We start from the raw sequence: 144179 nt of genomic DNA, 5'->3' as shown, positions 1-144179 counted from the left end.
AGTGTTTCTGAAGCCATATTTCCAGGCTTTGCAATCTCATCGGTTCATACATTTATCATTATAAAAGTTAAGTTTTTTGTACAGTCACTTTCCCATTTGACAACTGATAAATAAGAGTTATAAATCAAATTTTATGCAGCTGTGCTGTCGCCAAATTTTGAATCATGAGACACTGCCATATATTTTGATGAACCGCAGGCAGTGCCATGATCCATGGAGTTTTAAAACCTAATTAAAGACTGGTGTGTGAGAGATGGCATTTGTTTAGCATGCTGCTCATTCAGTTTGAAAGCAGCAGAGTGATTAAGCCTCTCCCTGGAGTCCTCAGGTGGAACACCACCCAAAGGTCAGTGTTTATTTAAAACCAGCGGATGGGCAAATGTTTAGGAGTTATATACCCCGTAGTCATCATTAAAACCTTTTTGCCAAATGCATCATTTAGTTTAAACATGCAAAATGTGCATATTTATTCACCTGCCCTGCAAAACTCAAGGTCACTTTGCGAAGTGTCATCAAAATCATATGACATGGGTCCTCAAAGATCTGCATTGGCTCCCAGTAAGTTTCTGAACACGATTCAAATTTTTCACATTGACTTTTAAAGCCCTAAACGGCCTCGGTCCAGTATACCTGAAGGAGCGTCCCCAGCCCCATCATTCAGCCCAGACACTGAGGTCCAGCTCCGAGGGTCTTCTGGCAGTTCCCTCCCTGCAAGAAGTGAAACTATACTCTCTCTGCTCATTTTCGTCTCAGCACCAATCCCCTGGCTCCGAGACTTCTTCCCTTGGGGGCTCCCTAGCTTGTTCCTCCCACCATTCCTCTGCATCCAAACCAATCTGTGACATTTCCTACTCTGGAATGTTGCATCTTCCTAAAAAAAAAAAATGCATAGTCCCAGATACAGTGGCACCTCGGATTACAAACGCTTCGGGTTACAAACTCCACTAACCTATAAGCAAGCTGTCTTACTACAAAAGAATTTCAGAAATAGACTGGAAAGAGAAGTTGCTGAATTGCAACCTATCACCAAGCTTAAAACCATGGAGAGACCTGGTTTGAACAGAGACATTGGATTCTTATCTCATTATACATGATAAAGCGATCTTCAGCCATCTCACCCCTTGCTTTTTCATGCAAGACCATTTGCAGTCGTTTACAGTCGTCAACAGCTACCAGTCAGTCAATCACCCATTTCCACCACCCTTCTGAGTGATACCCCTCCCCACCCTTTCTCTACATATAAGCATCTGGGGACTTCTATTTCAGTGTATCTGAAGAAGTGTGCATGCACACGAAAGCTCATACCAAAATAAAAAACTTAGTTGGTCTTTAAGGTGCTGCTGGGAGGATTTTTTGTTTGTTTGTTTGTTTGTTTGTTTGTTTGTTTCAACCTGGAAGTAGTTACCTCAGGTTGCGAACTTTGCCCCAGGATGAGAACGGAAATCGCATGGCGGCAGCATGGCGGCAGTGGGAGGCCCCATTAGCAAAAGCCCACCTCAGGTTAAGAAAGGTTTCGGGTTAAGAACAGACCTCCAGAACAAATTAAGTTTGTAACCCGAGGTACCACTGTATTTGATATCCAAGTCCCAGATCTCATTAATTCTATTCAAAATGTACTCCCACGGGACTTGTTTCGACTCTTACTCACTTCTAGGTAAATAGGTTTAAAACGTGCCCTTCTGTCTATGAATAAAACCAGACTTCCCAGAAATGCTAATGTAAGTTACATTGTATAATGCAAACTTAGGGTCATTGTCTTTTTATAACTTATGAACCTGCTGCTAATACATAATCACATTTTCTTTATCTAAAAATCATAAAAACGAACAATTATCCATTCTATCTGGAAAGTGCTATAATATAGGGGAAATCATGTGCCCCCGAAATTTCAAAAGCGCATCGTTTATTGCTCTCCTATACAGCACTTTCTTTTCCTCTTGATCCTATATTTAAAATTGGAGGCATTGGAGGATTAAAACTCAAAAACCCAAAAACAGCTTTTAGCAGGTTTTAGGCAATTATTGATTTTGCTATTGAAGTAGAAAGGATTGTTACCATAGCAACTAGCGCAGGACTCAGTATGTACAGCACTGCTTGCTCTAAAAGGCTTAGTCCTCATTTTTTGAAGAAATATGCAGTCACTCTCAAAGCAAGGCCATGAAGAAATGAAAGGATGCTAGTTCCTTTCACTGCCCACTGACTGCAGCCCCGTTCAGAGATGTACATGGCACACACATCTAATACAAAGTTGCGCCCTTATTAAAAAGCATTTCAAGTTCACTCTGCCCATACAAAATTTATCCATAAGGGAAATGGCTACAGAGCATCAGATTCCTGGTTCGGATTATATGTTATTTCTAATTTTTCAGCTTTTCATACAGCAAATGCTGTCACTAATAGAGAACAAAGGGTTAAGTCACTAGCAAGCTGCCAAGATGGGACTAGGAAGACATCTGAGAACTCCTTTCACGATTCAAGGAGGCTCCTGGCTCACCCATAGAGGTTTTCTGTTCTGGTTCAGTAATTCTTATATAACCCTGCCACGAAAAGATTAATCTCAGCTGGTACAGCAGAACTCTTCTGAGAGTCAAACCCAGACCAGATCTGGCCACCAGAGCTATAGTACTAAATGTAATTGGTTTTAAATGCATCACAGCTACTCCCATGGAAGCTGGAATACTTTTTTTCAATTGCAAAACACAAAGAAATGTTTAAGGGGAATAATAATAATAATAATAATAATAATAATAATAATAATAATAATATTTATTATTTATACCCCACCCATCTGGTTGGGCCTCCCCAGCCACTCTGGGTGGCTTCCAACAGAAAAACAAAATACAAGAAACTATTAAACATTAAAAACCTCCCTAAACAGGGCTGCCTTCAGATGCCTTCTAAAAATCTGGTAGTTGTTTCTCTTTGACATCTGATGGGAGGGCGTTCCACAGGGCGGGCGCCACCACCGAGAAGGCCCTCTGCCTGGTTCCCTGCAACTTGGCTTCTCACAACGAGGGAACCGCCAGAAGGCCCTCAGCGCTAGACCTCAGTGTCCGGGCAGAACGATGGGGGTGGAGACGTTCCTTCAATAACAAAATACAATTTTCTACCATCCCTCTTGTACACGAATGTTTATACCAGGGGTCCCCAAACTTACCCATACACATGTGCACATGCTATTTCCGGCGTACTTCTGGGTCGGAAAGGCACCAGAAATAGCTTGTGTGCGTGTGCATGGGTCTCCTCCGACCCGGAACTGCACCAGAAATGACGCATGCACATGCACACAAGCTATTTCCAGCACTTTTCCAACCCGGAAGTGGGCAGCTGCGCCGCGCCGCGCTGGTAAGAGCGGGTGGCGGCGGCAGGTGGCAGGGGGCGTCGTGGGCCGGATAAAAGAGGCCTTCGGGCCGTATCCGGCCCCCGGGCCGTGGTCTGGGAACCCTGGTTTATACTGTATCCACATTTCCACCGGTTACTCAGTAAATAATGTTCTAAGCTACAGCATCACATATTACATTCCAAACCTGATGTGGTATATTAGGGGGCTCCAACTATTTCAAATTTCTCTAGATTTATTTTGATTGTTTAACATCACAATTAATTTAATGAATCCTAAATATTCCTATATTTTCCTAAGCCCACTTGCTAACCCTAGTTACCTCGGAATAAGTCCTGCTGAATTCAATTTTCATCATATTACATCTACTTCTGGGCAAACACTGAACTATAATATAGTTTAGTACTGTAAACCTAAATCTGTTGAAACCCTACCTCTTTGCTCAGTCATTTCCTCATTGATAATGTTGGGTTGCATAGCCTATTTCAGGCATGTCCAGCTCCCAAGAGACTGTGATCTACTCCCAGTATAAAAATAACTGGCAGTGATCTACCCATTGTCATTGGAGGGAGGAGGAGTATGCGTGGGGTGGGTGAATTGCCCAGAGTTGTTGAGATTTTGGGGGAAGAGTGCACAGAGTTTTTTAGCTTCCCCCCCCCCGTAACTTTTTGTACACGATCTAACAGGATCAGCTGGTGATCTACCGGTAGATCATAATCTACTGGTTGGACATCCCTGGCCTATTTTTTTCTGATATTTTGATACCTGTTTTGTTTTGTTTTGATGTATGCCTGGTTATCGTCTTCCAAAGCAACTACTCTATTCTGAACTTAAAAATGGAAAGCGTAATGCTGGTGGTCAACAAGAGGTTTAAAGACTCTCTTGAGGCAAATCTTTAAAAATGTAGTATAAATGCCAACAACTAGGAAACACTGGCCTGCGAGCGCTCCAATTGGAGATTACCAAAGGTGTCATGGAATTTGAAGACGAAAGGGGGAAATGTGCTAAGAGGAAGGCAGGCTTGGCAAACCCTCACTGTGATCAACTCCTACCCAGAAACCTATGTCCCCATTGTAGAAAGACGTGTGGATCCAGAATTAGCCCCTACAGTTACTTACGGACTCATTGTTAAAACCGTGTTTATGGAAGACAATCTTACTCAGCTACAAGTGATCGCCAAAGAAGAAGAATAATAATTTTGAATATTATAATTTTTGTTCCTATAAACCACTACTTCCAGGTTCCTTGAGTTGGGCATCCACACCAACCGAGTGTCTGCAGCAGGGACGATGAAATAACAAACTTGCCCGCAATATCTTTGCTTGCTTTTTATTTTTGAATATATGCAATACACCCCTCTCACCACCATTCCTCGACAGTTCACACTACACATCACACTACACCAACATATGAAACATTTGGGTAACTTAAATACAGTTTTCAAAATAATGAATTACCCAATCACATCGCTGCATTCAGTGCAGGAAGTAAACTCCGCCTCCAATTATTCAAATTATCAAAAGCTCACAGGGGTGCTATCATTCAGATCAGGGCTACAAACACACACCTCTGAGTAGCACCATTGACCACATCAATTTTAAAGAAAAACCTAACACCTTGGTGGCAAAAACATTAAAAACATGTGTCTCTTTTCTACAGGGCATCATGTTGCACCTTGCTGCAATAAAATTGCAGTCATGTTGAAAAGTGGCAGTTTCTCTTACACCACCAAGTACGGAAGATATCTTTACCATACCCTTGGTTCCCTGCATTCCAGTGGTCAGCCAAGACTGTTATTGAAGGATTCGCTGTTCTTGGATTGTGGAAAACACCTTTGGAGAGGTGACAGAGAGAAAGTATTTGGAGACGGTTGCAGTTCTTGTTGTTCTCTTTCCCCATTCTTACTCCTGTTGATAGATAATATATCTATAGATACATATTTGGGGAGTCAATGTTTTTCAGCTCCATGTTCCTTTCACTATTCTGATGCCACATTTTTAAGGAACTCCCAGGGCGGAGATTAAAACAAATGCTTATTAGCATGGAAATTACCAGATGCACCTAGGGTACGTATGTTCAACTCTCAAAGGCACAACACATTTGGTTTGCCGGCATTTGTGAAGGAATGCCACAACCCACATCACAGCTGACACACTACATTTGAGATACAGCTTTATCTCCACCCAGAGGCCTGTGACGTTCCAAAAATGATATGCTACAGGCCACACAGAACAGTGTTGTGATATGTGCACATGCTGATAAGCAGTATCAACTGCCTTCTGATAATGCCGTAGGAGGATCAAAGATCCAGCAGAACAAATGACAAGCGAACATATTTTCATAGTCAAATAAGAAGGATAAAAACCAGTCTTGCCAAAATGAGCTTAACTTTGGCCCCAAAACAAACACAGATATTTTCAACATAAGATGTATTTGTGAGAGAATTTAATATAGCAACAATCCTTGGCAGATAAACATGCGAAGGAAAGCTAAGAGTTGGTGAGCTTATTCAATGCTTTTAGGGAACAGAGCTTCAAAGCATTTGGTTCCGGTTACTATTGTGCAGTTCCCTAAAATCCATCAATACTAATGAACTGATGAAATCTTACAAATGTTTCTGTTTATTTTGGTCCCTTAATAAGAACTAAATGTCTTTGGAAAAACTTCACCAAATTCTAAATAAAGGGAAGTTACCAAAATGTCACCAATTTTCAGATAAAGAGAAGTTGCAAGTAATGTCATCATAGTGATGGTTTCTAGAGCGGGGATGACCAGCAGGTCTATGAAGCAATTTTATCTTGCCATCTTGTGGCTCTGTCTAATTTTATCTCAACTATGGCTAAAAAGTTTCACCCATCAGTTCACTTATGATGAAAATAATACTTTACTGCTTTCACAAGTTGCACATCTGAAAGAGAATCCAAACATTAATGTTTGTTCTCTGTTTGGGTTTTTGATATAATGTCCTGGCTATATGGAAGCTTGTACACTTTGAAACTTAATGCAATGAAGTACCACCTTTATTATAAATCCTGATCACATATGAACAGTGATGTGCTAGGCAATAAAATACACTTCTGGCTTCTGGAATGTTGTCTGTTTAATAAAATTTTCCCTCCCAAACTGCTGAAGTGGGTCCTCTCTCTGCTACATGGGCAGAAGGTTTCTAAGTGCGGAATATACAGGTATATAGAAGACAAAGCAATTTATAGACGAATCCAGAACAGAAACTGAGAAGTCAGTAGAGGTAACAGATTCATAAATTCAGTAATGAGAGCCAAGGCAAACATTCTAACAGATGAAATCAGAGCTAACAGCAAATAGCAAAGCTATTGCTTGGGAAGAAGCCAAAACAAGAAACCTAAAAGGCAAAAGAAAAGTTTGATACTAAGAAACGTGGAACAGCAGATAAACCGAGATCCAAAAACCTCAATTGTATATCCTTAATATTGCTTGTTCACCCCATGGAACTTTTTGTAGTGGGCAGCTCTGGTTAAATCAAGAATTGTGTTGTGTTTTTGCTTACTTTTTCAGCACTGTGGACAGCTCCCTGGTTACATAATAGTCATTAGCTCTTACTTCTAAAGCAGTGATGGCGAACCTATGACACGTGTGTCAGATGTGACACGCAGAGCCCTCACTGCTGGCACACACCCCATTGGCCCATTCGTGCTGCTGTTGTTCCCCCCCCCATTTGTTCTCCCGCTCCTCCTACAGCTTGTCTCCGCTACAGCTTGTCTCCGCTGCTAAAACCTGGATTCTTTTTGTTATTGTTGTTGCTGGTAGCCAGAGATTGGTTTTTAAACCCTTTCTGTGCTGCTTTTTTCTGGCGCTTTGGCAGACTATGTCAGTGCTGTGTGTTAGTTCCAGCGAAGGTATTATTCGTCATTTATTTCTGTTCTCTTTCCCCCCCCCCAAAAAAAAGCAAAGCAACTTTTGCACCTCCCAAAAAACCTCCAAAGCTTTGGTCAGCAGCTCCCCCCAAAAAACTCAACAACTCTGGGCACTTTGTGATAAATAAGGGGTTTTTGGTTTGGTTAAATAATTAGTTTTTGGTTTATTAAATACAGTAATATATTGTAATTATACATTTTGTTATTTAAACTGTAAATATCGTGAAATTATGTTTTTTTCTCTCAAAGTGACACACCACCTGAGTTATGCTAGGTTTTGGGGCGAATTTTGACACACCAAGCTCAAAAGGTCACTGTTCTAAAGAGTGTTTTAAAAAGTAGTGGCTTGCCTTTTTTTATACGTACCATCCATAGAGCAAGTTTAGGAGTGATCCTCAAGTTTGCCTGTCCTGATTCACTGTTCTTAAAGTCTTTACTATGAACTAAACCCAATGAATTATGCATCACTCATATTTGTTCACTCAATTTTTTAAAAAAATAATGCAGTGCACAGGTTGTTCCAGCAGGGCTGACACGCACAGCATTTATATGTGAGCTCTGGTTCATTTTAAAGGTTTCCTCTACATTGGTCAGGATCCATGAATCCAGGGCTCATTCTTGGGTGTACACATGCCGCACACCGGGGCAGTGTGTGAGCCAGCTGTCATTTCAGTAATACTGAAGCCCTGCAAAACCCACAGGCCTGCAATTCCACCCCATGTAAAAGCAGTCTATGAGCTGTAATCTGGCATGTTTTACATCCATCAAGTTCCAGAGAGTCACATGTGGTTTTCACGTGTGCACATGGACTTTTCCAGTTCCCCTATTTCCATGGCAACCCTGCCTCCCAAAGCTGTTCCTAAAGGCTGGGGTGTGTGTGTGAAATTCAACACAGCTGGAGGTGGGGGAATTGAAGCTCCTCCTTACATACATTTTTGCTTTTGCAAGGAATTCCTTGTATCCTGTCTTCTGAGAATAAATTCTGCATTTTCCTAAAACAGTATTTAGTGGTAGGAGAGCCTACCTGATTATAAAGGAGAAGAAGTCATATTCCTGGCTTCTCTTCTAAAGATTTGAGCCCCCTTCTAACTCTACAAACACCGCCTATTTGATTGAAATTGGAACGGATGTACAATTAATATGGTTCTCTAGGAATGCATTCACAAAGTAAGAGTGCTTGATGGGGAACCTGTTTAGGATCTTAATCAGAACACAGCCTTCTTCTGGCTAGTGTCATGGAAACAAAGCTGCGCAAGACAGACATCGACTTGCTAGAATGTTGTCATAAATTTGATACAGGAACTTTCATGTGGCTAATACAAATGCTCGGCCTTGAAATATGATTGCTGTATTGTTTAGAGCAGAATAGGTTCAGAGGAGAGCTTTATTTTTAACTTCATCAGTGAATATAAGTCCAATGCAATAAAAGCAATGGCCCGATGGGCAAGCAAATACAAGGCAATATCAAATATGGAAACTCTCTTGCTTGGAGAGCCCATATGTTTGCTCCTTCTTCCTCAGTGGAGGAGCAAGAAACATTTTTAACTTATTCATCCATCTTGCGCTACTGTAAAACCCCACTATGATGGGTGGAAGAAATTAACTAGAAGTTGCTGGAGGTTGTTACAAAAAAAAAATGCAGGGGGAGACAAAATGCCTATTTAGCTTACATGTTATTTATTTGTGGGCTTATTTAATTGATGACCTTGGGATTGTAGCACATAGCTCATCGAAGATGTCAACCCGGTGCGCAGCAGCTGTGAAAAAGGCAAATTCCATGCTGGGGCAATTAGGAAAAGAAGTGAAAATAAAACTGCTGGTATCCTAATGTCATTATACAAATCTATGGTGTGGCAATATTTGAACTACCGTGTACAGCTCTGGTCATCTAACCTCAAAAGGGATATTGTAGAGTTGGGAAACCCAAACAATCAAGGGAGTGCCTTGTGAGGAAAGATGGCAGTATTGGGGAGTTTTTATTTTTTGGGGGGGGGGACAAGTAAGAAGTGGCATGATAAAAGTTTATAAAACAATACATGACATGGAGAATCATAGAATCATAGAGTTGGAAGAGACCACAAGGGCCATCCAGTCCAACCCCCTGCCAAGCAGGAAACACCATCAAAGCATTCTTGACAGATGGCTGTCAAGCCTCTGCTTAAAGACCTCCAAAGAAGGAGACTCCACCACACTTCTTGGCAGCAAATTCCACTGCCGAACAGCTCTTACTGTCAGGAAGTTCTTCCTAATGTTTAGGTGGAATCTTCTTTCTTGTAGTTTGAATCCATTGCTCCGTATCTGCTTCTCTGGAGCAGCAGAAAACAACCTTTCTCCCTCCTCTATATGACATCCTTTTATATATTTGAACATGGCTATCATATCACCCCTTAACCTTCTCTTCTCCAGGCTAAACATACCCAGCTCCCTAAGCCGTGCCTCATAAGGCATTGTTTCCAGGCCTTTGACCATTTTGGTTGCCCTCCTCTGGACACGTTCCAGCTTGTCAGTATCCTTCTTGAACTGTGGTGCCCAGAACTGGAAAGTGGAAATAGAAAAACTTTTCTCCCCCATCTCATAGCAGTAGAATTCACGGATATGCCAGGAAGCTTAATGATGAAGATTCAGGACAGATCAAAGAAAGTACATCTTCCCTTAGCACACAGTTAAACTATGGAACTCTGCCACAAGAGGCAGTGATGGCCATCAAGCTGGATGGCTTTAAAAGAGAATGAGACAATTTCATGGAGCATAAGGCTAGCACTGTCTGTTAGCCATGGTCAGAGGCAGTAAATTTTCTGAATATCTGTTGCTGGAAACCACAGGAGGGGAGTCTGCTCTCATGCTCAAGTCCCACTTATGAGTTTCCCACAGGCATCTGGGTGTGAAAACAGGGTGCTAGAATAGGTGGGCCATTGGCCTGATCCAGCAGACTCTTCTTATGTTCTTACCTTCCTAATAACTTTAGACATTTCTAAACCACAGCTGATTTCTATAGCACTCTTCAGCCAATGGATGAAGTTAAAAACAATGTTGTTGCTTGTTAATATGCTGTTATGTCACCAACATAATTGCAGGCAAGTCCTTAAAAATGGATTCGATTCCAGCACTACTGTGGCCGTTTGAGGCCCTGGAAGGCCAACACTGTCACTCACATCTTTGGATTGGGATGGGAGAAGTGGAGACGGGTTGCTTTGGGCATTGTATTCCAATAGGAATTCTCTAAGAATTCTCCCTCTGCTTCCCAAATGCCTCCCATCATTTCCCTCCACACCTTGCACTGCCCATTTCTTTTGCCAGCCCAACTTTTTAAATATACAGCTTATCCTTTCCCTAACACACATAATTCACTCTCTATGACAGCCAGCTACCCTCCCTTCTTGTGGTATGGACCTGTCTGGGGCCTGTGTTCCTGAAGAACATCAATGCGCAATCTCAAAGATTATGTGCCTTTCCCTTCTAGGGTATCTGCTTTGCTTCCTGTGTCTGAAAGCTGTTGATTCTTTAAATCAAAATCGGCAACAGTAAAACTGGAAAGTGGGGGGAGGAGAAAAAGTTAAAAACAGGAATCTGCTCTCTGAATGTGAAGTACGTTCCGTGAAAAAGCAATTGGACTTGCTGCCACCTAATGGCCTTGACTCAGCAGTGCTGATGCATGCAGGGACTTGCCAGCCGATGCTCTAATCTCATAGTGGAGAATCCCTTTGCGACCTCTCCTTTCCTAGAAGAGGTTAGAAAACCTCCAGGGCTTTTGTTCGTGTCCGTTGGCCAAGCTCCAAACAGCCAGATGTGTTCACCCAAGCACACCCCCTACATCCATCATCTTCCATCTGCAGCTCCTCCTCATACCTTAGGGGCCTCTTGGGAGGGCCCCACACTTTCTGGTGTGGTACAAGGCACTACAATGGACAGGGTGACTTCCGCAGTCCCCAAATGTAAGTCGAAGCTGTTGTGCTGAAATCCAGCATCGCCTGAGCTCTGCGAGTGCAGCTTTCTCCCGATTGAAGTGCAGAGTGTTTGAGGACCAGGGCATTCGCAGGGAAACCAAAATGCTTGTTTACAAAGCTATTGTACTACCAACCTTACTGTATGCTTGGGAAACAGGGACCACTTATAAACGCCATCTCCAACTGCCTGAAAGATTCCATCGAGGGTGTCTCCGAAAAATTATACACATCACTTGGGAAGACAGGCGAACTAATACCAGTGTACTGGAAGAAGCAAAGATCACCAGTGTTGAAGCAATGATTCTTCAACATCAACATTGGACTGGTCATGTTCTGCGGATGCCTGATTATCATATTCCAAAGCAACTACTCTATTCCAAACTTAAAAATGGAAAGCGTAGTTGCTGGTGGTCAACAAATGAGGTTAAAGACTGTCTCAAGGAAAATCTTTTAAAATGTAGTATAAAAACCAACAATTGGGAAACACTTGCCTGTAAGTGCTCCAGTTGGAGAATAGCCTTTACCAAAGGTGCCATGGGCTCTGAAGACACTCGAACTAAGGACTCAAGGGAGAAATGTGCTACGAGGAAGGCACGCTTGGCAAATCCACACCGTAATCAACTCCCACCCGGAAATCAATGCCCCCACTGTGGGAGGACGTGTGGATCCAGAATTGGCCTCCACAGTCACTTACAGACTCATTGTTAAAACCATGTTTATGGAAGACAATCTTACTTGGCTATGAGTGATCGCCAAAGAAGAGAAAGAAGAAAAAGCTCTTTGGAGGAGTCTGGTGTAATTGCATGAATGGGCCACTTTGTGACGAGGAATTGCAATGCACAAGAGAAGTCTGTGCCTGCGGGGTCTTCCAAAATATATTGCAAAATATTTTTAAAAAAACATGGCTTGCCAAAACATCTAAGCCACCACACACATTTATCAAGATGATGGGGTAACATAAAAGCAAATTTCTTTGGTAACAGAGAGAGATTAAATATATGTCAATAGAATAAAAGAACTATCCTTAATTTTTTTTAATACCCCCCCCCCGTGCTGTTATTGGGCCTTTGAATGGGCAGCAGATAAATTCACTTCATAGACCTGGTGCTCTTATGCAAGAGCCCAAATGTGAAGTGGAGGGGCAATCCATATGCATAAAAATCAATGAGATGTTTTATTTACCATTTGACTTCAATAGGATGTAGCTCATTCATCAGAATGACTATGAATGGGAAATGATGACATGGAATAATTCAAAGTATTCTCTAAAGTTTGCTTAGCACAGCTGCTGCTGCTGCTGCTGCTGCTGCTGTTTCTCAGATGATTGCAGGAAGTCTAAATCATATCCTTACAATTGTCCATAATGAGCCTGTTGCCCTGGTTCATGATAAATACGGAACAGGTTTTTGGGCTGCCTCTTAATGTAAAACTATGCATCAGTAGATAGTCGTTGCCATATCAGTTCCAAAGCGTAGGGGATGCAAAGCAGTTGGAAATGTTTATCACACTGACCCAAGGATATGCCAGTTTCCAAGTTTCACCAACACCCTCACCAAGCAGTATTGCCTTATATTGGAATTAATTTGAAATATCAATCAAGTTGGAAGGCAGATCGGTTAGGCTTCCAACCTCAGACAGGCTTCCAACTTCTAACTACTTTATGAACAATTTCTATTTGATTCTTACTCAGCCTTCAAATCTACATCTGCATTTATAATGAACTCCAAACAAACATGGAGGCCAAAGGCAATTGCGTTATTTTATTCTTTGTAATCATAATCCAGAAACTAGCGGGTTTCTGGATTTCCTGTGATCAGTGGGGAGAACACTTGCATAAGTACAAGTATGGTAGCAGGGATTATTATTTTTTTGTAAAATTGTGCTATTTCCTGATGTCTGGGAGATGTTTTATTCCTTATTTACTCCCTTGCTACACTGATCTAGGCCAAGGTTCCCCATACCTGCCTCAGAGCTTGTAATATCCTGAAAGAGGACTTGGCTGGCTGGCTGGCTGGCTGGCTGGCTGGCTGGAACCCTAAACAGGAGCGTTCCTTTTGGGGGGTGAGGATGTACTGCAACGCTGGTGCCCCCCCCCCAGGTTCTACATTTCAAGATACTATTTTTGTTGGGTAGAAATGCAAAATTTCCCTTGTGCTGTTTGTTCAGATACATCATTTAATACATTTTTAAGAACACAGTTTCTAATGTCAGGGTAAAGATAAAAAAAAATAGGCCAAAGCTGCGGTCTACAAAAGGGATAAACGTGGACTGTGAAGCCGATAAGCAATTCCTTTCGGCATTCCATTGTGTATACGCAGACGCTGAAATGCCTATTTTTGCACATGAAATACTGAAAGTCCCCTCCTAGTACAGCTTGGCAGAGTATCAAATTTGATTTCTTTGTCTGATGATTGACTGGAATCTGATTGCTAACATGTCATTTTGTTTTCTGTCTGCAGCAAAAAGCCTTTTCCTCTTGGTTTCCTTTTTCAGTTTGCATCTTTTAATTCAATGTGACCCTCATTTCCACAAGTTCTGAATGGGTGCGAGGAAGGCTGTGATTGCTTTTATTTTTGCACTGGAGTCTGTACTCCTCCAAACACAAAATCTGGTAAGACTAGTGGTGACACAAAGATGCCCTTTGGTCATCTCAAGTCCTCTCCTGTCTCTCTAGGTCTTTATATAACCTGATATTAGATGGTGACAAAGCAGTCCTTATTGATGGGCATGGGTGTCTGCTCCAGGCTTTGGGGATTTATATTATATTTATTATAGTTATATTACTCCTCATCTGCCCAAGTGGAGGCTGGATCATGGCCATGAACTTTAAATGGAATGCGGATTTTGATATGCACAACACATGTCTCCTGATATAGATACAAAAATGGGCTATAGTTAGAAGATTCATGGGTAGCCTCATTATGGAATCTTCTTCCTTGTGATGAGAATGTACTAGAGACCTATAGAGTATTTATCTTTCTGTTGAGATACACACACACACACACACACACACACACACACACACACACACGAATGAATGATTTTGGAAGCAAGCAAACTCCTGAAGAAAACAGCATAACCACTAAGCATCATTAGATTGGCTGAGGCAACCGTGTCAGGTGGGTGGGGTACAAATACTACTACTACTACTACTATTTTCCCCTAATGCTTCATTCAGTTAAGCCAAGCCCAGCTAAACTCCCCTATCTCCTCTTTCTTCTAGACCAGGCACCCCCAAACATCCTCCAGATGTTTTGGCCTACAACTCCCATGATCCCTAGCTAAGACGACCAGTGGTCAGGGATGATGGGAATTGTAGTCCAAAACATCTGGAGGGCCGAAGTTTAGGGATGCCTGTTCTAGACTCTGTCTGCAATTAAACTTCAAGTGCTGTTTTTCTGCCCCTCCCAGTAGCTGAAGACTGAGAAAAGATTTCCAGTCAATAAAGCCCTTTTGTTAAGCCCCTGATCACCCATCCATTGCCAGATGGTACACATTTATAACAATTAAGATAGTCAAAATTAAATACATATATAGGTAGCCTACTGAATGCATTTAGAAAGCAGAGAATGTTTCCTTATTCAGGGACAATGATCTAACTTTATATTTGTTTGTTTCTCCATATACAATACATAGTGATCTAATAACTTTTTTTACTAGATCTTTGAGAGTAGAATCCTTGATTATTTCATCAGTTCTTTTGTCAATCTCCACAGGAACCTGTGGGTAATTTGCTTAGTAAATTCTTCTCTACCCAGGAGCCCTAGTAAATCTTCCTGTGTATATGATTTTGAAGTTTCTACACAAAAGGTGTTAATCCCAAGGTATTATTAATAACATTGCATCATTCTAATTAGAGAGAGAGAGAGAGAGAAGGGCAATGAGCACATTTTAAGATAATTCTGGGTTCTGTATGTGGAGAACAGGGGAGGATTTTTATAATCCAGTCACATCGGCGATACTCTGCAGGCCATGCAAAAACTCATACTGCTTATATCACAACATCTCCACAGGCATTTCTGGCTCATATATTCACAGAATGAAAAGTCTTCTTATTTAAAAAAACCAAACAGGAGTATGCTTTACTTGGTAAGAAACGCTTTCTCATCCTGTCATTTCATACATATTTGATTGGCTGGTAAAAAGAAAGCAACATTTCCCTCAGTGAATTGGATTAACTACAGAGGTGAAGAGATTCTGATGCTTCTCTCAATGAGATTCGCAATAAGAGCACTCAGTTGGGCTGGTCAGTTTGAGAACTATGTAACTCAATAAATCAATACATACCAGTAAATGGCAGAGGGAGAATGAAATGCAAGAACAGAAACATTCTCAGTTGTAAATGCTTTGGAGTAAATGGTAGAGCTCCATGGCAAAATATTTCAACCAGTGCCATTGCAACTTTTCATAATATCAGAGTTATTTTTGTTTATCAAGATTCAACTTAATTACAGATTTAGGGTTTAATTTGTGTCTACCTTTTGAGTCACATATCCAAGAAATGACTTCTATATACGATAGACAATTCTCCCTTTTAAGGGAGGGATGTGGCTCAGCAATACAGCACATGCTTTGCCAGAAAGTGGTCCCCAATAACCACCTCTAGCACTCCCAGTTGGAAAGATCAGGTGGCAGGTGATGTAAGAGCTCTTTACCTGAGATTTTGGGAGCCATTGCAAGCCAGAGTAGGCAATACTGGGCTTCTATATATACAAAATTGTGTCTGAGCAAAGATGCTAACTCTGGAGGGGCTAGGAGAATTGACTATGGCAGCTTACCTGTGATTAATGTGTTGAATGGATAGTAAAACTACTGGGTAAAATTACATGACCTTGGACTTAAGCATCACAAAAACATGATCCATGCACAAAATTCAGAATATAGCTAAGCATCGTATTATGGTCAGGAGGACAATATAGAACATAATTTTATACCTCACACTGTTTGTAGCAGTTATTGGAAGAAAAATCTCTTGTGGGACTCTAAGTTGTGAGATTTTCTTTATTTGTTATTTGAGATACATAATTTAAAACCTCCAAATGAGGTTTCTTTTTTGAAAAGAAAAGAAAAGAATGGGCATTATTACAGATCCATACTTGTGCTTGGAGAAATGAGGGAATACTACAGTTTCAGTTTCCATGTGAAAACAATTTTTCTCTCTCCTTAAGGTATGGAATGAATGCTTGAAGGCACATGCGGAATATATGCCCAGGAAGTGATATCTGTCTCAGTCTATGATCAAGATTCCCAGCTCTTGACGTTTCTATTTATATTGGGAGAAAAATAAGACAGCTTGCCTAACTTCTTCCCTTCAAACACATAATCCAGAATTTTAAAACCTGTTAACTGTAAATTCTGAGACTATAAACAACTGAAAAGTCCACGTCTATTTTCTTCTGTCTCCTCCCCTCGCCCCAGATTCTAACTTCACTTCCATTATGGATTCCCACCTCACACATGTTAATTCATAAAATGGGTCCATACTGTGAAAAGGGCAGTGGAGTCAAAGAGTTGGTCACACCTTTAAGGTTATATGGGTCCGGTGTGGACAGTTGAACTGGGGGTGGGGGAGCATGAATAGGGCTAAACTGATTCTCCCAGCTGCTCAAAACACTTTCTCCCCTCGGCTGCCCCTCTGTCAATCACCTAAAGAACCCCACCAACATTCTAACACACCCTGATAGGAGTTAACACCTTGCTCTGCAAGAAGGAGGGACAAATCCAGGATTATCATTGCAGAACACAGGGCTCTTTGCAAGCAGGTCTTTGCTATGCAAATTTGCCATCACAAGAGGGAGCTCTTAATTGCTTTCTTAGTGAAGTAATTCTATTCAGTGCCTGAATCACAAAAGCATAGAAGTGTGGAGCTGGAAGGGACCACAAGGGCCATCTAGTCCAGGGGTCAGCAAGGTTTACCAGCCATGGGCCGCATCACTCCCATGGAGATCGTCCGTGGGCCAGACTTGTACAGCACGACGCCGGAAATCGCGTCTGCACGTGTCTACAGCACCAGAAATTGCTTCTGCGCATGCTCAGATACCAAAAATCACGCCTGTGCAGAAGCGATTTTTGGCCTCTGGACATGCGCAGATGTGATTATGTGCTCATTCACAGACGCAATTTCTGGTTTAGCACAGCGCACAGGGGGCTCGCCGAGCGGGCGGCTGGGTTCAGGAGTGGCTCGTGGGCCAGTAAAATGGCTTTCGTGGGCCGCATCTAGCCCATGGGCCGCATGTTGCCGACCCCTGATCTAGTCCAATCCCCTGCAATGCAGGGATTTTTTTGCCCAGTGTGGGTGATTTAGATCATATGGAAAGTTTTCGAAGGGTCCCAAAATTCTGGGAACTGTAGTTTGAAGCTATTGAGTGTTGTTAGGGGACACTTTACAACACTCAATAGCTTTAAACTACAGTTCTCCAAAAACATTATTAATCATACTCAATTGTTTCACAAGACATTTTAAAAGGGGGGGGGAGGCGCCTCTTGCCGGAGTTCTGCCCCACCTGTTCCTGACTCACGGGGAGAACAAAAGGGAGAGGCGCAAAAGAAAAATACGCCCCTTCCTGTTCCTGACACGCAGGAGCAGCAGCAAACCAGCTACCGGTAGAGGCAGGCTTGGAGGAGACTTGCCCGACGACCTAAGGGAGCGAGATCCTTGCTCCAAGGATCGCCTCCCTAATACAGGAACGGTAAGAAGGAACCCCTGTTGGGAACTTAGGTGGCTTTGCCCCAAGGATCCCTAAGAAGCATAGAAGCATAGAATTGTAGAGTTGTTGGAAGGGACCACGAGGATCATCTAGTCCAACCCCCCTGCAATGCAGGAATCGAAGCCAAGGGGGTTCGAACCCATGACCCTAAGATTAAGTGAACTTTGTATATTTTTTAATATTTCTCAACTTTGTACTGAAATTAAAGAATTATTCCTTAAACACAAAGAATTTATCAAAGCTGCGCTGTCAAATAAAAAATACACACGACAGCAAAGTACAGTACTGTAAAATGTAATTTAATATTTTACATATGATTATAATATATTTGATGTTTTGAATTTTAAGTAAAGTTTTGAAGTGATTTTAATACGTGTTAAAATGTTTGTAAGAAAATATATAATTTAATTTAATTTAACATACACACACCCCGCTTGTCCGCTATTTTTTGGAAGCAGACCTCGCAACCCTATAAACATGTACAGATGGTGCTGCACTGGAAAATTTGACTGGTTCCAAACTGCACTTCATTTTCTTCCTAGCAAAGTATTTAATTGATCAATCAATTTAAAGATTTATGTACAGTCAGGCAAAGCTTCCAGAATGATCAATCAAAGCAAGGTGTGTGTGTGTGTGTGTGTGTGTGTGGTAGCAATGGTGATGCCACCTACAAAGGTGCCTCTAGGGGGAAATTCATAAATGAGGTGCCACCACGGAGAAGGCTCTCTCTGTCAATTTACCTCAGGGACCTAGAGGTCAACCTCCCACTCTAACCTCTTAAGCCTCGTAGGGCTTTCAAGGTGAACACCTGCACTTCAAATTGTGTACTTGGAACATATAACTACCATCAACCACTGGAAGTCTAATGAGCGAAAGGGGAAAAAATGAGCTGCATATTTCTATGAATATGCAGGAATCAAGTATTAGCACTGGGGAACCTGCTCAGCTAGGGATTATTTATAGACAGGCTGAATGTTGAATAAACGTAACCCAAGGATTAATTAGCTAAAGCCTTATGTTAACCAAAAATGAAGAAAGAAAGGCAACACTATCTGGTTAAATATTAAGGAGTCTGTTGTGTGTGCTTTCAGGATCCAGTTGCAGTTTCTCTGCTAACACAACATAAAGGGGAGGGGGTATAAATTCGTCAGAAAACCCTTATGTCTGAAGTTTATTAAAAATTATAAGGTAACTTAGAAAGTGCTGGTGTCCACTAAAAAAAAAAGAGAGGTGGGTTCTTGCCACCCTCCAATCCACCCACTGTGTAATCCAGTCCAGTCACCCCCAATGCAGCAGTGAATCCTACAGCCCAGCAAATTGTTCATGCTCTGCGCACTAGTCTGACATTTACATAAGTAATTGTTTAGGTTCACAGTTGCACATTACTAATTTATATCTTGCACAGAGCAAGCTCTGGAGGCAAAAAAAGCAATCTGTTAAGTTATCAGCCCATAACTCTGAGGAAGAAAGAAAGGCAGCAAGACATTTTATCCTCCTAGGAAAACTAATCCCATATGCTGAGTGGAAAAAACAGAAGATGTAAATGCTCGCCACTTAACAAACGGGTGAGTAAATTATGGGCCACATTGAAGACATAAATCTGTACCAACTATCTGTGGAAGGTTTTGGGCAGGGTCTCCTTTTGAGCAGGGGAATAAATGGGGAACCGTTTCACCAAGCCTCGTTCGGCTTTGGACGATGTGCGAGGCAATAAAAACGAAGGTAAGAGACCTCATGGGCACCTGTGGTTTAGGACAGGCATGTCCAACAGGTAGATTGTGATCTACTAGTAGATCACTGGATGTCTGTGGTAGATCACCGGTAGATCAGTGGCTCCCCCCCAAAGAGGCTAAAAAACTTTGGCTCCCCTAAAAAAAACTCAACAGCTTTGCCCTGCACCCCTAAAATGACCTGAACCACCAAAAACAGGGCTTTGGGTTTTCCTTCCTAAAAGAAGGTCCAGTCCAACCCCCTGCCAAGCAGGAAACACCATTAAAACATTCCTGAAGAAGCTCAACAACTTTTATGTGAACCCCCCAAAACAGGGCTTTTCTTCCTTAAAAAAAAGCTCAAGCTCAACAACTTTGACCTGGACCCCCAAAAAGGGGGTAGATCACTGCCAGTTTTTAACTCTATGAGTAGATCACAGTCTCTTGGAAGTTGGCCACCCCTGGTTTAGGAGATCAGTCTTCTAGGTCTCATTTGACAAACAACCACTATCCCTCACTACTGCAGACATGGCCTCTTCTCTGTCATATGGGTCTACATAGCCCCCAAGGTCTGCACTTGACATGGGGAGAAGGAGAAAAAATAGGAAAAAAATTAACTTCTTTTGAATTGTTCATTGAATTCTGATTAAGCAATCCCTGGCATGTAGGTCCCTTCTTCTGATGCAAATGCTCTATCTTGCCTGTGGTTACTTTTCAGTTCAGTGGCCCCTGATAAATCGTGCTCCCTTCTTTCTCCTGCTCTCACGCACCATCATTTCTTATATCTTGCCTGGACAGATTCTACAGAATATTTACATTTGCATCTATTTGTGCCTCTAAGGAAGGACTACCGTACAAAGGATGCACCATTTAAAGGATATAAGAAGATTCCTGCCTGCTCCATCAGTTCAAAAATCCATCTACCACACAGCAATATGTTTCCAATAGAGGCCAGCCAGTTGCTTCCAGGAAGCTCCAGAAGGATGGTGTAAAACAGGGTAGTGTAACCCACAGCCCTTGGGAGGCCTATATTTTTTTAGCAGTCCCCAGCAACAACGTAAACTATTAGAAAAAAATGTAAGTATGATCATCTTTGGATACCTTGAGTACGGTATCAGAAGCAATAGCTTTCATTGGCAACAGATGGCACTGAAACATGTTATGACTACCAGGGATGCCAACTTCAATAAAATATGGGGGGGGGGGAGACCAGGTAAGCCACACCCCACATAACTGATCCCAAGATGTGGTACATGCACACCATTTGAATGGCAATGCCCATCAACACTGGGGGGGGGCAGCAACTAGGAGTTGACCCCTATGATGGCTACATATACGTATGACATCACTTGAGTCTTCACCTGCTTTCGTATTTTGCAATTAATTATATATATTCAATTAAACATATTGTGTATATTCAAGATTAACTATATTACAAAAACTTTAATTTATGATGCGTAACTTTAATTCAGTGTGTGGGCCAAGGGTTCTGTGTTGAAGTACTCCTGTGGCCCACTAAGTTCTTCTTTTAATTTGAATGCCACCCAGCTCACCCCAAATCTGTTCATTTGCTCCCAATTTTCCAACAGATTCTGCTCCAGAACAATTCCATTACGCTCACTTAATACCCTCCATATGCTCCATTTCTTCCTAATTCACCCAGAAATATAGGAGACCCTTAGATAAAAAGATCTGGGGCCTGTGCGTCGTGGGATCTAGGAATGCCTCAAGTTTGGCAAAGGGTTTGTCAAACATTTCTGCCACGAATGAGATCCTCAAGCCATCACAGTGCTGTGTACACTAGAATTTGCATTGCTCTCCCCAAAGACATCGCGGAGCATTCTCCAAAGGGCTTTCCTTCATGTTTAAGTAATGTTGTGCAATGTAATGCCAACAGGTGCTTTCCGTGTCGAAAAAAGATCAGAGCTGAAAGTGGCTGGATAGGATTGGTACCGCGAATCTCCTCTCAGCCGGCAGTCTGTAAGCTGAAGCGGCTGTGTAACAGAAGAACAATGTCTGTGAGAACTAGTAGTTGCAGGTTGACTTGACGGCAGTGCTTTGTGAACAGCAGCGGGTAGCCGAAGAAGGCAGCCTAGCACGCAACTGCATATATATAACTGGTGGCCATAATATCCTCAAGCAAGAGAGAAAAAGATGCCGAAGAAGAAGAAGAAGGAGAAGTGTGAACTGGAGGTCATTATGGAAGATGGTTTGTATGGGGTCACCTGTATTTGGTCACCATTTCTTGGACCTTGTGGGAAATAACTTGGCTTTAAATTCATACCCAATGCTCAATGAATATGTATTTGAGATTCCTTTGCAAGAAAAAGCAAATCAGTAATTTGCACATTGTTAAGAATAGCAAAGCAGGGGGGAAATAGAATTGTACATGGTTTTAAACTTACTTTTCTCTAGCCCAAAGTTAGGAGATGTTTTCCCCACCCCCTTTATGAGTTATCTACTGTTATGCTGAAGTACCAACAATAAATGTGATCATTCCATTTGCTGTTTTGCAGTTGGGATGGAGATAGATGGCCAGCTGGAGAGCGACTCAGAAAGTGAAGGTAAATGATAGATTAATAGCAGCTGCCAAGAATTACATGCAGTGTGTATAAACTGATGCATACAGGCAGTGACATAAGCAATTGTTCAGTGATCGTCAGCCGTCAGTGTGTGTGTGTGTGTGTGTGTGTGTGTGTGTGTGTGTGTGTGTGCTTACCTTAAAATGGGTGGCTAATCTTTTTCAGGCTGATGGTTTGGGCCAAAAGAGAGACCAAAAGGAACTGGGGGTGGCGATGGGGTGCGTCCGAAAATGCTCTCGTTTCTCTTCAGATCGTATAAATCTTTTGCCTTCCATGAAAATATTTTGGCGTCACACAATTGCAGTTGGGAACTCCCATCCTGTATTTGTGCCTTTCATTTTTTTTGCCCAAGTGTAGTACTTTACATTTCTCCTTGTTAAAATTCATCTTGTTTGCTTTGGCCCAGTTGTCTAATCTGTTAAGGTCATTTTGAAGTGTGATCCTGTCCTCTGGGGTATTAGCCACCCCTCCCAATTTGGTGTCCTCTGCAAACTTGCTCAGGATGCCCTCAAGCCCATCATCCAAGTCATTGATAAAGATGTTGAATAAGACTGGGCCCAAGACAGAACCCTGTGGCACCCTGCTAGCCACTACTCTCCAGGATGAGGAGGAGCCATTGATGAGCACCCTTTGGGTTTGATCAGTGAGCCAGTTACAAATCCACTGAATGGTAGCATTGTCTAGCCTGCATTTTATCAGCTTATTTTCATGTATCTGATTACTTGTCTGTACTAGTAGGCTATTCCTTATTAACTGATGGGAGTTTTATTGAAACCAAGCATTTCTCCCTTGGATACAGATGAGGAAGAGGATGAAACGATAGTCAGAAGGCGGAATACAAAGGAAACTGCTAAGGCAACAAAAAAAGAAAATGAGAGGGATGCTGATGATGAAAGTGAAGAGGATGATGGAGAGAGTTCCAGGAGGAAGAAAACAAATAAAAAGAAAAATCAGAAAGCGGGGAATGATGTTGATGGAGATGAAGAAAGTGAAATGGAGGAAACAGCAAAAGGGAAGAAAAAGGGAGGGAAAACTGCTTGCAGCAAAGAGCAAAAAGATGCTGCAAACAAGAAAACAAAAGGGAAGAAGAAGAAGAAGAAAAATGCAGATGAGAGGTAAAGACTACTAAATATGCTTAAGCATTTTGATATTTGGGCATTGGATACAGATAACTATTTACAAAAAGTCTATGCTTCTTTATCAGTTCTGAATGGCACACAAACATTTAAATCACTCCTCTTCTTAGCAAAATAAACATTTGTGGAGTCCATTGCTTTCCCAGCACCACTTCTGTGTACTTCACTAAGATAAATTGAGATTTAATGATGTGTGCCTTTCAAGAGTAATGCAAATACAGTGGTACCTTGGTTCTGGAAGTCCGTTCCAAAACCAAAGCGTTCCAACACCAAGGTGCGCTTTCCCATAGAAAGTAATGCAAAACAGATTAATCCGTTCCAGACTTTTAAAAACAACCCCTAAAACAGCAATTTAACATGAATTTTACTATCTAGCGAGACCATTGATTCATAAACTGAAAGCAATAATCAATGTAACTTGTAACAACAACAACAACAACAATTTATTTGTACCCCACCCATCTGGCTGGGTTTCTCTAGCCACTCTAAGAAAGTCATAGAATCATAGAATTGTAGAGTTGGAAGGGACCCCAAAAGTCAACTAGTCCAGCCCCCTACAATGCAGGAATCTCAGCTAAAGCATCCATGACAGATGATCATCCAGTCTCTGCTTAAAAATCTCCAATGAAAGAGAGTTCACCACCTCCCCATGGGAGACCAATCCACTGCCAAACAGCTCTTATTGTTATTGTTATTGTTATTGTTATTGTTATCAATGTACTGTACTATAAAATAAATAAGACAATATTGTAGATGATAATTTTTTAAAAAAACAAAACTTATCTGCACTGATGATAGTCATTGTTTGGATGAGGGGCTTTTATCCATTTCCGCAGTCACACAATACATCAATCGGTAGCTGAACTGGGTTCCACACAGTCACAAAAACAAATGAACCGAAAAAGCCTCAAAAACAAAAACAAAAAATAGATAGCAAAAACAAAAGCACCAAACTAAATCCGTTCCGGGAGTCCATTTGACTTCTGAAATGTTCGAAAACCAAGGTGCAGCTTCTGATTGGTGCAGGCACCCCAGAAACAATAGCCAACAGCTGCATAAGACATTCAGCTTCCAAAAAAACATTCAAAAACCGGAACACTTACTTCCGGGTTTTCGGCGTTTGGGAACCAAGGTACCACTGTAGCGTGTTGCTTATTCAGGCATCAGTGTCCACTCATCTCCATCCTTTATCAGTAACGGATAATATTGACCAAGTCACCCAGTATCTTACATCTACCATCACATCACATGTTTATAGCCAAGTCACGTTTACTCAACACACAATAGCCATAAAGTATGTGACAGATGCCAAGCTATGCATCTATCCATGGTCAACACCTGTCATCAAATGCAGGGTATTTTTGCACGTGTTACTCCTGTTTTTGCAATGGAATACAAAACACTGGATCCTGTGCATAGCAATGACTGCGCATGGTGAGCTGAACACATTTGATGAGCTGATACATGCAAGGTTTCAAAGCACTCACCACACGGATAAAGGAATGAACTGTCCCTGGTCCTGATCCTGTCTTTTTATTCCTAGTTCTTCCTCATCTCCCACCTCCTCAGACGATGAGTCTCTATGCGAAGAGGAACTGGCCAAGCTAAAGGAGCAAGTGGAGGAGAAGAAGAAACTCATTTCAATCATGAGAAACAAACCCTGGCGGATGGCAAAGAAATTAGCTGTGCTGAGGTAGCCTGCAACACTTCCCGCAGTGATGTCGATTTTCACAAAGGATATGTATGTGTTTAGGGTTCGCTTTCAAAACTGCATACACTGCCCTGCAACCACTAAATCATTTTGAGAAAGCAACCCATGTTTGCCACATCGGTTGCCTTAACAAGAACACTGAAAGCAGGAATCTGTTATCGGTCTTTGTAACTGAAGGCCGGATGATGAGAGGAAATCTCTTCAACTGATACCCAGCTTTGGCTCATTTTATTGCTTCAATTAAAACACACACACCTAAATGCCTGGCTTTCAGAAACCTTGTTGAAGTAAGCTCTCTGCTCTTCTTTGATTATTTATGCTTTTTGCTATATATACGAACCAAAGTGATCCTTTCCCAAGAGCTTTCAGGTGTTAGATATTTGGAAGACGTTAGGAGAAACATATTGCATCAATTACTGATTTGTGGAGTACAGCTGCCAGGCTCTTCCAGTGAATGACGCAATGTGCCCTCAGCTAATAATGTTTACTGGCCAGCATCAGGGAGTAGCTAAAGCTCAATGGTACACCATGCTTGCTTGCTTGCTTGCTTGCTTGCTCAGTCAAGCTCAGTCCTTGGTATCTCAGCAGTGAAAGGAGAGCATTCTGCCTGGGGCAGCTGCTGCCACTCAGACCAGACAACTGAGCCAATTGCCTGGTTCAGTATAAGGCTTCATGTGTACATTAACTGTTTTAAAACCTAATGGTTCATTTTGGCTGTTTAAGAAGGCCCTTGGCTGAATATTTTCTCTTTTTGGCATATTTATAGTTACAGGTAGGTAGCCGTGTTGGTCTGACGCAGTCAAAACAAAATAAAAAAATCCTTCCAGTAGCACCTTAGAGACCAGCTAAGTTTGTCATACTTATGACAAACTTAGCTGGTCTCTAAGGTGCTACTGGAAGGATTTTTTTATTTTGTTTTGGCATATTTATGTTCAATAATCATTTTGTCTCTGCTATTTTAGTCTTGATTTTTCTGCTAATAATTTGATTTATGATTTAGTTGAACTGTGGATTATTTTATATTCACCATTCACCATGAATTTCAACTAGAAAATGGGAAGTATATCAATAATCATCATCATCATCATCATCATCATAATACAGTAATAATAATATAGTGCAAAATTATGTCCACATTATTTCATACAAAGACCCACATGTAGAGCTAGAAGAGAAAGCAGGGTGAGTTACTAGATGCTAAAGTATCAAGGAAACACAATGGAAGGAATGAGGGTTGTAGTTAATTAAGCCCTACTCAGAATAAACCAACTGAAATTAGGGAACTCAAGTGAGTCGTGTCCAGTAACTTCAATGCCCCCACCAATTCAAGGCACCACAGAGAACCGTGTAGATCGGTAACCCCTCATGGGGTGGGAAAATGTAGCTTTTGTGATTAAGATACAACCTTTAGTACTCACTGAAAGTTCCAAATCTGAGTAAACTGGTCACCTGACATTTGGAGTTTGTCAGTTGAAGTAACTAGGGAGGGAGACACAGAGAGGACTACCTCAACATAATGTGGCTTGCCATCTTACTAAGAAAGTTGTCAATGATGCAACAATGACCAAGTCACTGTGTTGAGAGAGGAGAAACCATGGCAATTAAACCAGTTTACAGTTACAGTGTAAATATCACCACGGAGGAGAAATGTTGGATAAGAACCCTTTTGTATAACATGATAGCAGACATGACTTCAGATTCCTTCATGATGAAACTCAGGCCTTGGCACTGCTTTAGAACTCCAGCACTGTGACTTCATTGGTTATATTGCATTTGTGATCAACACAACGGTAAGTGTTAAAGCTTCTACCAACTTCCCAATATGAATTATTATTATTATTGCTGTTGTTGTTAATATAACCACTTTTTCAAACTTTAAATTAGGGAGGCTCAAGCTTTTGTGGAAAAGTTTGAAGGTGCCTTGGGAAAAGGCAAAGGGAAAAAGTTGTATGCCTACAAAATGATGATGGCAAAGGTAAGCGATATGAAGAACTCTGATGAATGTAAGATTGTTCCATAATTTGTATGGTGCATTTTTGCTGCTGCGCTTTTTGCAGCGAAAATGCAAGTGCAGGAATTCAAAATGTTGAGTTTTTTAAAGCCATACTTGAAATACATATTTCAAGCACAGTCGACGTTGAAATAAATGGAAGAACCAAACCGCGGCTAAATAGGGAAGGCAGTATGAATGAGGATTCCTTACAGTACTTAGGTGTCTCCTCACATTAAACAGGGCTGCCCAACATATTTATTTGACAAAGGCAAAGATGCAAATGGCCTCTTTCAGGTCAAGGCACAGAGTATCCAAGGCCAGTTAAGTTATTCTGGCACTTTTGACAAAAAAAACAACAACCCACATATACCTCTCCCTGGGAGTAATAGTAATAATAATCAATCAATTTGCTGCCCTTTCATGACACTCAAAAATCAGCTTCCTCACTCTGTCTATGGTAAAGTATACTGCTGGAAAGAAGAGCCAAAGTGAAGTCCACTTGTTCTCCCTGTCATCGATCAAAAGAGCTCAATGTCACAGTCTAGTTGAAATCCAGCAGTTTTAGATGAGGGGCTCATCTTTAGTTTTTCAGGACAGCAATAAATAATTTTAACAATTTCACAATTCTGTCTGCAGCCCCGTAGCAACATTATCTCCTACTGTGTTTCTTTCCAGAAATGGGTCAAGTTCAAGAGAGATTTTGACAATTTTAAGACACAGTGTATACCATGGGAAATGAAGATAAAAGAAGTGGAAAGTAAGTTTCATTGTTCTATGGGAATAACTACAACCCTCGGGTTGACTCCCTGATATTTCTCCAGTTTTTCACCTGTTGGCTCCTTATTCCTCATCAATGGTTTCCATTTATTCACTGAAGCCAGCAAGGGTAGTTGTCCCATGTGCTCAAAAACCATGAGTATGGCGCAGGCCTGCCTAAGGAGACGCCAAAGTTGTGTTTTGAGAGGATGAGAGGTCAAGAAAAACGTTGAAAACTCTGCCTGTTCTGAAGGGCAAGAGGCACCTTTTTCATGGAAATGGCTGTGAGCATGAAGGCCACAATAGCTCGGTTGGTTATAGTGTGGTGCTGATAACACCAAAGTTGCAGATTTGATCCCTGTATGGGCCAGTTGCAAATTCCTGCATTGCAGGGGGTTGGACTAGATGACCCTCAGGGTCCCTTCCAACTCTACAATTCTATGATTCATTTCTTGCATTATTGTCACCATGGTCTCTTCTTCATCGGAACCATAGGTGCCAATTCCCTGGGGCCCTGGGTGCCTGAGCACCCACAAAATTCCTTATGAAGGGGTTGGGCGCCCACAAATTATGGTGCCCCTGGCACGCACAGTGACAGGGCCAAGTTGGCACTCCTGATCTGGCCTGCCTCTGTATGCACTCATAATGCCAGTCAGTTTCCCTTGAGACGTCGGCAGGGATCAGTTTCTCTCATTGATACAGGCAGCAGAAGCAGTGTGTGTGGGGGGGCACAACCTTTCCCTCTGAAGCAGGTAGAACCATGTGGGCACAGTTTCTTTCTCTCTTATAGGCACAGCTCTAGGTAGAGAAGCATCAGGCAAGGAGAACCTTAAGTGGCAGGTGCCTGCGTTGTTATAGGGCTTGACTTACAGTGAAGAAAGTTACCTGGCACCAAAAGCATTTGACAGAATGAAGGTTGACATGGGAGTGTCAATAGTTCACCAGCGATAAGAGGATGGCCACCTGCTCAGTGTGTCAGAGCCAGGAATGGTTTGTGAGATTAACTGGTAAGCTGCTGGCAGGCTGAAGAAAAGGCAACAAGGAGCAGGACGTGGCAGAGGGACACCGTTATGGTGGGTAGCAGAGGCGAAGTTTTGCCTCCAGTGGCAAAGCATCCTGGGCCAGCCCTGTACCACAGAAAATTCTGTTTGAACTCAGCACCTTTCTAATGACGCCTTCTCATTATTTAAGGTCATTTTGGTTCTTCAGTGGCCTCCTATTTCATATTTCTACGTTGGATGTATGGAGTGAATTTGGTCCTGTTTGGCTTGATATTTGGATTAGTTATAATTCCAGAGGTAAGTATGGAAATAATAATCCTTAATAAAAAAAATGGTTTGGACCCAGAAGACATTGAGTTGCATCAGCTCATGTTGCAATAAGTCATACCGTCTACACAGGCTATTTAACACATTGCATGTAGAACACCGGGGCAGACCTCTAGGGAAAGGCAGGGGGCAGAAAGCATCTGCTTTGCATTCAGAAGGTTCTAGGTTCATTCTACATTGAGAGACCCCAGTCTGAAAGCTGGGACAGCTGCTGCCACACTGCGTAGACAATATTGAAATAGATTGGCCAGTGGCCTAGAGCCAGCTTTTTATGTGCATGGGGACCCTCAAAAGCAGGTTTTGGGGTGCCCAGGAATAGGAGAGGAAAGCTGAACTCTGCTCTCACAACACTGGATACAAATAGGGGTGGCGCTGTGAGCCTCTTGGGCTTGCCGATCAGAAGGTCAGTGGTTCGAATACCCATGAAGGGGTGAGCTCCCGTTGCTCTGTCCCAGCTCCTGCCAACCGAGCAGTTTGAAAGCATGCCAGTGCAAGTAGATAAATAGATACCACTGTGGAGTGAAGGTAAATGGCGTTTCCATGTGCTCTGGTTTCCGTCATGGTTTTCCGTTGTGCCAGAAGTGGTTTAGTCATGCTGTCCATATAACCTGGAAAGCTGTCTATGGACAAACGCTGGCTCCCACGTCCAGAAAGCGAAATGAGCGCCGCAACTCCATAGTCACCTTTGACTGGACTTAACCCTCCAGGGGTCCCCTTACAAACCATAGTCTGGACCCTGGACCCCGCCTTACATTGCTTCCTAATTTTAATATGTGCAGGCAGCAACGGCACATTTCTCTGAATGGAGCTATCAAATTCACCCTAGCCTCTTGCTGCTATCATCTATCAGCCCCATCGTCCTGAATTCTTGCATGCAAACACACACACACACACACACAGCACAAACAAAGATTACTTCACAATCTTTGGGATGCTGTAGTACAAAGCCTCTCTCCAGGCATGAACAATGCCCCCAACTTGATCCAGCTTTTTGTAGAGGAATGTGTGCTGCATAGAGAGATAAACATAATCCTTTTACGGCATTCAGGGGAAATATAACCCATGACATCCCCCAAGAATTCTGCCATCAGCCAAAAATGAGCAGAATTCAGATTACTGCTATGTAAAATATGATCTTCACACATTAGTTGTGAAAGGAGAATGTTTAAGTGTATGAGTGACTGGGGTTTTATGCTGAATTTTCTTAGTTTCAATATTTTATTTTATTTTATTTTATTTTATTTCTAAGCAGGAAGGACAGTACGGATACAAGCTATTAACAGATCAGTGTTAACTATATGATCAGTGTTAACAATATAAAAAGGGAGACCATTGTAAAATCACAAGATTTCTTAACTAATAGGAGACATCATTCTCATTCTGTGGTTCCCTAGTCTAAAAATTAGCCTTTGTTGAATTAATTTGACATGGCATCCATATACAACATCAACAATGCCATTCTGGTGTGGAACTGGTTTTAAATGATGTTGTAAAAAGTTTTGTTGCTAAAAAGAACAGAAGAAATCTGTTCATAAAATAATGGTTACTAGTTTCCTTAATGTATTCAAGTAAAAATCCATATTTATATGGATTACAATGCCCAGATATAATTTTGCCACTGTGAATATTTCACAACTAAGCCTGCTTAAAACAGTAAAGAGACTATTAACACCAGCCAGTAATTGGTGATAACATTGAGGCTTAGAATGAATCTCTACATTTTGCCCCAAAACTTTCTTTCTAGGAGGGCTAGAAACTTTCTTTTAAAAGATGACTAGGAGCTGCTACCCCAAGATTACATTGCTTGCCAGCTCCACCTTTAGACCTTCTCAGTCTCCCACCTCTTTCCTCTTATAGCTAGCCCCAAACCCACCTTCCTCATCCATTACAGCTGGAATGCAGAATATTTTCTGGATAGAGGGACAGATATTTCTTTTCATGTAAATCAGCCCATTTGTCTCACATTTTAAAAAACAACACACCTTACCAACAGGAAAGGCAAGTTGCTATGCTGTTATTGATGGGTTGGGAAATGAAGGACATTTTCAATGCCTCAGAAGTTATCTTTTGAAAAAAAAATTATGATTAACTTGTTCCAGATATTAATGGGAGCACCATATGGAAGCATACCAAGAAAAATTGTACCCAGGGCTGAGCAAAAAACTGCCATGGATTTCTCTGTTCTTTGGGATTTTGAGGTAGGTGTCTTCAGATTTGTCTCATTTATTTATTTAATTCATTTGTATAACACCCATAGAACTGATTTTCTGGGTGATTCGCAGACCATTAAATATACAAAATACAATGCAACATTGAAATGATACAAAAAACAATTTAAAACTAGCAAATAAAACCAGAAAGGGGAATAACTTAGTGCAGAGATCTGAAAGCACTAAAATAAATGTGCCTACTATAACTGAAAGCCCAAGGACAAAAATGCCTTCGCCGAGCTCCAAGAAGTCCAAAGTGTTGGGGGATCAGCCAAACCTCTCTAGGAGGGCATTTCTCTACATACCAGGGAGGGTCTGGAGGGTCTATTGAAGATCTTAAGCAGGCATAGGCAAACTCACCCTCCAGGTCTTTTGAGACTACAATTCCCATCATCCCCGACCACTGGTCCTGTTAGCTAGGGATGATGGGAGTTGTAGTCCCAAAACAGCTGGAGGGCCGAGTTTGCCTATGCCTGATCTTAAGGTTGGGGCAAGTACCGTACTTAAGGGAGAAGGCAATCTTTCGAGTCGCACGGCCTCAAGCTGTTTAGGCATCACCGCTAAGAAGGCCCCTCTGCCTGGTTCCCTGAAACTTCACCTCTCAGTGAGGGAACCGCCAGAAGACCTTTGAAACTACATCTCAGTGTCTGGGCTGAAATCAAATCAAGCAATGTAGATGTATGTGTGAACCAGTCCCAAGAATCCTCCCTGTGTGTACGGATGGACTAAACATTAGCCTTCCCCTTAGTAGGGATCCATACACCATATTGCTGCCTCAAAGGTCCACAGAGCCAATCTGTCTGCAAAGGCAGTGAAACTCAGCACAAACTGCACCATAAGCATAATATCTGGGAAACGCTGAGATGAGATTTAAGCATGGAAGTAGATGAACAGTCAGCAGCGCTGATCCTGGCAGACCCTGCTTTTGAAAGCGCTTATCAGAGAGACTTTCTCAACAAATGGGTTTCATAAAAGAGGACAGCGGAGGAAAAAGAATAGGCTTCATTTGAGCTCAAGACACCATTTCTGACAGAGTGTTCTGGAGGCTATAATCTTCATTTTATTCTTGCAGTGGGGAAAGCCAGCGAAATAAAAATGTAAGCACAGAGCAAGACCCCAAGCTGGGGAAAAAACTTTCTAATGAACACCGAAACAGAACTCGTTTGTGTTTGACTTTCCGTTGTGCTTTTTGCCTTTAGCTGTCCCAACAACGCACACAATAGATTCTGACCCTGTATCCACAGGGCTGCATGGTGGCCCTTATTTGCCCTCTTCCCACAGCTACAGTCTCAGCAGCAACTCTGCTGTGGCAGAGAAGAAGGAAAAGAGCCTTTTGTATTTGATATGACACAGCAAGAGCAGCAAAGCTAACCCTAGCCACGTTCAGACATCATGCTAGGTCAACAAACTATGCTCTGCTCCTCCCGTAGTTGGGGGGGGGGAGGAAACAAACCATAGACCAGCTGACTTTCGTATTAGGTGCAGTTATCATGGTTCGTTTCTCTGCAAACAAACCACAAACTGAAGCCAATGTTTGTATTTTGCTTCCCAGTGATGGCTTGCTTGATTGGGAGAAACCGACCACAAGTGCTGGTTCAGAAGTAACACTTGCAAGAACTCAAGCATAGACCAGCACGCAGCCTGTGTGCAGAGCACAGTATGGTTCAACAAGCAGTGCTTTGTAGATCAGCGTTAGGTCAGAATGCAGCCGCTGTCTGGTAGATATCAGAATGAAATGGCTGTGTATTCCAGACAATTTACGCAAAAAAGAAAAGAAAAGGCCTTATGAATTCAATAACTGAATAAAATTAAATATATCAAGTTTGGGCTTATCCACACTTTTGCCCCGCTTTTTCCAGGCACAGATTTGTGCTTAAATGTCCAAGCGTGGGTCCTTTTTGGGGGGAGGGTTTGCCCCTGAGCATTCCTTGTGAAAAACTGCTCTTTAGCAAATGTCAATATGCGTCCTGAACCCCTGGCCTACCTGGCAGCAAGTCCAGGGGTCAGGAAATGGAATCCAGGGTCAATCCAAGTAGCCAAGTCTGAAGTCCAGCAGTCAGGATACAGTCCAGACAGGGGTCAGCAAACTTTTTCAGCAGGGGGCTGGTCCACTGTCCCTCAGACCTTGAGGGGGGTGGACTATATTTGGGGGGGGGGGGGCGGGAGAATGAATTCCTACGCCCCACAAATAACCCAGAGATGCATTCTAAATAAAAGGACGCATTCTACTCATGTAAAAACACGCTGATTCCTGGACCATCCGCGGGCCGGATTTAGAAGGTGATTGGGCCGGATCTGGATTGGGCCTTAGTTTGCCTACCCATGGTCCAGAGTCAAACCTGAAACATAGTTTCGTAGAAGCCCAGAAGCACCCAAGCCAAGGTCCATCAACCTCAGCTCTGCTTCCCTTGTGTACTTTGCATGCGTATTGCAGCAACTGGGCTTGATGAAGCCTGCGACCCTCGCCTGTTGAGAGCCTCCTCCAGCTGAGGAATCACACCCCTCCTCCCAGAGCTAGCGAGCTCCACCTGGCCAGCTAGGGAGATGGCCTGTTGGCCTTTGCCAACTCAGCCTCCTGGAACACCCCTCCCGCTGCTCCCTACTCTTCAGAGCCCACCACATTCATAGAGACATGGGTCCCTCTGGGTCTGGTGATGGGCCCTGCTGCTCTGGTTCCTGTGCACTGACTCCCATCCCCTCATCATCTTCCATCACCCCATGAGTACTTCCAACCCCAAACTCCAAGCTCTCCTTCCCCATCCCCAGCTTGCCCCGGTGTGTCCCAGTCTTGGCTACACCTCTCACCGGGATCCTCTTCCTCCTCCTCCCCATCATCCTGCCAGTTCATGAGAATTTTGGTTTTCCATGAATTGATGTTTGCTCTGATTGAGCTTTAGAGAGTAGGCTTTTGTGGGGAAAGCTCTGTGGCAAAAAAAAAAGGACGCTCAGAATTTTAAAGTGCAGACCATGCCTGGAAAGAACAAAGGAAAGGTAAATGTGGATAAGCCCTTAGACTTAGAGCAGACCCATTGAAATCAGTGAACTTAAGCCCAGTGGTTTCAGTGAGTCTACTCTGTGTATCACCTTTTGACTGAATGTCGAGGGGGGAGATTAGAGTCTCTTCCAATATTGTTTTAGAAGACAGACATGTCACACTCATAGAGATATGAAGGCATAACATGGGAAAGGAAATCTGTCTGTCTGTCTGTCTCGGGGACAATGGAGCTGATCTGGAGATTGTACGAGAATTCTATCTGACATAGTAACATCTATGAAATAGCAATCTGTGACCTCTCTGCTCAACTTCTATTTTTGCTTCTTTTCTTGCACACGCGGCAGAGGTAGCAGCACACAGATAACTTGCAAAGGAATAATGAAAATTAATTTTAGCAGCCTTTCCCGGATGCTGCTTCACTGGGGCCGTACGCAAGAGTGAAAAATTGATCCCTGCAACAGGGAGATGCAAAGCAATACATTTCATGTCCTAATGCTGAGGAGTTGCTCATCAGACTAGGACTGTTGCCACCCTAAGCACAATTCCTGGGGTGTAAGATAGATTGAACTCAGTGGGAAGTTTGAATAAGCAATGGGCTGAAAAATTGCTTAGCACAGTCCAAAAGGAAATGCAACTAAAGCTTCTGCTTATATGATCTCTTGGGCCCAATAAAAAGTGTCCGCCACAATGGCAGGCGTCAATCAGCACACCAGCGAAGTCATGAATGGGCATCTCATTTCCGCAATGAGGAGCAAACTGAATTCAGGTTGCCGCCCTCAGTAGGCTTGCACCCAATGCTGATTGTGAAATTATGTTTAGATCTGATATGCATAAAAATGAACATATAATATGCTCAAACTGATTTAGGCTGTTTTGTTCCCCTTCTAGGGCTACATTAAGTATTCTGCTGTTTTCTATGGCTACTACAACAACCAAAGGACAATTGGCTGGCTAAAGTACAGGCTGCCAATGGCATATTTCATGGTTGGCGTTGTCGGTGTATATGGATACAGTATAATAGTTGTCATAAGATCGTAAGTCCAGCTCTTTCTTTAGCATGGCTTTTTCTGACAAACTGGTAGTGTTAGCGTATGTACGAACAGGCTATGCTCAGAAGAGCCTGTCACCCACCTCCCTTGCCCCAGCGCTCCCAGTTGAGTTTTCTCTGTTAGTTGCTGCCACCGCCCTCCTAATCTTGCAGCCCAGGTGGGAGGGGACCTGGGATGCACCAAAGCAATTATTTTTTTTTTAGAAATAAAGGCTTTGAGCCCATGCTCATTGCACTCCTTGGCCCACAACTCACTAGGGAACACAGGTGGAACTTCCAGCTGCCATATCATACACCTAGAGGCGGTTTTAGGGCAGTGCCAGCAGTTCGCCCACATTGGGGACGGAGTCAAGGAGGACACCTTCTTAAAGCCCATTAAGTGCTTGCCTAGATTCAGAAAGGAGGCATGAGGGCTCTGTCAGGATCCTAGAGCCCTCCTTCCTCCTTCCCCAAGCCTGGCACCTCTTACCTGACTTTGGGAAGGCAGGGCGAGGGCTGGAGAGGGTGTCAAGTGCATAGCTGCCAAGTTTTCCCTTTTCTCGCGAGGAAGCCTACTCAGCATAAGGGAAAATCCCTTAAAAAAAGGGATAACTTGGCAGCTATGGTCAAGTGTTGGACTCGCACAAGGTGACATAGCAACAAAGTCTGCCCCTGCTACTCTGGGGTCAAAGCAGTTTGCTTGTTTCCATGGCAGACCCCCCCCTCCCCTAAACTTCGTAAAACCCAGGAACTCTTAAGGCCAACACACCCTGTGTTTCCCAGACAGTCCCTTATAAATTACTCAGAGCAGGGGCAAAACTAGGCTTCATTTCACCTGGTCCAAAGACCCAGCTTGGCACCCACCCCATGAATTGTTCATTACGTGCAAATGCCCGCACTTCATTGCACCACTGGGTAACCCATGTTATGAAAATATGTGGCTGCACCTTAGTTAAAAGCAACATCTTCAAGTGCATGTAAGGACAGGCCCACATTAAAGCCCCCTAATTACAATTCCCACAAAGGCATCATTCTTTCTAAGCAGTGCTTTCTGTCCTGGCTTATTGTTATCCGTAATTCTCTCCCCAATTCTGTCCTCGAGAAGCTTCTTGGAGCAGGGCAAGTCACTGCACTCATCCATTCCGTTCTTTTCTTCTCGGAGTGCTAACAAAGCAGTTCCATTGTCACGGGATGTAATTATTTTTTTAACGGCATCATTTTAGCAAGCAGGAAAGTGCATTGAAACCCCTAGCAGTTTATAAAGCTGGTGTTCTTGTATTTTAACCACACCAGGTACACGGCGTGAAGAAACTGCTCCTAAGAACAGTCTGCTTTAAAAAGTGGATGTAGGGAGGGAAACACAAGGTAGATCCCAGACTCACAAGCCTGAAGTCTCCCCTCCAGATTTTCCTGTTGGTTGGGACCTGCTGATAAATCCTACATTAAGGTTGTGAAGAAAGGCCCTGATGAGCCCACCCCCCTCACGATTTTGATAAGACAGTCCCACACAAATGCTGCAAAAAGGGTACTTAAGATGCCTACCTGAAAGAAGACCTGGCCAACTGGCTTTGGTGCCCCACTGGTCAGAGGTCACTCTCTCAAAAGGCAGGGGAGAGATCGCCTTTCAAATGCTGAGCTGCCTTGCTCCCTCCTATCACCAGGGTCCAGACTGCAATTACCGTATCACCAGGAAGCTGAATATCCTTGCTGCCTAACAACTAGAATTATTATATCGCAGCGGCTAGGGATAGGGCTAGTCCCGTTTTAGAGCCAAAATGCTCTGCTTCATTTTGTATTCTGTTCTGACTTCCTACCTTTCCCCCGACATTTCGTTTCAAATACAGCTTCACAGCTGAACTGTGTGCAACTGCCAACGTCAGGATTCTAGAATCCCCCTGTGTTTAGCTAGGCACTTTGAATTAACATGACTTATACAGTAGCTTAGAATTAGAGTCATAAGAGATCAGCACATTCTTTGAGGTCCCTTCCAACTCTTCCATTGGGTTTTGAGGCTCTGAGAGAGATTTGGGGAGTAGGGAGTGCTTTTGCACCAATGTGGTGCATTGAAGTACGGCATTCGCATGTAGTAAATGATTCAGACATGTGGGTACTTTTCTGGCATAGCAGTCCAGGTTTTTTTTCTTGCAGTTTTGCCCTCAGCCAGATACTGGACTGGAATTAAGCCCAGCAAGGGTGTGTGTGCATTTTAGGAGGGACTATAGGAAAGGATAGGGACAAGGGTGGTGCTGTGGTCTAAACCACAGAGCCTAGGGTTTGCCGATCAGAAGGTCGGTGGCTCGAATCCCCGCAACGGGGTGAGCTCCCGTTGCTCGGTCCCTGCTCCTGCCAACCTAGCAGTTCGAAAGCACGTCAAAGTGCAAGTTGATAAATAGGTACCGCTCCGGCGGGAAGGTAAACGGCGTTTCCATGCACTGCTCTAGTTTGTCAGAAGCGGCTTAGTCATGATAGCCACATGACCCAGAAAAACTGTCAGCAGACAAGCTCCCTCGGCCAGTAAAGCGAGATGAGTGCCGCAAACCCAGAGTCGTCCGTGACTGGACCTAACGGTCAGGGGTCCCTTTACCTTTTTATAGGAAAGGGTTAAGCATCTCCTGCCCCATCCCACCCCAAGACCCTCCACAACTGCCTTCTCATTCTTTACAGTTAAGCTGCAAACACAAGTTTGAAAACTGCAGGTTTGTCGAGGAAACAGAAAGTGTCACTATGATGCTCCAAAACATGGTGCATAGATAGTCCCCTCTGTGTGCAAATAGCAGCTCCGGAGGGAAAGTTTTTGTGGAAGCCCCAGCAGGAAATCTTTAAAGTCCCCGCTCCCTGACCATTGTGGTCCTGGTTAGGGGCTCCAGCGGCTGCTATTAGGCGGGATGAAATGGCAGCCTCAGACGGCAGGTGCTTGGGGATGGGGAGCAACAGGAAAGCATTGGAGGACAGGCCTGGATGTGTCACACACCCTGCCCTATACCCCCTAAGCAAGCATGCTGCCTTCAGGTGTGCTAGCCTAATATTGGTGTTGACCCCAAAAAAAAAAAAAACCCAGCGGCCAATCTGGTTCAAACGTGGAGGTGCACTCTTGTCTGTTGCCTCAGGCATCAAAACATCTTGGACTGGCCCTCTTTGAACTTTTGAAAAGATGTGTGCAGTATGAAACCACATGCCAAATGTCCTGTGGGAGTTTAGCCATGAGTGACTTACACACACACCCTCTTTTACTTTTTGTGCAAAGAGGGAACTTAGTCCCAACAAAGTGGAAATTGAAGATGCACATTCATGCTTATCACTATGGTGAAGGGGCACATATTTCCTCTTTGGCCATCACACTGGAATTCTGAACAAAGCCTGCACGGGTCACTTACACATCCTTTTCCTTTTTTTAATGCTTCTACATAACATGTGAAGATGCCCTCAGGACTAACAGCACACTATGGGAACATTTTTCCTTGCTTGCAAGTACATTGAAGGCTATCAGAAAGCTAAAAAAAGGAACATCAAACATTTAAAGCAGACATCCCCAAACTTCGGCCCTCCAGATGTTTTGGACTACAATTCCCATCATCCCTGACCACTGGTCCTGTTAGCTAGGGATCATGGGAATTGTAGGCCAAAACATCTGGAGGGCCGAAGTTTGGGGATGCCTGATTTTAAGTGAGCTTCAAGGGCCATATACAAAGCCAGGAATGGATTATTTATCTTACAACTCTCATTCCAATCCTTCATCCCACAAACCTAGCATTCGAAACTCCCATTGTTCTAGGCGCGCTTTGTGACAGGGAATTTCATTAGCGTGAGCAGTTTCTGAGCTCTGGGCGCAGTATTGCGCCTAAGATTTCAGATTAAAACTGCAGAGTGGAAGGAAAGTAGGGCTTTTTCTGTCTCCTCACTTCAAGCCACTCTCTGAAGACTGGAGAAGAGACCCTCTCAAGAATATGGAACATGAAATTGTGATTTAAAAAAAACCAGTTTAACCAAAGTTGTTTTACTGGTAGCATCCTAAAATGGAATCTTCACATTCAGAGGCAAAAGCAATGACAGTTTGTGGCATCACAAATGCACACATGTAGGAATCCTGAATCAGCTCCCCCTGATGTGTATTCACAATTATATATATCTGCTGCCTGAAATGCCCACATACGGTAGAAGTCTCAAAGAGCTGTGCTGCCCTGGAAAACACAGACCTCTCTGTTCACAGAAGTGAGGCATCTAGTGGCTGAATAGCAAATTGTAAGCAACCGTATATGACTTTGTTGATCTGCAGAATGGCCCGGAATGCCCATGAAGACACAGGCGATGGGGATGATGCGAGCTTCATTTTTAGCTGGAAAATGTTCACTAGTTGGGACTACCTCATAGGCAACCCAGAGACCGCCGACAACAAGTTTGCATCCATTACAACTAGTTTCAAGGTAAACACCGCCTTAACTTTCCTCTCTGCGGCAAGATCCTTGTCTCTCGAGGTGCTGCTGCATTGCACCTTTGGCAGAATTTCAATGAGGGAAGAATACTCATGTTATATAGCTAGGGAGTCACGTTTAGACACACTTTCGTGATTGTATCGGAAGCTTAATGGTGTTTTTTTTTCTTTTCACAACCCAGCTACTGGCATCAGTCTCTTCATTTTCACTTTCTAGTTATCCCATTTCACAAAGGAAAGCTTGACACTATTGTTGCATTGTACAATGGAGGCTGAAAACCCAAAAGACACATTAGAAACATCCTAACTTCTTTGTGGGTTTTTAAAAAAAATCAGTTTATGATTATTGAACTGAACACAACCCATATAACAAAGCAGTTGATTCAGATGTTTTCCTGCTTTCTCAGGGACAGTGCCCAATACTACCAAACCTTACCTTCTCCTTAACAAGCTTCAGTCTTTCTAAAGTTTAACTTTATTTTAAAATATTTATAGGGCTGCTTTTCAGAGTAAAACTCCCTCAAGGTGGCTTACATAATAAACCGGCAATACTAAAAAAAAACCCCACAACCTGGCCAGAATATATAATACAATGTTAGCTAAAAGGAACACCATAACAGGCAGAAAATATCGTTCACGCATGCACTGGTTACCCAAAACAAATAAATCGTCAAAGCCCTCCTGAAAGGCCAGAGTGTGGAAGCTTTTTTTAAAAAAAAAGTGATGGAAAATGCACTAAAAAGTGTGGGATTTAAAAAAATGTATTAATGGGACAGCGTCTAACCACTGTGCAAGCAAATCAGGATCAAAACGCAAGCTTCACATAACCTCCTCAGAAAGAAAGCAGAACAAATCCTCGTTAAGGACCAGTTATTGTCCAGCGTCCACCTCGGATTTGTGTAAGCAAATCAAGATGAATGCTTAATAAAGAGGTTGTCTTGAGGAGCCTCCAAAGCCATTGGGCCACCATGAAACAGTCCCTCTCTCCACTGTGCCCACCAATTTTACCAGTCATTGCGGTGGGCAACCACGGAGGGTCTCCATCATTGATCTCAAAGTGTGGGTTGGTTGGTTTGGATGTAGACAGTCCTTCAAATAACAAAGACCCAAACCATTCCAGACTTTGGGGCATATGGAATGCTTTGTTTAGAAACCACAAATGCATTTGTTCCGCAAACGGCTCCACAATCCAAAACACACTAACGGGTGGGGATTTGTGTCCAAGCAAGCACATATATATATATGATCGGGCTGCAAATCATCTCTCCCTGTGGTTTATTGCATTTCTTAAGGAGTCAATTGTGGATGAGCAAGAAAGCAACAAAGATGAGAACATCCACCTGAGAAGATTCCTGAGGGTTCTGGCCAACGTACTTATTATATGTTGCTTATGTGGAAGTGGCTATCTCATTTACTTTGTCGTTAAGCGGTCCCAGGCCTTTTCCAAAATGCAAAACGTTGGCTGGTATGAAAGAAATGAGGTAAGAAGAGTGCAAGCATTTTAAAACTGCCTCAGTTGAGTCAAAGTCAATGTTCTGCTGCATTTGGCATGAAGGTACAGTAGTGCCCTTTCCCTGTTGTTGATCCCCACCTCTGGTATTCAGCGAAATACTGCCTCTGAATGTGGAGGTTCTATTTAGCTATCATGGCTCACAGACATTGGTAGAATCTGGAACAGGCCCAAGGCCTATCTGGTCCAGCATTCTGTTCTCCCAGTGGCCAACCACAGATGAATTTCCTCAGCCTTTTTTAAAAAAAAAATTTATGGCAATACACACAGTCAACGATGAAAACATGCCTCTTGTGTTCCCTTTGTTGCCAAGATGGACACATGGGCCAACTCACAGCTGATTGCAGTCTATAGACTTACCTTCTTTCTCCCAAAATTGCTCTAGGATCTGGCAAATCAGTTAGTGAAACCCTCAGATGAACAACCTGCAATGATGCAAAATAATTATGAGGGGTGGGGATTTAAAAGTTGTGGAACCGGGTATTTTTCTTTGCGCCTAAAACCTTCCTGCTATAAAGCCCTTGGCGTCGTTCTGAAAGCAAGGTTATCAAGCTAAACCTGAAGCCTCCTCGATCCCATTCTTCAGAAACACATATTCAGCAGCAGTGAACGATCACCACAAAGAGAATCTATATGCTCACTATGCCTTTAAAGCACATTCGAAACACATTTCCCCCTTTCAAAAAATTCTGGACACTGAAGTTTACCCCTCACACAGTTACAATTCCCAGCAAACCTTAATAAACTAGTGCCCAGAATTCTTTGATGGAAAGAATGTGCTTTGAATGCAGTTTATAGTCATAGCTGCCAAGTCTCCCATATTCCCCGGGAAACCCCTGTTTTTCCAGCTGTTCCCAGCCGAAAAAACGGATTTTTTTGTTTTTTCCCGGTTTATTCTGGCACGGCGGCCATTTTGGAACTGGGCGGAGCATGCTCAGAAGCGACTTTTGATGCTGCTTTGCCCAGTTCCAAAATGGCGGCAGCGCTACTAGTCTGCTACTTCCGGTCCAGTCCCTTATTTCTCAGGCCGGAACTTGGCAGGTATGTTTATAGTGGGCACACAGCCTATGAAAGTGAGTGACTTGTGCATGGTACACAACAGCCTTCTTTCAACACTGGGACCCGTATGTTGTTGGACTACAACTCCCATCATTGCCAGCCAACTGATCCAATCACTAGGGATGATGGGAGTTGTAGTCCCACAATGCCTGAAGACCCAAAGTTGAAGAACTCTGGTCTGTAGTACTCCCCTGCTAACTATCATTTATATCCTCTGTTGCTTCATGTTAACGGGATCAAGTCAATATGAGGCAACCAGTACTGTAGTTATTAAGTGACACTCTTTATCCATTTGAAATCTCCCAGACCTTCACTACAGACACATTCCTCTCATGATTCCCAGGTTTCTGGGGCTGATTACGGGAAGCTATAGCCACAATTTTACACCAAACCATGGGCAAAGCACATGACGACTTAAGATGCCCATTTCAAGAGGAAAAACTAATTTTCTTCACACACAGCTTACGGCTAGGCTTTTGTACTGCAAAATTTATTGGCCTATTAAAAATAAGATCAGCGCATCACAAGCCAGACCCAAGATTTAGAGTTCTTTGAATAGAAACCTAGTTTTAGCATCTGCTCTTCCTGGTTCTCTGGTCTCTCCTCCAGCTCTGTTCTGTTGATAATGATCAGCCTATATCCTGATCTGACCTAGAAGGGAATAAGCACGGTGTGGTTTAGGGTTGCTAGGCAACCCTGGGAAAGCTCTCATCTCTCTCACACACACCCTCCTAGTCAAACAATCAAAAATTACTGGGAATTGTCCTGTGTGTATTTAAGCAAAGCCAAAGTACTTCTTTTCCATTTTCCTGCTGCCACCCACCAAACTGACCAAGCCACGATAGGAGTTCAGTACACAGGTAGAATAACAGAATTGTTGAGCTGGAAAATACCACAAGAGTCATCTAGTCCAACCCCCTACAAAGCAGGAATCTTTTTGCTCAACATGGGGCTTGAACCTGCAGCCCTGAGATTAAGAGTCTCATGCTCTGCCAACTGAGCTATGCCAGGGATTTCCGCACTTGCCTTATGAAAGGTGGTGGTTGTTGTTTAGTCATGTCCGACTCTTCGTGAACCTATGGACCAGAGCATGCCAGGCACTCCTGTCTTCCACTGCCTCCTGCAGTTTGGTCAGTCATGTTCGTAGCTTCAAGAACACTGTCCAACCATGAAGATGTATACCTTCTGAAAGTTGTATACCTTATGAAAGGTATACAACTTTATTCCCCGAGTCAATAATTTAGTTTGAAGAGACAGATATTTGTGACGTTTGTGTTCTCACGCTCTCACACAGAAATCCCTACTGTCGGTTCGATCCCTTGCCATCTCAGCAAGATAAAGCTGCGTATCCACTTGGCATAAGAAGTGATTTCACATTGTTCCTACAGCAGGCTTTGGAAACTGAAAGCATTTGTTTCACACTTTCATTTTAAGGAGCATGTCCTGCGCAATTCAAACATGTGGATTGTCTCCAATTTAGTCATACTCGGAGTAGACCCACTGAATTTAATCGGACAAGGTTAGTCATCCCCATTAATTTCAGTGGGTCTGCTTTGAGTAGGACTCACTCTGTATTTTTATTTAAGTCATACTACTGTACAGTACTGGTATCCTTTGAGGTCACCAGACCCTCAAACCTGGTAATATTCTACTTGGTTGTTGTTGTTGTTGTTGTTGTTGTTGTTGTTGTTGTTGTTGTTGTTACTATTAAATTTATGCCTTGCCTTTCTGCAAAAGGATACAGATGCTTTCAGAACAGCATTGCAACTATTAATATCTGCCACACTGTATTCACGAAAAGCTTAGCCCAAGCGTTGAGGCACATTTTGTTTGTTTAGAAAATGTATAAACCGTTTGATTTTTTTAAAAAAAAAAAGCTCTCCAAGCAGGTTACAAATAAAGTAATAGCTAAAACACAGCAAAATCCACTAACACTCATGGTTTTCTAGAACTTAAAAACTCAACACAATTTTAAATGTAGATAAGGAAATCAGATGCTTGGGCATATTGGAACAGAAACATTTTCAGCAAGCCCCCAAAACAATATAGATATTGGATACTATTCCTAAGATACCATTTTTAAATATATTCAAAAAGTTCTGGTGCAATTTCCCTTTTCCCTGTGTTCACCTGAGGAAGAAGAAGCTGAAGCAGAATAATCCATCTTGTCAATGCCCGGCAGCATGGGAGTGTAACTGCTCCCCTCCTGAATCTCTTGAGAGAAAATATTATTGGGCCTGGAGACAAGGCCCAAGACATTTTGCTGAATGAGGTGAAGCAGGTTATAGCGCTTCACCAGCACACTCAAGGCAAGCTGCATAGTCACCTCAAGGCCGGCTAAGTTATTTTCTGTACCTGAGGCAGAAAATCCAGCAAGGGTTACTCCTCCTCTCTGGCAGCAAAAAATGTAACAATAGTAAATTTGCTCTAACTAGTAATTTCTACTCTTCCATAACACTCAAAAACACCGACCTAAAGTAATCATCTGACTATAGCTTTGTTACCGGAATTTTTATAATGGCTTGTTTCCAGTTAAACGGGACACTGCACCCCCGGACCACCACCCCAAACCAACACCATTCAATTTTGTAAATACAATGGTACCTTGGTTTAAGAACAGCCTTGTTTATGAACTATTCGGTTCATGAACTCCGCAAAACCAGAAGAATTGTCCCAGTTTGCAAACTTTACCTCAGTCTAAGAAAGGAAGCCGAACGGTGGAAGGGCACCGGCTGAGGGAGGCCTCATTAGGGAAAGCGTGCCTCGGTTTAAGAATAGTTTCAGTTTAAGAATGGACTTCTGGAACAGATTAAGTTCGTAAACCGAGGTACCACTGTATCCCCGTAAAAACTCACCAGTTTTGCTGTGTTGTATCTTGTTCAAGGTCGCATAGTATTCACCTGTCCCTTGCGCAGCAAAACCTTCAAATATTCATATAAAATCAGTCCTACATCTGGATCGACACCATTCCAACTTCATTTTGCTCAGGGAACAAAGGACTACTGAAGGGGAGAGCTTGGGACAAGAGTGAGGGCAGCCATAATCCCTGAAATGTGGGATCAGGTACACAGCAGCCTCTTGCACAAGAGATAATCACTGGCATCCTGGCAAATGCGTCAGCCCATGGACAATAGCAAACCATCCAGGAATGGATTAGGTTCTCAGTCAGGACAAAAAAGTCTGAAACCCAGGAACTTGTACATATTTCCTTTGTATCACTTGATGGGTGTGAGGTGGAGGACAAGGGAGAGATGGGGGCAGAACTGATGAACCAGTTCTTGCCAGAAACCCCCTCCCCGTTTGTGACATATGTATGATGTATCTATGATGTATGCATGATGCTTCAACAAAGGTGTTTATGGGGAAAGGGAAAAATTATAAAAGAGGAAGCATCCCTTTGTTCGGGGCTTCTTCCTGCTTCTTCCATGTGGTGGGCGGAAGTCCTGTTGCAACAGTCTTTGAATAAAGATCAGGCCTACAGGCTGTTGTTTTGCTCCTTATACTCCTGGCTGATGTCTTTGTTGGGAAATCCAAGTGAGCCCAAGGATTTTCCTATAACAGCTTGGTGGTGTGAGAGATCTGTCCTGCTTTGCCCACAGAAGGACACCTCAGGCAGGAGATGCTGGAGGCTGGGGATGGGCGTCGAGGGACAGAACTGGTGCCGAGGATGGGCGTCAGCTTATTAATAACATTGCAAAATAACAAAACTCTCTTTTTTGGTGTGACAGGTTGAAATTGTTATGTCCTTGCTAGGAATGTTTTGCCCTCCGCTGTTTGAAACCATTGCAAACTTAGAGGAGTATCATCCTCGGATTGGACTGAAATGGCAACTTGGACGCATTTTTGCACTCTTCCTTGGGAACCTTTATACTTTCTTGCTGGCCTTAATGGATGATGTCAAAGAAAAGGTGGGAATCTAAAAAGAATATCTGTTCATTGATTCCCAGGGGGGGTAGCTGCGTTACTTTGCTGTAGCAAAAACAGAAGAGTCTTGTGGCACCTAAGTAAAGCCAATATGGCCCCTATATTGCTACTGCTAGTGAGTTTATTATGGTTGTGGTGAGATTCAAACCAGTCTCTTCCCACTACATTATATCGACTCTCACTCTGTGGTTTGGATTCCCTGAGGAGAAAAGATCCAGACAGATCTATCTGCTCTGGAGCAGAAAGTGCAGCCAGACTCACTGGAGGAGATGAAATCAGTCAGTTAGAAATAAAGTCTTTGCTGAATCAGCAGTTACAAAAAAATTGTAGGCTGGTGTGGAGGTCTAGCTGAAGAGGAGTCTGTGTCATCTGGAAGTGGCTGACAGGCCTGAGCCACAGAAAAGACTGAGCGTATTGGAAAATCAGATCTTTTCATGAGTCAGAGTCCATCAAGCAAGGCTTGAGAGGCAAATAAACCCTCAAGCAAAACCAAGGCCTTGTCAAGACTCCCCTCCTCTGTAGAGATATTAGCTAGTGTGCCCATCAGGCCCAAATGTACTGCCTTTGACTAAAAGATTCCCTGGAAGGTCTGTCTGTCCCCGTTCAACATTACACGTCAAAGAAATGGTTGAAGAGAAGGAAGGAGACTTCCTGACAGCTATTCTACATGGCCTAGCTCTTAGGCTTCTTACACAATCTACCCCAAAGAGGGAGAATTATTCAGACCCCCGTGGCTGTGAGTCAGTCAGGCTTAGCACCATTCAAAACTGGTTAATTCTCCATACACCCTTACCGAGATTCAAAATGTTGTATGACTTCAGTCTTGCTATAGGAGATGAAACAAGGGATTTTTTTTTTAAAAAAACAAACAAACAGGCCAGGGCTTAGCAGGGAAGAAACCCTACAGAGCTGGAATGTGTTGGGAATATGAATACTTGTTTGCCCATCTTGACCTTTGCCCCCTTTTCTCAGCCACACTCGCATTCCAAGTGTGCACTATAATGTAGCTAGCTGATTTTCATTCTCAACCAGTGCCTTTGGACTGCCTTGTCCATTCTGGCATATCTTCAATAGATAGTCCTTGGGAAATGCTTTCCAGGTGTCTTATCCTGGATGGTAACAGCTTCTCTGTTGTTGCTATTAACAACTTTTAACTGCTTCCATTTAAAGTTTAAATCATTTATGTTGACATTATGAGGATGCACATTCACCCAGCATACATGTTATGAGAATTAAATATGATTATTTTAATACAAATGTGTTTTCTGTTGTAGCTGGTTGAAGAAGTCAGCATCAGGAACATAACACATTGGACCCTCCTAAATTATCATAATTCGTCTGTGGCGAATGGAAGTGCTGTTTCTCTACCTTCTATGGATCCAGCCGATGTCCCTCGAGGACCTTGCTGGGAAACCACTGTGGGAATAGTAAGTCCTTCCATGAGGTTCTTATCTTAGCATGCCTCAGACAGGACCATAGCTGCCAAGTACCCCGTTTTCCCCGGGAAACCCCCCGTTTTTACTTACCTCTTCCCGGTGGTCCCCTGTATCACTTCGTCTCCCGTTTTTCTCCGTTTTTTTCTCCTGCCAGCGGCCATTTTTTCTTTCTTATTTGCCCGTCTATGGGCACCAAAAATGGTCGCTGCCGGCTTCAAAAGTCGCATCTACACATGTCCGGAAGTGCATAGACGCAACTTCTGGTGTCGGCGGCGGCCATTTTTTGTGCCCATAGATGGGCAGAGCAACACCGGAAGTTGCGTCGACGCACTTCCTGACATGTGTAGAAGTGACTTTCGAAGCCGGCAGCGGCCATTTTTGGTGCCCATAGAAGGGCAAAGCGACACCGGAAGTTACGTCGACGCAACTTCCGGTGTCACACAGCTGCCGGTCCCGGATTCTGCAGTCCGGGACTTGGAAGGTAAGGACAGGACGTGGTCGTGTGAGCCCTGTTTAACCAAGATCAGAGCTACACAATCCATCAAATTGAATTGTGTTGTGCACCCATGGAACTCCTGTACCATTTTGTAGCCTGAACTCATAAGTGCAGCTGTTGGGAGTTAAGTTCAGCAGCATCTGCAAGGCCAAAGATTCCCATCATCCTTGGTCACTGGCCATGCTTGTTGGGACTGATGAGAGTTGTAGTTCAGCAACATCTTGAGGACCTAAGCCCTGCGCACTTTCTCAAAAGACGGAGGTTTCCAAATACAGTCAAACCTCGGCTCCCGAACGCCTCCGTTTGGGAACATTTTGTCTCCCGAACACCGAAAACCCAGAAGTAAATGATCTGGTTTTCAAACATTTCTCGGAAGCCAAACATCCGACGCGACTTTTGCTCGAGTGCAGGAAACTCCTGCAACCAATCAGAAGCCTCTCTTTGGTTGTCAAACATTTCAGAATGGATTACGTTCGACAACCAAGGTTTGACGGTACGTTAAAAAAAAAGTGTCAACAGTGGTATTTTTTTCTGCTTTATTTATACGATTCCAAAACAGAAATACACAAGGAAACATAAGGTTTGTACAAAACTGTGACTCACTGGAACCACCCAAATATAGAGGTCCCAGAGGAGATCTCACAGTCACTTTGCTCCTCCCCAATCTTACTTAATCCTATGCCACACAGAGCTAAACCAAGGTTAGCATATTATTTGGACCCAGGCTCATGGTTCAGCTCTCTCCTCACTAACCACAAGCTGCAGTTAAGAGCAATAACCAGGCCGCTGTCACCAGCTTAAGTTAGAATACTGTCTGAGCTAAACTGTTCCTTCTCCTGTTCAGAGCTATCTCTTTCAAGGACCTCGTAGTCTCAGCAATTGCATGAAGGTTCTTTATTTACCGGGTCAAGTGTTCAGTGTGCAAAGGTTATCCTAGCCTAAGTCCAACACAATCAATAATTCAAATAGTCTAAGAATCAAAAATCAAACTTCATGACTCACCTTTCACAGATGAAATCTACAGTGGTACCTCTAGTTAAGAACTTAATTCGTTCTGGAGGTCCGTTCTTAACCCGAAACTGTTCTTAAACTGAGGTACCACTTTTGGTAATGGGGCCTCCCACTGCCGCCGCACTGCTGCCGGGCGATTTCTGTTCTCATCCTGAGGTAAAGTTCTTAACCCAAGGTACTACTTCTGGGTTAGCGGAGTCTGTAACCCGAAGTGTTTGTAACCCGAGGTGTTTGTAACCCGAGGTACCACTGTACAGTATATCACTGCCTTCTACAGGAGCAAAACAGTAACTTCCTTATCAGGAATCTCTCTCCAGGGTATACCTAACATCCAGCCCTTCTTTAATAGGGCATTTAGGGCCCATGGTTTTCTAGAACGCAACCCTATGACTACTCTAAAGTAAGAACTTTCCTCCCACAGGACTGGCTCAAGTTGTTTTGGTGCCTGAGGTGAAGTAACAAAGCCTTCTAACCTTTCTCAAAGTGCATATACTAAGGCTGGCCAATTTATTTTGGAAAATCCCACAGAGAAGGCCTCTCCGTAGGAATAAAACACAATAACAAATAACCCCTCAAGACAGCCAAAAGTAGCAGCCTCACTTTGTACACCTAGGACTCAGCTATACAGCTGCAAATAAAACATTTAAAATGTGTTGTGAAGTGCAATATACAAATGTGGCACTAGACGGCGACAGTGAGCTATGCCAAATTCAATGTATTTTTCAAATTCAAATACATCTTTGCATTTTATCCTATGCAAAGAGCACTAGGAAGCACAAAAAAATGGAAATTCTCTTCTTGAACAAACTGACCACTTTGGACCTTTATAGCAAACAGCAGATCTGGGATGTTCTGGAATCCCATCTCCAATGGAGGAGCATTTCTTTCAGTGGCAAACCAGATACCTAGGGGAAGCCAGGAAGGAGGACACAGAAAAAAAAACTTATAATGCTGATACCTTTGCATTCTCCTGGTCACATAACTAAAGACCTTGGACATAGATGTGCTTTTCCACAGGAATTAACACCACATAGATGTAGCTGGTTGGGTATGTGTAAGAAAATAACAACATAGCGCCCCAGCTGTTACCTTTGTGTGTGTGTCTTTTGTTTTCAGCTTGCACCATCTCCCATTGTATTTCAACCACCAATAGGCAGAGTCTGCATCAGGAACTCCTCCTTTAAATTAAAAGGCCCCCCCTGCAGCTTCAACCCATTTTATTGCTTCCAAAGTGCCAAAGTGCCCCTGACTGGGTCAGTTTTTGTTCCTCATTTGGGGGCCGGAGGGAGGAAGATGTTTATAAAATTACTTCCCTTCAATTATATTTTTTTTCTCCGTAAGAACAAAGGAGTGGCAGGAGATACAATGCCTTGCTGTCACCAGCAGATAGATGCTTTGCTTGAGAAACACAAAATGTGTGCTAACCTGAAGGAAAGACATGGGACACTATGAGAGAAGAGGAAGAGATGGAAGCAGTAGACTCAAGGCTCTTTCTGAGGCGACAAGTCTGCATCTGGGCTGCGCCAGTTCAGGCAGCAAGTGGCAGCTTACGTAATTGAGTGCCCTGCATACCAAATAAAAAAAAAATTGGCCGTGCAGAACAGGCATGTCAGAGAGAAGTCTATTGTAGCAACAAAAGAAAAATTCTGTACCTGCAGCAGTCAATCAAATGAATCCTCACCCACAGGCTGAATTGCTATAGCATGCACACAGGCTTACTGCCTCAGACAGAACTAGGGAGATGTTTTGAACAACACAAAAGCTGGCCAGCTCCCTTGGCCAGGAAAACAGGAAGAACAGTGGAAAGCCACCACAGTCTTGGTTCAGCTCTATTTCTTTATGTATTTATATTTATTTATTAGATTTATATAGTGCCCTTTGTCATAAGATCTCAAGGCAAGAGTGGTTCCAATTCCAAATTTTGCTTCTGCTGTAAAGCCCTCTAGCGGTGCCATAGAAAATATCTTTTCAACCCTGCCCGAGGAGTGTTACTAGGTACGGTAGGACTTTGGGGACTTGAATAACCAGTTGGCCGGGCTGCAACTTGGACAAATGCAATTGAGGCAAAGGAGTGCTGAGGTAAAAAGGGAGCTTCATTCAGCACCAGGTATAACCGGACACCTAGATTGTCCTACAAGTCCCAACACTATCTTTCTAAGGCAGTGTTTCCCAACCTTGTGCCTCCAGATGTTTTGAGACTACAATTCCCATCATCCCTAGCTAGCAAGACCAGTGGTCAGGAATGATGGGAGTTGTAGTCCGAAAACAGCTGGAGGCACAAGGTTGGGAAACACTGTTCTAAGGAAGATTATACACGAAATTTGGTGGCTACTGAATTTGTGACTTCTGAAAGACAATCTTCTGTTTTTAATGTTTATTTCCTCTGAAAATAATAAATACGGGGCCGGGGGGGGGGAGTGCCTTAGAATACAAACTGAAGAACATGCTAGCTAAAAACTTATCGCTTTTTGTTTTTCCTCCCCAGGAATTTGTGAGGCTCACTGTGTCTGATATTCTTGTGACATTTGTAACAATACTTGTGGGAGATTTCCTCCGTGCCTGCTTTGTCAGATTTGTAAACTATTGCTGGTGCTGGGACCTGGAGGCTGGATTCGTAAGTAAATGAACTGTAGATGAAGCAAAGTTATTGTCTTATAATAGAGTTTAACCAATGCTTTGAGCCACATTTTAATTCTGTCCCCCCCCCCCACTGAAATGTGCATTTAGAATCCCCCCTACTGCTGCGGACAAAGCTAGCGTAACTGCTCAGACAGGCTGGGGCATGTTACGATTTATAAATGTCTCATGATGGCACTTCCTTTTGCAACAACTGCAGCATCTGAACCAGCCTTAAGGGCAGTGGCATATAGAACAAATGACAGTAACCTAGCCTTGAGATGCATTGACCGCTAGCCAGGCTCTTGTCTGTCTAGCAGCAGTTGAAGTTGGCAAAATGCTCTATCTAGTCTGCAGCAATCTATCCTGCCTGGATTTTAAAGCCAGGAAGGTAAAAAGATATGCTGGGAAAACTTAAAGGTCCCAAATAATCTGATCTTCTCAATAGTCCAGGACTCACCAGAACATCAGGCTGTGCAGTGCATGGTACCTTCATGTGCAACCCATTGATGTGCATATGCAATAAAGACAAGATTATTCTCAGCGCCCTACCCCACCCCGTTCAGAGATGGAACTTGCAGAGACACTAGGGAGGAAGCTGAACTCTACCTACTGCCCAAGTTGATTTGATGTCAAATACATCAACCATGCCAACAGTTTTTAAAATCGAATGGCAGAAGTGTGGGGAGGCAATTTTAACTGGGAGCCCAGCCCATGGAGAGGTTTAACCCTTCCCTCCACAATCACGATCTAGAGAGAGAGAGAGAAACCCCTTTTCCTGCTATATGTCTTGGGGACGACTCCTCCCAGTGCTGTCAATGGGAACATTTCCCCTTAAGGCTCATAACCACAGCAGGGTGGGGGGTTTTCATTGGGGATCACAGTGATCTCGGGCCAGTCATGAAGGCTGACCTACCTTCCCAGGGTTATTATGCAGATAAGTGTGTATGCCACCAAGCTCCCTGATGAGAAAGTGGGATGTAAATGTGACAATCATAATAATATTAAATAATAAAATTCAGCCTTCTAGTGTCTGCTGTTTAAAAAACAAAACACTGATGTGGCTTCTAATTACATCTTTCGCATCCCACTAACAACATTTGGACATGGCACCACCGACCCCCCCCCCCCCCGGCAAGGCAAAAACTGGGACAACAAAAAATAGAAGCAGCACATATTTACCAGCAACAGCTTCCAAAGAATGAAAATTGTCCCGTGTAAATAAGGACACAGATGGAATATATGAGAGCTGATGCTAGTCACATTAGGCGAGAGAGAGAAAACTGAGTCATTATTAGACAGCTCGTTATATCTCCCAATTTTACACAGCATCTGTAATTCTTCTTTCCTGACAACCCCAACATTATGTAATTCTCCAACTATGAGGTCACATTGTTCCCGCTTGTCATTCCGGCGGAAGACAGGCAGTCCTGACTCACGCATATTGTTTCAGCAATCCTATTATTGTGCTCCCAATTTGCTGCTTTCCACCCACACCCCAGTTTTGGCGCTGCCATCAGTTTCTCTAACAAGGTGGAGGCAGGAGGACGCATAAAACCCTACCAACAGATGGGAATGGAGGGTTGTGTGTCTTTATGTACTTATTTGCAGAAATACAAGTAGAATTTAAACTGAAATGCAGAAATAAGGGGTCCTACAAACGTAGCATATGCTGCATTCCAACCAGCATTTCGCTAGGTCACTATTTGAAAGAAATTGGTTTTTTTAATCCACTTTAAAAACAAATGGTCAGGGATAGAAAATGACTACCGTGTGTCCGTTAACTTTTAACTCCACCCTACAGGTATTAGTTTCAAAGAGGATAAATGTACAGAAAGCTTTTTACAGACATTCAGTGATAATTTTATATCTAGTGCAACAATAGTTGAATTAGGGTACTGCTTTTTGAAACGAGAGGTCAGCGATCTCTAGGCCCCTTTTATATTGATTCAAATAATCCAAAGGGTAAAAGTGAATGGAAACCAAATGTGTCATTTCAGGTGAGAATCCTTTATTTCCCCCTTGATATTTCTGTAGTCTCCCAATACCAAAATTCAGCATTCAGTCATATTTCCTCCTTTTCATTACAGCCTTCATATGCTGAGTTCGATATTAGTGGCAATGTGCTCGGTTTGATCTTCAACCAAGGGATGATCTGGTGAGATATTCTTGTCTACTGTAGCCCTTTGCTAGAGGAAATGCTAAATTAAAACTTAAGAACTGCATCAGACTGAGGATTGCTGTGCATTTTTGTAAAGCTCTTCTCATCACTCCAGAAGTGCATGCTAGACACATTTTGGTAACTTTTACTTGGAACGGTAACTTTTACTTGGAACATCTACCTATTTAAAAAGGTTTGAGGATAATCACACAGGTCCATGGGATATACAGTAGTGTCAACTTATGCAAGCTGATAATGCATTAAAGAACAGGGGCGAGGAAGAACAGCCTGTTCAGTTTGTCCCTAAGAAAGAAATATGGAACCTAGTATCATGGGATTCAGTTTATATTTGAATGATGAGCAAGATCCTACATTTTTCCATATTCTGCAGTCCAAGGAAGGACCATAACTCATTGATAGAACTAGTTACAGGTAGGTAGCCGTGTTGGTCTGAGTCGAAGCAAAATAAAAAAATTGAATCTGGGATGTTCTGCATGCAAAGCAGATGTTCTATCAATGAAAAAATTCCTTCAATAGCACCTTAAAGACCAACTAAGTTTTTATTTTGGTATGAGCTTTCGTGTGCATGCACACTTCTTCAGATACACTGGAAACGGAAGTGTCAGACCCTTATATATATATACAGAGGGTGGTGGGGGTGGGTGGGAATGGGTGATGGGCTGATGGGAGTGGTAAACCTGTGGGTGGCTGTTAACGGCTGCTGATGGCTGCAATTAGTCCTGGGGGGGGGGAACAAGGGCTGAGGCGCTAAAGAAAGCTTGATCATGCATAATGAGATAAGAATCCGATGTCTCTATTCATTCCAGGTGACTCCATGGTTTTAAGCTTGGTAATTAGTTCCAATTCAGCAACTTGCTTTACTCATTCCCACTCACCCCCACCACCCTCTGTATATATATAAGGGTCTGACACTTCCGTTTCCAGTGTATCTGAAGAAGTGTGCATGCACACGAAAGCTCATACCAAAATAAAAACTTAGTTGGTCTTTAAGGTGCTATTGAAGGAATTTTTTCATTGATAGAACATCTGCTTTGCATGCAGAACATCCCAGATTCAATTCCCTTTATCTACAGGCAGAGCTGGAAGAGACCTCCGTCTAAAGCCCACAAGAGCTGCTGCCAGTAGACAATACTGAGCTAAATGGACCCTGTGGTCTACAAGGCAGCTTCCTATCATCCTATGTTCCTTGATACTCACCAAATACGCCTTCCCACTTTTCCCCATTCACGTATGCTCCTAAAATTTTTAGCCTGTGCACCTGAAATTGAGCAAATGCTATAGATGCTTCTTTCTCAGTCCAGTGGGGGGTGGGGAGAGATCAGGCTGGATCACGTGACACGGCTTGGGTGACTTGAGCAGGCAGAGGAGGCTCTACTTTCTGTTATTTCAAAGATGAAAAAAGATTCTCCTACCTTGAATTTAGCTCTTCAATCTCCCTCCCTCCCCCTGCTCAGTCATGGGACTGGGAATTACAAAAGGAAAAAGAAGTCAAAGGTCAGGCTTGGCGCAAAGGACAAGAAGGCAATGTTTTCTTCTCAATTAAGGAAGAGAGGAGCCAGCCTCATAAAGGGCCCCCTCTTTTTCTTCATATAGGTCCTTTTTAAGAGACACCAGGGCTTTAGATTCACAGACACCCCCCCCATGTGCCTGCCCCAGATATACCAGCGAAAGTCTGTGGAATCCTACAAGTCCAGTAAGCTCACTGAAGAACCACATTGCCACTTGTAAGAGGTTCTTGTGTTTTCCTCCCAGTGGGCAAGGTTTGTGCGGGATCTTTAGGTTTTGAGGACTATCTGGGGCAGCTACTCCATCAAGTTCCCCTTAAAGCCCAGACAAATTCCACAGCTGGAGGACCTCCTGAACCAGTCTCTGTTTATTCTCCAGGCCAAGGGTGGATGCGGGGCAACCCAGTCAGCTGGGCGGGGTACAAATAATAAATTATTGTTATTATTAGGCCGGTGGTCCTTCTGGGTCACAGTTATGCCGTAAATTGATCCAAAGGCCACTTGCGGCCCACTTTGTCACTCCAGCACCTGGGAGTTCATGTAGAAACAGGCAGGTTTATGGAGACCTTATCAGGCTTGGCTCCACGCCACACCTTCTGTAAGCGCCTGTTGATGTTCCAACATGTCCTCCATCCATCCAAACCACACGGCTACCTTCCTTCATCTCACCCACCAAGGCAATTTTATTGGGGCACCTCCTCCCACCTAGATGTTTCTCTCATCCTGGACTGAGAATGGAACATTGGCTACTTAGGAAACGCCCAGTCCCACTACAGTAGGTGGCTGCTGATGTGATAGAGCTCAAGATGTCTGGTTCTGCCATGCTATCTCAGAGGAGGCTATCCGTATGCTGGCCTTATTTTCCCTTCGGCATCCAACCTTTCTCCTGTCTTATGCACTACAAAGGAACTGAGCTGGAGCCTCTTCTGCCTGCTCGAGTCACCCAAGCCATCTCACGTTATTATCCTGTCTGATCTGGGTAGTGGGCGGAGATGGCTCATCCGGATGTATCCCTAATGCTGAAACCGAAGGGACTGTCATAATAAGTAGCTATGGTTCCATTTTGCAAGACAGGCAGGGGAAAGCTCTATTTTAAGAGAGTTCGCTTTATAGTACGATCACATTGTAGTCGCTAACTACTTCCTTCCTGGCAGAACTTGCTCTGAGCCTATCCTTAATAGCATGGCGCCACAGGTGGCGCTGTGGTTAAACCACTAAGCTTAGGGCTTGCTGATCAGAAGGTCGGCAGTTCGAATCCCTGTGATGGGGTGAGCTCCCATTGCTTGGTCCCAGCTCCTGCCAACCTAGCAGTTCGAAAGCACGTCAAAATGCAAGTAGATAAATAGGAACTGCTACAGTGGGAAGGTAAACGGCGTTTCCATGTGCTGCTCTGGTTTGCCAGAAGCGGCTTTGTCATGCTGGCCACATGACCTGGAAGCTATACGCCGGCTCCCTCGGCCAATAATGCGAGATGAGCGCGCAACCCCAGAGTCGGTCACGACTGGACCTAATGGTCAGGGGTCCCTTTACCTTTACCTATGCTCTTCTATAGTTTGCTGTTTCTGAAGTGGATGCAGCTAAAGCCTTCCTGAAAAACTTTCTGTATTTCTCTCCCCCCCACTTCCTTACAGGATGGGATCCTTTTATGCACCAGGACTAGTCGGCATAAATGTGCTACGTTTATTAACCTCCATGTATTACCAGAGCTGGGCTGTTATGAGTAGCAATGTTCCCCATGAGCGAGTATTCAAGGCCTCCAAATCCAATAATTTTTATATGGGGCTCTTGCTGTTGATCCTCTTCCTAAGCCTGTTGCCGGTTGCCTACACCATCATGTCCCTGCCTCCCTCCTTCGACTGCGGACCATTCAGGTATTGGGGGATCCTGGTGAAGAACACCTCCTTAGCGTGCTCATTTGTCCTACCATGCACACTAGACCCAATCCTATGCACATTTACTGCTGTGTTTAGTGGGCCTTATTCCCATGGAAGAACATACATAATAAAGAATTTCTCTTAATCTTCAGGGTGATGGCCAACAATGTCATGCTGCTTCCACAATGGGGCTTTCCATTTCCTCCTCTCCCCTGCAGCATGCCAGCCTCCTGAATCTGCCCCAGACCATTGGAGACCCTGGTGTGTGCAGTGGACTGCAGGGAAGAGTCCTGTCAAATGTGCTGGCGCAATGTTAGCTATTGCCCTAGATTTTCTGATCAGCCCCATAATTACATATTTAATAGGTGTTGTTGTTGTTTAGTTGTTTAGTCATGTCCGACTCTTCGTGACCCCATGGACCAGAGCACGCCAGGCACTCGTCTTCCACTGCCTCCCGCAGTTTGGTCAAACTCATGTCCATAGCTTCGAGAACACTGTCCAACCATCTCGTCCCCTGTCGTCCCCTTCTCCTAGTGCCCTCAATCTTTCCCAACATCAGGGTCTTTTCCAGGGGGTCTTCTCTTCTCATGAGGTGGCCAAAGTATTGGAGCCTCAGCTTCACGATCTGACCTTCCAGTGAGCACTCAGGGTCACTGGTAGAGAAGCGTCCATTGTCGTGTAACTTTAAAGAGTTTTAAAGAAAGTGTACTCTGTTCCTCCAACTACTGCTAGCACATTGAGCAGTAGCACATTGAGCTAGCACATTAATCTCTCCCGACTTTCCTGACCAGTGTTTTCTTTCTTTGCTTTCCCTGCCTTACCTCTTTGAAAAGAGATGAGCTGTTGAAGAGGAGAAGCCATGGACAGTGAGCAGCCTGGTGTGCCCTAGGTGTCTTGATATTCCCTTGTTGCAGAGGGAACTATATACGGTAACATACCCTCCAACATTTCGCCGATGAAAATATACCCCACACATCTGACTGGGTTGGCCCAGCCACTCTGGGCAGCTTCCAAGATATATAAAAACATAATAAAGCATTAAACATTAGGAAAACTTCTGTATACAGGATTGCCTTCAGATGGCTCGGGGGTCGGATATCTCCAAACCCTCCAAACCCTCCAACTTTTCTCCAATGGAAATGGGGACATCCTAAGGAAAAGTGGGACATTCCGGGATCAAATCAGAAACTGGGACCAGATTCTCTAAATCAGGGACGTCCCTGGAAAATAGGGACACTTGGAGGGTCTGTATATAAGACTGTGCACTTAACCTGGAAGATGGAAATGGATCAGTACATAAACTAAAACTCAAAGTATCAGAGAAGTCAGACAAACTTCAGAAATAAAGCCCTGCTTTCCAAAGCAACTCTTCCCATCACCTCCCCACCCAAAATCTGCAATGTAATATGCCCGTAGATGGTAAAAGAAAAACAGAAACTGACTTCTTCAGAATATGCTCCACTATCACTGTATTAATAAGCATTTCTTACTGCCATTCTGCATCAGCTCTACACAAATTGCTCCGCAGACTGGATTAACATGTCAATGAGCCCTGATTTGATTTAGGAACTGTTTCTCTCACTGCACTGCTGGCTCTGACTCAGCGTGGAGCCAGTTCAGAACAAATTGTTCCTTTTGCTCCACTGTCTGGACCCTTCTTTTGTTAATAAGCGGTGTCAGTAGCAATCTCTGCTCAGACTTTTGAGGAAAGAAGGAACGTACTAAATTTCTTTAGGTTATTTTAGACAAGTCTCTTTGCATGTAGCTGTTCTACCCTTTAAGACTGCATCATCACGGCACACTGGTCTGTGGGCCACTTGACCTTGCACATATGAAGAATACGGTACTGTATAATGTCTGCTATCCTGAATTAACTAGGTGCCTGCGTTGAATCCCAGCTGGTAAATAACCCACTGTGATAGCTGTGAAATGGTTTAGGTTGATAAAAAAGACATTCTTGATCCAGCTCCTGCGGAATACAGCTCAGTGTACAAAAGTTTCCAAAGATGAGGATTGCTTGTCATGTTTCCTTTAGAAAAGAAAATGGAATGCTGTCCCCCCCCTCCCCCTAAGTCTATGTAAGTGGACTTTTTGCTACCTTTTATGTAACTGAAAACAAATTTCAATTAAATATTATGTTTGGGGGGGAAACAAAATGGATGCATCCACCTGCGTCTTGACATACTCAAAAAGAACTGCACAGTCTCGGAATCCCTCTGAATGGTGCATTTCCAAAAGAAGTTGATAATGGCCTCTAATGAGTACAGCATTTATATGTACCTGTTTATCATTCCAGTGGGAAAAAGAAAATGTACGATGTAATCCAAGAGACTATCCAACACGATTTCCCACCCTTTGTGGCCAAGATCTTCGGTTATGTGGCAAATCCAGGACTAATTATACCCGCCATTCTACTTATGATGTAAGTTGCTCCAATAAAAGTAGGTTGGGGACCTGAGAGGGAAGAAGATTTTTATTTTGGCAAGTGGTATCCTTAGGTTATTGGTTTAAAATTTGCTAGGATTTAAAATGTAGTGCTCTGTATGTGGCCTGAAATCAAACCAACCATCAATGGATTATGCAGAACCTGTCAAAAATGTCTTCCTAACCTAAATCATCTCCATTCCTTGTATCCATAATACGAATTATGTTGTATTATGCAATATTTTTTTGGTAAACCAGCAACACTTTTTTTTGTTAACCACTTTGATATTTTTAATGATACAGTTCTATATGTATATATTTTATAAATATTCTGTTTTAACCTTTAAACGCCTTCTGAAAACTTTTCTACGCTGCCAAGCTTATCCAGGCAATTAAGACAATCTATTTCTTTAATAGTTGGTGGTCTCTGATTTTAATTTTTTTTCTGTGGTTTTTATTATATATAGATTCTTGTAAAATGCTTTGATATTTTTTGCTAGAGTTGTAAAAGAACGAGGTTTTTTTTAAGAAAGTTAAAAACTGATGGGAAATGTGGATATTAACCAAAGCACTCATGAAAGGTTTAACTGATATTGCATTTCTTAGATCAGTATTGAGAATGCATGAATTAGGCAATGTGTTTTGGTCTCCCAAATAATTATACCTGCCTCTTTTGTCTACTTTTAAGCCATTGTAAGGTGTCGCAGAAATTTAACTGATATTTGATTTTGTAGCCTTGCTATATATTATCTGAATGCTGTGGCTGAAGCTTATCAGCATGCCAATGCAGAGCTGAAGAAGAAAATGCAAATGGTATGATTGTATTTTATCAAATTAACTTACAAACACCACAGGTGTTTTGGTCCATTGTTGAACCACATGGTTCAAAAATCCATGTGCCAGTTCATATGCTAACTGCTATACATTATTCTAGCATTCCTTAAGTACATATTAGCTCATCCTGAATTACCTGTTTCTTCTTTATATATTAAAACCACATAATAAATTCTCATATTCCTAACTTTTAAAGATGCACTTAACACTGATATAAAAAATGCGGCAACATTTTTATAATACGAAATCTACCCGTGTGCAGCTCTATCTAGGGGCAAGCATTTGAAAACGTATGATGTATCCACCACCCCCAGCCCCAGCCCCCCTCCACTGGCATAAATACACTCTCCAAATGTATGTCGCACCCCACCTGCAGAACTCCATTATGAGAGTACACAGAGGTTTTATGGTTTTTTTAGAAAACAAACCAGTTTTAACAAGGAAAAATGTTGGGTACAACACAGACGCTAACTAACACAATGCAGAGCCTTTTCAAATTCCCTTCGCTCTGTACTCAGATCTTGTTTTAAACTGCAATGTCTCACCCTGCTCATTCTATTTACCCTGGTATTTTTTTAAATTGCCACTTCCTCCCCTCAGTGTTTCTCCATCCCTGCTTTACTCAAACCTGTGCTGTTGTTTTAAACCATTTTCCTGTCCTGTTTCTTCATTCTCATATGTATGTGTTGCTGCATTTCAGGTAATTTTCCAGTTTTCAGTACATCCGGATTATATTGAGTACATTCAAGTCTTGTCCTGTGTTTTAGTTCTGCCTTAATTTGTAGCTTTTACCATATATATATGATGCTGATGCCTGAGTGTTGTGTCCGATGCTAGTCCTACTCGGCGTGGGCCAACTGAAATTAATCAGCATGACTAGCTAAGGTCCATTAACTGAGAAAGGTTATGACCCTAATGTTTTTATGTGCAATGTTCTATAGCAACGTGAAGATGAGAAAAACAAGAAGAATAACAAAGCTTCCACCAATCCCGCAATGCAAGATTTGGAAGACTTGCTTGTTCCACGTGCAAAGGCCATGGATGGACCCAAACCAACAGAAGGTAAAAACAGCCCAACCCACTGGCCTTCAATCAATGCTAGTCAATGTTATTCTTTTGGTAAATCCCTGGGCTCAGTTCAAGTACAGTATTGGTATACAAAGGCTTAAACAACTTGGGAATCAAAAACCTGAAAAAAGGACGAAGATTTACTCAGGATGCCCTGGTTGTTATTCCAGTTTTAGTTTCTGTTGGACAGGTGACTGCATGAGACAGGATGTTCTGTGCCCCCCCCATTAGGGAACCCCCTCCCTAAATGATATCACGTTGTCCCATGTTGGCGTCATTTAGGCACTAGGTGAAAACTAGGTTTACCCAGGCCTTTGGAATATAATCAAGCATTCTTGGTGACACTATTTATCTCTCTCTCTCAAAGGTGAGAAACCTTTCCCCCCCCCCCCCCAATGACTGGATTACAGTCTGGCTCACTTTACATAGACCATTTTAAACATCATTATGACATCAGGTAAGGGACGCAGGTGGCGCTGTGGGTTAAACCACAGAGCCTAGGGCTTGCCGATCAGGTCGGTGGTTTGAATCCCCGCAACGGGGTGAGCTCCTGTTGCCTGGTCCCTGCTCCTGCCAACCTAGCAGTTTGAAAGCATGCAGTGCAAGTAGATCAATAGGTCTGGCGGGAAGGTAAACGGCGTTTCTGTGCACTGCTCTGGTTCGCCAGAAGCGGCTCAGTCATGCTGGCCACATGACCTGGATGCTGTACGGCGGCTCCCTTGGCCAATAAAGCGAGATGAGCGCCACAAACCCCAGTGTCGTCCGCGACTGGACCTAATGGTCAGGGGTCCCTTTTGCATTTACCTTTTATGACATCAGGTGACAACTTCAATGCTATCATTTCTGGACTAAACAGAGACAAAGGATTTTTAGCATTGTATTAATTAGCTGACCAGTGCCAGGATGTCTGTTACACCTACCGATTATGCCAAATACTACTGTTGATTATGTAATTCTCAGGTTTTACTTGTTAGCATTTCATTGCCCTCTGACCTCACCGATAAGACACTTAGCCAAATCCTGTGTATACCATGCATCTGGTAAGGTGGGCTGCAGACCCTCTGGAGGTTGATGTTGAACTACCGTATTATAGAAGTTTAGCTAATGCAACTACTAATGGAGATATCAAGGGGGAATTTTAACTGCTTGCTTCAGTGGCTTTCCTGTGCACAAAAATAACAGCTAAATGAGATATGAAGGATGCATGGATGGATGGGTTAGTTAATATGCGAAAAAGCACTGAATGTTCCCTTTCCTTTTAAAAAGATAACAAGCCAGAGCCTGCCAACATTAAAAACACTCCTGCAATGAAGGAAGAGGCAAGCACCACCAGAAACAGTAATCCTGAGAACCCCGCAAGAGGAGCCACACTCCAGCCTCCTGTTGTAGTGACTCGGCCACCAACCCCAAGAGGTGGGCTGCCTAACCAACTGAGACCAAATCAAAAGATTCCACAACCCAGGCGGACCATCCCCTGGAATGGGAAGGGGCAAGACTCATTAAAAGGTAAAGGGACCCCTGACCATTAGGTCCAGTCGTGACAGACTCTAGGGTTGCGGGGCTCATCTCACATTATTGTCCAAGGGAGCAGGCGTACAGCTTCCAGGTCATGTGGCCAGCATGACAAAGCCACCTCTGGCAAACCAGAGCAGCACACGGAAACGCCATTTACCTTCCCGCTGGAGTGGTACCTATTTATCTACTTGCACTTTGACATCATTTCAAACTGCTAGGTGGGCAAGAGCAGGGAATGAGCAACGGGAGCTCACCCCGTCACGGGGATTCAAACCGCCGACCTTCTGATCAGCAAGCCCTAGGCTCTGTGGTTTAACCCACAGCACCACCTCATTAACTAGACTCATTAACTACTATTAAAATACAATTCATCTACATGTACTGGAAATGTATGCTGCACATTAATTCCTGCAAGTAGAAATTTTACACATCCACACTTGAGGTCTAAAGTAAAAGCAGCCTTCTGCGGTCAATTCTCCAAACTGTCGCCCCTTTCTTTTTGCATTTGGAGTGCTTAAACCATTGGGAACAATTCCATTTTTGAGGTGGTTTCAGAATGAGCAATGCTAACTAGGCAGCAGGTCCCTTGCTTGAGAATATAGACCTAGGGCTGAGGTAAAGAAGCATGAAAAATAAGGTTGCAACTAAGATGTTTTCATTCACTGTCCTGGCTTTTAAGGTGTTATATTTAGATGCATTTACAGGAGAGAGAGAGAAACCCTGAATGTCTCTAAAGGCTATAAAGCACTAGTTTTTCAATACAAAAGCAGCTACATTTTAAGAGTTGACAAGAGCAAAAGTGGTGACGTAAAAGGAGCCATGACTTGATTCCACTCCCTGCATTCTCACCATGACCAATCTGCAACTTGACAACATTACTACTAACCTACCTTTTGTGGTGGGTTCAAATGCTAGCAAAAAATGAGAATTGCTGCAACTCCCCCCCCCCCAGCAAAAATGCCCCTACATAACCTGGCTTGAAAAAAAACATCCTGCTGGCTCCTGCAGGAATCTTTTTTCCAAACCTCACTGCTGCAGGTTTGAATAGGAACAGGTGTGTACATGTATTTTGGTGGCTACAAGGAGTGTGGCCGTTTTTATTGCTTGTAACTACTTTTGTTGTACTTTGTAAATCTTTTCATGTTGTAAGCCGCCGAGCATAGTTGAACTATGGAAAGATGGCATACAAATAAACAATGTTGTAGGAACTTAGAATTTGTATATGTCCGTGTTTATTTTCCAAACCGCAGCTGACATTTAGTGAAAGTCTGTGTGGATAGTGAAAGTCTGTGTGGATATATGCATGTTTGTGCAAAAGAACTGGCCTAGAACTATAACTTTTAAAAAACCCGTTTTGCCTGCTATAGATGAAAGGCATTCCTGGTAAAAAGGGATGCTTCTTACTGGAGAGATTGGGTTGGGTCCTCTCTTTTGCCTCCACACCAGGGGGAAGAATCATTCCTCTATCGAGACAAACTCTTGCCTGAACTTCCAGATACCATTACTTGTCAAAGAGTCAACAGAAGCCTAATAAAGCTCTCATCTAGTGTGGAACAGGCAGGACCTGTTCCGAGGCAAGAGCCATCCCACTTTCCAGACTGACCCTGCTTAAGGTCAGACTGATCTGAGCAGCATTGTATTTATTGGGTCTCGAGTGATCCTTCCCATAAGACCAGGGTACTATTTGAAACCTACAGTATCTGAAAAAGGTTTCATTTGCTTATCTGCTAACTGCTCTTACACAAATTCTCAATACTTTCAGCAAAGGCACACCAGCTGCCTTTTTCTCCCCACCATCTTTAACATATAGTGTTTCTCTGAAAATAAGACACCGTCTTATATTTATTTTTCCTCAAAAAACAAAAACACACCATGGCCTATTTTCAGGGGGTGTCTTATTTTTTTCCTCCTCCTGCCATGGCCGGCATTGCTGCTACGCCTATCACTATGGCTTATTTTCAGGGTGTGGCTTATATTCATTGAATGCTTAAAATCCTGCTATGGCTTATTTTATGACTATGTCTTAAAATAGGGAAAACAGGGTAGGCAGGTGAAGATTTCTGAAGAACAGGAAGGCTTCCACACTATTTTGTAACATTTTGGTTGACCTAATAAAGGTACGTATTGTCCTTTTTTTTCCTGAGTGGCTATGACATCTCACCTTAAATCTTTGTGAAACAAACCAGCTTCAGCTCTAAAAAAAAGCCCCCAATGCTATTCAGAGGAGAAAGGGGTTAAAAAACACTTTGCTGAGTCTTTTCAGAAATTACCATATTTTTCAGTGTATAAGACTAGTTTTTCCTTTAAAATGTCAAAAATTAGGGGGCATCTTATACATGGGGCCATCTTATAGACAGAAAAATACTGTACATACTGCTCAAAGTTAATGTGCTGGCCCAATAGTCTATTTAATTCAAAAACATGACCAGTAGCTGATAAAATTTATTAGCTACCAGTGGGCCCTGCCCTGTGTAAAACAGTAAGGCATCATAGCATGGATGTGACCAAGATTATTCCAACATGCCCTGTAAAATACCCTTGGATGCATAAACTTCTAAAATTTATCAAATGTAAGATTCTATAACATTGTGGGTGACTTGATTGTGGCACAATGCCTATTTTTTTATATGTATGAGCTCATGGATCTCAGAGCGCACCAGGACAACACTACATATCAGAAAAGCAAGCCAAGCCTTGTATTAATAAAGATCTTTATTTTCCACTGTACTCAAGAATTCCTGTAGATGTACTAAGACCATTCTGTGGCAGTCCCTACCCACTCAGTTGCCTGAGCAGTGGGAGCTGCAGACCAGTCTTCAGTGGCAGGCTGTGCACTCCAATCCTCTGGAAAAACACACGTAAAACCACCATCAGAAATGTTAAACTCAAGCAAACACACACACACACACACCCCAACCCTCATTGTCATGTTTGAGGACTAATAATAAATCTCGAAACCTGTTGGAGAAGATGGAAACGTCACAGACGCGAGTGCCCAAATAACTTTACAGTTCACTGTCATCAAGGAAGGTTTGAGTGTCATCTTTCAAGATACTTACCAGCTGGGAACGTCGTCTGTATAGGCACAGACGGCACTTGCACCCCTTCGGACCAATCAGCCACCTCAGGCTGCGGGGGAGCAGTGAATTCGGGGGCAGGCGCAGTCCATTCGCCTTGGAATTCCTCCTTTGTAACTGCCTTCTCAGCTGCAGCCTGCTCCTCCTTTTCAATCTTGAGAGAGAGATTAACACAAGCTAATGTTACAGATATCTTCTGTGATGGACAAGCTATGGGCCTGCCTCCTGGTGACCCAGCAACCAATGAGAGCTAGAGAGACCCTCAGCCAATCAGGAGAAAGTGGGATTCAAGTCAGATGCAGAGCTTTAAGAATCACAGAGTTGGAAGGGCCCCGGGGCTCATCTAGTCCAACTCCCCTGCAATGCAGGAATATGCAGCTCTCCCATACAAGGATCAAACCTGCAACCTTGGCATTATCAAGCACCACGCCCTAATCAACCAGGCCATGCAGCTGTCAGAGAGGGCAGACATGGATTGTCTGCAGGCTAGACAGGGACCTAGCAAATAGCGATTTGGTTCTCTGTAGGAGTCGGACTGTCAGTGTGAGCAATTGGGGTATGAAGCATCGGAGTGGGGATGGCTAGGCAGGGTCACCCAGCTTTGATCCCCCTCAGAGGAAATTAAATCCCAGAAGGGGCTGAGTGGGTGCTGCTGATTAGAACACGGATATCCATTCTAGGTGGAAAAGGTCTACCAAAGACCTGGTTCAGTAGAGCTGTTGAAAGGTTCCTCTACATAGAGTTTATGTCTGTGACTAACTTTGGTGCCCCACTATTGAGAAACCATAAAGTGTCAATCGTGTACACATGGTGTAAACATTAAAGAAACATTTTGCTCCAGAAGTGCCTCCCTCATACTGTGAACCTCTGGGTAGGGACTGCGAGGACAGGGGACGGGTCATGCTGCTTTGCAAAGGCCATGCTCTCCTTTTCCTTCCTCATCCAAAAACCCCAACGCAATACTGTGTGCCAATCCGAGCTTACCTCTTCAGGATCCCGGTAGAAGTAGAGATCAGGCATGACCTCCCATGGGTGCTCACGGGAAATAGTACCACGCATACGCAAGACCTCACGAGCCAACATCCACCACATCAGGCCAACTGAATGAGCCCCCTGGAGCACAGATTAGAGATTTATCCATTAGGACAAAGATTCTCAACAGCAAAAAAAAGAATCAGGAAATTATAGGGTAAATTGGCAAAAATCTTATTTTATTAGACACAGGCAATCAAGTTTTGGTAAGACTGCTCAGCAAATTCAAAAGCAGAACAATGGGGTAAAAATACATTAGAAATGAGGTAGGTACTTTCCTCAAATACCTCTCATAGTTTCTCAAAAAGTTGTGGCAAGAATCACTATCAAACTCCACTCATTGGACCATGAACGTCCTTGTGGCGTTAGCGAAAAATCCTGCCAAGACTGATGTAGCACAGTTCCTACACTCAGAAGTTCATTGGCCAGAAACTGACCTCAGCTCTGAGCTCTAACAATGTGCACACAACCCGTTTCCCCCCCTCCAAATCTAGTTGCTGCCTTCTATCAAAACACAGCAGTAAGCTTTGACTGCAAACTTATAAAACCATGGATAGACAAAGAGAATATACACTACCTTGTTGTTGCATGGAATTGCAATATCCACATAGCGCAAGGGAGAATCGGTATTGCACAAGGCAATGGTAGGGATGTTTACATAGGATGCTTCAGTCAGTGGCTGATGGTCAGCTCTTGGGTCAGTGACTACCAAGAGGCGGGGCTCACGGAAGGCAGCCTGGATCTGATTGGTGAAAGTGCCAGGGGTGAAACGGCCAGCAATTGGTGTAGCTCCGGTTGCAGCAGCAAATTTCAGAACGGCACGCTACAGTGGGAAGATAATAAGCAAGGCTGAAAGAGTGAATTTCTTCTACAATTCCTGTTGTGTTTTCAACAGAGGCCTGGCTTGCATGGTTATTTTGAGACAAGTGCTGACACATTTGGTTCCTCTTTTATTCAATTTACAGATTTGCAAAAATACTAGAGCCAACCCTATTATGGTACTATGTATTTCCCTGAGAAGCCACACAATTCACATCCCTAGACATACTCCCATACCTGTCCAGTATTCCTGGAGGAGATAACGCTCACATCAGCCGGGTTCTCGATAGCAACAATGGCACGAGCTGCCAAAAGCAGCTTTTCCCACGTTCTCTTCAGATTGATGATGTAAATACCTACATAAAACACAACAGTGTTTTAAATAATACTTGTACTGAATCTTGCTTCCCGACTGCACTCGTTCTTTCCCCCTTGTTAAAAAAATACACGAGTGCATGAGAATGAAAAATGGCTCCAAAAAGACATGGGGATGTACTCATTTCATCCTCTGGTTTGCCTTCATCTGGGAAGTGATGATTCAAAGGAATGTGCAAGTGGCACGAGGGTTCCTACACTTACTGCTTTGCCGTGGTTACACTTCAGAGGACAATTTTGCAGAAGGGGGTGCTTCCCTTCACACTCATAGTGCCTCAACAGTAAATGCAGAGGTGTATGCTTATCAAGTATTATTAAACATGCCCCTTCACTTTATCAAGCTTGGAATGGATGTGGCAGAGACTACTATCAAACTCCAGTCATAGAGCATAGCTCTCCTGGCGTTAGCGAAAATCCTGCCAGCGTTTACTGTAGCACACTTCCGACACTCAAGAGTTCATAGGCCAGAAACTGACCTCACCTCTGAGCTTTAATAGTGTGCAGTTAAAACCAAATGCGTAGAACAAGCTGTGAAATATATTGAATCTTACTCAAGCCACCAAAGCTATTCTTTGTGACACATCTCCATGATAAACATCAGAACACAAAGAAGTAAAATAAACAAACAAAGTACAAAAAACCTGTCCTGAAAGGTAAAGAACCCCTAGATGTCAGTACTCCTACAGTACTGTAAGATAGGCCTGGACAAGGAACAGGGAACCTGTGACCCTTTCCACATGTTCAGAGAGTCCTCCCATCAGCCCTAGCCAAAATGGCTAATAGACAGGGATGATGGTAGATGTAGCCCAATAACATTTGGCAAGCCAGAAGTTCCCAGCCCTGGCCTAGACATATAGAACAATTGACAAAAGCAATTCACTTATTTGAATAGGCAAGTTCAGCATGTGTATTCTTTTTGCATTTTTGGAACAGGAGCTAAAGGAAGTGAACAGTGCTAAGCATATACAGACTGAATATTTAAATAACTGAACAGAAAAATGGAAAATCCAATGCTGCTGTGCACTCATAAGCCACTGCTGAGTCTAGCATCGCTACAAACAGACTATTAAAAAAATCACCCTGACATTCTGCAAGGTTCTTACCATCACTTTTTCTTTTATAAATGTACTGTTCCATCTGAAAGTCGAGATTGGTGCCTCCCAAGTGAGTTCCTGCAGCAAGGAATTTGAGGACATCTTCCTCCTTCATCTGCAGAACATCAAGACCTCCGGACATTGTGAAGTTTCCTTTTAAAGCAACGACAGGAAACCTAAAACAGAATCAGCTTATGTTAGTATGGGATAGGAACAGGTCTCCATGCCAATCGATAAGAGAGGAGCAATAGTGATCTACTACTGTCACTGCAGAGGCAAACATATGATTGCAAAGTCTTCTTCAATGCAAGAATGATAAAAAAACCCTTGGGTTCTGCGTGTGATTTAAGAAATATCTTATGTAGTGGCAATCGAAGAGACAACATCATTACATATCTGGCCTAAAACTATTAGGTATTTCTGATGATACAGCTATACACTACATCACTCTAGTCTTCATTAGAGCACGAATAAAGGTCCATCCCAAAGAAAGTAGTAATATTTATCTTATGATTTATACCCTCTTTTGATTAAATTACCTTTAATACTTCATTACCTTCATGCTGCAGTAGTGGGAGGGGTAGGGCCACAGAGCTATTTTATAAGCTATGCTGGGAAACAAGCTCTCTATGGCTCCTCTCTTCCCTCAACTATCATCTAAAAGCAGCCATTAGGCTGCAGCAGAGGCAGAGATTGGAAACAGGACCTCTGCATTAGCTTTGTTGTGCTTCTCCTCTCAGCTGTTTCCTTTTATGCTGGTCATTTAAAGAACTTGGAAGAATGCAAACCTCTGGTTTTATGCAACCTGCTTTGGGAACCTTTTTTGGTTGGAAGATCATAAAAGTGCTTTAAATAAATAGGGCACCTTACAACAAACTGCAGCAATTCAAAAATGAAAAACGGCAATCTTTATGCCAAGTCTATTATATAAACTTAATTACTATTAAGCTTAAACTGGTATGTTTGCATCAAAATTATGTGTTTTTTAAAGGGTTTCAACCTTCCCAGTGGAGCTATTAAGCAACAAAAGCCCATAAAATGATTCTGCTCCCAAGCTTAAAATATAATAGAACCATCTTAATAAAGGAGACTATGGTCTCCTCCAAATCAGGGTAAACCATTCAATGTCTGCAATGGGGTACTGTTTCTCTGAAATACCTATGAAGACCACTCATCTGGGGGCTCTTAAAACCAAAACAAATAGAAGCAGATATTTTGAGGCAAATTAACGTTCTGTGTTTTATTTACACTCCCTTCTTAGAGAACTTAAGCCTGGCTTCCTCCTTTCAGTCTTTCTGAAGACCTTATTCCAAGGGGCTTTTGGGAACTGACTGCTTGTCATGAAGAGACTGGTGCAGCGCCGTTTTCACTCTAACCTGTCCTTTTCAATATCGTGTATATATACCATGTTTAATTCCATTGTTTGGTTGTCCTTTTTAACAATCGCCCCCCCACACACACACCTGTGTCCCTATCTTATCTGTAACCTGCCTCGAGTCCTTATTTTTGGGGGCGGGGAATACCAGGGAACATCAAATTAACTAGGTAACTGGGGAAACCCAGCCGGATGGGTGGGGTATAAAATAAATTATTATTATTTATTACAAGATTCTGAATTGCTTCCGCTAGAGGTGAAGCAAGGAGCGATCGCCGGCATTCATTACCTTTGGGCGAAATTATTCCTATTCCCCCTGACTTTTGGCTAACTAAACTGTCCAGGGCCATTTAAACGGTGTTCGGGTGTGTTACTGCTTTTGCCTGCGACGATTTTGTGTGTTTTGTTTTTTTTTGAAATATTGCAAAGCGCCCTGCGATCCTCGGATGAAGGGCGGTAAGGAAATCCAATAGGAAGAATGTATATATTCCTGATCTGGGTTAAAACCTCAGTACGGGTTGCGCTCGGGGCCTCTCAGGGCGCCCCCAAGGCTGGGTTATTTTGCTGCAGCCGCTGCGAGGCCTCGCCCGAAGGGCCCAGCAGCGGAAGGGGAACCAGCCCCGTCCTCTCCCCCAAAGGGTTCCCAACGCTGCCGCCCGGGCTCGGCTCCCTCTTCCTTTTCGCTCCCCCCCCCCATTCCCCGCCCGCTTCCCCGCGCCAACTCACGCGGCTACAACGCCGTATGGAGGCCTCTCTGGGGTCGGAGAGAAAGAGGGCCCCGGCGCCTCGTGACGCTTATATATAGTCGGCCGGCCCGCCAATCGCGAGGCGCTTCCGCCGGGCAGGAAGGGTGACGTCACGGACTCGGCGCCGGGGCGGGGGAAAGCGGGACGCGCCTGGAGGAAGAGTTCGGCGACGAACGCGGCATCGCCGCCTCTCACTTCCGGGGTTCTGTTGGAGCCCCGCCATGTGCGGGGAAAGCGGAAGAGGGTGCGAGGCGTCGCTGAGCCACGCAGCTATTCACCCTCCGAAGCTTTTGCGCTCGTCGGTGTCCTTTGCTGTTCGTAGGCAGCAGTCAAATCCACGCTCCACTTGCGCGCTGGAGAAAGAGGAGGCGGGGCATGAAGGGGAATTGTAATTAAATTAAATTTGAATTAATTTTAAATTAAAATTATATTAAAATTAAATCAAATTTTAAATCAAATTTTATTAAAACTCGAGAGCATATAGAGTCATCAGGCCCAAGGGGATCCCAAAGTTTGCAGAAGGACAAAAAAGGAAAATTGCAGTCTAAACAATCCAGTGAGGACTGAGCATGCTCAGTGGCCACAGAATGCTGGCTTGGGCGGGGAGCGGAATGGAGTATCCTGCAGGAGGGCATGGGCAGCTGCTCAACCCCTGAGCAGCAGCAGCCATGAGAAACGTTTTGTTGCAAGTCCCCCTTACATATTTTGTATCTCTGTGGTTTAGCAACAGCACTGAGGCGGGTGGAGTACCAGCACTAGCCTGTGGGTGGCAGCAGAGACCACTTGTTCGCCTTCCCAGTACACATTTACCATTGCAAGTGGTGCTTCTTCTCCCTTCTTCCACCTCATTTAAGGAACAGCCTTGAATAAAAAGAGCTGGCGTTTTTTGGTAGCCAGCTAAGACTGCAATCCTACAGGAAGCAAGTCGTATTGAAGTCATAGATTGTGTATAGGCAACTATTTGGAATGCATTTATAAAAATAAATGTATATCTATTAGAATAATGTCACTTACATACGTTTGTATTTGGCAGGTATGTGAGGAATTATGGTGGGGGTTTGTATTTTTAAAGCACTTTTTGTTTCACTTTTTTTAAAAAAACACCACCACTTTATTTCAACTGGACTATTTGCAATAAAATATAAATATTTTTAAAGGACATACTTCTGAATAGGTATGCATTGATATACACTATCAGTCCAGCAGTCAGTGAACCTGTGTAGCTTAATCCTGTTTACTGAGACGCTCCATCACTTATCCAATCCCCATGCAGCCATATGTGGGTCCTATTCTGTGTAGATCATTCATTTGGTAAGGCTTATTCCAAAACAAGTGTGTGTAACTTCAGAGTGATGTGGCCCAATCCTAAAGCAGAAACAGGCTCCACTCACTCCTGCGTTTAGGACTGCAATTTTCCCGATCACCTGATACTTCCATAGGTATATTTACAAGGTGGGTGATCCTCATCCCTTCAGCATGTGCTATGAACAAAGCGGGTGCCAGAATTCATATTAGTTACTGTCTTACAAAATCCAAACCCAAGATCCAATGGGAAAAAATGTCTTTGGATCCAGTAGATCTTGGGCTTTCTCAGGTGTGCTGTGGCTACACCAGCAAAAGTCCATCACCTGGGTTTACCCAGGGCTCAGCTAGCAGAACATACACCACCGTAACCTGAACCAGCAAAGTCCAAAAAGTGGTGGGCGTGGGCAGAACAAGGCAAGGAGAGATTTACACTGGGTCATGTGACCCAGGGCCCAGTCCTCAAAACACGAGTCAGTGCTGTGGGTCAGTTCGTCTGGCTGTTAACCAGAAGGAACTGCTGTGGGCAGGATTCCCGCATTGCAGGGGGTTGGACTAGATGCCCCTCAGGGTCCCTTCCACCTCTACAATCCGGTGATTCTATGGTCATGTCGCACTCGCCAGCCAGTGGTAGCTTTTTCCAGACTCCTGAACGGAGTTTAGAATAGGGGCACCTTAAGCCCGTGTGAATTATGCCAGCTTCCTATAGCTGGGATTGCTCTGTCAGTGCAAAAGTTGAGAAGCAGACCAGCAGAAATGGTCTAGATTTTGCACTACCTACCTTGCGCATACCAACATCAGCAAGGGGCAAACATTTTCACCCTTTCCCGTGTCTGTGATGAGCGAAAAGGCCTTAAACAGCCTTGCTCAGAGAAATGATGACTCTCCAAAAGAAGCTTGCACAATATAAAGGTATGTGGAAATAAATGCTGAGGCAGGCAGCTAACTGCAACACTTCTGTTGTGTAAGGAACAAGGAGTTTGCCACTCAAAAAAGGGCACATGATACAGGCTGCATCTTTAAAGCACATTCAAAACACACACACACACCCCAAAAATCTGGGTACTGTGGTTTTTTTAAGTGTTGCTTGGAAATGTAACTCTGTGAGGGGTAAACTAAAGTTTGGGGTGGGACAAATGGCTTTCAAGATATAACCACTTGCCCCAATCTTTACCTCAAAAACACAAGATATTCCATTAGGTGCAAGGTGCTGTTTTGACTCTCTCAGTTGCTATAGCCTCTCCTGTGGTCTGCGGCTGTTTGGGGCTGATAAGAAAAAATAATCTCCACCAAACTTCCTTCTGATAAGACACCCGATGTCAGCCTGTTCAGCAACTGCTCCTACGCAGAGCAAAGCTGGATTAAGACCTTTAGAGGCCCTAAGGACTTTAAAATATTTTGTTACCCCCACATACGGTATATCGACTTCAAAATATAAAAAATAATAAACTTTTGTTTTTTTGAAATGAAACAAAACCTAGTAAGATGGAAAACAATGATTATTTTTGTATACTTCCACTTTAATTTACATTTGGAAATTTGCCTCCTACTTTTTCTAATTGCAAACTGTTTGATCAGATCCTCAAAACTAATATTACGTACCACCTTCTGCTTCTATACTTAAGTCGAGATAAGGCATCCAGCTTGCATAGCTGTTCTGTTGGGATTTTTAATTTGATTCCAGAATGTCCCACTTTTCCGTAGGAAATGTATCACGCAAACGTTATTTCCTCAACAGTATGCTAGCAACCATCGGCTGTGGTGCAGGTTGTGTTTGAAGCTTTCTTTACCAAATTCAGCTCCATGATCACCCAGTTCTACAACCATCTATTAAACCCTTCCCATTTCAAATGTGTGGTTGGCATTTAAGCAATTTATGAATACAAAAAGCGCAAGTAGAACCTGCAAAGGCAACCGCCCCGGGTCTCTTGATTACACTAGGGCTGTTTTGATGTAAAACCGCTATAGGAGTCATAGAACCGCAGAATTGTAGAGTTGGAGGGGACCCTGAGGATCATCTAGTCCAACCCCCTGCAATGCAGGAATATGCAGCTGTCCCATACGGGGTTCGAACCTCCAACCTTGGCGTTATCAGCACCACACTCTTAACCAACTGAGCTATCCATTGTTTCATCTATGAGGCAACCACAGGCAGATTTTCTCACCTCTTAAAATAAGATTGAACCACATGAACCGGGTGGTTCACATGAACCGGCACAATCAGTGACTCATTTCAGCAATGTAGAGAGCAGTTGCAGCAATATAGGCTCGTTCATGTTTTGCATGGATAGCCAAAAACAGACACAGCAGAAGCAAGAGAGAGGGAACGTCTAGGATTCTAAACCTCCAGCACCTAGTTCCCTATCCACATACCCCTAGCAGAGACTGGTATCAGACACATCACAGGGCATTTGTTTCCCCCGACCCCAGAGAACGACTCCATGCTATACTTGGGTTGTGAAGAGGTCATATTTATCTGTTTTAGTATGTTTAAAGTGTGGTTGTGAATATTTCTCAATTTTATTGTTTTATCTTTTTTGTAAACTGCTTGAAGGTGTTTTTTGGGGTTTTTTTAACAAGCAAGAGGTATATGAATTTCATGAAAGCAAATAAATAAGCTGATATGTGGGCTTTGCTGCTATTCCCATGGATGTGGCTTCTATTTTAGGATTTGCCAAGTTTTGCATTTCCCCCTCCCTTCTTAAGACTAAGCACATATAGGACACAGGATTGCATCTTTCCCCGCACCCAATGTAATAAACTCCAGATTGATTAGATTTTGTCATCGGAGGCATGGCTCATATCTAGGAAGCCGTGCATTTAGTATTGTAGGCCCAAACTTCTGAACTCCCTTCCAGTTGATGTCGGACAGGCACGGCTGAATCTCCACTGCCTATTGAAGACTTTTTTTAAAAAAACACTCCAGAAGGAATTTTAACATAAGTTTGATTTTTATAGTTTGATTTTAGTGTTTTATTTTTATAGTTTTAACAGATTTATACCTTCTCTGTACTGTTGTATACCACATGTTATTGTATTTAAACAATAAATAAATTGTTGAAATGAATAAAATAAATAATTTTGTTCTGGAACTCAAGTCAACGGAACCTTGATGAGATATTTAGTTGTGAAAACTCACTTGATTTTTCACATTTGGTACATACCGGTACATTTTCTGACTGCTAGAGCTTTGACTTTATGCACACACATTGCTGAAGGCCAGATGAGCCTTTGAAAGTCAGGCTTAAGCCCAATTAACATTGTTCAGCCTCGCAGGTGATTCACAAGTTTATTATTAATTTGTTTAGGGCATTGTAACTGTCAAGCTTTTAACTGTTGAAGTATTGGAACCACCCAAACTGAACTGGAGGACTATAAGAGGGAAAGAAAATTATGCTTGCAAGCTTTTTTTCTTTTTCTTTTTAATCAGCAATTTAAAAAAAATCAGTGCTTTCAATAATAAAATAAATGGCCAAAACAAATTTCTCCAAGCACTCCAAAGTCAAACACAGCCCTTTCATAGGCCAAAGAGATCACCAAGTCTTTTCAAGGCCACCGATCTTTGGACCAGGTTTCTTATGAACATGGAAAGCACAGCCATATGAGAAACACAAAGATGTTTTAAACGCCATTCCGCCCCGGTTTGCTTTTCACCCACTCTAATTTATTCACACAAAAGACAACTGCAGCATGGCCTCCGATGCTGATCGCTGGAGCAAGGAGTGCAAAGAAGGGGGGAAGTCAGGCAATACTCAGCTAGGAGAAAGCTAAATAAGCAGCAAGATAGGACAGCCCCCCTTGTTGAAGGCAGCTGGACTAACAGCAACATTTAAACAGATAACTTAAGAGGGATTTGCCCCAGCATTTGACTCCTGAGCTGTGCCTTAAGTAGATCTGTTCTTCCACTGTTTCGTGCACACACAGGAAGACTGAAGAGACACAGGAGCGCTTAATGGCAACCATTTAAACTCACTGACTACAGGGTTTGGCACACTAAAGCTATCCCACAAGGCAAGGATGGCGAACCTGTATCCTTCCATTAGTAATATCAACTCCCATCAGCCTCAGCCAACCCTGGTAATAGTCAGGTTTGTTTTTTTCTGCTAATAGGGATGATGGGATTTGTAGTCCAACAAACAAAAAAACAGCTAGAAGGCTACAGGTTCCCTGGCCTTATTATAAGGAATGCTAAGATTCTGCGTCCCACTGTTGCTTTCAATCAATGGCATTAGTTCGCTCGTTCTTACTCAAGCACACACACAAGCTCTGAAACAGACACACTTCCTGTCGCCTCTCCTCTTTACCATTTATGTTGGGCGTACAAGCAGAACGCATTACTTGAGAGGAGAGCAGGCAGGAAAGTCAGCACACAATTTAGGAGTCACCGGTTCGGGGTGCTGGGTTCAGCCACCCCAACACCGCTTTCTTGAGAGTCTTTCCTGTGTTCTCTTCGGAAGCGGCTCAGGCTGAAGAGGACTTCTGGAAAAAGGTTCTTCTGAAGGAGGTGGGTGGCCTTAGCAGCATGTCTGACAATGTGCACCCAATACCAAGGTGTGCACTCGTATGTCAGGTATGGAAACGCCTCCCTGGAGTGCTCTTCCCGTCATGACCAAAACAGTATTTTGCTCCCTTCTGCCTCACTTATAAAAGCCTGGTCCACTGGCTTGGGCGGCGTTTCCCCACAAACGGGTGCAAGTCCCCTCCCATATGGATCAGACCACCAGTTTCACAAAGCAACTGCAGTGAGTGGAAGAACTGGATTAGGCCGTTTTGTTCTTTTGCAGGACTCACTCAGGATTTTAAGCCCATTTTAGACATCATCTGTTCATAGACAGTCCACGCCATGGCCGCCATCAGTGTTCGTCGCAAAGCTCTTGGGACGGCACCTCGGAAAAAGCCTATTAATCCATAATCCTGCAGGAGGAGAAAGAAGCAAGTGTCGTTGTTACTCTTAAGCACGCAAACCCTTCAGCAAGGCACATTAATGCTGCAGCAAATGTTCACCAAGTTTGATTTTCAGTTAGAAATTAAAGAAACCCCAAACTTGAATGAATGGTCAACGTTTTCCAAAGCTGTCACAGTTGCTACTATTTCTCCTTTCTGCTTCTGCATCGGGTTTTTATTCTGTCTAGAGACTCTCCCTCTTTGTAAAAAAAAAAAAAAAAAACAGAAGTTTTCCTCTCGGGAATTATAGGGACAGAACTACCCAAACTGTATAGAAATTTATTCATGTATGCAATGACAGCGGCAAGAACGTTACTTGCCCAAAAATGGAAAGAAGAAGTGGTCCCAGCAAAAGAAGAATGGATACAAAAACTTGTGGAATAGGCAGAAATGGCAAAACTTACCAGAAAAATAAGAAATCAAGATAACAAACTTTTTTATAAACGAATGGAAATGGTTTATTGAATATTTACAAATAAATTGTAAACAGGTAAAAACATTGGCAGGATTACTGTAATAACCTGCAGTTTTATAGGAGTATATATTTAAAGTAGATAAATAAATGAGTAAATTAAGTTAATTTGGATATTCAGAAAATATTAAAAATAAATTTAAGGAACCGCAGAAAGAGGGGGAAGGAAGTCAAGTTTTGAAATGTCAAAATGATTAAAAAATTATTGAAATATATAAAATTGAAAATCATAAAAAAATGAGACTCCCTCTGTTACCTAATGGGTTTAGCATTAACTGGGCAAGGATCACGTAATGAAAAGTATCACATGGTACTAGGTGTTAACAACGCTCCACATTCCTTTCCCCAGGTTTCTTACTAAAGCTGGATGAAAGGAATCTGGGGGTGCTCAAACTGTTTCAGAAGCATGTTTAAAGGAAATCCAGGTTTCTGAAACGGAGCTGTGTAAATTTTCGTCAGGGTTAAGAATGGTCAATATAATTATGACCCTAGCCAGGCAGGTGAGAAGGAAGGAAGGAAATTTGTGTGTGCATTCATTAAGCAGGTAGTCATTTGAGCCAACCCCATGTCTTGCCCTTGTTCTCTTAATCTAGATAGCAGTGTCTCTGCATCATAACATCACAGTCCCAGGTAAGGTATTCTCATGTTGCAGGATGATTAGCAAAACATATACCAAATGCTTACAAAAAAGGGGGCAAGCATTTGCCTTATGGACACAACAATGCTTAGGCACAAATGCTGATGAAGGAACTTGACAGATTCTCTCCCTTGCGAAGACGAAAACATTTTGTATGGGTCCAGCTGATCAGCATAGAAACCTAACAAAAGAAACTTTTCAATGGCTATTCTTTGAACGGCACTAGGAATTATGCAAAAGGATATACTTGTGCATCTAGAACCATAAAAGGTCTAGTTTGGTGAAGAGCAGGACAAATGCATCATTCGGTGATACCTTAGCTTAATGAAATATTTCTAAACTAAATAAATTTCTTGGGAAGGGTTGTGTTATCTTTCTCCCTTTTAATTGTGTGTCCAAAGGACAAAGATATGGTTTACAACCATTTGTTCCCAGAGCAGGGCTAGCCTAGAATTGCTTCTGTCTGAAAGCAAGCCAAGAGTGATTAAAAAAACCGAAAGTAGCACATCCAAATACTATAATTTAGCTAGTTCATGCAATTATATCTGTCATCAAAGTATGCTCTGCCAGTTAATAAGAGCCAAAGTACTCTTTCAGACCTGGTACAGTTGTACCTCGGAAGTCAAACAGAATCTGTTCTGGAAGTCCATTCGACTTCCAAAACTTTCAGAAACCAAGGCGTGGCTTCCGATTGGCTGTAGGAAGCTCCTGCAGCCAATCAGAAGCCGTGCCGGATGTTCGGGTTCCAAAGAACATTCGCAAACCGCAACACCAATTTCCGGGTTTGTGGCGTTCAGGAGCCAAAACGTATGAGTGCCAAGACGTTCGACTTCCAAGGTACAACTGTAATGGGCAATCTCTCTATATGTAGGAAGGTCTATGCAAACACAAAACAACACTCTCACAATTCTGCAACACCAAAACAAAGTCGTAAAGTCAGAGCAATGTATGCTAAGTCCAAAAGGTTGATGTGCAGTGATTCTATACTGAATTTGTAAAATTCAGTATAGTTTTGAAGGGGAGAGTGAGGAGATAGCAAGCCGAGAGAATGGGTCACATTGTGTGAACAGGGTTTGCATGTAGAAGTTCCCAGTTTCAGTACATAAAACCACGATACTGCGTTTTAGGTCCAATGGTCAGATACTGTATAGTGGTATAACTAACGCACCTTTCTGGGAAGAAAGTTGCTCATATAGCTGAACACTCCCTAGCAGCTTTTGGGGGCTACAGACAAGAACAAACTGTAAGGCCGAAGTCCTATCCAAGCTCAAACTGCGCTTCTGAGCATCTATTATTATTCTGCCTTTCCACCCTAACAGGGACTCAAGGAGGCTTACAGATAAAAATAAGAACAGCTGATGACGCCAGTCTACTCCTGCCTCAAACATAGCTGGAAAACCTTCAAAGCCTTCGAAAAAAATAACAGTATAAAAATGGGATTAGTTAATGAGCAAACTCAACCTTACCCTGAAGATTAAGGCAATGGCTTGGCGCATCCGGAGGTGTTTGTCGGATGACACCTGAACGTGGGTTTTGATGACGTCAGCAGGCTGAGTTGCCAGCGATGCCAGAATCCCCGCAACAGTCCCACAGCCAAAGCTCACTAAAGGCGAGAGTGCTGGGTCCACTTGGTCTGGAAAAGAACGAGCAAAAACCCATTTCACAATTAGCTTTCGGCAGGAGAAAAGAAGGATCACAAAGTCTTATGCCAAATCTTTCTTAACCATCTTAAAACCTCAGTAACAGCCACTTATTCCACCTAAAAGGTACTTGGATAAAAGGAGATTTCAGCTTCCTTAAGCAACCTGTCACATTTGCCTTTCCCCAAATTTAACCTATTCCTCCCAAACTTTGCCATGTGCCTTGCTCTATTCTGAACAAGTTTTTACTCAAAGCAAACCCACTGAAATAAATGAACCTAACATAGTCCTGTTCATTAAATGTAGCTGACTACCGTCCTTATGACTTTCTAGTTTGATTTCCCTGCAGCATGCTTTCAAACTGGCTCTGACATTTCGAACAAGTACTAACCAGCGTTGATCGTTTATCACAGTCCTATTAAAACATACAAATAAATAAAGTAAGAGGTGTCTGCCAAGCCAGCTTCAATGGCATTCAACTTCATTGTGGCATCATCCCATTGCTGACTCAGAAATGTGCTCTGCTGTAACTTCCTGGACCTACAGTGTTCAGTGCTAATCTGGCACAGCTAGGTAGCTGACTAAACAGATTACCCAGCAGATTATATCATGGTGTTTCCCCCCCGCAGAGTAAGGCCGCAATTCTATTATGCAACAGACATTTTTTTTTCCTTTTAAGTAAACATGCTTAAGACAGGGTTGCAAAGAGACCAGGCATAGAATAGACCATAGACAAAGGACTATGTTTAAAAGGGGTGTTTTAGAAGCAGCATCCACCACAACTAAATTTCAATCACAGAAATAATCATGCAAATAAATATTCTTCACCAATTATCAGGTGACAAGATGACACATCTCCAAAACTCTGCCAACTCTCCGAGTGTAGCAATCTGCAGTTATGTACACCAACAATGACTGGTGCATAGCAAATATTCTCCAAGCAAAATTACATTGCTACAAATATTGAAATGTGGACTGTCAACCCACCATTCAGTCATGCAGCTCATTCTTTGGTCAACCAGGTGAATAAATACTTCAATGGCTCATCCTGATCCTGTTGGAAAAGTCTGATGTATCTTATCTAAACCCTACAATTTAAATTCTGGGAACAGGACACTGTGAGGACAACATTACAACATTACAACCACCCTTACCATATGGTGCTATCTTTTTGGTTTGCATGTAGAACATCAAGTAAATGCCAGAAAAGGGCGCATCACGCAGGAGTGTTGCAGTCAGACCGCTAAACAAGCCCTGGACACTTTCTGACCGATAGATGCTCCTCAGGGCTCCATAAATGCTTTCATAGCCGTACCTTCCACACTGCAAACCAAACACAAGAGTGAAATTGAACACCTACAGTGAAAGTGTCCTCAGGCTGTATAGTTGAAGGGCAACAATTGACCTATACAAACCGGTTGAGGGACTAGTACAGCCATTTTTTTAAAAAAAAAGTTACAAAACTCACCTCGTACCGTGTTTTCACTACAGTGATAGGCAACATGCAAACCACAGCTACAGTACGCGAGGTTCCACCCAGTAAAACAGACTCCAGTGCTGTAGGAGAACGCTCCAGCATAAAATGCTGTTTTATCATATATAAGGTGCTGAAGTAAATCCCTACTCCTGGGATGCATCTTGCAAAGGACTGTGAAGAGATGAAAGGGCAACAGTGGGGAGAGAGAAAATATTTAGTGGTAAGACCACAATGGAAATTCTATTGCATATTTATTTCTTTTCAAGCTACGTGGCCGGCTCACAATTCAAAACACCGTAAACACGAGATTACATTTTCTACAATCTTAGACCTGCTCAGAGCAAAGCCATGGAGATTAATGGAACTAGTCATGTTCATTTATTTCAGTTAATAAGGTGTTCGTCTCACAAGGAGACAAATGAGGTTAACGCCAACAAATCCAAAAGAAAAGAAAAACACTGTTTTATTTAGGCAACTTACTGGAGAAACACCCTTCCACAGCCCCAGTATACTTTCTGTGCGAACCACCTTAAGGAACAGAGTTACCATGCCAACACGGCCTGATCTGCAAGGAAAATCAAATCAGAGATTAAAAACAGACACACATTATCACAATAGTCTGTTGATAGGAAACACACTGCAAAATAACCCTTTCCTCCTTCTGTTGGCCAAAGCCCTCCAGAGATGAGCAGGTATACCAAGCCATTCCTGCTTCCCTGAACAAGTTATTCGATGTCCATTTAATACACAAAAGAGGTTTGAATCCTGCCATTCTTTTCTACCACTAACATATTAGTTTATGACAACACTACGTGAAAAGGCCAATACGCTACTTTGACATGTGCTTACATTTTAGTTCATGGTATCTAGAGTCTAGAGTACTTGCTGTTTCAGTGGGAATGGCTTTTTGGAGCTTCCAGTAAAAGTGACCCATGTTTTTAAGACAGCTCTAGCTAGATGAGTCACCCAAAACAGGACTGGCTCAGGCATACAAGCGGTATGATTTTTTAAGTTTGGAAACCTCATTGTAAGCCAGGGTGATTGCACAGACTCACAGCCCATAATCATACTAATTATGGATCATCCTGGTTATCTACTGACTGAGACCACCATATAAATGCATTTATTAGATTAAAAACTGAGGCTGAAATATGCTCTTTCCCCTCATGGTCTTGCAACACCCTTTGGAAGACCTTTCCTACTTCATTTGCCAAACACTTTTCACCCTCTTCTGTTCTCATTCTGTCTCTATTCCAAACCTCTAACACCAAGGGCGCAAGCGTCTCTTCTTGAAATATCAAATGCTTACCCATTGACAGATGGCTGTATGGTCTGCAGGCGGGTTTTAAGCAGGTCTAGAGGCTGGAATAGCAGGGTAGAGCAGGTCCCACTGATGGAGCCACAAACAAAGGCTTTCAGAACAGGGTGCATCTTCAAAGGATGCAATGTTAAAAGAAAAAGCCTTTAAATGAGACGTATTATCCCCAGCAAAGACATAATATATATATATTAATGCTCAATTCTGGAATTGTTTTCATAAATGGTATCGGTCAAAATGCTCAACAAGTTGCAATTTAACGCCAATGTCCTGCAATGCCTCTCACGTGTTTAAGCCCGTTGGAAGTCTTGTGACAACTGTGCATGATTTCAACTAGTTATAGAAATGTTAAGGGAACTCATAGGCAACCAAGCCCAACCCCGTAAGTGCAGAAAATCCACAGCTACAGCATCCCTCGTGCCAATACTTATCAATCTCACCGAAAAAGTGTCTACAACATTCCAAATCTATCTTTTCCACTGTCAAACTGCTAATACTACCAGAAAGCTGTTCCTCGTGTCTTGAGGAATGTGTTACTTTGCAGTAAATTCTCTCAAGAGAATACTTATATGGGTGTCTTCAGTTATAAAGGTAAAGGTAAAGGGACCCCTGACCATTAGGTCCAGTCGTGACCGACTCTGGGGTTGCGCGCTCATCTCGCATTATTGGCCGAGGGAGCCGGCGTATAGCTTCCAGGTCATGTGGCCAGCATGACAAAGCCGCTTCTGGCAAACCAGAGCAGCACATGGAAACGCCGTTTACCTTCCCGCTATAGCAGTTCCTAATTATTTACTTGCATTTTGATGTGCTTTGGAACTGCTAGGTTGGCAGGAGCTGGGATCAAGCAACGGGAGCTCACCCTGTCACAGGGATTCGAACCGCCGACCTTCTGATCAGCAAGCCCTAGGCTCAGTGGTTTAGCCCACAGCGCCACCTGGGTCCCTGTCTTCAGTTATACGTCACCATAAATGAGCATCTCAGGAATCTCATATAATACCTCACAAAATATCATCCTGGTTTATTACACCAGCATTTCTCAACCGCTGTTCCGCGGCACACTAGTGTGCCGCGAGACGCTGGCTGGTGTGCCGCGACGTGCCGCGACGAGAAGGGCGATTTGCATTGTCACGTGCCTGGCGGCCACCAATAGACACCACTGCCCCGCCGGAAAGCAATATTTGGCAAGTGTTTCTTACAGTCATAATTATAATATAGGGCGACACAGAGTTAAATTTTTTAACTTTTTTAATGGTGGTGTGCCTCATGATTTTTTTCACGGAACAAGTGTGCCATGGCCCAAAAAGGGTTGAGAAACACTGCATTACACGTAATGTACCTTCCGAATACATTAGTCTGTTCGTACACTGACACTGCAATCCTATGCTACATGTAATGAGGCTTACTCCTAGATAAGCACAGCTTAAAATCACAATGAGTAACATAATTATTAAATCATAATATCATGAATTAATGCTGCCATCACTAACCAGCCCCTCAAATACTCAAGAACGCAAACCCATGGGATTTTCGATCTATACATTAACCTGCACAAGGATAATGGCAGTGATTTATCCAGATATTGTTGTGGCTTCAAACACCCTTAATAGGGAATCGTCCCACTGAAGAGAGTGAATTCACTTCCAGAAAGGATGTATAGAATTGTGCTGTTAGTTACATGTACATGTGAAATGCTGCTTTTGACAGGCTCGTGCCTTAAATCCCATTAATTTCAATTTCAGATATTTACGGGGGTCCTTTGGGACTTCAAAAGTGCTTGTCATTGACAGGAACATGGCTAGGAAATCAAGATTTCCGCTGCAATTTCATGCCTGGAAACAATAAGATCTTCAGCCGTGGTTCTCACAAAATACTGACCATTCTCGGTATTGAGAAATCAGTCAAGGGAAGATCACGGAACGTTCCAGACCCAACCCATCCAACGGCAGTGGCAACAGTCCAACTGTGGCATCTCTGAGAATATAGTGGCATTGGCTTGAAATAAGGCCACTTGTCTGCAAGTAAGCAGCAGCTGAACAACTGACAGCCAGCAACTGACTATTAGTTGACTCTCCAGCTGACTTAAAAGCGTAAGAACATAAGAAGAGTTCTGCTGGATCAGATTAGGGGAAGTCCATCCCATCGAACTTCCTGGCCAGCTGGATGCCTACAAGAAGTCCGCAAGCAAGGCCTTCTCAGTGGTTGCTCCCAGACTTTGGCACTCCCTCCCTTAGCAACGTTAGGCAGGATCCTTCATTGGTGTCCTTCTTCTGGCAGGTGAAGACCTTCATATTCCAGAAGGCTTTGAGGAACTGACTGCTTTTAATGAGAGGGCTGGTGCTTTGCTGTTTTTAATACACGCAGTTTTAATTCTATTAATGTTTAATTGTTTGTTAACTATTTCCTCCCCCCCCCCAATGTTTTTAGCTGTTCTTATTTTATTCATAAGCTGCTTTGTGTCCCTATCAAGGCAAAAGGCAGGGTAAAAATCAACAGAATGACAATGATGATGATGATGATATGAACATAACACTCCCCAGCAACCATTATTCAGAGGCTAATCCAAAAGCCCCTCCATAGAGCAGTCAGTAGAGCACAGGGCTCTTAATCTCAGGGTGGCAGGTTCATTGGGCAAAAGATCCTCGCCTTACAAGAGGGTTGGGCTGGATGACTCTTGGGGGTCCCTTCCGACTCATTCTACGCTACCCTAAGGAGGAGCCACAGAAAGCCTGTGTCATCCATACGCCTGCCTAGCGCCTCCTTTTCCATCCCCTTTCCTCCACGCACAACAGGAGGCTGCAAATTCCCAACTTGGTGGTTCCCTTCTGTAATTTGGGTTTCGTTCTCTGCTTCGTGGATCGCCTCAAAATTTTTGAACCGAGGAGCAGTAAACAAATTTAATAAATAAAAAAAATGAAGAAAGGCTCCACTCCGGAGTCCCACCTCCCCCCAGGCAGAGACCAGAAATGGTCCCCACCACCCCATACACCCCTCGAACCCCTACCCCACTCCCCTATACCCCCACCCCCCATACCTCCTACACCCCCAGGTCTACAAGTTTAATAAATAACAATGAAGAAGGGCTCTTGTCCCGACTCACCCACCCAGCCAGAGACAAGAAGCGGTCCCTCTCCCACCCAAGCTGGGAGGGCCTGCAACTCTGTCCGTGCTTACTCGGGAGCAAGCCAAGCCATCACCCGGCAGAGCCGCCCGGCCGACTTATTGCGGGGGGCGGGATGCCGGCCAGCCCAGCCCTTCCCCCCCCACCCAGCCCCCACTCCCACTGACCGCCATGGCCTCTCGGCCCCCCGGCCAACTTCTCCTCAGCTCCGCCTCGGGTCCCGCAGCCGAGGGCATCCCACACAGCTCGCCGCCGGGCCACTGCGACGCCTCCGACGCCCGACCAATCCGAGGCGAGGGGAGGAGCCTGGCCGCGTGAAGGGAGAGGCGGAGCTTCGCCTGCCGCCCCGCCCCCAAGGCCAAAGGACCGCGCGCCAAGAGCGGTGACCGCGGAGGGCGTCGGGGAGACTTGGAAGGGGAAACCCCGGGGTCATCTAGTCCAACCCCACGCGCAGGGCGCGCGGCTAAAGCGTCGCCTGGCACACGGGCGCCCAATCTCGAAGCAGAGGAAGGAGGGTTTGCAGCCGGCAGCCCCCCTGGGGGGGGGGGGGGGAAGGAAGGAGGGCTTGCAGCCAGCAGCGCGCGCGCGCGTTTTTAACTCACTTTATAGAATCCTAGAATCGGAACTGCAGAGTTGGAAGGGATCCCGAGGGTCACCGAGCCCAACCTTTTGTGGGAGCCCAATTTTGGCACTGGAAACAAATCCCCAGGCTGACGAGTGCACAGGCTGACGAGAACCACTTACATACATATCCACATTTTCTCTTAATTCGAAATGTATATCTGCAGCCTTTTAAAAATAATAATAATTGCGCAGATTATACTTATTTTTCTATGTAATCTCCCAAATAAACGTATTTGGTGGTGTTTATTTTCTTGACATCTGCTTTATATAAATAAATTCTATTTCTAGCTGGTTTCCATGAACATCGCAACACTGCAGACAAAATGTATTTGGGGTTTTAGTGCCTTTCCAGCACAGCCGAGGCTAGGTGGGGAATTTATAACGCTGTTTTAAATACCTATGTTGAGCATCCCGATCTCAGGAAGCTGCCCAACTTTCTTACCACTTAACAGTTCCACCTTGTTTCGTACTTCGCGTTTGCCTGCAACAGAGCAGGTTGTTCATTTAATATTCTAAAGGCAGATGCTGGAGGAAATGAACCTAAAGATTACTAAGGATCTTGGAACTGAACCTAAAAATTACTAAGGCTCCTGGAATTGAACCTAAAAATGATTGAGGATCCAGGAATTAAACTTAAAAATTACTACATTCTGGAATTAAACCTAACAATTGCTAAGGATCCTGAACTCAAACCCAAAAATTATTAAGATCTTGCTCCTCTCTGCAAATTCAGCTTCGATCTATATGCTACCGGTATTACGTTTGCGTCGCCAGATTTTGTAGGACTGCAACTCCCATCATCCCAAGCACGTCGCTTGGAGATGACGAAAGAGCCCTTCTACGGTCTGTAGAAAGGAAGCCGGGTGGTCAGAGGCGGAGCTAGGAAAAAGGTTAGAGCTAGGGAAAAGGTTAGAGTCACACATCTCCATAGGTTGAATTTGAGCTAGTTTTTATAGAGAGATGAAAGCGCTTTATAAAAGCTTAGAGGAAAAGGCAATTGGATTCGTGAAAGAACGTGGAGCCCAACTCTGGTACTGAAAAGAAACCCCCAGGCTTAGCCTCTTTCCCAGGCTAAACATTCCCTACTCCTTCAACCATACCTCATAAGGCTTGGTTTCCAGACCCTTGATCATCTTGGTTTCCCTCTTCCATAATGTTGCTGTGTGTTTTTTAATCTGCTTTTGGTTGATCCTTAATGCTTATTTCTTTTAATTAAATAGTTGTTTTAAACTGCTTTTACTGATAATTTTATTCTTTTCTTTTTGCAAAGTACTCTGATGTGAGTTTAAAAATTAAGCAGTATGGGCAACCCGCCATTAACGTTACTTTTTGAGCCACCGCACACATCAGTAAAATTGTGTGTATTGTATTGAAACACCGTTGGAAAAGCCTGCCAACCCTCTGTTCTGCCCCCACCCCGATCCACCCCTCTGGGTGACGTTTTTGTGACATTTATCAGTCACTTCTGTGTTAACGTTTCCGTGCTCTGCTCTGTCATGCTGGCCACAGGACCTGGAAGCTGTCTGTGGACAAATGCCGGCTCCCTTGGCCTATAGAGTGAGATGAGCGCGCAAACCCAGAGTCGTCCGTGACTGGACCTAACAGTCAGGGGTAAATTTACCCAGAGCCATCTTTCCCATAGGGCTTAGTGGTGCATTGCGCCAGGGCGCCGGCCTCTCAGGGGTACCCCAGCAAGTGGGGGAGCGGCACGGCTTTGCCAACGGCCTCCCCTTTCCCTGCACGCCCACCAGCTGCGCCCCACCAACCATAAGGCTAGCAGGTGTGCAGCTTCCCTCTCAAGCCTCCCAAGCCTCTGCGGGGATCGCTCTCCCGCAGCGGCATGGGGGAGAGTTGCTCCCCCCCCCCCGATGGCTGGCAGTGCGCAGCTATGGCCACCCCAACACTATCTGTGGTAATTTGGGAGCGCTAGGCAGATATTTGCACCCCGGTGCATCTGCTAAAGACGGCCCTGCCTTTACCTTTACCTTTCTGTGTTACCTTTCTGTGTCTGCAGTTGCACACATATTGAACACATGTTAATGGGTGGTTGCCTACATATAAATGTTATGAGATAAAAGAATAAATAAACTGCAAGCAGTAGCCTTCTGTCATGCCTTAGAGGGCTGTTTGACCCCTATTTGATATACAAGGATATATAGAGATGTATCTCCTTCAAGCAACACTTCCACGTTCTGTCAGGCTATTCTTTGGGTTTGGCCCCCCCCCCGGTTTATAAATATAAATAATTCTGGCTATTTACTGACCCTCCCAAGGATGCAGAGACTATGAACTTGTTTTTGGGGATGGCCTAATTTCACTTCTAAACTGATAGGCAGTCGACCTCCTGAGGCTGCTATTTTAGACAATGATAGACTTCCATTATCTTACATCTAATAAAGTTTTTTAAAGTTTTTTTTTAAAAAAAATTGAGACTATTTCAACTGAACAAAATAAAGTAGAAATAAAAAGTGCAGCACATAAATATTTTAAAATGGGAAGACGCAGAGTAGATTAGCATGGCTCTAATTAAATTGACCACTAGAGGTCTTTGCGCTAACTGCAGGTTTGCCAGGAGACTGCAGAACCACCAGCAGACCAGTCAAGGGCAGATCCACACCATACATTTAAAGTTCTTTTCCATAAAATAAAAGGCTTGTTAGGGTATATTGTTCTGCAAAATACAGGACAAGACAACGGCCATGAGCAAATGGTATGAGTGCATCTACTGATGCTGAATTTCCAAAAATAAAGCATTTCTTCAGCTCTCTAGCCTTGATTCAGCTTGTGTTTGTTTAGGGTGTTCTCTCTAGTTCCAGAAACTAAAGTACTTTTCAGCCTTTGATACATGAAGCCAGATGGGTGGTGTATAAATATTATTATTATTATTATTATTATTATTATTATTATCATCATTATTCGTCCTCTACAAATAGTCCTGCTTTCCTTAATTTTCTCCAGGATCCCTTAGGCACACCCTTTCTACCCCCCACCAAACAAACAAAAAAAAAGCATTGAAGGAAAAATGGTGGATTGGTAGAGTGAGTCTGGGACATGGATTTTTTTCTGTGTTGTATACAACATTACATAGAACAAAACTTTCCTCTTCAACCAGGCCTATTCAATGTGTTTGTGGGAGCGGGGAATTCTTGTTTTGTTTTAACTATTTATTCTGTGCTTTTATCCTGTATTTTTATCTTGTGAACTGCCCTGAGTTCTTTGGATGAAGGGCAGTATATAAATTTAATATAACAACAACAACAACAACAATTGTTCAAATCCATAGAAAATGATCTCCCATGTGAGCATTCCTTGCAGCCCTCTTTTATATTTTTGCTGTCTTTGCAAAAGATGGAAAATTCCCCTTTTGCATGTTTTGTGAGAACTTGGAAGAGTTCAGTCGTAGAACATAACTGCTGATCAAGCAGTTCCTCTTTAAATTATGGGTAGGTGAGGATTAGTTACTCAAAAAAAGGAATATATCCTTTTTCTTCCCAGGATGCCTTGGGCATATTTCATCTCCCAAGATGCTTGATGGATCGGTGGATGGAAACCATAGTAATTGGCTAAGCTGAATGCAAAACACATATATGGTAACTTTCATTCTGTAAAGCAGTGAATCAGAAATTCTCATTTTCTTATCTATCTATCCAGTGCTTTTTTTCTGGCGGTAAGCATACCCCTAAACATTTTGTAAATCTAAGAGATGAATTTAATACTGACTCCGACAAAAGCTTCATTGCATTTAAACACTGCAGCCAACTTAATGTTTATAAAATTGGTAGGCCCACATTTGAGTTTGTTCAAACCTCCAGTGTATGTAAATTCGTGGTTTTTGAATGGACGACATCTGGCGACGGACTAGACATTAGTTCACACAACCTCATGCCAACGTGGAAGTTACCGTGAGCTGTCAGCTGTGTAATATGAGGTAATGCATGTTCTTTGTACTCTTGTGCATTTACTGTATTTATTTCCCCCCGATTTGAACTATAAAATGGTAATTTTCTTGAGTCAAAATGAGAGTACCCCTAAACATTTTTAGGGGGGAACCACTGTTTCTTTCTATCTATCTATCTAAAATGACATTTATTTATTTAGAAGTTTTTATACCCTGTCCTCCCCTCAGACTAGAGCAGAGGCAGGCTTGCAACATAACATATGACATAAACGTTACAAAACAAAACAAATGAGAAATTATTGTAGGAGTCAAGTCCATGGCACTCTGGGAAATTTAATTTTCCAGGGGACACTCTCTATGTCACATGATCATTCACCTCAGAATTTGGTGGATGTTCATGTCATAGTCCCACCCACCCCCTTTTTTTCCAGCCCAGTTAAACATGCATGCAGTCCTGGTCAGCCTATGCAAGATCTTCTCGGAAGAAGCAGTTCATTTCCTTTGCTGAGCTGGGTTGCAATTGAGGAAACAGTTGCAGCATCTGTAGTCAATGCTCTGGCTGCATCAGTCTAAGGCAGAAGAGGGAGCAATCACCCAGATTTGAGCACATTTTCATTCAAAGCAAGACAGAGCCTATTAAGGTAAGAACAAGAAGCACCATATAATATCTGAAAGGCCACCGCACTCCTGCACCTTTAATAGTTGTATAGGAGAAGGCATTTCAATAGGCTACCTTGCATGGCAAACTACTATTAAAGGTGCAAGAGTCCTTTTTACCTGGCCGTTCTAGTTCACAATAGTAGCTCATGTAATTTTGATCTCATTCTCAACCAACAGCTATGAAAGTAAATATGAAGGCTGACAACTGATTAAGCGTGTGTTAGATTCATCATATATGAGATTTGGTTGCAGCGTGAAACATATTTTATTTGTTTTCTTTATTAAAAAATAAACTATATATATTCTATTTTAATCTTCAAAGCGGAGGGGGCTGTCTCGTTGTACAAGCAATCAGAAAATCAAATTGTTTTCCACATAGATTTCAACAGTGCCAAAATAGTGGAGTTGAAACATCACTTCCAGTTTGTGGCATGGAAATATCCACTGCTGTTACTGGGGAAGGAGCTGCAGCCCTTCCAAGGCTATAACTTGAAATCATTTTTTTTTCTCAAAAAATATATTAACAGCAGAATCCTGTGTATGCCTGCTCAGAGGTTAGCCCCAAGAGCTCAACTGGACTTACTCTCAGCTTAGGTAAGCATGTATCAGATTTTGGAATGGGGAGAAATTTGATTCAGTTCACACTTAAATGTGAACCAACCTAAGTCACCATTTCAAAAACAATAAAACCTTTGTTCAAAACTGTCGTTTCCCCTCTCTCAATTTCTAGCAATTCCTGCTTACTAAAACCTCTTCCTATGTTTTTAGCTATTCTTATTTTATCTGTAAGGCATCTTGAGTCTCTGATGGGGAAAAGGTTGGGTGAAAATAACTAAATATATAATAGTAATAATAATAATGTTATTATTGTTTAAAGGTACAATTTCCTGTCAGTGTCTTTCCCTACTCACTGAATTCTCCCCCTCCATTCTTCAGTTGCCCCGTGTGAGAGAGATAGTACCTCCACACGAAGTACAGTATTTCACTTCTGACACCATGTGTTGTCTTCAGCATGATTCAATGTAGCAGTTTTAAACAGATATTTCATTAGCAAGCCAATGCCTGTTGCGTGTACAAAATCCATCAGCTTCTTTAACTGACAAGATTGCTCTTAAGAGTCGATTCATCTTAAATATACAAATCATTCAGCACAGGCAGCAGGAGGCATGGAAATGAGGGAGATCTGTGTGCAAGGGGGAGCTGAGAAAAAAGGGGGAAGGATTGGAAACATGGTGAAAATAAGGGGTGCAAAGGGAGGCTGTAGAAAAGAACGTAGGGGGTGCATTGGGCTGCATAACGGGATGACAGCTGGTAAAAAGAGATGTTAGTACCTGTATTGCATGGAGTGGAAGGAGAAACTCTAGGAGGTAATATGAGGGGGAGGTTAACATGTGGAATGAGTGGGGGGCAGAGTCCCTGGTTATTCATGAAATTAGGGACAACAACATGGCCACAATTCAGCCACATCTAAGCACTTCCACTCATTTCAGTGTCTGGCATTTGCAGTGCTCGCCTAAGCATGTTTACTCAGAATTAAGTCCCAGTAGTTGTCATTTGGAGTTACTCCCTAGCAAGTGTGTTTAGGTTTGCAGCTTCAGGCTGCGATCATTAAGGCAGCTTCCTCAGAGTCAGCCCCATCAAGCTATATGGGACACACTTATTTCACGATTCATTCATTTCATGAAACTTATACACCGCTTGATTGAAGAAGAAGAGAAAAAAGCACCTCAAAGTGGTTTGCAGAAAGATAATAAACTCGAGACAAATCTACAGCCATACTTCAAAGCTTGCAAAGGTTAAAATACCGAAACAGATTAAAATGACCTCAACTTTATATTATTTTGTTTACCTATGATTAGGCATGTGTAAGGTTGCACAATTAAGATTATGCTTACCTTTCCATTGTCGCCAGTGGAATCCTCTTTCCTGAGGCTAATAGCAACTCCAGGGAGAGATTTTTCGTTGGGACTGTGGGGTGGTGGTGGTTCTAATCCTGCTCACCCCACCCTGTGGTGGTTGTAGACATTTTAAAAAACTGCACACAGTGATTGTTTTTATGCAGTTAGCACAATGTGTCATTTGACACTTAAACATGCTTTGGCACGGCCGTGACCTAAAAGCATTTGAATACCCTAAAAACATTGGAAAGAATGCTTTTCAAACCTCCCTTATCCTGCCCAAAGTCTCTAGAATCAATAATCAAGAATTTGCACTGAAAAATCCAAGCAGGGTGAAATCCCAGCTCATGTGAAGGGAATTGTATTCTGATTTTTGCAGGGTTCAGGTGTGGAAGATAATTTACGACCTGTGGTTGTACACTAAACTATATTATTACAGCTACAACTCTGGAGTGATAAGCCAACTTTAGTCATGCTAAGAGTAGACCAATTCAAATCAATGGACTTAACTAGTCTACTGATTTTAGTGGTTCTATGTGGGTTTGACTGACATTGGATAGCTCCTTTTCTAAAGCATCTCTAATATAGGGCAGTGCCAGTGTTCCTATCTCTGCAGTTCGCTAGGTTTCCTCCAAGAACTCTTTCTGTATTGAAACAGTGCTTAACAATCAGTTCCTGGGATGCAATTTTTTGCAGCCATTAGGAGATTCTTCATCATCCTAATCAGAAATCATATGAATCAAATTCAGCAAGATCTCTTATAGCAAAGCGATCCTGTGCATGTCTGCTCAAAAGTAATTCCAACTGAGTTCAGCGGGACTCCCTTCCAGGCAGGTGGGTAGCAGATGGCAGCCCTACAAACTGGAATTCCATGCATTACCTTGATTTCAAAAATTTGGAGCCATGTCACCACAAACATAAAAGTCCATGCTGATCACAGCACACCTTTGCCCACCAAAATTATCAACCCTGCTAGCTGGCCCTGCCACGCATTGCTGTGGCTCATCCCTGTGATTTTCCCCACCCTGTGCCGATTCATGACGTATCCTGCCCCCCACCCCTGGCTTATTACTGTGATTCCCCCCCTCTCTGTTCCGACCCGTGACGTATCACGCCCCCTTCTCCCCCCACCCGCAGCTCATCCCTGTGACTGGTCCCACCGTGTCCTGACCTATCCCGTCCTCTCCTCTCCTCTCCCCCAACCCCCACCCAGGTGAGTCAGTACCTCCATTTGGCCTAGTCTGTAAAGGCTTCGGCCTAGTATGTAAACGGGAGCCAAGGTGCTGTTGAGAGGGAAGGTTTTATAGGTGCAGTACCAGTGTAGCCGTCGCTAGAGGGCGCTGATTTGTAACCTGGTTCTTTTCCCAGCATGCACTTTTGGCTGAGTGGTGTGTTCTGGAACAGGGGTTTGGGGGGGGGTTTACATGGCGGAGGTGTGACATCTGTCTTAGCAAACTTTCCTATATCCTTTGGACATTCTCATGTGATGTTGTGTCAAAATTTCACCTCAAGCGGTCAAGCGGTTTTGGTGAAAAGTGGAAGCACACCCACATGCCCTTTTTACATTTATATATATATATAGATAAACCCTGTCCTTTTTCCGTGGTCTCAGGTACCACCTATGGATCAGAGCCATCTACAGATCATCTTTAACATGACAATTTATCTTAGTATTACATTCTCTTGGTGTTAAGGTATAACTAGGTAATCCATAGTTCTTTAGCTGCTGCTGAAAATTGTTTAGTATTACAGCCGTCCTATAAACACTACTTGGGACAGGTTTTCTCTTTTCTTTTCTTGCGCATTACCCAGTTGCAAAATCCCAGCAATCTGTCTGCAGCATTAAGTTAGGGTTACCAGACGTCCCTAGTTCCCGGACAAATTCCATCCCCGGAATATCCACAGATTTGCAAATCTGTCCCCAGGAAACGTGGCAACAGCAGTCTCAGCAGCCTGGAGGCAGCCTGGTAGCGCAGTTGGCTCTGGCTGGCTTCAGGAGCTGCTCACTGCCACCGCCACTGCCAAAGGAGAACCGGGGATGTCCGGTAGTACAGATCCCCTGCCCTCTTCCCCCTTTGTTTTGACAGATCGGGGGAGGTCCGGGAGTCATGAATGGGTGGCCATTGCCCAGGAGGGGCGCAAGGCACGCAGTTTCTCTGCCAGGCAAGGTGCAAAGCCCTTCTTTCGCACCCTGTGAAGCATAAATGCGCAGTTTTTTAAAAATCTGGGCAACGGCTACCCGCCCGCGATTCCCGAGCCTCCCCCGATCAGTCAAAACAAAGGGGGAAGGAGATTGGGGGAGGCTCGGGAGTCACGGGTGGGCGGCGCACCGTTGCCATTTTTTAAAAAAACTCATTTATGTTTCACAGGTGCAAAAGAAGGGCTTTGCACCTTTATACAATATGCATGTGTGCTTGGGCCCAGGGACTTTTGCCTCACCATCCTCACTACTGACTCCCTGTTGCTACTCAGGATCAATGGGGAAAAAAAAGTGTCCCCGGATTCGTTGAAAAAAAATATGGTAACCATACATTAAGTCCCATCTGGAAGTATCCTTAGATGCAGGCCAATGAAATAATCATAGAATTGTAGACTTAGAAGGAATGCCAAGAGTCACCTGGCCCAACCAACTGCAGTGCAGGAATCTCAGCTAGATCATACATGATAATGACTGGCTACGAATAACTATTTAACAGTACAGTGGTACCTCGGTTTAGGAACACAATTGGTTCCGGAAGTCTGTTCATAAACTGAAGCGTTCATAAACTGAAGCGAACTTTCCCATTGAAAGTAATGGAAAGTGGATTAATCCATTCCAGACGGGTCCGCAGAGTACTCAACCTGAAGCGTACTTAACCCGAAGCATGGGTGTAATTGGTTCCAGAAGTCTGTTCATAAAATGAAGCGTTCATAAACTGAAGTGAACTTTCCCATTGAAAGTAATGGAAAATGGATTAATCCGTTCCAGATGGGTCCGCGGCATTCGTAAACCGAAAATTCGTAAACCGAGGTGTTCGTAAACCGAGGTTCCACTGTAGGTGCTTGTGACAGGCTGGAGATGGGGGTGTACCTTTTTGAGAACTGAAGGTAGCTTGAAAGAGACAGGATATTGTATTGTGGCTTGTGGCGTTTGTATACTCTTCCACTTTTTGTATCACTTATTCTAATAAAAACCAATAAATGAGCCCACCACGGGAAGTGAAGCTTTCAATCTCTCGTAGCAATCGACTCTTCCAAACAGCAGCCATTAAGCTGTTGCTGTCAATCTATCAATTCCATCAAAGGGCCTCCAGCCCTTTTCTTTTACTTTCAAGAAAGATCCAGCAGCCATCGTAGTCAGAGAGATGGTCTTTAGCTTAGCTGTGCATTTAATAGGTGAAGTGGGAAAAGCATAATTGCTGTGACACGGTTCCCTGTCCTCAAAAGGTTGATAAAAGGACTGACTTGGAGGTGAAGAAGGAAGCCTTTTCTCTGAATCTAGAGAAGGTGTAGCCTTCTTGTTGTTAGACCAGAGCTCCCATCACCCCCGAATCTTTGTCGTTGGTGGTTCGCTCTGATGTGAGCCCAACATCATCTGCAGGTTCCCATGTTGGCCTGACCTATAGGATCTCTACCCATAGTAAGCTCCCTTACAGGCCCAAGCTCAGTCTTATCTACACTGGTTGGCAGTAGGCTTGCCCTAGGTCACATGTCCTGGTTTTCGGGTGTAAAAATGTCGTCGGGAAGGAATTTTGCTGAACTGGCAAAACGTCAGGGAAAACCCAGATGTATGGCAGTGTGCTGGAAAAAGCAGCCCCAAAAGCTTAAAATCACCCAGCAATTGGGGTTTGTTCCCCAATTAAGCTCAACAGTTTGGGTGGTTTTCTTAAAAAAAAAAACCTTCAACAATTTTGATTGTTTGGTGATGTCAGGAATTTTACTTTTTGAAATATGGCAACCCTGGTTGGCAGTCTCTCTCCAGGGTTTTCCCTCAGCCCTATCTGGAGACGCCAGGGCTCAAACCTGTGCTCTGTAACTTAGCTACGTACCCCAAAGGCCTTTCCCCAACATACAGTATACACACTGAGGGCAGAGCCGAGCAGTGCCCATTCTCCCCTGCCCCCAAAATGCTCGTACCCCACACACATTAAGAAGAGCATGTGGGAAAGGAGTTGATGCGCTTAGTCTCTCCTTCCAGACGGGTCCTCTCTCGGAACAGACATTGTGGGGTCAAGGCGAGACTCAAAAGTGTGCATACCTTTGGTGTGGGGTCAGCAGCGGGCCCCAGCTATGCCCTTCATGCATCAGCTACACATGTGAAGAGGGCTTTTGCAAAGTGTTTTTGCAAACACCATACATTTAAAGTGCGTTCAAAGCACATGACCCCCCCCCCAAGGAATCCTGGAACTGTCATTTGTTACGGCGGGTACTGGGAAGAGTAGCTCTGTGATTTTACCAGGATTCTTTGGGGTGGGGTGGGGCATTGAGAGAGAGAGCCATGTGTTTTCAATGTACTTCAAATGTATGGTGAAACATTTAATTCCCAGTAAATGTTTTTCAAAGTCTTGGGTGTTTCAACACGGTGTGGTTTTCCTGTGCATCCAGCCTTCCAATACTCCGTGTTCCTTTTTCCTCCTCACGTCAATTTATACTGAGAGAAGGGGGGACACACACAAAAGAAGGCATGGAGGGACGAGAGGGGCAGAGGCGGCATTTGCTGTGTGGGAAGGGAGAGGGACGGAAGCACCTAGACCAAAGCGAGCTCAGCGCAATATGCATCTTCTTCCCACAAAGGTCAGCAGACGCAGGCCTTTTGCAGCATTACCACTGCCACCTGTCTTCTTGCCACATCTGTGTGGGAAGCCTCATCCTGTTGTCTCAGGGCTTCTGCAACCATCCTTGCTTGAGCCAGAAAGATAAGATAGCAGCAGGGCTGCTTCTGTGCAAAGGGAGTAGCCGAGGACGGGAACTAAGGATTAACGGGTTACAGCAGTGCTTCCCAAAATAAAAATATAAAAAAATTCCCAGGCCACCCTTTCAGAATAAACATTTGCTCATGCCACACCAAGTTTTTTTTATTGAGAAAAGATCCATTTGAAAATGATTTAGATGAGTTGAAAAAGATATGTAAGTATAATATATATTAAAAAAAAAAACCCAGAGCTCTTTTTATTAGGAATGGTGGGGGAAGATGTAAATAAACAGGATGAGAAAGTTATTTTATACGCAACAGCAGCAGCAAGAATTTTACTTGCAAAATATTGGAAAAAAGAAGAAAGTCCAAAAATTGGAGAATGGCAAGAAAAAATATTAAATTATGTGGAATTAGCAAAATTAACAAATGCACTTAGAGGGGGTAATAATAAAAAAAATTGTTCAAAATTGGGGAAAATTTGGTGAGAATCTCAAAAAGCAGTGCCCCATGATAAAAACTTGGATTTACTTCTAACATTTCGTACAGATCAAAGGTTGGAAATTAAGTGAAGTAGCATAAAAAGGTATGAGACTTTTAGTCCGGGAAGAAGACAAGTGGAAGTCGGTTTATAAATGAAGGATGGATATATTGGTTTATGAAACACAGTTGATTCAGGAGAGATACTGGAGATAATAATTTTGGTTTATGTATAATTTTTTATTAATGTTTTAGTTTGTTTATCTGGTTTACTTGGAATATTTGTATTATTTTCATTGTGATATTTTATTATTATTATTTCTTATGTTTTGTATTTTTAACCTTAATAAAGATTTTTTTAAAAAAAGGAAAATGATTTTAAAAAACCCATTTCTACCAGTGCTTGATTTTTAACATGGAACATAACTGCTTTATAATATGATCATGGGACATCCAGGAAGTATAAAACAATGCAGCTACCTAAGAACAGGAATCGTTCCCAAAATATAATGATAAACGAGCCTCTTACATATGTACCTTAAGTCCAGACCCTCCAAGTGCCCCTATTTTCCAGGGACAGTCCCAGATTTACGGAAGCCATCCTGATTTCTGATTTGACCCCGGAATGTCCCGCTTTTCCTTAGGACGTCCCTATTTTAATCAGAGAAATGTTGGAGGGTATGGAGTTATGTGACTCCTGAGACAAGGAGATACAAGCTTTGGAAGACATCTGAAGGCAGCCCTGTATAGGGAAGCTTTTTAAATGTTTAATGTTTTCTTGTGTTTTTATACATGTTGGAAGCCACCCAGAGTGGTTGGGGCAACCCAGTCAGATGGGTGGGGTCAGAGGTGTAGGAAGATAGGGGTGGTGGGGGCAGGGCGCCCCGGGCAGCGCAATCCCAGGGGCGCCATCGTGACTGCCCACCCCGCCCCCAAATCACGCACCCCGCCCCCAGAATGCGTGCCCCGTCCCTGGGGGCAGCACGCCCCTGGGTGGGGTACAAATAATAAAATTCTTATAATAAATGGCTTTATACAAACTCAATGAGAGGTATGGGTGATCTCATTTATATTTGGTTTCATTTAAGACAAACCAACTCTCATCTCCTCAATAACACATAGAATAAGCCTTTCCCGATCTTTCATATTTGTCAAAAAAGCTATTTTTGAAAACTGGAAACCCATATTCTCTCTCTCTCTCTCTCTCTCTCTCTCTCTCTCTCTCTCTCTGTCTCTCTGTCTCTCTGTGTGTGTGTGTGTGTAAAACACTGAAATGTTTGCCCGTTTCTTTGTTCTTTAATCTTCCTGCCACCCTTGCCATCAACCCTCACCTGCCACACCCTTTGAGAACCACTACCTTAGAGCAACCTAATGTCTGGTTCTCAGGTCTGGCTTGAAACTAACACCATGAGTGGGAACTATCAAAATGTGACTGCTGAGGTTTCTGTATTGTGCTAGAGGAGCTGCTTTTCAGTGAATATATGAGTGAACCTCAAAGAAGAGAGCACCAAACGGTTTCCCAGGCTTCTGATAGCTGAGGCTGCAACTGCACATCATATGAAACGCAAGACAGGCTTTTCTCTCTTCTTGTAACATCTAAGGATGCCTCCAGACTTACAGCTTCTAGCTTTATCAAAAAACTGTTTCTCCACTAAGCCTTGTTCCACTTGCACATTGTTTTTTTTTCAATCTTTTCCTTCGTCTCATTGGCTCCCTTTGTTCTGCTGTACTTGGTTTTTCTACTGTAAAATGACAAGCATCTGTAAATGTTTATTCAAAGTTAATTTTACTGATTTCAATGGCCTTATTTCAAATTCAGTGTGTGCAGGACTGCAGCCCCATATCACCCTGGGATTGCAAAAGGAAACCCCACCCCCACCAAGTCTTGGTCATGCTGCACAAATTTAAAAGATCACTTTAGGGTGATTAAATGGTTCTGCTGTCAAGTGGGAAGTTGGCTTGAATCATCTTTTGACAGGTTACATCCAGGGTGACTTATCCTAGAAAAGAATCATATTTCACCTCTTCAGAGAAAATGGTAGTTACCTTTGGAGTCCACTTAAATGGCACAAATGTACATATGGTAGTCAGGAGATTGAACAAACTCAAGCATTTTAATACCCGTGAATATGTCAGATGGCAAGACATCCATGATTTGATCTGCCATGTCTTTTTTTTTCTTGGTAAAAAGCTGCCGCCACGAGGCCCAATTTGGATTGGTACCACAACATGGGGGTTCAGAGGAGGGATGCTAACATTTCCTCTGCACCTTGCACCACCTTTCTGATGAACATTGTCTGCTGCTCCCCCCCCCCAAAAAAAACACCAGTTGTGATGTAGAAAAAGGAACGAGAAGTTCACAGAGCTCCATAATCCTGATTACCTTGGCTCTCTGGCAAAAGATTTGGGGAGCCTCACAGGCAATCTCAACTTTGCATGGCAAAAGGGGCACATGTTATTTCCCCAACTAGCACTCGGGAAAGTGCTTCTGCAGTTAATTTATGTTCTGGTAATCTGGGTCTATCTAGAAATAGCACAAAATTTTAAGGAAGTTAACTGTAAACAATAATGCAGACGTTAAAAAACAAAAACCCTCAAAATGATGATGGCATGCTGCAACATTTAATGCACAGTTTCGCCCAAATAATTCAGGGAACTGTAGGTTGTTAAGAGTGCTGGCAATTGTAGCTCTGTAAAGGATAAACTACAGTTCCCATGGTGTATTTTCCCCCCGGGGGAAGACATGTGCTTTAAATGTATGTTGTTGAGGTAATTGCAGTTATAAAGGACTGCAGTTGTGTAAATAGGTATCTACTACTAATTTTTAATTTTGCTGGTATCTTCCAGCCAAACCATTCTGGTCATAATAGCACAGAACGCCAACTGTCTTAGCTGCCAGAAAACTGAGCTACAACCTTGTTCTAGTGCAAAAATTAGTTGCAGCAGAGTCACACTAAAACCAGCAGGGCTTGCACGCTTTTAAATGTCTACTGAAAAGTAAGTCCCACTGAGTTCAATGGGACTTACTCCCAAGTAAAGGTGCATAGGAGTGCAGTCAGAAGCAAATGCAATTTATGATCCACTCACAAACTTTTGCTGAAAAGCTGTAGCAAACAATTACATACATTGGTAGGATTGACAAAAAACCTGTAGTAGAAAATTGAACTATGGATTGATAAAGGATTTATGAAAAATAGAGTTATGAAAAAGATGCAGAGGGGAAAATCCACAATGGGAGCGGGAAGGGAAGTCAAGGGGTTATGTGTTTATGTATTTAATTCATTTGTTTATGTAAAATAGAAAATGCAAAAATAAAATTGATTGGAAAAAAGGAAAAGACGGATGATGTTCAAATGTTCTTCAAGAAACAAAAGTGTTACTTAAAATGTGAAGAGGTGACTTGACACAACTTTAGGACTTTAATGTCGTGTTCACAGCTGCTTTGCATTTGGCATAAGCTCCAGAGGCGAATCCACCAACACTTGCCTTCCTTCTCCAGTTAGCTCAGTTGGTTAGGTGCTGGTAATACCAAAGTCGCAGTTTCAAACCCCATACAAACCACCTGCATATTCCTGCACGGCAGGGAGTTGGACGAGATGAGTCTCGGGGGACCCTCCAACTCTATGATTATATGAAATATAGAATTAGTTAGCTCTGTCTGCCATTGGCTCTAGCGCCATCTACTGTTGGCCTCCCTGCCAATTCCAATGGACACCAGCCACCACGGGAGAGAAGTCTATGTCTCTCTTCCACAGCTAACTGTGCTTCTCCTTTTCCTTTCTCAGGCAAGTATTCATCATGGCTGAGGAACCTCTGGAAGTGGTCACTGAGTATCTCTATGATGAACTGGCCATAATGTGTGAGAAAACAGACATCCAGGCATTTGGCAAAGTCTTTCTGCCAGTACTGTATGCCCTTGTGTTCGCCGTAGGGCTGGTGGGAAACGGCCTGGTGGTTTTGACCATTCTGCAAGGTGGGCGTCAAAAGAGCGTCACTGACATCTTTCTCTTGAACTTGGCCATTTGTGATCTCCTTTTTGTCATTTCTCTTCCCTTTTGGGCTTCTTACATCGTAAAAGGTTGGACACTCGGGAACCTTTCGTGTCGGATAGTTTCCTCTTTCTATTCCGTGGGCTTGTACGGAGGGATGTTTTTCATCACTGTCATAAGCATCGATCGGTACTTTGCTATCGTCCGGGCAACGTGCATCATGAAAGCCAGAACAATCCGACATGGATCTCTCACTAGCCTTGCAGTCTGGACCCTGGCCATTTTGTTTGCAGCTCCCCATTTCGTGTTCGTCCAAAAGATAGATAGACAATGCACTTCTCTGTATCCAGAACACCTTGAGGAAATCTGGCCCATTTTCACTTACATAGAATACAACATCATTGGTTTCCTTCTCCCGCTGTGCATCATGAGTTTCTGCTACCTGATGATCGTCAAAACCTTGATGTCCTGCAAAAATCACCGGAAAAGGAGAGCCATGAAGCTGATTTTATTAGTGGTTGTTGTGTTCTTCCTATTCTGGACTCCATACCACGTATCACTTTTTCTGCAGATATTGAGGCTCTCCGACTTCTTTCAGAACTGCAGCTCAAGGAGGCTTTTAGATCACACCATGCAAATCACCGAATCACTGGCTTTCAGCCACTGCTGCCTTAATCCCATCATCTATGCTTTTGCCGGCGAAAAATTCAGAAAGAAGCTTTCCCGCTTGGCTCTCAGATGTGTCTCGTTCTTTTTTTTCTGTGCGCCTTGCGATAGAGCTCCCGTTCCCGTTCCAGAGGTCACCATAACCAGCAACCATACGCAGAACACCAGTGACCAAGATGGCTCCATCCTTCTGTGATTGCTCCCTAGAGGACAGCCCTGAAGAATATTTTGTATACTGAATGCTAGCCTACCATTTGACCTAGATGTGAGTGAACAAATAGGGTTGGGTCCAAAGATCCGCTGTGACATTCACACAGAGTCCCCGGTCGTTCCACGGACTATTGACCCTGTGCCACCACGTCTATTGTCTTCCACTGTCACCAACCAGGTTTCCCCGGTAATATATTCAGACTCAGTCAGGTTGTAATGTGTTAACAAAGATTCCAGTTTATTGTGAACGCAAACAAGTTTTAAATACTTTGAAACACTGTAATCCGATTCACTCTCTCTTGTCTCCCCTCTGTCTCTAACTCGCTCGGACTCCTATGCCTCCCACCCACAAGAAGCCAACCGAACTACAGTGGTGCCTCGCAGGACGAATTTAATTCGTTCCGCGAGTCAATTTGTTTTGCGAAAAATTTGTCTTGCGAATCGCGGTTTCCCATAGGAATGCATTGAAATTTCTTTTTTTTTTGCCCATAGGAACGCATTAATTAAATTTCAATGCATTCCTATGGGAAACCGCGATTCGCAAGACAAATTTTTCGCAAAACAAATTCGTCTTGCGAGTCACCATCAGATCACAAGATGCATTCGTCTTGCGAAAAATTCGTCTTGCAGGGCATTCGTCTTGCGAGGTACCACTGTAACTATCTATTTCCGACTATCTAAACCTCTGGCTAAGCCTTTTAAAAGCAGGTAGGCTCCACCTCTGGGCTTTTCTGTTGGTCTAACTATTAACCCTTTCTCTCCCCCTGTACAGACATTTCCAAAAGAACGGGCAAACGCCACATCCGCCCATGGGGAAAACGTCATGGGCTTCCCCTGCGAAGGGAGCAAAAAGTACCTGTGTCCAATTTTCTGCTCTCTCCCCCTTCTGCTCCTTGTCAGAGGCTCTGGATCTCTGGGAATTATTCATTGCAAGTTGGGGGGGCTGAGAGGAAAAAAGGGAGCAGGAAATGTCACTTCTAGCTGCCCCCTTCTGGGGGCAGATCTCTGGATTCATTTGTATACAGTCATACCTCGGTTTATATATGCTTCAGTTTGAGTACTTTCAGTTTAAGTACACTGCGGACTGTCTGGAACGGACTAATCCACTTTCCATTACTTTCAATGGGAAAGTTCGCTTCAGGTAAAGTATGCTTCAGGTTAAGTACAGGCTTCTGGAACCAATTTTGTACTTAAACCGAGGTACCACTGTACATCCCATAGGTGTCAATATTCATGTTCTGCCACTAAGAACCAGAAATGTGTGTGTGTGTGTATTTGAGGACTGGATAAGGTTGTGGAAAGTGAATTTGAAATTTTCTGATTGTATATTGTTGAAGGAGAATTACATGAAAATGATGTACAGATGGTATATCACACCAGTAAAATTGGCAAAAATGTATAAAACAGAACAAAAAAACTGTTGGAGGTGTAAAGAAGGGGAAGGTACATTTTATCATATGTGGTGGGAGTGCAAGATAATCAAAATATTTTGGGAAATGATGTACCACGAACTGAAAAGAATGTTTAAAATAACATTTGTTTTTTAAAAAATCCAGAAGCCTTTTAGTTAGGTTTTTTAGGACAAGAGCTGCCAAAAAAGGACATTATTTATGTATGCAACAACAGCAGCAAGAACTCTAATAGCACAAAATTGGAAGACTGGAGAAGTACCATCTAAAGAACAATGGCAAGACAAAATGATGAACTACGCAGAGTTAGCAAAGTTAACGGACAAACTGAAAGAAAAGGACAACAGGGACTTTGAAAAAGAATGGGAACCTTTTACAATATATTTGCAGGAACACCAAAAAACATGGACTCATTGGCAGGATTTAAATAAACATTTATGATTTTATTTACATAAAATGAGGAATATAGCACTGTGATAACATAGTATTGTATATAAACAGCAGAACGTATCATTTGATGTAATAAACCAGAAATGGAAGCTGAGGGAAGTCAACATGTGGGGGGGGATGAAAAGCTAATGTTTAGTATTGATATTGGATACAGTGGTGCCTCGAGGTTGAAAAATTCGCAAGTCGAAAAACGCCATTGGAAACGCGATTTCCCATAGGAATGCATTGGAAACAAAAATTCATAAGTCGAAGCAACCCTATCTAAACATTCGTTAGTCGAAAAATCCCTAGCTAAAACCCCATTCGTAAGTCGAAAAATTTGGTTGTCGAGTCGTTCATAAGTCGAGGTACCACAGTATTTGTTTTGAAAATGGAAAATCAATAAAATCTTTAACAACAACGACAACAAAGAAAGAAACACACACACACACACACACACACACACACACACACACACACACACACAGCATGCCACCCCCCAAACTGGTATCTGATTGTACATTAACATTAATGCTTAGAAAGTTCAGGTAATTTTAATTTATTTCAGCATTTTAACTTTTGTAGGTTTTGAAGTATGGTTGTAATTCTTGCTTGTTTTTATTGTTTTATCTTTTAGTAAACTGATTTGAGGGTTGTTGTTGTTGTTGTTTTTATAATCAAGAGGTGTATATATTTTATGAAATAAATAAAGGATTCTTATTAAGCCATACAAATTATTCAACTATGCAGCATAAGAAAAGAGACATTGCACGTTCTTTTGTAATTCAAGAAAATATTTAATAAAAATTATTTCAAAACAAACAAACAAACAAAAAACTATGCAACATATAGTGTCCTGTAAAATTTGTTTTAGCCATCATAGATAGTCATTACCAGGGAAGAATATAGTGAAAGCCTTACTGTTCAAGATAACCATATCTGCAGATAGTTTCATATTGTATATTGGATAAATGGCACGCATCTCCATTGTCTCCCAAGACAGGCAGATGCTAACCAACCAATTGACCAGCATACTGCATAAAATTTGTCCGTGGAATCCTTATAAAGCCTTCAAGGTTTGAGCTACTGATAGCTGAGCAGCCACTAAAAGAATAGTCAATAAATCCCCGTCTTTTTATTCACTTTTCAACACTTTTGTCACACCTGCTTTACTTATTAGTGTGGGACTGTGAGTTTACAATGACTAACAAATAGCAAATATGCAGGGCCAGATTTAGGTTTGATGAGGCCCTAAGCTACTGAAGGTAATGGGGCCCTTTATATGTCCAGAAATTAGAAAACCAGTTATATTTTAGGGAGCAGGCTAGCAGGCCATTACTTACATCCTAGGAGCCTACGCAACACAAAACACTGTTGCTGTATGTAGGTTTTATTTTATTTGTTTTTTATCTTATATTTTGGAAATGTACATCCATTAATTTTTTTGGGGGGGGGCGCAAGAAAGTGGGGCCCTAAGCTATAGCTTGTTTAGCTTATACATAAATCTGGCACTGCAAATATGAATAACTAATAAATGTTGGGTTGTTTAAAGCAGTTCTCTCCTTAACTTGTGTCTGACAATTTCTTCTATTCATATCTTATTGAAGGGGAAACCGGATGCTATCCTCGAACCTCTAGGATCGCAAAATCGTAGCCACAGCGCAAACAGAGAGATGGAAGGCAGCAGCTACAGCACAGAGCTGTAGTATTTGTAACTCCCTGTCAACCAGTTCCTGGCCATGCTGCAAATTGCCCAAACCTTGGAGGGATTACGGGCAGTGTTTGCCTTCCTTCCATCCCTTCTCCTTTTGGCAGGACCAGAGGCCACAACCTTGTGAATTAAACGACACAGCGATTTCCTGAGCTGCTTCCACATAAGAGCCGTACAAATAAATAAATAGCAGCCATTAAGCTGACTCAGCTCAGAGCAGTATTAAACTTTGCACTGCTGTGCCCAAAAGGGAAGAGAAATAAAGTGGAGCAAGTCAGCAACTCACTCTCTCTCTCTCTCTCTCTCTCTCTCTCTCTCTCTCTCTCTCTCTCTGTGTGTGTGTGTGTGTGTGTGTGTGTGTGTGTGAGAGAGAGAGAGAGAGAGAGAGAGAGAGAGAGATGGGTTTGTACGATGCGAGACACCCTAAATTCCTTGGTCCTATGAAAGTTAGAATTAATCAATGTTTGCTGAGGAAAACTGTGCCAAACAGCTTCTGTTCAAAATAGCTAATACTAATTTAGTAAGACAAAAGTCCAGGAGGGAGATGTGCAGGATTTCAGTTTGCCTGATGTAGGGTGGAGGAAAATCCTATTCCACCTCTTCTCGGTGGCAAGCAGGAGTGGCGGTGGTCACAGCACGAGGAGGGCTGACTGCTTTGATGCTGCAGAAAGGCGTCTGAGAGCATTGGGGATGCAATGCTTTGAACCCCTTCGCAGAGTAGGCTCAGGTGTGTAAATAAACCACATCTCATAAAGACACCACATTCTCCACTGTGCCTCATTTCCAAAGGAAACACAAACCGTGGGTAACCTCCAGGCACCCCTGGGATGTCACACAGCTGTGGAGATCGAGGTGCCATGTAACTATCTAGATCAGGCATCCCCAAACTGCGGCCCTCCAGATGTTTTGGCCTACAACTCCCATGATCCCTAGCTAACAGGACCAGTGGTCAGGGATGATGGGAAATGTAGCCCAAAACATCTGGAGGGCCGAAGTTTGGGGATGCCTGATCTAGATCTACCTACCTACCTACCCCCACACCCACACGTAGTTGCTTTTATAAAATGAAAGAGGAAGACAAAGACAGAAGTCCCATCCACGCCACAACCAAGGAAGTCAGCAAAAGGAGAAACAAAATAAACTTCTTAGGCAAGCATTGAGCCCCTACCGTGCGCATGAGGTTTTGGCAACTGCTGAACAAAGCGGGTAGACAAGACAAAAGGCAACCACTTCTGGTTTTGTCCCGTAGCAGACTAATAATGATCTTCCGCTTTGAAACCTGGCTTCAGAAAACGAGAAAAGCATATGTTGCACAAGGCCATGCAACCTCTCTTTCTCTATCTTTGGCTCTTTCCTCTTTTCTGGCCTCGCCAACAAACTGGTGTCAAGCTCTTGAAAGAGAGAAGTATCCTGTAAATCAGGGATAGACAGCCTAAGGCCCGGGGGCCGGATGCGGCCCAATCCCCTTCTCAATCCGACCCGCAGACGGTACGGGAATCAAGGTGTTTTTACATGAGTAGAATGTGTCCTTTTATTCAAAATGCATCCCTGGGTTATTTGTGGGGCCTGCCTGGTGTTTTTACATGAGTAGAATGTGTGCTTTTATTTAAAACTAGCTGTCCCGGCCACGCATTGCTGTGGCTTAGTCTGTTAAATGGGCCTCAGAGTCCCCCTTCAAACTCCTCCTCCCACCCCTGGCTCATCCCTGTGATTGGCCCCACCCTGTTCCAACCTATGACCTTTCCCGCCCCTCCTCCCCCCATCCCCCACCTAGGGGAGCCCCCGCCTCTATTGGGTGTAGTCTGCAAACCTCTACTTGGTCTAGTCTGGAAAGCCAAGCCAAGCTGCTGTGTAGAGGGAAGCTTTCCTACCTGCAGTAGCTGCCACTAGAGCAGGGGTCAGCAAACTTTTTCAGCAGGGGGCCAGTCCACTGTCCCTCAGACCTTGTGGGGGGCCGGACTATATTTTGAGAAAAAATATGAATGAATTCCTATGCCCCACAAATAACCCAGAGGTGCATTTTAAATAAAAGGACACATTCTACTCATGTAAAAACATGCTGATTCCCTACCATCCGTGGGCCAGATTTAGAAGGCGATTGGGCCGCATCTGGCCCCCGGGTCTTAGTTTGGGGACCCCTGCACTAGAGACTGCAGTTGTGCAAGGTCTCCTGATTCTGGCTTCCCAGCATGTACTTTAGGGTGAGTTGTGAGTTTTGGGGTTTTTACCTGGCGGAGGTGTGACATCTGTCTTAGCAAGCTTTCCTATAGCCTTCGGACATTCGCATGTGATGTTGTGTCAAAATTTCACCTCAATTGGCCAAGCGGTTTTGGTGAAAATTGGAAACACACCCACATGCCCAGTTTACATTTATAGATATAGGTATAGGTATAGGTATAGGTATAGGTATAGATATAGATATAGATATAGATATAGATATAGATATAGATATAGATATAGATATAGATATAGATATAGATATAGATATAGATATAGATATAGATATAGATATAGATATATAGGTGCATCTCTGGGTTATTTGTGGGGCATAGGAATTGGTTCATTTTCCCCCCTTCAAAATATAGTCCGGCCCACCACATGGTCTGGGGGACGGTGGACCGGCCCGCGGCTGAAAAAGGTTGCTGGCCCCTGCTGTAAATGAATGCCTCAAGTTTCACTGTGGTGTGCTCAAAGCAAGCATTGTATTTATGATAGGGCACTTTGCAGCTTTCTTCCCCCTTTGAAAATGCATTTGTAGGGGCATGGATCTGAAGCAGAGGGGTTTGGCTTACTGGCAGACCACTCCCTGTTTTTCGTATAAGAGTTCTCCCCAAATGAATTGGGCTTGTACCAGACAGGGGGAGCTTCTACCCACAACCTTGGACCAGGCTGTTCAGCTGTTTCTGAAATTTCTGAGCCCAACTGCCTGGTACTCCTCTCTTTTGCCCACCTCTAGAAAAAACAAACAAAGAAGCTTTGTATGTCCTTTCCCAAAGCCCATATGAGGCAGACCTTTGCAAGGCTCTTTGAAACAACCTTAGAATGCAATGAGCAGCTTTAACTCTTAGCTGTGCGGTTTTAGCACATGGGGAAGGTCTGAATGAGAAATTCCTTTTGAAACCAACGAAGCCAAATGTCCAAATATAAATGGAAGCTTATTTGGAGAAATTGTGGGGAAAGGGGAGGCAACACACACACACACACACACACACACCCCTAAAATGAAGCCCAATGTAGTAGTTAGTTACCTGCTTGAGCATAGACTAGGTTTTCAGGGCATCTGCAGAGTTCCTTGCAGAAGGGAGGTTCTGGAAGAGGGCATATTTAAACTACTATTTTCCCGGACAAGAACCGAGGGTAATACCCTCGGATAGAAACAAAACAAAAAGTGTACAGGTGCTTTAATGCAACCCCAGTCATTTCAACAGTGGTTGCTCATTCTAAGATGTGCTTATTGTTTCTTAGTATTCATCTTCTACCTGTATAATTCCATGCAAAATGAAAGGATGATGTAAGGAAATTAGCACATCAGAGGGTTCTTGTTTCTAAGGCAACTGAAGGCAGAAAGTTGTGTTTGTGTGTAAATAGCATGATCCACAATTAAGCATTAGAGTGGAACCTTGGTTCTTGAATGGCTTAGTTGACGAACGAATCGGTTCCCAAATGCGAAAAACCCGGAAGTATGTGTTTCGGTTTTTGAACGTTTTTTGGAAGCCGAACGTCCATAGCTGCCAAGTTTTTCCTTTTCTCATGAGGAAGCCTATTCAGCATAAGGGAAAATCCCTTAAAAAAAGGGATAACTTGGCAGCTATGCGAACGTCTGATGCGGTTGTCAGCTATTGTTTCTGGGGCATCTGTGCCTATTGGAAGCCGCACCTTGGTTTTCAAACGTTTCAGGAGTTGAACGGACTTCTGGAATGGATAAGTGTCTTACTGATACTTTCAGAACTGTTCTCCTCGTTTCTTCATGCAGATCTGTTAGCAGTCTTATAAGCAGAAGTGTCAACATCAAGATGCAGATATTGGCACTGCTTTCACACATACAACACCCAGGGCCACCAGCTCGTAGTTATTTTTAAACCCAGCTTCAGCTTTGAGGTTTCCAATGAAGGCTCACCCAAGCAAGACTTGCCGAATGAGTTCTGCAAAGTGTGATGGCCAAAGACTTCTCATCAGCCATGAGTGTGGTGTGTGTGTTTTAACTTCTTCATTGTGAATCCATTAGCATTTCCAGAAAATGCAGCTTATTCAAGGGCTTCCACTTCCCTAGGCAGAAGGAAGTACCGAGGCTATTAAAGTCGACAAGCAGCAAGTGCATGAGACTTAGCAATTTTCATTCTTCTACATTCTGTTTATTTACAGGTGTATAAGCTGAGCACAAGGAAGGAGTGAGATCCAGACACTGTGATTGCCTTGAAAGCAGCATCAGTTGCATGCTCAAACCACTGCCTGGTGCCTCACCCCTGCATACACAGTACAAGGTTCTTGGATCGAAACAGGCCACAACTTTATTGATTACAGATGCATGTGCTTTGGCTCAGGCTTTAGGTGATTTCTCGCTCAGTCAGCCCATCTGACAGCAATAAATCAAACCATGCAAGTTAATGCTTTATTAGCAAGAACATGATCTTCACTGACGTGGCCTAATGAACATAGCAGCTCCCCACAGTTGTCTAAGTGTGGATCTAAATACAAGGGGGGCACACTATAAATAGGCCAGAAATTAGATCGTTTTAACAAAAGAAAAAAATCTCTATGGAAAACCGTGCTTTGAAATTTTCTGCTCTCTGGCACCATCTGGTGTTGCATGTTTATAGAGCATTCAAAGCACAGTTTCTTTACTAATGTAGCTGAGTCCTAAGTCTCCTCGTCTCCAGGGTTCCCCCCCCCCAAGCAATCAGAGACTCTGCTTGCGTGAAGCTAACTTCTTCTTCTCTGCTCTCTTCATACCTCTTCTGGTTCTGAGAGACCAGGGGAAAGGGAGCTGTTCTCAGCAGGAGGGGGAGACATCTGCGACTTTTCACCAGCCTGGCATATCTCTGCCTCTTGGCCTGTCTCCTCCCATTCTCCTGCTTCTGCCTCTGATTCTGATCTTGTATCTGTTTTCTCTCTGACCACTAAATGTCCATAACACTGGTTGCTGGCTGCTTCCCAGAGGGCTCACCATCACATCTAGTGCCACCTTTGTATAATGCACTTAAAATGCACTTAAAACGTTAAATTTGCAGCTGCATTCTGGAGAAGTGAAAAGTTTGCTTGCCATTTTGCTTTTCCTAATCAAATGTATTGCTCAACTTGTATGCAAATGAGGTGCAGGTCCAGGTCCAGGTCCAGGTCCAGGTTTTTTTCAACGGAGGCAGCTTTGCTGCCGCTGCTGCCATTTCGCTTCAGCCAAGCAGGCTGAGGTGGAGCACAGCAGGCAGCGTCCCTGCCTGTTCTCTCCAGCTGCCCTGCTTCTAGGTGGGGGCAGCTGCCCCCCCCTGCCCCATGCTGGGTACGCCCATGTTTTGAATGTGTAATCTACTTGCAACAATGCACTGGCAGATTCATCTTATTAAAATGCCAGTGACATTTCATATTATGTAATTAAAATGTACATTTAATATACAGTATTTTATGTACTTAGAGCATTGATATATTTATCATGGCTATATACACATTTCTGCTTATTCTGGCTCCTGTGCACTCCCACTTGGTGTTTGAAGCTGTGTACACATGACTTTAGACCACAGTCCATATCTGCCCAGTTAGTTTCTAGAGAAATACTGCTGTTACATGCATTCCTGCCCCCCAATCAGCTTCCATATGCTTTGAAAATGTAAACCACAATCACTTTATGTCCTGTCTTAGATGTAGCTGAGGTGTGTACATCTAAGACAGCCATTGCACGTGTGCAGATGGCAGCTTCATGGATAGGAGTTGAGGAGAGCAGTGTTGCAGCAGGTATATGAACCTAGGGTTGTCGTACGCCTGGAATTTCCCAGATGTAGCCGGAATTTGGCCATCAGAAATAGCATCCTGGCAGAAAATGCCTGGGGAAACCTGTGTGTATGGCAACCCATTTTGGAAGTGTTGACTTTTTGGCAAATTTCCTAAAAAGTAGGATTCCTACCACATGTGGTGGTCATGTGACAAAGTGAAAAAAAAATGGGAATCAGTTTATAATGAGTTTTAAAAGTTATTTAGGTATACGTTCCAAAAAAAAAAAAACCTGAGGCCTTTCTGTTAGGGCTGATAGGAAATGAAATTTAAAAAGCAGACCAAAGATTGTTCATGTATGCCACAGTGGCGGCGAGAGTATTAATAGCCCAGAGATGGAAATTGCAGGAATTACCTTCAATTGCGGAATGGCGAGTGAAGATGTTGGAATATTTAGAGTTGGCCAAACTGACATGCAGAATCCGGGATCAAGAGGACACGAAATTCAGAGAAGAATGGAGTAAATTTATGGATTATGCAAAGGAGAATTATAAGAATTTAAAGACTCTGGCTGGTACAAATTAGACCCAACAATATTGATTTAGCATTGATATAATATTTTACATTGAGTTAGTATCTAATATTGGAAAAATGTAAAATTGTAGAGTGAAATAAATTACCTGCTTAAGGGAGGAGGGAAGTCAAAGCTTGACAAAGCTATTTGCTGTATAAATGTAAATTGTATTTGTTGATGTAAAGAAATCTGAGAAAACAATAAAAATTTATTGGGGGGACTTTGATTTTTAAGGAGATTTTGCACGAGAGAGAGAGAGAGAGAGAGAGAGAGAGAGAGAGAGAGAGAGAGAGAGATTCCTTCTCTCTCTCTGGTGTGCATAGCAATGGTGCTAATGCAGCTTAAAACACAGCAGGGGGGAATGAGCTCACTGTGTATTAAGCAACTAATATGTACATAGCCCAAATATAGAACTGTAATGGTTTGGAAGTAAATGAAAGAAGGGAACTGGGGGTAGCTTGAGCTTCAGGTGTGATGCAAGCCTCCCATCTAGCGGACACAGCTCAAAGAGCTGCATTTGCTGTGTTACGGCTTTTGCTGCTAAGAGGAAGCCACAATAACAGGAAGGACACCATCCTGCTGTTTGAAAAGACCTTGTGGCTTTGTGGGTCTTTTATGGGCCTCAGGGTTTGTACAGGATCGTGTTTTTCACAAAGTTTCTCCAGCCAAAGGGGCAGAAGAAGGCATTCTGAAGCCTTGATATGAATTGGCAGATTAGATCAGTATTTCTCACTTTGAGCTCCTTAGAGGAAAGGTGGGGTTGTTGTTGTTACGCTACGAATTGTGTGTTTCTCTACTGTAAGCTGCCCTGTGATCTTTGGATGAAGGGCAATATGTAAATTTAGTTAATAAGTAATAATCATAAATAAAAATAACTTCAAAGAATTGTCAACTACATTTCTCAAATGCAGATGAACACTGTTTGATGAAACTTTATTTATTGGGTTGCAAGTACATGCAAAGAGTTAGGTTACAATTAACATCCATTTAGTGCTCAGCTATGGATGTTGTGTCCTAAAAGCACAATTTTGGACAAACATACCCTTCAACATCCCACTGATCAAAATCGGGATGCTCGTTTTTCGTCTCTGGCTCTCATGGGAACCATGCGACTCACATGAGAGCACGAGACAAAAAAAGAGCGTCTTTTGGTCTGGCATTCCTACACCAGAGGGTGAGACAAAAAATGAGTGTCTTTTGGTCTGGCCAGTTGACTTGTGTAGAGTGCTGGATCAAAACATGGGACATTCCGGGATCCAATCAGAAGCCAGGATGGCTTTTGTAATTCCAGGCTGTTTCACTCAATTTGGGATGGTTGAGGGGTATGGATAAAGAAATAAATACAACAACAACAACAAAATCCTGATCAAGCCATATGTATGCGACAACCGCGGCTAGGACGTTGTTAGCCCAAAAATGGAAAACTCAGGAGTTACCAACGATTGAAGAGTGGCAGACGAAGATGATGGACTATGCGGAACTAGCAAGATCCGAAACCAGGGAGTGACAAGGTTCCAAAAAGACTGGAGAAAATATGTGGACTATATGGAGAAGAACTGTAGAAGAAGTTTAAAGACACTTGCAGGACTGAAATAAATCCTACGAATTGACTTTAAGTGGGGGAATAAAAGAACTGCGAGATAGGAGTGTATAAGAAAACCGGATGAGGGGAAGGAGGGAAGTCAAAGCTCGGCAGAGCAAAGGAAAGGGAAATAACTGAAGAGATGTTAACAAGAGAAAATTTTGTGTTTATTGTATGTTGGAGTGTTTGTGGGTGAATGCTTTGTTTGTTTTATTATTGTTTAATGTGTTTATTTGAAAATCAATAAAATGTTTCTAAAAACAACAACAACAAAATCCTGATCAAGCCTGAAAAAAGGAGTGCAAACTTACTGCACAGCACCTTGCCCTGCGACCAAAACTTCTTCTTCTTTTTTTCTATTTAAAAAATATTCTGAGGCAACGTTGAAAGAAAAGCTATCCTCATCTTGCAAATTGTATTGAAAACATACACATGAGCAGGCGATTTTTAACTCAACAGAAACGTGTCCTGTAAAAGAAATGACATCATTAGGACAATGTCATCTAATTGTATGAGACATCTCAAAACAATGTACTCTTTAAGGGGGGGGGAATGGGCATCTTAATTAAGGACAAATAATTATAGCTTCCTTATTTTTTCTTCTGCATTGGCAAACCACAAAAAAATATTTGGGATGTTACTAAGTCATCTGCAGCACCGCTTCTAATTTCTGTTCCGTTCCAGGGATGAGTGCACTTCTGCTGCTGCTGCTTTTTGATGCATGTTTACCTCCAAATCATTCAAACAGCAGAGAATGGAGCCAGCTATGGTCAATGGTGAGTCATTGTCTCCTCAATCAGTGGTGGAGCAGGCCAATTGGGCACCTGGGGTAGCTCACGTGCCCTGCACCCGGGGCGGAGCCAGCCGCCTGCAAGAGCGTTGCCAGCCACCTGCAGGGCAGGGCGAGCCAGGACAGGACGCTCAGCAGGGCCTCCGAGGAGTCTGCCTGCCTCCTCCTCCTCAGCCGCCCTACAGCCGAGGGGGAGATGTCAGGCGGACCGTTTGAGGCCCAAGCCACCACATCACTCCCAGGAGAGACGCATGGCTCAGGCGTGCTGCAGGTCCTGCGGTAAGTACTGCCCAGCATTTTTTTTAAATATAATTTTATTGATTTTATAATAAGCATAGAGAAAAGAACAATACAAAAAAAACACAATCATAATCCCACACCTTCTTCCATGCTGAGCAAATAGTCGAAGGTGGTTTCGTTTTAGTGGCTGGGTTTCTCCCCTACCCTTCCTCCCCTCCCCAGCGCCCACCCCTGCCACCTGGTGTCCGCCCGGCCAACATTCCATACTATTATCATATAATAATAAGAAGAAAAAATTAGGCAAAACAAACAAACAAACCACCCACCCCACCCCGAAACCCTCAAAAAGAAAAAAGAAAAAAGAACCAAGGAAAACATAAAAAAGGAAAGGAAAAAGAAAAAAGAAAAAATACATAATTTTTCAGTATCCATAACATTGTATTTTAGGGGCTTCCCCAATCTCCCCCTTCTCCGATTTTCATTATTTTGGATCATCTTAACAGTTTCATTTCTCCATATCTCCAATCATCTTTACCAATTATTCTAACCTTAATTTAAATATGATAATTCCTTTCAATTTCTCATACAATTTCTAAAATTCACTTTTATCACTTTCATAAAATATATTACTCTAATCTTTTCACCAACTATTTTTCTGCCCTAGCCTAATTTCCCCCTCAATAGACTTTTCTTGATTTTTGAATTTTTATTTCATATCCCAATTCTAATTTATAATATAATTATACTCCAGCTGCCCTGCCCTCCCCGTTACCCAACACCCCCTCCCTCCAGCGAAATCCGGTTCACAATCCTGTTTCAATCCTGTTAAACCATCCTAACAATCTCAATTACATTCTCTCTTCATCCCACCCCTTTCCCCCCCCCCATTTTATCTTCCCAGCCTCATTGTAACCCCCCTGTGTTTCAATTCTTCTTTGGTTGACTTTTTCCTTTCTCTTGTGGTAAATCTGAAATTCTACCAACTCCTGTCGTCCCCATAGAGGAAAGAGGATGATCCTCCTGTTATTTTGCAGTAAGGAATCTTCTTCTCTGTCGTGGTGGGCATCATTTTGTTTTATAATCTCACAGTTTTTGTCGTTATTTTCTCCAAGATTGTCTTTATTATTATCATTCTGTTCAAAGTCCATGTATTCCTCATCTACAGAGTCCTCTACAAAGTCATTTCCACAATCCGCCACCTATGTGTGCTGCGTTGAGTCTTGTGATTGTATATACTCTCCAATAATGTCACTCTTTAAGCACCGCAAGAGTTCCAGAACAGTCTTTTGGAACTCAGGGGGATATCTTTTTGTTGACATCATTCAATCCTGTCAAGGTCACTGCTTATCTTGCATGGTGGGAAATAGTTACTGTTGTTTTTCTCAACCGCTTTTAAAGCCAACTGTTCCATATAAAATTCCAAATGATGTTAGAATGTCTATAACATAAAATCCAAATTTCTTATTCTTTGTAGTCTTATTCCTCTCGCTGGAGCAGATGGGCTGCCGGTTTCCGGGGAATGCTAGGGTTTTTCTAAATTTTTCTTAGGTCTTTGCAGGGGATTTTTAGTCTTTAATAATCCGCTCCCCCTTTCACCCTGCTTCCGGGGGGTGGGGGTGGTACTCTTCTGTCTTTGAGGTTCTCCTTATTAAAAAGTCTTTTTTACTCCTGGCTTGGGAATTTACTTTACTGTTTCTTCAAACCACCGGTGGGAGGAGATGGCCTCCGTTTTTTTTTCTCTCTCTCTCTCCCAGTTCCGAATTGAAGTTTAAGACAAAAATATAGCCAGATTACTTACAGTCCAATTCTTTAATTTCTTCTTTGAAAGAATCCAGCGCTCCCCGACTCCGGCTCGGAGCTTCCCTTCGCTAGAGCAACGATGGCGCTCAAAATGGCCCCCGCGACTTCAACCCTTCTCGCCCCGGTGCTCTTACTAGAGCTACCGGAGGGTTTGGGGAGTCCGGATTGGGGCTCCACTGAGCAAATTCGCCCCCGGGACGCTCAACCCGAGGTTCTATGGGGCGCAGCGTTGCTCCCGCTGCCCTCCCCCCCTCTAGTGAAGACGGGCTGTCTCAGAGCGAGACAAAACCCCGCCGATCGACGCCGGCGCTGGACCGGAAGCCCCAGTACTGCCCAGCATTTTGTCACCCCCCTCAGTGGTGACACCCAGGACAAACTGCCCCCACTGCACCCCCTTCCTCCACCACTCTCCTCAATGGCCTGCAGTGGCAATTGAATTATTTTTGTTGTGGTTCTTAAAAATGCAGTGCAATTTATCAGAACATGAGAGGCACACTGCTTGAACGCTTGAAGAAGAGTTTGGATTTGATATCCCGCTTTATCACTACCGGAAGGAGTCTCAAAGGGGCTAATAATCTCCTTTCCCCTCCTCCCCCACAACAGACACCCTGTGAGGTGGGTGGGTCTGAGAAAATTCAGAAAAGTGTGACTAGCCCAATGTCACACAGCAGCTGCATGTGGAGGAGCGGAGACGCGAACCCAGATCCCCAGATTAGGAGTCTACTGCTCTTAACCACGACACCACACTGGCTATCAGAATATAACCAAAAATCGGACGTTATCCAATTCACTAAAAAATGGTGCCAAACTGTTGCCAATCCTTCCCTAAAATGATTGGTGATGGAAACAGAAGGGTTTTGATCATAGGCAAGAAAATCAGGACCCTACAACTTAACCTGCGGAAAAACATTTTGTTGACAAAATTCCCTGATTCACCAACAATCTGACGTTATTCAATGCACTCAAAAATGGTGCCAAACTGTTGCAAATCCTCCCCTGATACGTTTGGCGGTGGAAATAGAAGAGTTTTTATCAAAGGCAAAAAAATCACGCCTCGAAAACTTAAGCTGCGGAAAAACTTTTTTTTTGAAAAAATCGCTGACCGGCGGGTCAGAATTTCACAAAAAATCTGAAGTTATCCAATTCACTCAAAAATGGTGCCAACCTCTTGCAAATCCTCCCCTGATACGTTTGGCAGTAGAAAAGGAGTAGTTTTTATCATAGGCTAAAAATATCAGGCCTCGACAACGTAACATGCGGAAAAACGTTTTTGGCAAAAATCCCAGACCGGCGGGTCAGAATTTAACCAAAAATCTGACGTTCCTCAGTTCACTCAAGAATGGTGCAAAAATGTTGTAAAGGCTCCCCTGATACGTTTGGCGGTGGATACAGAAGGGTTTTGATCATAGGCAAGAAAATCAGGACCCTACAACTTAACCTGCGGAAAAACATTTTGTTGACAAAATTCCCTGATTCACCAACAATCTGACGTTATTCAATGCACTCAAAAATGGTGACAAACTGTTGCAAATCCTCCCCTGATACGTTTGGCGGTGGAAACAGAAGAGTTTTTATCATAGGAAAAAATAACGCCTCAAAAATTTAAGCTGCGGAAAAACATTTTTTTGAAAAAATCGCTGACCGGCGGGTCAGAATTTCACCAAAAATCTGACGTTCTCCAATTCACTCAAGAATGGTGCCAATCTGTTGCAAAGACTCCCCTGATACGTTTGGCAGTAGATACAGAGGGGTTTTTTTCAGAGGAAATAAAATCAGGCCTCGACAACTTAACCTGCAGAAAAACATTTTTTTGAAAAAATCCCTGACCGGCGGGTCAGAATTTCACCAAAAATCTGACGTTCTCCAATTAACTCAAAAACGGTGCCAATCTGTTGCAAAGACTCCCCTGATACGTTTGGCGGTAGATACAGAGGGGTTTTTATCATAGGAAATAAAATCAGGCCTCGACAACTTAACCTGCGGAAAAACATTTTTTTGAAAAAAATCCCTGACCGGCGGGTCAGAATTTCACCAAAAATCTGACGTTCTCCAATTCACTCAAGAATGGTGCCAAAATGTTGCAAAGACTCCCTGATAGGTTTGGCTGTGGAAACAGAATTTTTTTTATTATACGCAAACAAATCAGGCCTCGACAAGATAACCGGCGGAAAAACGTTTTTTTTGGAAAAAAAAATCCCTAACTGGCGGGTCAGAATTTCACCAAAAACATGAAGTTATCCAATTCACTCAAAAATGGTGCCAAACTGTTGCAAATCTTCCGCTGATAGGTTTGGCGGTAGATACAGAGGGGTTTTTTTCATAGGAAATAAAATCAGGCCTCGACAACTTAACCTGCGGAAAAACATTTTTTTGAAAAAATCCCTGACAGAATTTCAGAATTTCACCAAAAATCTGACGTTCTCCAATTCACTCAAGAATGGTGCCAAAATGTTGCAAAGACTCCCCTGATACGTTTGGCGATAGATACAGAGGGGTTTTTATCATAGGATATAAAAATCAGTCCTCGACAACTTAACCTGCGGGAAAACCTTTTTTTGAAAAAATCCCTGACCGGCGGGTCAGAATTTCACAAAAAATCTGACGTTCTCCAATTCACTCAAGAATGGTGCCAAAATGTTGCAAAGACTCCCCTGATACGTTTGGCGGTAGATACAGAGGGGTGTTTATCATAGGAAATAAAATCAGGCCTCGACAACCTAACCTGCAGAAAAACATTTTTTTCAAAAATCCCTGATCGGCGGGTCAGAATTTCACCAAAAATCTGACGTTCTCCAATTCACTCAAGAATGGTGCCAATCTGTTGCAAAGACTCCGCTGATACGTTTGGCGGTAGATACAGAGGTGTTTTTATCATAGGAAATAAAATCAGGCCTCGACAACTTAACCTGCAGAAAAACATTTTTTTGAAAAAATCCCTGATCAGAATTTCACCAAAAATCTGACGTTCTCCAATTCACTCAAGAATGGTGCCAATCTGTAGCAAAGGCTCCCCTGATACGTTTGGCGGTAGATACAGAGGGGTTTTTATCATAGGAAATTAAATCAGGCCTTGACAACTTAACCTGCGGAAAAACATTTTTTTGAAAAAATCCCTGACCGGCGGGTCAGAATTTCACAAAAAATCTGACGTTCTCCAATTCAGTCAAGAATGGTGGCAAAATGTTGCAAAGACTCCCCTGATACGTTTGGCAGTAGATACAGAGGGGTTTTTATCATAGGAAACAAAATCAGGCCTCGACAACTTAACCTGCGGAAAAACATTTTTTTGAAAAAATCCCTGACCGGCGGGTCAGAATTTCACCCAAAATCTGACGTTCTCCAATTCACTCAAGAATGGTGCCAAAATGTTGCAAAGACTCCCCTGATACGTTTGGCGGTAGATACAGAGGGGTTTTTATCATAGGAAATAAAATCAGGCCTCGACAACTTAACCTGCGGAAAAACATTTTTTTGAAAAAAATCCCTGACCGGCGGGTCAGAATTTCACCAAAAATCTGACGTTCTCCAATTCACTCAAGAATGGTACCAATCTGTACCAAAGGCTCCCCTGATACGCTTGGCGGTAGATACAGAGGGGTTTTTTTCATAGGAAATAAAATCAGGCCTCGACAACTTAACCTGCGGAAAAACATTCTTTTGAAAAAATCCCTGACCGGCGGGTCAGAATTTCACTAAAAATCTGACGTTCTCCAATTCCCTCAAGAATGGTGCCAAAATGTTGCAAACACTCCCCTGAAATGTTTAGCGGTAGATACAGAGGGGTTTTTATCATAGGAAATAAAATCAGGCCTCGACAACTTAACCTGCGGAAAAACATTTTTTTAAAAAAAATCCCTGACCGGCGGGTCAGAATTTCACCAAAAATCTGACGTTCTCCAATTCACTCAAAAATGGTGCCAAAATGTTGCAAAAACTCCCCTGATACGTTTGGCGGTAGATACAGAGGGGTTTTTTTCATAGGAAATTAAATCAGGCCTCGACAACTTAACCTGCGGAAAAACATTTTTTTGAAAAAATCCCTGACCGGCGGGTCAGAATTTCACAAAAAATCTGACGTTCTCCAATTCAGTCAAGAATGGTGGCAAAATGTTGCAAAGACTCCCCTGATACGTTTGGCAGTAGATACAGAGGGGTTTTTATCATAGGAAACAAAATCAGGCCTCGACAACTTAACCTGCGGAAAAACATTTTTTTTGAAAAAATCCCTGACCGGCGGGTCAGAATTTCACCAAAAATCTGACGTTCTCCAATTCACTCAAAAATGGTGGCAAAATGTTGCAAAAACTCCCCTGATACGTTTGGTGGTAGATACAGAGGGGTTTTTTTCATAGGAAATAAAATCAGGCCTCGACAACTTAACCTACAGAAAAACATTTTTTTGAAAAAATCCCTGACCGGCGGGTCAGAATTTCACCAAAAATCTGTCGTTCTCCAATTCACTCAAGAATGGTACCAATCTGTACCAAAGGCTCCCCTGATACGCTTGGCGGTAGATACAGAGGGGTTTTTTTCATAGGAAATAAAATCAGGCCTCGACAACTTAACCTGCGGAAAAACATTCTTTTGAAAAAATCCCTGACCGGCGGGTCAGAATTTCACTAAAAATCTGACGTTCTCCAATTCCCTCAAGAATGGTGCCAAAATGTTGCAAAGACTCCCCTGATAGGTTTGGCGGTAGATACAGAGGGGTTTTTATCATAGGAAATAAAATCAGGCCTCGACAACTTAACCTGCGGAAAAACCTTTTTTTGAAAAAATCCCTGACTGGCGGGTCAGAATTTCACCCAAAATTTGATGTTCTCCAATTCACTCAAAAATGGTTCCAAAATGTTGCAAACACTCCCCTGAAATGTTTGACGGTAGATACAGAGGGGTTTTTATCATAGGAAATAAAATCAGGCCTCGACAACTAAACCTGCGGAAAAACATTTTTTTAAAAAAAATCCCTGACCGGCGGGTCAGAATTTCACCATAAATCTGACGTTCTCCAATTCACTCAAAAATGGTGCCAAAATGTTGCAAAAACTCCCCTGATACGTTTGGCGGTAGATACAGAGGGGTTTTTTTCATAGGAAATTAAATCAGGCCTCGACAACTTAACCTGCGGAAAAACATTTTTTTGAAAAAATCCCTGACCGGCGGGTCAGAATTTCACAAAAAATCTGACGTTCTCCAATTCAGTCAAGAATGGTGGCAAAATGTTGCAAAGACTCCCCTGATACGTTTGGCAGTAGATACAGAGGGGTTTTTATCATAGGAAACAAAATCAGGCCTCGACAACTTAACCTGCGGAAAAACATTTTTTTTGAAAAAATCCCTGACCGGCGGGTCAGAATTTCACCAAAAATCTGACGTTCTCCAATTCACTCAAAAATGGTGGCAAAATGTTGCAAAAACTCCCCTGATACGTTTGGTGGTAGATACAGAGGGTTTTTTTTCATAGGAAATAAAATCAGGCCTCAACAACTTAACCTACAGAAAAACATTTTTTTGAAAAAATCCCTGACCAGCGGGTCAGAATTTCACCAAAAATCTGACGTTCTCCAATTCACTCAAAAATGGTGCCAAAATGTTGCAAAGACCTCCCTGATACATTTGGCGGTAGATACAGAGGGGTTTTTTTTCATAGGAAATAAAATCAGGCCTCGACAACTTAACCTGCTGAAAAACATTTTTTTGAAAAAATCCCTGACCGGCGGGTCAGAATTTCACCAAAAATGTGACGTTCTCCAATTCACTCAAAAATGGTGCCAATCTGTTGCAAAGACTACCCTGATACATTTGGCGGTAGATACAGAGGGGTTTTTATCATAGGAAATAAAATCAGGCCTCGACAACTTAACCTGCGGAAAAACATTTTTTTGAAAAAATCCCTGACCGGCGGGTCAGAATTTCACCAAAAATCTGACGTTCTCCAATTCACTCAAGAATGGTGCCAAAATGTTGCAGACTCCCCTGATACGTTTGGCGGTAGATACAGAGGGGTTTTTTCATAGGAAATAAAATCCGGCCTCGACAACTTAACCTGCGGAAAAACATTTTTTTGAAAAAATCCCTGACCGGCGGGTCAGAATTTCACCCAAAATCTGACGTTCTCCAATTCACTAAAGAATGGTGCCAAAATGTTGCAAAGACTTCCCTGATACATTTGGCAGTAGATACAGAGGGTTTTTTTTCATAGGAAATAAAATCAGGCCTTGACAACTTAACCTGCGGAAAAACATTTTTTTGAAAAAATCCCTGACCGGCGGGTCAGAATTTCACCAAAAATCTGACGTTCTCCAATTCACTCAAAAATGGTGCCAATCTGTTGCAAAGACTCCCCTGATACATTTGGCGGTAGATACAGAGGGGTTTTTATCATAGGAAATAAAATCAGGCCTTGACAACTTAACCTGCGGAAAAACATTTTTTTGAAGAAATCCCTGACCGGCGGGTCAGAATTTCACCAAAAATCTGACGTTCTCCAATTCACTCAAAAATGGTGCCAATCGGTTGCAAAGACTCCCCTGATACGTTTGGCGGTAGATACAGAGGGGTTTTTATCATAGGAAATAAAATCAGGCCTTGACAACTTAACATGCTGAAAAACATTTTTTTGAAAAAATCCCTGACCGGCGGGTCAGAATTTCACCAAAAATCTGACGTTCTCCAATTCACTCAAGAATGGTGCCAATCTTTTGCAAAGACTCCCCTGATACATTTGGTGGTAGATACAAAGGGGTTTTTATCATAGGAAATAAAATCAGGCCTTGACAACTTAACCTGCGGAAAAACATTTTTTTGAAAAAAAACCCTGACCGGTGGGTCAGAATTTCACCAAAAATCTGACGTTCTCCAATTCACTCAAGAATGGTGCCAAAATGTTGCAAAGACTCCCCTGATACGTTTGGCAGTAGATACAGAGGGTTTTTTTCCATAGGAAATAAAATCAGGCCTCGACAACTTAACCTTCGGAAAAACATTTTTTTGAAAAAAATCCCTGAACGGCGGGTCAGAATTTCACCAAAAATCTGACGTTCTCCAATTCACTCTAGAATGGTACCAATCTGTACCAAAGGCTCCCCTGATACGTTTGGCGGTAGATACAGAGGGGTTTTTTTCATAGGAAATAAAATCAGGCCTCGACAACTTAACCTGCGGAAAAACATTCTTTTTAAAAAATCCCTGACCGGCGGGTCAGAATTTCACCAAAAATCTGACGTTCTCCAATTCACTCAAAAATGGTGCCAAAATGTTGAAAGACTCCCCTGATACGTTTGGCGGTAGATACAGGGGGGTTTTTATCATAGGAAATAGAATCAGGCCTCGACAACTTAACCTACAGAAAAACATTTTTTTGAAAAAATCCCTGACCGGCGGGTCAGAATTTCACCAAAAATCTGACGTTCTCCAATTCACTCAAAAATGGTGCCAAAATGTTGCAAAGACTCCCCTGATACGTTTGGCGGTAGATACAGGGGGGTTTTTATCATAGGAAATAAAATCAGGCCTCGACAACTTAACCTGCGGAAAAACATTTTTTTGAAAAAATCCCTGACCGGCGGGTCAGAATTTCACCAAAAATCTGACGTTCTCCAATTCACTCAAAAATGGTGGCAAAATGTTGCAAAGACTCCCCTGATACGTTTGGCAGTAGATACAGAGGGGATTTTATCATAGGAAACAAAATCAGGCCTCGACAACTTAACCTGCGGAAAAACATTTTTTTGAAAAAATCCCTGACCGGCGGGTCAGAATTTCACCAAAAATGTGACGTTCTCCAATTCACTCAAAAATGGTGCCAAAATGTTGCAAAGACTCCCCTGATACGTTTGGCGGTAGATACAGGGGGGTTTTTATCATAGGAAATAAAATCAGGCCTCGACAACTTAACCTGCGGAAAAACATTTTTTTGAAAAAATCCCTGACCGGCGGGTCAGAATTTCACCAAGAATCTGACGTTCTCCAATTCACTTAAAAATGGTGCCAATCTGTTGCAAAGACTCCCCTGATACATTTGGCGGTAGATACAGAGGGGTTTTTATCATAGGAAATAAAATCAGGCCTTGACAACTTAACCTGCGGAAAAACATTTTTTTGAAAAAATCCCTGACCGGCCCACCAAAAATCTGATGTTCTCCAATTCACTCAAAAATGGTGCCAATCTGTTGCAAAGATTCCCCTGATACGTTTTGCGGTAGATACAGAGGGGTTTTTATCATAGGAAATAAAATCAGGCCTCGACAACTTAACCTGCTGAAAAACATTTTTTTGAAAAAATCCCTGACCGGCGGGTCAGAATTTCACCAAAAATCCGACGTTCTCCAATTCACTCAAAAATGGTGCCAAAATGTTGCAAAGATTTCCCTGATACATTTGGCGGTAGATACAGAGGGGTTTTTTTTCATAGGAAATAAAATCAGGCCTCGACAACTTAACCTGCAGAAAAACCTTTTTTTAAAAAAATCCCTGATCAGAATTTCACCAAAAATCTGATGTTCTCCAATTCACTCAAGAATGTCGCCAACATGTTGCAAAGACTTCCCTGATACATTTGGCGGTAGAAACAGAGGGTTTTTTTTCATAGGATAAAAAATCAGGCCTCAACAACTTATCCTGCGCAAAAAACATTTTTTTTGAAAAAATCCCTGACCGGCGGGTCAGAATTTCACAAAAAATCTGACGTTATCCAAATCACTCAAAAATGGTGCCAATCTGTAGCAAAGGCTCCCCTGATACGTTTTGCGGTAGATACAGAGGGGTTTTTATCATAGGAAATAAAATCAGTCCTCGACAACTTAACCTGCTGAAAAACATTTTTTTGAAAAAATCCCTGACCGGCGGGTCAGAATTTCACCAAAAATGTGACGTTCTCCAATTCACTCAAAAATGGTGCCAAAATGTTGCAAAGACTCCCCTGATACGTTTGGCGGTAGATACAGGGGGGTTTTATCATAGGAAATAAAATCAGGCCTCGACAACTTAACCTGCGGAAAAACATTTTTTTGAAAAAATCCCTGACCGGCGGGTCAGAATTTCACCAAAAATCTGACGTTCTCCAATTCACTCAAAAATGGTGCCAAAATGTTGAAAGACTCCCCTGATACGTTTGGCGGTAGATACAGGGGGGTTTTTATCATAGGAAATAGAATCAGGCCTCGACAACTTAACCTACAGAAAAACATTTTTTTGAAAAAATCCCTGACCGGCGGGTCAGAATTTCACCAAAAATCTGACGTTCTCCAATTCACTCAAAAATGGTGCCAAAATGTTGCAAAGACTCCCCTGATACGTTTGGCGGTAGATACAGGGGGGTTTTTATCATAGGAAATAAAATCAGGCCTCGACAACTTAACCTGCGGAAAAACATTTTTTTGAAAAAATCCCTGACCGGCGGGTCAGAATTTCACCAAAAATCTGACGTTCTCCAATTCACTCAAAAATGGTGGCAAAATGTTGCAAAGACTCCCCTGATACGTTTGGCAGTAGATACAGAGGGGATTTTATCATAGGAAACAGAATCAGGCCTCGACAACTTAACCTGCGGAAAAACATTTTTTTGAAAAAATCCCTGACCGGCGGGTCAGAATTTCACCAAAAATCTGACGTTCTCCAATTCACTCAAAAATGGTGCCAAAATGTTGCAAAGACTCCCCTGATATGTTTGGCGGTAGATACAGGGGGGTTTTTATCATAGGAAATAAAATCAGGCCTCGACAACTTAACCTGCGGAAAAACATTTTTTTGAAAAAATCCCTGACCGGCGGGTCAGAATTTCACCAGGAATCTGACGTTCTCCAATTCACTTAAAAATGGTGCCAATCTGTTGCAAAGACTCCCCTGATACATTTGGCGGTAGATACAGAGGGGTTTTTATCATAGGAAATAAAATCAGGCCTTGACAACTTAACCTGCGGAAAAACATTTTTTTGAAAAAATCCCTGACCGGCTCACCAAAAATCTGATGTTCTCCAATTCACTCAAAAATGGTGCCAATCTGTTGCAAAGATTCCCCTGATACGTTTTGCGGTAGATACAGAGGGGTTTTAATCATAGGAAATAAAATCAGTCCTCGACAACTTAACCTGCTGAAAAACATTTTTTTGAAAAAATTCCTGACCGGCGGGTCAGAATTTCACCAAAAATGTGACGTTCTCCAATTCACTCAAAAATGGTGCCAATCTGTTGCAAAGACTCCCCTGATACATTTGGCGGTAGATACAGAGGGGTTTTTATCATAGGAAATTGAATCAGGCCTCGACAACTTAACCTGCGGAAAAACATTTTTTTGAAAAAATCCCTGACCGGCGGGTCAGAATTTCACCAAAAATCTGACGTTCTCCAATTCACTCAAAAATGGTGCCAATCTGTTGCAAAGACTCCCCTGATACATTTGGCGGTAGATACAGAGGGGTTTTTATCATAGGAAATAAAATCAGGCCTCGACAACTTAACCTACAGAAAAACATTTTTTTGAAAAAATCCCTGACCGGCGGGTCAGAATTTCACCAAAAATCTGACGTTCTCCAATTCACTCAAAAATGGTGCCAATCTGAAGCAAAGGTTCCCCTGATACGTTTGGCGGTAGATACAGAGGGTTTTTTTATCATAGGAAATAAAATCAGGCCTCGACAACTTAACCTGCAGAAAAACATTTTTTAAAAAAAAAATCCCTGATCAGAATTTCACCAAAAATCTTATGTTCTCCAATTCACTCAAGAATGTCGCCAACATGTTGCAAAGACTTCCCTGATACATTTGGCGTTAGAAACAGAGGGGTTTTTTTCATAGGAAAAAAAATCAGGCCTCAACAACTTATCCTGCGCAAAAAAACATTTTTTTTTTGAAAAAATCCCTGACCGGCGGGTCAGAATTTCACAAAAAATCTGACGTTATCCAAATCACTCAAAAATGGTGCCAATCTGTAGCAAAGGCTCCCCTGATAAGTTTTGCGGTAGATACAGAGGGGTTTTTATCATAGGAAATAAAATCAGTCCTCGACAACTTAACCTGCTGAAAAACATTTTTTTGAAAAAATCCCTGACCGGCGGGTCAGAATTTCACCAAAAATGTGACGTTCTCCAATGCACTCAAAAATGGTGCCAATCTGTTGCAAAGACTCCCCTGATACATTTGGCGGTAGATACAGAGGGGTTTTTATCATAGGAAATAAAATCAGGCCTCGACAACTTAACCTGCGGAAAAACATTTTTTTGAAAAAAATCCCTGACCGGCGGGTCAGAATTTCACCAAAAATCTGATGTTCTCCAATTCACTCAAGAATGGTACCAATTTGTACCAAAGGCTCCCCTGATACGTTTGGCGGTAGATACAGAGGGTTTTTTTTCATAGGAAATAAAATCAGGCCTCGACAACTTAACCTGCGGAAAAACATTCTTTTGAAAAAATCCCTGACCGGCGGGTCAGAATTTCACTAAAAATCTGACGTTCTCCAATTCCCTCAAGAATGGTGCCAACATGTTGCAAAGACTCCCCTGATAGGTTTGGCGGTAGATACAGAGGGGTTTTTATCATAGGAAATAAAATCAGGCCTCGACAACTTAACCTGCAGAAAAACCTTTTTTTGAAAAAATCCCTGACCGGCGGGTCAGAATTTCACCCAAAATCTGATGTTCTCCAATTCACTCAAAAATGGTTCCAAAATGTTGCAAACACTCCCCTGAAATGTTTGGCGGTAGATAAAGAGGGGTTTTTATCATAGGAAATAAAATCAGGCCTCGACAACTTAACCTGCGGAAAAACATTTTTTTAAAAAAAATCCCTGACCGGCGGGTCAGAATTTCACCAAAAATCTGACGTTCTCCAATTCACTCAAAAATGGTGGCAAAATGTTGCAAAAACTCCCCTGATACGTTTGGCGGTAGATACAGAGGGGTTTTTTTCATAGGAAATAAAATCAGGCCTCGACAACTTAACCTACAGAAAAATATTTTTTTGAAAAAATCCCTGACCGGCGGGTCAGAATTTCACCAAAAATCTGACGTTCTCCAATTCACTCAAAAATGGTGGCAAAATGTTGCAAAGACTTCCCTGATACATTTGGCGATAGATACAGAGGGTTTTTCTTTCATTGGAAACAAAATCAGGCCTCGACAACTTAACCTGCGGAAAAACATTTTTTTGAAAAACTCCCTGACCGGCGGGTCAGAATTTCACCAAAAATCTGACGTTCTCCAATTCACTCAAGAATGGTACCAATCTGTACCAAAGGCTCCCCTGATACGTTTGGCGGTAGATACAGAGGGTTTTTTTTCATAGGAAATAAAATCAGGCCTCGACAACTTAACCTGCGGAAAAACATTCTTTTGAAAAAATCCCTGACCGGCGGGTCAGAATTTCACCAAAAATCTGACGTTCTCCAATTCACTCAAGAATGGTACCAATCTGTACCAAAGGCTCCCCTGATACGTTTGGCGGTAGATACAGAGGGGTTTTTATCATAGGAAACAAAATCAGGCCTCGACAACTTAACCTGCGGAAAAACATTTTTTTTGAAAAAATCCCTGACCGGCGGGTCAGAATTTCACCAAAAATCTGACGTTCTCCAATTCACTCAAAAATGGTGGCAAAATGTTGCAAAAACTCCCCTGATACGTTTGGTGGTAGATACAGAGGGGGTTTTTTCATAGGAAATAAAATCAGGCCTCGACAACTTAACCTACAGAAAAACATTTTTTTGAAAAAATCCCTGACCGGCGGGTCAGAATTTCACCAAAAATCTGACGTTCTCCAATTCACTCAAGAATGGTGCCAAAATGTTGCAAAGACTTCCCTGATACATTTGGCGGTAGATACAGAGGGGTTTTTTTTCATAGGAAATAAAATCAGGCCTCTACAACTTAACCTGCAGAAAAACCTTTTTTTGAAAAAATCCCTGACCGGCGGGTCAGAATTTCACCAAAAATCTGACGTTCTCCAATTCACTCAAAAATGGTGCCAATCTGAAGCAAAGGCTCCCCTGATACGTTTGGCGGTAGATACAGAGGGTTTTTTTATCATAGGAAATAAAATCAGGCCTCGACAACTTAACCTGCAGAAAAACATTTTTTTAAAAAAATCCCTGATCAGAATTTCACCAAAAATCTGATGTTCTCCAATTCACTCAAGAATGTCGCCAACATGTTGCAAAGACTTCCCTGATACATTTGGCGGTAGAAACAGAGGGGTTTTTTTCATAGGAAAAAAAATCAGGCCTCAACAACTTATCCTGCGCAAAAAACATTTTTTTTTGAAAAAATCCCTGACCGGCGGGTCAGAATTTCACCAAAAATCTGACGTTATCCAAATCACTCAAAAATGGTGCCAATCTGTAGCAAAGGCTCCCCTGATACGTTTTGCGGTAGATACAGAGGGGTTTTTATCATAGGAAATAAAATCAGTCCTCGACAACTTAACCTGCTGAAAAATATTTTTTTGAAAAAATCCCTGACCGGCGGGTCAGAATTTCACCAAAAATGTGACGTTCTCCAATTCACTCAAAAATGGTGCCAATCTGTTGCAAAGACTCCCCTGATACATTTGGCGGTAGATACAGAGGGGTTTTTATCATAGGAAATAAAATCAGGCCTCGACAACTTAACCTGCGGAAAAACATTTTTTTGAAAAAATCCCTGACCGGCGGATCAGAATTTCACCAAAAATCTGACGTTCTCCAATTCACTCAAGAATGGTGCCAAAATGTTGCAAAGACTTCCCTGATACGTTTGGCGGTAGATACAGAGGGTTTTTTTTTCATAGGAAATAAAATCAGGCCTTGACAACTTAACCTGCGGAAAAACATTTTTTTGAAAAAATCCCTGACCGGCGGATCAGAATTTCACCAAAAATCTGACTTTCTCCAATTCACTCAAGAATGGTGCCAAAATGTTGCAAAGACTTCCCTGATACGTTTGGCGGTAGATACAGAGGTTTTTTTTTCATAGGAAATAAAATCAGGCCTTGACAACTTAACCTGCGGAAAAACATTTTTTTGAAAAAATCCCTGACCGGCGGGTCAGAATTTCACCAAGAATCTGACGTTCTCCAATTCACTTAAAAATGGTGCCAATCTGTTGCAAAGACTCCCCTGATACATTTGGCGGTAGATACAGAGGGGTTTTTATCATAGGAAATAAAATCAGGCCTTGACAACTTAACCTGCGGAAAAACATTTTTTTGAAAAAATCCCTGACCGGCTCACCAAAAATCTGATGTTCTCCAATTCACTCAAAAATGGTTCCAAAATGTTGCAAACACTCCCCTGAAATGTTTGGCGGTAGATAAAGAGGGGTTTTTATCATAGGAAATAAAATCAGGCCTCGACAACTTAACCTGCGAAAAAACATTTTTTTAAAAAAAATCCCTGACCGGCGGGTCAGAATTTCACCAAAAATCTGACGTTCTCCAATTCACTCAAAAATGGTGCCAAAATGTTGCAAAGACTCCCCTGATACGTTTGGCGGTAGATACAGAGGGGTTTTTATCATAGGAAATTAAATCAGGCCTCGACAACTTAACCTACAGAAAAACATTTTTTTGAAAAAATCCCTGACCGGCGGGTCAGAATTTCACCAAAAATCTGACGTTCTCCAATTCACTCAAAAATGGTGCCAAAATGTTGCAAAGACTCCCCTGATACGTTTGGCAGTAGATACAGAGGGGTTTTTATCATAGGAAACAAAATCAGGCCTCGACAACTTAACCTGCGGAAAAACATTTTTTTTGAAAAAATCCCTGACCGGCGGGTCAGAATTTCACCAAAAATCTGACGTTCTCCAATTCACTCAAAAATGGTGGCAAAATGTTGCAAAGACTTCTCTGATACATTTGGCGGTAGATACAGAGGGGTTTTTTTTCATAGGAAATAAAATCAGGCCTCGACAACTTAACCTGCAGAAAAACCTTTTTTTAAAAAAATCCCTGACCGGCGGGTCAGAATTTCACCAAAAATCTGACGTTCTCCAATTCACTCAAAAATGGTGCCAATCTGAAGCAAAGGTTCCCCTGATACGTTTGGCGGTAGATACAGAGGGTTTTTTTATCATAGGAAATAAAATCAGGCCTCGACAACTTAACCTGCAGAAAAACATTTTTTTAAAAAAATCCCTGATCAGAATTTCACCAAAAATCTGATGTTCTCCAATTCACTCAAGAATGTCGCCAACATGTTGCAAAGACTTCCCTGATACATTTGGCGGTAGAAACAGAGGGGTTTTTATCATAGGAAATAAAATCAGGCCTCGACAACTTAACCTACAGAAAAACATTTTTTTGAAAAAATCCCTGACCGGCGGGTCAGAATTTCACCAAAAATCTGACGTTCTCCAATTCACTCAAGAATGGTACCAATCTGTACCAAAGGCTCCCCTGATACGTTTGGCGGTAGATACAGAGGGTTTTTTTTCATAGGAAATAAAATCAGGCCTCGACAACTTAACCTGCGGAAAAACATTCTTTTGAAAAAATCCCTGACCGGCGGGTCAGAATTTCACTAAAAATCTGACGTTCTCCAATTCCCTCAAGAATGGTGCCAAAATGTTGCAAAGACTCCCCTGATAGGTTTGGCGGTAGATACAGAGGGGTTTTTATCATAGGAAATAAAATCAGGCCTCGACAACTTAACCTGCAGAAAAACCTTTTTTTGAAAAAATCCCTGACCGGCGGGTCAGAATTTCACCCAAAATCTGATGTTCTCCAATTCACTCAAAAATGGTTCCAAAATGTTGCAAACACTCCCCTGAAATGTTTGGCGGTAGATAAAGAGGGGTTTTTATCATAGGAAATAAAATCAGGCCTCGACAACTTAACCTGCGGAAAAACATTTTTTTAAAAAAAATCCCTGACCGGCGGGTCAGAATTTCACCAAAAATCTGACGTTCTCCAATTCACTCAAAAATGGTGCCAAAATGTTGCAAAAACTCCCCTGATACGTTTGGCGGTAGATACAGAGGGGTTTTTTTCATACGAAATTAAATCAGGCCTCGACAACTTAACCTGCGGAAAAACATTTTTTTGAAAAAATCCCTGACCGGCGGGTCAGAATTTCACCAAGAATCTGACGTTCTCCAATTCACTCAAAAATGGTGCCAATCTGTTGCAACGACTCCCCTGATACATTTGGCGGTAGATACAGAGGGGTTTTTATCATAGGAAATAAAATCAGGCCTCGACAACTTAACCTACAGAAAAACATTTTTTTGAAAAAATCCCTGACCGGCGGGTCAGAATTTCACCAAAAATCTGACGTTCTCCAATTCACTCAAAAATGGTGCCAAAATGTTGCAAAGACTCCCCTGATACGTTTGGCAGTAGATACAGAGGGGTTTTTATCATAGGAAACAAAATCAGGCCTCGACAACTTAACCTGCGGAAAAACATTTTTTTTGAAAAAATCCCTGACCGGCGGGTCAGAATTTCACCAAAAATCTGACGTTCTCCAATTCACTCAAAAATGGTGGCAAAATGTTGCAAAAACTCCCCTGATACGTTTGGTGGTAGATACAGAGGGGGTTTTTTCATAGGAAATAAAATCAGGCCTCGACAACTTAACCTGCAGAAAAACCTTTTTTTGAAAAAATCCCTGACCGGCGGGTCAGAATTTCACCAAAAATCTGACGTTCTCCAATTCACTCAAAAATGGTGGCAAAATGTACCAAAGGCTCCCCTGATACGTTTGGCGGTAGATACAGAGGGTTTTTTTTCATAGGAAATAAAATCAGGCCTCGACAACTTAACCTGCGGAAAAACATTCTTTTGAAAAAATCCCTGACCGGCGGGTCAGAATTTCACTAAAAATCTGACGTTCTCCAATTCACTCAAAAATGGTGCCAATCTGTTGCAAAGACTCCCCTGATACGTTTGGTGGTAGATACAGAGGGGTTTTTTTCATAGGAAATAAAATCAGGCCTCGACAACTGAACCTACAGAAAAACATTTTTTTGAAAAAATCCCTGACCGGCGGGTCAGAATTTCACCAAAAATCTGACGTTCTCCAATTCACTCAAAAATGGTGCCAAAATGTTGTAAAGACTTCCCTGATACATTTGGCGGTAGATACAGAGGGGTTTTTATCATAGGAAATAAAATCAGGACTCGACAACTTAACCTGCGGAAAAACATTTTTTTGAAAAAATCCCTGACCGGCTCACCAAAAATCTGATGTTCTCCAATTCACTCAAAAATGGTGCCAATCTGTTGCAAAGATTCCCCTGATACGTTTTGCGGTAGATACAGAGGGGTTTTTATCATAGGAAATAAAATCAGTCCTCGACAACTTAACCTGCTGAAAAACATTTTTTTGAAAAAATTCCTGACCGGCGGGTCAGAATTTCACCAAAAATGTGACGTTCTCCAATTCACTCAAAAATGGTGCCAATCTGTTGCAAAGACTCCCCTGATACATTTGGCGGTAGATACAGAGGGGTTTTTATCATAGGAAATAAAATCAGGCCTTGACAACTTAACATGCTGAAAAACATTTTTTTGAAAAAATCCCTGACCGGCGGGTCAGAATTTCACCAAAAATCTGACGTTCTCCAATTCACTCAAGAATGGTGCCAATCTGTTGCAAAGGCTCCCCTGATACGTTTGGCGGTAGATACAGAGGGGTTTTTATCATAGGAAATAAAATCAGGCCTCGACAACTTAACCTGCGGAAAAACATTTTTTTGAAAAAATCCCTGACCGGCGGGTCAGAATTTCACCAAAAATCTGACGTTCTCCAATTCACTCAAGAATGGTGCCAAAATGTTGCAAAGACTTCCCTGATACGTTTGGCGGTAGATACAGAGGGTTTTTTTTCATAGGAAATAAAATCAGGCCTTGACAACTTAACCTGCGGAAAAACATTTTTTTGAAAAAATCCCTGACCGGCGGGTCAGAATTTCACCAAGAATCTGACGTTCTCCAATTCACTTAAAAATGGTGCCAATCTGTTGCAAAGACTCCCCTGATACATTTGGCGGTAGATACAGAGGGGTTTTTATCATAGGAAATAAGATCAGGCCTTGACAACTTAACATGCGGAAAAACATTTTTTTGAAAAAATCCCTGACCGGCTCACCAAAAAGCTGATGTTCTCCAATTCACTCAAAAATGGTTCCAAAATGTTGCAAACACTCCCCTGAAATGTTTGGCGGTAGATAAAGAGGGGTTTTTATCATAGGAAATAAAATCAGGCCTCGACAACTTAACCTGCGAAAAAACATTTTTTTAAAAAAAATCCCTGACCGGCGGGTCAGAATTTCACCAAAAATCTGACGTTCTCCAATTCACTCAAGAATGGTGCTAAAATGTTGCAAAGACTTCCCTGATACGTTTGGCGGTAGATACAGAGGGGTTTTTTTCATAGGAAATAAAATCAGGCCTTGACAACTTAACCTGCGGAAAAACATTTTTTTGAAAAAATCCCTGACCGGCGGGTCAGAATTTCACCAAAAATCTGACGTTCTCCAATTCACTCAAAAATGGTGCCAATCTGTTGCAAAGACTCCCCTGATACATTTGGCAGTAGATACAGAGGGGTTTTTATCATAGGAAATGAAATCAGGCCTTGACAACTTAACCTGCGGAAAAACATTTTTTTGAAAAAATCCCTGACCGGCTCACCAAAAATCTGACGTTCTCCAATTCACTCAAAAATGGTGCCAATCTGTTGCAAAGACTCCCCTGATACGTTTGGCGGTAGATACAGAGGGGTTTTTATCATAGGAAATAAAATCAGGCCTTGACAACTTAACATGCTGAAAAACATTTTTTTGAAAAAATCCCTGACCGGCGGGTCAGAATTTCACCAAAAATGTGACGTTCTCCAATGCACTCAAAAATGGTGCCAATCTTTTGCAAAGACTCCCCTGATACGTTTGGCAGTAGATACAGAGGGGTTTTTATCATAGGAAACAAAATCAGGCCTCGACAACTTAACCTGCGGAAAAACATTTTTTTTGAAAAGATCCCTGACCGGCGGGTCAGAATTTAACCAAAAATCTGACGTTCTCCAATTCACTCAAAAATGGTGGCAAAATGTTGCAAAAACTCCCCTGATACGTTTGGTGGTAGATACAGAGGGGTTTTTTTCATAGGAAATAAAATCAGGCCTCGACAACTTAACCTACAGAAAAACATTTTTTTGAAAAAATCCCTGACCGGCGGGTCAGAATTTCACCAAAAATCCGACGTTCTCCAATTCACTCAAAAATGGTGCCAAAATGTTGCAAAGACTCCCCTGATACATTTGGCGGTAGATACAGAGGGTTTTTTTTCATAGGAAATAAAATCAGGCCTCGACAACTTAACCTGCAGAAAAACCTTTTTTTGAAAAAATCCCTGACCGGCGGGTCAGAATTTCACCAAAAATCTGACGTTCTCCAATTCACTCAAAAATGGTGCCAATCTGAAGCAAAGGCTCCCCTGATACGTTTGGCGGTAGATACAGAGGGTTTTTTTATCATAGGAAATAAAATCAGGCCTCGACAACTTAACCTGCAGAAAAACATTTTTTTAAAAAAATCCCTGATCAGAATTTCACCAAAAATCTGATGTTCTCCAATTCACTCAAGAATGTCGCCAACATGTTGCAAAGACTTCCCTGATACATTTGGCGGTAGAAACAGAGGGGTTTTTTTCATAGGATAAAAAATCAGGCCTCAAAAACTTATCCTGCGCAAAAAACATTTTTTTTGATCCCTGACCGGCGGGTCAGAATTTCACAAAAAATCTGACGTTCTCCAATTCACTCAAGAATGGTGCCAAAATGTTGCAAAGACTTCCCTGATACGTTTGGCGGTAGATACAGAGGTTTTTTTTCATAGGAAATAAAATCAGGCCTTGACAACTTAACCTGCGGAAAAACATTTTTTTGAAAAAATCCCTGACCGGCGGGTCAGAATTTCACCAAGAATCTGACGTTCTCCAATTCACTTTAAAATGGTGCCAATCTGTTGCAAAGACTCCCCTGATACATTTGGCGGTAGATACAGAGGGGTTTTTATCATAGGAAATAAAATCAGGCCTTGACAACTTAACCTGCGGAAAAACATTTTTTTGAAAAAATCCCTGACCGGCTCACCAAAAATCTGATGTTCTCCAATTCACTCAAAAATGGTTCCAAAATGTTGCAAACACTCCCCTGAAATGTTTGGCGGTAGATAAAGAGGGGTTTTTATCATAGGAAATAAAATCAGGCCTCGACAACTTAACCTGCGAAAAAACATTTTTTTAAAAAAAATCCCTGACCGGCGGGTCAGAATTTCACCAAAAATCTGACGTTCTCCAATTCACTCAAAAATGGTGCCAAAATGTTGCAAAAACTCCCCTGATACGTTTGGCGGTAGATACAGAGGGGTTTTTTTCATAGGAAATTAAATCAGGCCTCGACAACTTAACCTGCGGAAAAACATTTTTTTGAAAAAATCCCTGACCGGCGGGTCAGAATTTCACCAAAAATGTGACGTTCTCCAATTCACTCAAAAATGGTGCCAATCTGTTGCAAAGACTCCCCTGATACATTTGGCGGTAGATACAGAGGGGTTTTTATCATAGGAAATAAAATCAGGCCTCGACAACTTAACCTACAGAAAAACATTTTTTTGAAAAAATCCCTGACCGGCGGGTCAGAATTTCACCAAAAATCTGACGTTCTCCAATTCACTCAAAAATGGTGCCAAAATGTTGCAAAGACTCCCCTGATACGTTTGGCAGTAGATACAGAGGGGTTTTTATCATAGGAAACAAAATCAGGCCTCGACAACTTAACCTGCGGAAAAACATTTTTTTTGAAAAAATCCCTGACCGGCGGGTCAGAATTTCACCAAAAATCTGACGTTCTCCAATTCACTCAAAAATGGTGGCAAAATGTTGCAAAGACTTCTCTGATACATTTGGCGGTAGATACAGAGGGGTTTTTTTTCATAGGAAATAAAATCAGGCCTCGACAACTTAACCTGCAGAAAAACCTTTTTTTAAAAAAATCCCTGACCGGCGGGTCAGAATTTCACCAAAAATCTGACGTTCTCCAATTCACTCAAAAATGGTGCCAATCTGAAGCAAAGGCTCCCCTGATACGTTTGGCGGTAGATACAGAGGGTTTTTTTATCATAGGAAATAAAATCAGGCCTCGACAACTTAACCTGCAGAAAAACATTTTTTTAAAAAAATCCCTGATCAGAATTTCACCAAAAATCTGATGTTCTCCAATTCACTCAAGAATGTCGCCAACATGTTGCAAAGACTTCCCTGATACATTTGGCGGTAGAAACAGAGGGGTTTTTTTCATAGGATAAAAAAATCAGGCCTCAACAACTTATCCTGCGCAAAAAACATTTTTTTTGAAAAATTCCCTGACCGGCGGGTCAGAATTTCACAAAAAATCTGACGTTCTCCAATTCACTCAAGAATGGTGCCAAAATGTTGCAAAGACTTCCCTGATACGTTTGGCGGTAGATACAGAGGTTTTTTTTTCATAGGAAATAAAATCAGGCCTTGACAACTTAACCTGCGGAAAAACATTTTTTTGAAAAAATCCCTGACCGGCGGGTCAGAATTTCACCAAGAATCTGACGTTCTCCAATTCACTTTAAAATGGTGCCAATCTGTTGCAAAGACTCCCCTGATACATTTGGCGGTAGATACAGAGGGGTTTTTATCATAGGAAATAAAATCAGGCCTTGACAACTTAACCTGCGGAAAAACATTTTTTTGAAAAAATCCCTGACCGGCTCACCAAAAATCTGATGTTCTCCAATTCACTCAAAAATGGTTCCAAAATGTTGCAAACACTCCCCTGAAATGTTTGGCGGTAGATAAAGAGGGGTTTTTATCATAGGAAATAAAATCAGGCCTCGACAACTTAACCTGCGAAAAAACATTTTTTTAAAAAAAATCCCTGACCGGCGGGTCAGAATTTCACCAAAAATCTGACGTTCTCCAATTCACTCAAAAATGGTGCCAAAATGTTGCAAAAACTCCCCTGATACGTTTGGCGGTAGATACAGAGGGGTTTTTTTCATAGGAAATTAAATCAGGCCTCGACAACTTAACCTGCGGAAAAACATTTTTTTGAAAAAATCCCTGACCGGCGGGTCAGAATTTCACCAAAAATGTGACGTTCTCCAATTCACTCAAAAATGGTGCCAATCTGTTGCAAAGACTCCCCTGATACATTTGGCGGTAGATACAGAGGGGTTTTTATCATAGGAAATAAAATCAGGCCTCGACAACTTAACCTACAGAAAAACATTTTTTTGAAAAAATCCCTGACCGGCGGGTCAGAATTTCACCAAAAATCTGACGTTCTCCAATTCACTCAAAAATGGTGCCAAAATGTTGCAAAGACTCCCCTGATACGTTTGGCAGTAGATACAGAGGGGTTTTTATCATAGGAAACAAAATCAGGCCTCGACAACTTAACCTGCGGAAAAACATTTTTTTTGAAAAAATCCCTGACCGGCGGGTCAGAATTTCACCAAAAATCTGACGTTCTCCAATTCACTCAAAAATGGTGGCAAAATGTTGCAAAGACTTCTCTGATACATTTGGCGGTAGATACAGAGGGGTTTTTTTTCATAGGAAATAAAATCAGGCCTCGACAACTTAACCTGCAGAAAAACCTTTTTTTAAAAAAATCCCTGACCGGCGGGTCAGAATTTCACCAAAAATCTGACGTTCTCCAATTCACTCAAAAATGGTGCCAATCTGAAGCAAAGGTTCCCCTGATTTGTTTGGCGGTAGATACAGAGGGTTTTTTTTATCATAGGAAATAAAATCAGGCCTCGACAACTTAACCTGCAGAAAAACATTTTTTTTAAAAAAAATCCCTGATCAGAATTTCACCAAAAATCTGATGTTCTCCAATTCACTCAAGAATGTCGCCAACATGTTGCAAAGACTTCCCTGATACATTTGGCGGTAGAAACAGAGGGGTTTTTTTCATAGGAAAAAAAATCAGGCCTCAACAACTTATCCTGCGCAAAAAACATTTTTTTTTGAAAAAATCCCTGACCGGCGGGTCAGAATTTCACAAAAAATCTGACGTTCTCCAATTCCCTCAAGAATGGTGCCAAAATGTTGCAAAGACTCCCCTGATAGGTTTGGCGGTAGATACAGAGGGGTTTTTATCATAGGAAATAAAATCAGGCCTCGACAACTTAACCTGCAGAAAAACCTTTTTTTGAAAAAATCCCTGACCGGCGGGTCAGAATTTCACCCAAAATCTGATGTTCTCCAATTCACTCAAAAATGGTTCCAAAATGTTGCAAACACTCCACTGAAATGTTTGGCGGTAGATAAAGAGGGGTTTTTATCATAGGAAATAAAATCAGGCCTCGACAACTTAACCTGCGGAAAAACATTTTTTTAAAAAAAATCCCTGACCGGCGGGTCAGAATTTCACCAAAAATCTGACGTTCTCCAATTCACTCAAAAATGGTGCCAAAATGTTGCAAAAACTTCCCTGATACGTTTGGCGGTTGATACAGAGGGGTTTTTTTCATGGGAAATTAAATCAGGCCTCGACAACTTAACCTGCGGAAAAACATTTTTTTGAAAAAATCCCTGACCGGCGGGTCAGAATTTCACCAAAAATCTGACGTTCTCCAATTCACTCAAAAATGGTGCCTATCTGTTGCAAAGACTCCCCTGATACATTTGGCGGTAGATACAGAGGGGTTTTTATCATAGGAAACAAAATCAGGCCTCGACAACTTAACCTGCGGAAAAACATTTTTTTTGAAAAAATCCCTGACCGGCGGGTCAGAATTTCACCAAAAATCTGACGTTCTCCAATTCACTCAAAAATGGTGGCAAAATGTTGCAAAAACTCCCCTGATACGTTTGGTGGTAGATACAGAGGGGTTTTTTTCATAGGAAATAAAATCAGGCCTCGACAACTTAACCTACAGAAAAACATTTTTTTGAAAAAATCCCTGACCGGCGGGTCAGAATTTCACCAAAAATCTGACGTTCTCCAATTCACTCAAAAATGGTGGCAAAATGTTGCAAAGACTTCCCTGATACATTTGGCGATAGATACAGAGGGTTTTTCTTTCATAGGAAATAAAATCAGGCCTCGACAACTTAACCTGCGGAAAAACATTTTTTTGAAAAAATCCCTGACCGGCGGGTCAGAATTTCACCAAAAATCTGACGTTCTCCAATTCACTCAAGAATGGTACCAATCTGTACCAAAGGCTCCCCTGATACGTTTGGCGGTAGATACAGAGGGTTTTTTTTCATAGGAAATAAAATCAGGCCTCGACAACTTAACCTGCGGAAAAACATTCTTTTGAAAAAATCCCTGACCGGCGGGTCAGAATTTCACTAAAAATCTGACGTTCTCCAATTCCCTCAAGAATGGTGCCAAAATGTTGCAAAGACTCCCCTGATAGGTTTGGCGGTAGATACAGAGGGGTTTTTATCATAGGAAATAAAATCAGGCCTCGACAACTTAACCTGCGGAAAAACATTTTTTTAAAAAAAATCCCTGACCGGCGGGTCAGAATTTCACCAAAAATCTGACGTTCTCCAATTCACTCAAAAATGGTGCCAAAATGTTGCAAAAACTCCCCTGATACGTTTGGCGGTAGATACAGAGGGGTTTTTTTCATAGGAAATTAAATCAGGCCTCGACAACTTAACCTGCGGAAAAACATTTTTTTAAAAAAATCCCTGACCGGCGGGTCAGAATTTCACCAAAAATCTGACGTTCTCCAATTCACTCAAAAATGGTGCCAATCTGTTGCAACGACTCCCCTGATACATTTGGCGGTAGATACAGAGGGGTTTTTATCATAGGAAATAAAATCAGGCCTCGACAACTTAACCTACAGAAAAACATTTTTTTGAAAAAATCCCTGACCGGCGGGTCAGAATTTCACCAAAAATCTGACGTTCTCCAATTCACTCAAAAATGGTGCCAAAATGTTGCAAAGACTCCCCTGATACGTTTGGCAGTAGATACAGAGGGGTTTTTATCATAGGAAACAAAATCAGGCCTCGACAACTTAACCTGCGGAAAAACATTTTTTTTGAAAAAATCCCTGACCGGCGGGTCAGAATTTCACCAAAAATCTGACGTTCTCCAATTCACTCAAAAATGGTGCCAAAATGTTGCAAAGACTTCCCTGATACATTTGGCGGTAGATACAGAGGGGTTTTTTTTCATAGGAAATAAAATCAGGCCTCTACAACTTAACCTGCAGAAAAACCTTTTTTTGAAAAAATCCCTGACCGGCGGGTCAGAATTTCACCAAAAATCTGACGTTCTCCAATTCACTCAAAAATGGTGCCAATCTGAGGCAAAGGCTCCCCTGATACATTTGGCGGTAGATACAGAGGGTTTTTTTATCATAGGAAATAAAATCAGGCCTCGACAACTTAACCTGCAGAAAAACATTTTTTTAAAAAAAATCCCTGATCAGAATTTCACCAAAAATCTGATGTTCTCCAATTCACTCAAGAATGTCGCCAACATGTTGCAAAGACTTCCCTGATACATTTGGCGGTAGAAACAGAGGGGTTTTTTTCATAGGAAAAAAAATCAGGCCTCAACAACTTATCCTGCGCAAAAAACATTTTTTTTGAAAAAATCCCTGACCGGCGGGTCAGAATTTCACAAAAAATCTGACGTTATCCAAATCACTCAAAAATGGTGCCAATCTGTAGCAAAGGCTCCCCTGATACGTTTTGCGGTAGATACAGAGGGGTTTTTATCATAGGAAATAAAATCAGTCCTCGACAACTTAACCTGCTGAAAAACATTTTTTTGAAAAAAT

The 144179-nt window shown here is 42.6% G+C and overlaps 4 protein-coding genes and 2 non-coding genes across 10 annotated transcripts; 2 read left to right on the top strand and 4 right to left on the bottom strand.

The window, feature by feature from the left end:
* The first annotated feature begins 24957 nt into the window (after positions 1-24957).
* Positions 24958-60616, top strand: TMC2 (transmembrane channel like 2). Its single transcript, XM_035129461.2, has 15 exons — positions 24958-25004; positions 26907-26997; positions 27691-27772; positions 28963-29069; positions 31199-31297; positions 35193-35338; positions 39605-39752; positions 41053-41241; positions 46058-46237; positions 47528-47680; positions 51682-51810; positions 53903-53970; positions 57131-57370; positions 59670-59795; positions 60532-60616. The coding sequence occupies exons 1-15, from the start codon at positions 24958-24960 to the stop codon at positions 60614-60616; spliced, it is 1890 nt and encodes a 629-aa protein (XP_034985352.1).
* A 5292-nt stretch (positions 60617-65908) lies between these two features.
* RPSA (ribosomal protein SA) lies at positions 65909-71839 on the bottom strand. The gene is made up of 7 exons (XM_035129956.2): positions 71713-71839; positions 69621-69787; positions 68380-68498; positions 67901-68146; positions 67276-67404; positions 66274-66445; positions 65909-66058 (listed from the first exon to the last, which is right to left on the bottom strand). The coding sequence occupies exons 2-7, from the start codon at positions 69751-69753 to the stop codon at positions 65964-65966; spliced, it is 894 nt and encodes a 297-aa protein (XP_034985847.1). The 5' UTR covers positions 69754-69787; positions 71713-71839; the 3' UTR covers positions 65909-65963.
* On the bottom strand, positions 67630-67789 carry LOC118092408 (small nucleolar RNA SNORA62/SNORA6 family). Its single transcript, XR_004693520.1, has one exon. It is a non-coding gene; the product is annotated as a small nucleolar RNA SNORA62/SNORA6 family (small nucleolar RNA).
* Positions 68867-69022, bottom strand: LOC118092407 (small nucleolar RNA SNORA62/SNORA6 family). The gene has a single exon (XR_004693519.1). It is a non-coding gene; the product is annotated as a small nucleolar RNA SNORA62/SNORA6 family (small nucleolar RNA).
* A 4368-nt stretch (positions 71840-76207) lies between the features above and the next one.
* Positions 76208-87990, bottom strand: SLC25A38 (solute carrier family 25 member 38). 4 transcript variants are annotated; one of them, XM_035130017.2, is made up of 7 exons: positions 87243-87990; positions 83514-83635; positions 82685-82769; positions 82196-82375; positions 81882-82050; positions 80554-80720; positions 76208-77948 (listed from the first exon to the last, which is right to left on the bottom strand). In XM_035130017.2, exons 2-7 carry the CDS (start codon positions 83633-83635, stop codon positions 77826-77828), a joined length of 846 nt encoding a protein of 281 aa, XP_034985908.1. In that variant the 5' UTR covers positions 87243-87990; the 3' UTR covers positions 76208-77825. The 4 variants fall into 4 exon arrangements, with proteins under 4 accessions (XP_034985908.1, XP_034985905.1, XP_034985906.1 ...); XM_035130014.2 differs by lacking the exon at positions 87243-87990 and adding an exon at positions 86808-86912; XM_035130015.2 differs by lacking the exon at positions 87243-87990 and adding an exon at positions 86620-86766.
* Positions 87991-91666: 3676 nt separating this feature from the next.
* On the top strand, positions 91667-104991 carry LOC118092171 (CX3C chemokine receptor 1). Of its 2 annotated transcripts, XM_060280618.1 has the most exons (3): positions 91667-91803; positions 92350-92416; positions 102877-104991. In XM_060280618.1, the coding sequence occupies exon 3, from the start codon at positions 102890-102892 to the stop codon at positions 103940-103942; it is 1053 nt and encodes a 350-aa protein (XP_060136601.1). In that variant the 5' UTR covers positions 91667-91803; positions 92350-92416; positions 102877-102889; the 3' UTR covers positions 103943-104991. The 2 variants fall into 2 exon arrangements, with proteins under 2 accessions (XP_060136601.1, XP_034985855.1); XM_035129964.2 differs by lacking the exon at positions 92350-92416.
* The last annotated feature ends 39188 nt before the right edge of the window (positions 104992-144179 follow it).

Source organism: Zootoca vivipara, chromosome 12 (genome assembly GCF_963506605.1).
Source record: "Zootoca vivipara chromosome 12, rZooViv1.1, whole genome shotgun sequence".
In the NCBI taxonomy this organism is placed as follows: Eukaryota; Metazoa; Chordata; class Lepidosauria; order Squamata; family Lacertidae; genus Zootoca; species Zootoca vivipara.
Note: the sequence above shows the minus strand (reverse complement) of the source record. Positions and strands in the feature narration are given on the sequence as shown.

Bases quoted from the DNA above. Each gene is read 5' to 3' on its own strand.
- TMC2 (XM_035129461.2), top strand. From the start codon at position 24,958: ATGAGAAACAAACCCTGGCGGATGGCAAAGAAATTAGCTGTGCTGAG. The intron at 35,339-39,604 runs GTAAGTCCAGCT...GTTGATCTGCAG, and splicing joins ATAATAGTTGTCATAAGATC to AATGGCCCGGAATGCCCATG. The intron at 39,753-41,052 runs GTAAACACCGCC...GCATTTCTTAAG, and splicing joins CCATTACAACTAGTTTCAAG to GAGTCAATTGTGGATGAGCA.
- RPSA (XM_035129956.2), bottom strand. From the start codon at position 69,753: ATGTCCGGAGGTCTTGATGTTCTGCAGATGAAGGAGGAAGATGTCCTC. The intron at 68,147-68,379 runs GTATGGGAGTAT...TTCCCACTGTAG, and splicing joins CCTCCAGGAATACTGGACAG to CGTGCCGTTCTGAAATTTGC. The intron at 66,446-67,275 runs GTAAGCTCGGAT...CTCTCTCTCAAG, and splicing joins TCTACCGGGATCCTGAAGAG to ATTGAAAAGGAGGAGCAGGC.
- SLC25A38 (XM_035130014.2), bottom strand. From the start codon at position 86,876: ATGCCCTCGGCTGCGGGACCCGAGGCGGAGCTGAGGAGAAGTTGGCCG. The intron at 82,376-82,684 runs GTAAGTTGCCTA...ATCTCTTCACAG, and splicing joins TGTGGAAGGGTGTTTCTCCA to TCCTTTGCAAGATGCATCCC. The intron at 77,949-80,553 runs GTAAGGTTGAGT...CTCCTCCTGCAG, and splicing joins CCATTGCCTTAATCTTCAGG to GATTATGGATTAATAGGCTT.
- LOC118092171 (XM_035129964.2), top strand. From the start codon at position 102,890: ATGGCTGAGGAACCTCTGGAAGTGGTCACTGAGTATCTCTATGATGAA.